This window comes from Sorghum bicolor, chromosome 2 (assembly GCF_000003195.3).
Source record: "Sorghum bicolor cultivar BTx623 chromosome 2, Sorghum_bicolor_NCBIv3, whole genome shotgun sequence".
In the NCBI taxonomy this organism is placed as follows: domain Eukaryota; kingdom Viridiplantae; phylum Streptophyta; class Magnoliopsida; order Poales; family Poaceae; genus Sorghum; species Sorghum bicolor.
This window is the reverse complement of record NC_012871.2, coordinates 9315286-9453142: the sequence shown is the minus strand read 5'-3', so window position 1 is coordinate 9453142 and position 137857 is coordinate 9315286. Positions and strand designations below refer to the sequence as shown.

At 45.2% G+C, this 137857-nt stretch overlaps 18 protein-coding genes across 33 annotated transcripts; 5 read left to right on the top strand and 13 right to left on the bottom strand.

Annotated features, from left to right (window-relative positions):
* LOC110432839 (calreticulin) lies at positions 7244-11275 on the top strand. Of its 2 annotated transcripts, XM_021453764.1 has the most exons (14): positions 7244-7426; positions 8189-8296; positions 8373-8565; positions 8648-8906; positions 8996-9052; positions 9236-9283; positions 9368-9454; positions 9535-9592; positions 9679-9746; positions 9832-9927; positions 10009-10056; positions 10461-10502; positions 10589-10675; positions 10782-11275. In XM_021453764.1, the coding sequence occupies exons 1-14, from the start codon at positions 7324-7326 to the stop codon at positions 10791-10793; spliced, it is 1266 nt and encodes a 421-aa protein (XP_021309439.1). In that variant the 5' UTR covers positions 7244-7323; the 3' UTR covers positions 10794-11275. The 2 variants fall into 2 exon arrangements, with proteins under 2 accessions (XP_021309439.1, XP_021309440.1); XM_021453765.1 differs by lacking the exons at positions 8996-9052; positions 9236-9283 and having other exon boundaries at positions 7246-7426.
* Positions 11812-15455, bottom strand: LOC8054405 (probable polygalacturonase). Of its 2 annotated transcripts, none has more exons than XM_002459565.2 (7): positions 15189-15455; positions 14960-15112; positions 14072-14392; positions 13666-13786; positions 13403-13577; positions 13232-13302; positions 11812-12742 (listed from the first exon to the last, which is right to left on the bottom strand). In XM_002459565.2, exons 2-7 carry the CDS (start codon positions 15023-15025, stop codon positions 11997-11999), a joined length of 1500 nt encoding a protein of 499 aa, XP_002459610.1. In that variant the 5' UTR covers positions 15026-15112; positions 15189-15455; the 3' UTR covers positions 11812-11996. The 2 variants fall into 2 exon arrangements, with proteins under 2 accessions (XP_002459610.1, XP_021309438.1); XM_021453763.1 differs by having other exon boundaries at positions 14987-15112; positions 15189-15454.
* Positions 18256-26129, bottom strand: LOC8054404 (guanine deaminase). Of its 2 annotated transcripts, none has more exons than XM_021452338.1 (4): positions 25869-26129; positions 19180-19376; positions 18736-18840; positions 18256-18636 (listed from the first exon to the last, which is right to left on the bottom strand). In XM_021452338.1, the coding sequence occupies exons 1-4, from the start codon at positions 25882-25884 to the stop codon at positions 18445-18447; spliced, it is 510 nt and encodes a 169-aa protein (XP_021308013.1). In that variant the 5' UTR covers positions 25885-26129; the 3' UTR covers positions 18256-18444. The 2 variants fall into 2 exon arrangements, with proteins under 2 accessions (XP_021308013.1, XP_002459609.2); XM_002459564.2 differs by having other exon boundaries at positions 19180-19379; positions 25869-26128.
* LOC8081804 (guanine deaminase) lies at positions 27853-31003 on the bottom strand. Of its 2 annotated transcripts, XM_002459563.2 has the most exons (5): positions 30794-31003; positions 29206-29265; positions 28815-29005; positions 28572-28676; positions 27853-28263 (listed from the first exon to the last, which is right to left on the bottom strand). In XM_002459563.2, exons 1-5 carry the CDS (start codon positions 30807-30809, stop codon positions 28075-28077), a joined length of 561 nt encoding a protein of 186 aa, XP_002459608.1. In that variant the 5' UTR covers positions 30810-31003; the 3' UTR covers positions 27853-28074. The 2 variants fall into 2 exon arrangements, with proteins under 2 accessions (XP_002459608.1, XP_021309446.1); XM_021453771.1 differs by lacking the exon at positions 30794-31003 and having other exon boundaries at positions 29206-29302.
* Positions 37673-48871, bottom strand: LOC8069159 (putative F-box protein At3g10240). Of its 3 annotated transcripts, none has more exons than XM_021453790.1 (6): positions 48657-48871; positions 46264-48551; positions 45085-45248; positions 43937-44332; positions 43625-43711; positions 37673-37980 (listed from the first exon to the last, which is right to left on the bottom strand). In XM_021453790.1, exon 2 carries the CDS (start codon positions 48543-48545, stop codon positions 47349-47351), a length of 1197 nt encoding a protein of 398 aa, XP_021309465.1. In that variant the 5' UTR covers positions 48546-48551; positions 48657-48871; the 3' UTR covers positions 37673-37980; positions 43625-43711; positions 43937-44332; positions 45085-45248; positions 46264-47348. The 3 variants fall into 3 exon arrangements, with proteins under 3 accessions (XP_021309465.1, XP_021309464.1, XP_002459607.1); XM_021453789.1 differs by having other exon boundaries at positions 43874-44332; positions 46264-48564; positions 48657-48855; XM_002459562.2 differs by having other exon boundaries at positions 46264-48564; positions 48657-48855.
* LOC8069158 (cytochrome P450 76M5) lies at positions 60927-62676 on the top strand. Its single transcript, XM_002461705.2, has one exon. The coding sequence runs from the start codon at positions 60990-60992 to the stop codon at positions 62523-62525; it is 1536 nt and encodes a 511-aa protein (XP_002461750.1). The 5' UTR covers positions 60927-60989; the 3' UTR covers positions 62526-62676.
* Positions 67884-68532, bottom strand: LOC8081802 (defensin Ec-AMP-D1). The gene is made up of 2 exons (XM_002459560.2): positions 68401-68532; positions 67884-68268 (listed from the first exon to the last, which is right to left on the bottom strand). The coding sequence occupies exons 1-2, from the start codon at positions 68459-68461 to the stop codon at positions 68093-68095; spliced, it is 237 nt and encodes a 78-aa protein (XP_002459605.1). The 5' UTR covers positions 68462-68532; the 3' UTR covers positions 67884-68092.
* On the bottom strand, positions 74196-74711 carry LOC8069156 (defensin Ec-AMP-D1). Its single transcript, XM_002459559.2, has 2 exons — positions 74608-74711; positions 74196-74494 (listed from the first exon to the last, which is right to left on the bottom strand). Exons 1-2 carry the CDS (start codon positions 74666-74668, stop codon positions 74319-74321), a joined length of 237 nt encoding a protein of 78 aa, XP_002459604.1. The 5' UTR covers positions 74669-74711; the 3' UTR covers positions 74196-74318.
* On the bottom strand, positions 77277-77930 carry LOC8081801 (defensin Ec-AMP-D1). Its single transcript, XM_002459558.2, has 2 exons — positions 77821-77930; positions 77277-77588 (listed from the first exon to the last, which is right to left on the bottom strand). Exons 1-2 carry the CDS (start codon positions 77879-77881, stop codon positions 77410-77412), a joined length of 240 nt encoding a protein of 79 aa, XP_002459603.1. The 5' UTR covers positions 77882-77930; the 3' UTR covers positions 77277-77409.
* Positions 82269-82749, bottom strand: LOC8069154. The gene is made up of 2 exons (XM_021453360.1): positions 82477-82749; positions 82269-82391 (listed from the first exon to the last, which is right to left on the bottom strand). Exons 1-2 carry the CDS (start codon positions 82747-82749, stop codon positions 82269-82271), a joined length of 396 nt encoding a protein of 131 aa, XP_021309035.1.
* Positions 85577-86304, bottom strand: LOC8069153. The gene has a single exon (XM_002459556.2). It carries the CDS (start codon positions 86223-86225, stop codon positions 85794-85796), a length of 432 nt encoding a protein of 143 aa, XP_002459601.1. The 5' UTR covers positions 86226-86304; the 3' UTR covers positions 85577-85793.
* On the top strand, positions 90641-93185 carry LOC110432302. 2 transcript variants are annotated; one of them, XM_021452422.1, is made up of 3 exons: positions 90641-90779; positions 91958-92013; positions 92912-93185. In XM_021452422.1, the coding sequence occupies exons 1-3, from the start codon at positions 90674-90676 to the stop codon at positions 93050-93052; spliced, it is 303 nt and encodes a 100-aa protein (XP_021308097.1). In that variant the 5' UTR covers positions 90641-90673; the 3' UTR covers positions 93053-93185. The 2 variants fall into 2 exon arrangements, 1 of the variants encoding a protein (XP_021308097.1); XR_002449718.1 differs by lacking the exon at positions 90641-90779 and adding an exon at positions 90786-91827.
* LOC8081800 lies at positions 94344-95136 on the bottom strand. Its single transcript, XM_002459555.2, has one exon. The coding sequence runs from the start codon at positions 95019-95021 to the stop codon at positions 94590-94592; it is 432 nt and encodes a 143-aa protein (XP_002459600.1). The 5' UTR covers positions 95022-95136; the 3' UTR covers positions 94344-94589.
* LOC8069152 (pentatricopeptide repeat-containing protein At4g18520, chloroplastic) lies at positions 97355-99031 on the top strand. The gene has a single exon (XM_002461702.2). It carries the CDS (start codon positions 97439-97441, stop codon positions 98765-98767), a length of 1329 nt encoding a protein of 442 aa, XP_002461747.1. The 5' UTR covers positions 97355-97438; the 3' UTR covers positions 98768-99031.
* Positions 99401-105279, bottom strand: LOC8081799 (transmembrane protein 184A). Its single transcript, XM_002459554.2, has 6 exons — positions 104922-105279; positions 103703-103776; positions 101023-101172; positions 100629-100914; positions 100217-100450; positions 99401-100081 (listed from the first exon to the last, which is right to left on the bottom strand). Exons 1-6 carry the CDS (start codon positions 105078-105080, stop codon positions 99761-99763), a joined length of 1224 nt encoding a protein of 407 aa, XP_002459599.1. The 5' UTR covers positions 105081-105279; the 3' UTR covers positions 99401-99760.
* On the top strand, positions 107321-115368 carry LOC8069151 (glucose-1-phosphate adenylyltransferase large subunit 1). Of its 8 annotated transcripts, none has more exons than XR_002449722.1 (17): positions 107321-107776; positions 107969-108109; positions 108278-108451; positions 108557-108649; positions 108737-108820; positions 108908-108963; positions 109266-109359; positions 109613-109725; positions 110055-110127; positions 110234-110314; positions 110390-110476; positions 110561-110665; positions 111191-111297; positions 111376-111436; positions 112072-112194; positions 113103-113373; positions 114283-114756. XR_002449722.1 is itself a non-coding variant. In XM_021452428.1 (17 exons), the coding sequence occupies exons 1-15, from the start codon at positions 107606-107608 to the stop codon at positions 112171-112173; spliced, it is 1542 nt and encodes a 513-aa protein (XP_021308103.1). In that variant the 5' UTR covers positions 107321-107605; the 3' UTR covers positions 112174-112194; positions 112799-112825; positions 112913-113085. The 8 variants fall into 8 exon arrangements, 6 of the variants coding, with proteins under 6 accessions (XP_021308103.1, XP_021308102.1, XP_021308104.1 ...); XM_021452428.1 differs by lacking the exons at positions 113103-113373; positions 114283-114756 and adding exons at positions 112799-112825; positions 112913-113085; XR_002449721.1 differs by lacking the exon at positions 113103-113373 and adding an exon at positions 115024-115368 and having other exon boundaries at positions 107323-107776; positions 114283-114527.
* Positions 115154-116977, bottom strand: LOC8081797 (disease resistance protein RGA2). Its single transcript, XM_002459553.2, has one exon. It carries the CDS (start codon positions 116682-116684, stop codon positions 115179-115181), a length of 1506 nt encoding a protein of 501 aa, XP_002459598.1. The 5' UTR covers positions 116685-116977; the 3' UTR covers positions 115154-115178.
* On the bottom strand, positions 123947-127426 carry LOC110432491. 2 transcript variants are annotated; one of them, XR_002449928.1, is made up of 6 exons: positions 127236-127426; positions 127091-127156; positions 126944-127017; positions 126084-126866; positions 125253-126006; positions 123947-125175 (listed from the first exon to the last, which is right to left on the bottom strand). XR_002449928.1 is itself a non-coding variant. In XM_021452994.1 (5 exons), exons 1-5 carry the CDS (start codon positions 127402-127404, stop codon positions 125824-125826), a joined length of 1275 nt encoding a protein of 424 aa, XP_021308669.1. In that variant the 5' UTR covers positions 127405-127426; the 3' UTR covers positions 123947-125823. The 2 variants fall into 2 exon arrangements, 1 of the variants encoding a protein (XP_021308669.1); XM_021452994.1 differs by having other exon boundaries at positions 123947-126006.

Here is a 137857-nt window from a genome sequence, read left to right as displayed (position 1 = left end):
GGTGTTTTTATTTTCTTACATGTTGTCTTTGACAATAGAAAGCAACTCATGGAGTATGTGGGCACAGCCTGGGCAACCGACTTTAGAAGTACCTCTCGACCAGCGTTGCTAGCTTCCCTTCCGCTCCAAGTTCCTATTAGCCCTCTTACTCGGTTTGGCAAAAATTCAAAAGCTTCAGAAGTAGACCGTCCTAGAGTTGTAGGAAGGCCTAAGTATTTTTCAGCCAAAGCTACTTTGTCAATGTTCAAAGTCTATCGTACCTCTTCTTTCATGACATCAGTGCAGTTACGGCTAAAGAACACCGCAGACTTGTATCGGTTCACTAATTTTCTTGACCCCTGGTTGTAGATATCCAAAATCTGCTGTAGGCGCAAAGCCCCTCGCTGCGACACTTCTGAAAAGACAATGCAATCATCCGCAAAGAGTAAGTGTGAGATCCAGGGGGCATGGACACCCACGCGCACTCCTCTGTATAGGAACACTAGCCCCAAATTCCTCAGCAAAGAAGACAAACCCTTAGCACATAGAAGAAACAAATAGGGGGATATCGGATCTCCCTGTCGAATTCCCCTTCTCAGGCTGAAATGATCTGATAACGCTCCATTAACCCGAATGGACATAGAAACTAACCTCACACACCTCATAATCACAGACACAAAAGTGTTGTGGAATCCCAGCTTCAGCATGTGTATTCCCATTCCACTCGGTCATAGGCTTTAGCCATATCAAGTTCTATAGCACAGGCACCTGATTTGCCTTTTCTTCGCTGCAAATAATGGGTACATTCATATGCAATCAACACATTATCTGTGATGAGTCTCCCTAGCATGAAGGCACTTTGCTCCTCTAACACAATCTCATCAAGATACACCTTCACACAGTTGGCAAGAACCTCCGAGCAAAGCTTGTATAAAACATTCCACAGAGAAATAGCTCTGAATTCTTTCATCTCTTGTGGGTTCTTTACCTTCGATATAAGCACTATGGTTGTCATGTTCACCTCGGGTGGCATCTCACCTCCATGTAGAAAATTAAGAACAACGTTCGTGATACGCGGTCCCAGTAATTTCCAATGGTGTTGATAGAAGCCTGCTGTAAATCCATTAGGGCCGGGAGCCTTATTAGCTTCCATCATGAACAGTGCCCTTTCCACTTCAATTGTCGTGAACGGTTTGATCAGCTCTTCATTCATCTGCTGAGTAACCTTCATCGGCACATGATCATTATCCAGGGCCTCCTGAGCTGTGAATAGGTTGACATAGAAATCTTTTGCCACCTTTTCCAACTCCTCTTGTTCAGTCACCACATCACCAACATTGTTTTTCAGCAAGGAAATTTGGTTTGTCTTAGCTCTCTCCTTCGATTTTGCTTGGAAGAAGGATGTACTTCGATCCCCTTCACGCAACCAATTTACTCCTGAGCGTTGCTTCTCCATGGTTTCATCCCTAGATAATAGTTCAAAGATCTCCGACATCACTCGGCGCTCATCTTGAGTTGATCCTGAACCAATGGACTGGCCTCTCATCAGCTCAAGATCTTTCCTAAGTTGCCCCAGGCATTTCCGCACTGAACCAAAGGTGGAGCGATCCCACCCAATCAGCGAGCGTCCCACACTGTTGAGGTGTTCCAAAAGTTGACCAAGAGTAGCATCCCCTACCATACTGCTCTAAGCTGACTCCACCGCTTGAATATATGTAGGGTCACGACGCCACATATTCTCATATCGAAAGCACTGCCTCCTTTTTCTTCCTCAGTGATTTTTGAAGCATTCGAGAACTAAGCAACAATGATCCGATTCCGTGGTCTGGACATGCCAGACTTTCACATCTATATAAAGGTTAAGAAAGTCTACAGTTGCAAAACCCCTATCCAACCAAACCTTCACGTTGTTGCCATCTTGCTGTCTGTTATCCCAAGTGTAAGGTAGTACGATGTAGCCCAGGTTCATGAAACCACAAGCTTGCACCGCACCCCTAAAGCCCTCCATTTGCCTCTCTGGCCTTGTTTGCACACCAAACTGTTCGTTTGCCTCTAGCACCTCATTGAAATCCCCAGCACAAAGCCAGGGAAGCTCACTCTAAGTGCTCAGGAAATCCAAATAGTCCCAACTCCTATATCTCACCTCCCTTCTCGCCTCACCATAGAAACCTGTAAATCTCTAAAGGTCTAGCCTTGACACTAGATCAACGATCACTACATCGATATGTAGCTTATCATAGCTCTGTAGCCTCACATCAACATCACGTGACCAAAGAAGTGCCAGCCCTCCACCTCGTCCAAAACTTCCCACACCTAGGCTGTTTGGAAAGCCTAGTGATATCTTCAATCCGTCCACTCGATCAGAGAAAAATCACGTCTATGACAAGAAGACCAACCAAGGGCGATGTTGTACCAAGCTACGGAGTTCCTAAACTGCCTTGGGCTGCCCTAGGCCCTGGCAGTTCAGAGCTAAGATTTTCATGGCGCCCGGTGGGGGCTGCTACCTGCAGCCGCCGTTGATTTTGTATTGTTGGTATTGCCTCTCTTTTGCTTCTTCAACATCTCTATCATGCTATCTCCACTGTTCTCCGCACCACTATCTAGCTAGTCCACCCTCGAGTTCACCAAACCAATTGGTACAATAGCATTAGACCTGTCCAATGGAGTAATCAGGTCTGGATTTTGTGTGGCCAGTCTAGTCACCTTAGATTTCCTCTTTATAGGTAGGTGACAATTGGTGTCATCCTCCTGCACATCGAGCTGCCTGCTAGCCCCTTTGCCTACCATTCCCTTCTCCATCACTACAGCACCAGGCTGCTTCTTGAGCGGTGACTAGACCTCCTGTTCTTCTATGTCCCCCATCATCTCTGAAGAATGGCAAGATCCATCATCACCTAGGGATGTACAAGCATCCTTGGATCTTGTGTGTTTTGTCTTCGAGGTCTTAGAGACCAAGGAAGAACCACTCCCGAAGGACTTAGTAGCTACCCCAGTGAAAGACTGCACATGCCTTTTTTTCTCTTCTAGCGTCCTGAGCTGAATGTCATACAATAATTTTCCATGCTCATTACGGGGCACTGGATTCAAGCATTCCATCTCTGAGTGGCCTATCACACCACAACAAAAACAGTAAAAAGGAAGCTTTTCATATTGAACCTAGAACCATCGTGGCTCCTCAGCCTTGCTCATGCGCAAAAGCACTCCTCGCCTCAATGGTTTAAAATTTTCTACGGCCACACGGGCATGTAGGAACACCCCGCTAGCCTTACCATCCATGTCCACATCCATCTTCACCACCTGGCCGATCAGACACATTGCCCGGAATCCCCTTTACTGGTTCATCCATCCGAGCGGCAGGTTCAATATATGGACCCACATCTCCAAGTGGTCAAAACAGATTTTTGAAGCACTAAGCTTCTCATCATAAGTTTTTATAATGACAGCATGGCGACCAACCATCCATGGAGTTCCTATCAGAACCCTCTCCATGTGGCCCTTACTTCCAAACTCCACCATGAACAGGTTATCTCCTTTCTGTTCGATCGCCCGTAATTTGACACCAACAGGGTTGCCCCACGCCGGCTTCACGCTGATCAGACAGTGTTCACGTGAACCACCGACGGTGAGATAACCTTCCCCACCAGTGCCCATTCTTCACACGGGGGATCCTCTTTTTCAACGTCCTCATCACTGAAATCTGCCACAACTTCTTCATCCTCCGTGAGGTTTAGCCAGCGCAGTAGATCAGTAACATTGGAGGTAGGGTTTAAGCCCCTCCCCATACTTCCATCTCTTGAGGATGCCATGTGATCTAGAGGAGAGGATAGAACGATAGTGGAAACCTACACGTTGAATGGTGCAGCCACAAAAGTCATCCCAATCTAGGAAACTAAGTGACGCTTAACCTAGGGGAAACTCTGTAGTCAACGGCGCCTGGATGGCTAACCGGCGGTATGTGGTGTCTGGTACTGATGAGAGATCGGCAGTGTGGCGTGGACGCCGAGACCTAAGTGGCCGCTGGTGTTGCTGATCCAGATCGCCGGAGATGGTGACCTAGATCGGGGACATGATCACAATCGCTCTTGTGTGCATACCTTACCTTTGCACTAATTGAGAAAAAGTTTACCATGGTTGGAACATGCTAAATAAGTCGTGGCAAGTCACATGGCAGATTCCAGGCAGGCTAAACCCTTAGGCTCGTTTATTTGAGATGCAATGGCTTTTAGCTCAAGAGCTGGCTTTTCTGGCTTTTGGCCTTTTTAATACCTTATGAGCTTCGCAGCACAACAAAAAGTAAAAAAATCTCTTCAAAACATGCTCTTCAACTTTTAGTTCATTTTCTCATAAGCTAACTTTTCAAAGCCAACCTAGTTGGGTTGTTTGTTTGACCTTCTAACTTTTGTCCGGTAAAATCCAGATAAAAGCTCAAACAAACAAGTTCTAAATAGATTAAGAAATATCTAAGCAAAAATAAAAGAAATTTAGAATTAGATGAATGTCAAGTAGGTAAGGGTTAAACCTATAGACAAATCAAGAAGATTTAAGTGAAAATGTTGTAGCACAACACGAAAACCAACCTAAACTAGCATAGGGATCTGGCCCAATAAAAATTTTAGAATCAGAGGAGCGTGAGAACTCATTAGAAAGATATCAGACGAGCATTGAATCATGCCTTTTTATATTTGAAATCTGAAACTATTTTGATGAACGATGAGGCTGAGAAAGACATCAAAATCTTGCTTTTGTGAATTCATTTTTCTATAATTCCGAGAAACAAGCCTCAAATACAAAATTTTCCCAAATCTCTTTTGGATGATTAAATATGTTCCATGGACACCAGGCGACCAAACTTGAAGGCGCCGTGGAGCCCATCCATCCTAACACGAGCGCTGGCGCGGGGCATACAAGAGGGAGCGTGACCACGTCGACCATGCCGCTGTTCAGGTATTCCACGAAGATAGTGCACTCCTGCAACACTGATGAGGAGGTTGAAGGAAATCAAAGATGGAGAGAGGAGGAGGAGGTTGAAGGAAATCAAAGGCGAAGAGAGGGATGCGGTGGACAGTGTTGTCTAAGATGTGAAATCAAAGTAGTTTGCTTAGAAAAATCTATCTCAAGGACTTTGAATGAGATGAACCTAAACCACTGAATCATCGCTCCACCACAACAAAATTAGGATTTTGTGTTTCATTTTCATGTGTACTACTAGCATGTGTTGTGCTTTCATGTGTGCTAAGTTATACTTTTTGGTGTGACTTTGTTGTGTAGATCATTTTGATGTCTCAATGCAACCGGCTGATGTTGTCTCCGATGGTTTTAGTTATTGTTAGTTGTTGTGGTTGCCCAACTTTTTGTAGTCTCATCATTCTGTTATATTTACATAGTTTAGGTTCATCTTCTTTTTAATAATAACTGACATCTCTTGCCTAGCTCATTTAAAAAATATGTACTCATAATTATGCTTGTGTAACACCTTTTTCTCTAAGGACACTCCTAGTGCAAAAATCACCATAGTTTCTATGAATGTTAATTATATTGTCATCTAAGCGTTTTGCTGATGTGGCAAGATAGTTATTAGAGAGAGAGAGAGAGAGCAAAAATCATAGAAACTACGTCTAAGTTAGAAACCATGTCTACATGAGAACCAAGACATAAAGAGATGTAATTGGTAGAGAATATTTATATATAATTGGATATGTTTTTTTCTCTCATAACAAATTAGTCAATGATACTTTCTGTCATGGCTAAAGGAACCAGGCGGCCATGCTCTCAGAATCAAAACACCTGGTGAAGCACGCTGAGCTAGGCAGGTTTGCAAGGCTTCAAAGCAAACATACCCAATTTTCCTTGGTCTGTCCACCGGTATTACACATGCTCCATCCTAGAAACAATGCAATTCTAATACAAAATCATATTTTGGTATATTAATTTGACTAATTATAGATAAAAAATATTAGTATTTATGATATTAGTAAATATTATTAGACTAATTATGAAATCTATTTTCTTAATAAATTGATTTAGAGTGATAAGTGTGAATTTTTTTATTAGAAACTTAGTTAAACGTGAATCATTTTAGCTGGCATATAACCTATAATTATATTTGTTTTTGAACGGAGAGAGCAATACTTCATAAAAATGTCATCCCAGGACTGCCTTTCGAAACAATATTTTTTTGTCATAATCAATCAGTATAGTATTATTTAGCAACTTTTTTTTTCGGCCAGCTGAACAGGGAGGCCTTGTTTAGTTTTCCAAAATTTTTTGATTCGAGACACTATAGCACTTTCGTTTGTTTGTGGCAAATATTGTCCAGTTATGGACTAACTAGGATCAAAAGATTCATCTCGCGATTTACAGATAAATTGTGTAATTTGTTTTTGTTTTTAACTATATTTAATATTTTATGCATGTGCCGTAAGATTCGATGTGACGGGAAATTTTGAAAATTTTTTGATTTTTAAGTGAACTAAACGCCTTGAAAGTTGCTGAACAAAAAAAAATTCGCGACACTGTAGCACTTTCGTTTGTTTGTGGTAATTATTGTCTAAGCATGGACTAACTAGGCTCAAAAGATTTGTCTCGTCAATTCCGACCAAACTGTGCAATTAGTTTTTATTTTTGTCTATATTTAGAGTCTGTTTGGTTCCCATTGCTAAATTTTAGCTAGCTAAAATTATTTTAGCTACTCTTGGGTGACTAATGAGACTAAACTATTTTAGCTCCTTTTAGTCAGTGTGTTTGGAACTTTAGCTACTAAAGTGACTAAAGTTTAGCTAGCTAAAATTTAGTAAGGGGAACCAAACAGGACCTTAATACTTTATATATGACTCTAAAAATTCGATGTGACGAGAAATCTTGAAAAAATTAGATTTTTGATGGAAATAAACTAAGAAAGAAAAATACTGGTTAAAAACAACTTCTATACCAGGCAAAAGCAGTCACAGAAAACCGGGAACAGATATCCTAGAAAATCCCGTCCGATACTCCGATGTCACCCGTCCTCATTTTTGTTTTTTTTTACTATTTCCAGCTCCCGTTGCACGCACCGCACGGGCGACCTACCCGGACCTCCCAAACACGTCGAATCCGCCACGCGTCGACTCCCCACTGGCCGGACCACCGCAAGCTAGCCTCCCATTGGCCGGACGCCATGGCCCACACCCGCCACTGTGGCAGCCGCACCTACGCTCACCTCCACCGGCCCCAGCCGTCAGAGAGCGGAAACCCTAAACCCACCCCCCCGGCTGGAGCTCTCCGCAGCGACCGATAAATACAACACGACCCCGGGTGGCCGGCCGGGGCTGAGATCGGATCGGAAGCTTGGACAAGGTTTCCACCTGGATGGCGATCCGCAGGGGCCCTTCGTACGCCGTCGCGGCACTCCTCGCGCTCGCCTCTGTCGCCGCCGTCGCCGGCGAGGTCTTCTTCCAGGAGAAGTTCGAAGGTGATTAATTAATTCCCTTGATCCTTTTGTTTTTTTTGGTTCAAAAAATATTAATTCCCTTGATCCCAACCCTGTTCTGCGATGCGCCTCATGTCTTGGGGCACCAATGCAGTGCGTGTGAAATGGTAGGCGTTAATTTTGACGGACCTGTGGGGTGTTAATTTGGCTAGTTTACGCGATTTAGCCGGTGTGTAGTGTGTCAGTGTGTGATGATACTGGTAGTGATAGGGGTTTGCTCGCAGGATCTAGTAGTGGCTATTTAGTGTTAGGGGTTTGCTCGCAGGATCTAGTAGTGGCTATTTATGGTGTTGAGTACTTCAGTCACGCAGCCTGGGGCTTTGGATCTTGCGGCTCTGAATTGTCGTGTGGTAGTTTCAGTCATAGCAGTGTCGCCCAATGTCAGTAATTCAAATTCGGCCTCGAATCTTATAGCATGTCTGCCGAGGTGGATCAGATTTTGTACTGTTTTCGTATCCTTGACCTAAACATAATTTGATCTGGGACTCATGTGGTTGATGTTTGTTTAGGAGGTACAAATGCCAATCTGTGCCTTATTATTTGTGTTCGTGTTAATTCCTCGTTGATTAGGAACATGTCGTGCAGTAGTTCTCTGTTCTCCTCCAGATTCAGTTTGGACCAGCAGGTGATCCACATTAGGAATTATAGGATCTCTAAATACTGACTGTCAATTTTGTATACCGCGAAGCATTTTTTTTTTCTAATTTTGATGTGACATTTTGCATTGTTGTGATGCATGGCCAGATGGCTGGGAAAGTCGGTGGGTCAAGTCTGAGTGGAAGAAGGACGAGAACATGGCCGGTGAATGGAACCACACCTCTGGGAAATGGAATGGAGATGCCGAGGACAAAGGTAAATTCCAAAACATCAGAAGAAGATTGGTGGTTTCAGTTTATTAGTTACTGACTGAACATGTTTCTTGTTGCAGGTATTCAGACCTCTGAGGACTACAGGTTCTATGCTATTTCAGCTGAGTACCCTGAGTTCAGCAGCAAGGATAAGACCCTGGTGCTGCAATTCTCTGTGAAGCACGAGCAGAAGCTTGACTGCGGTGGTGGTTATGTCAAATTGCTGGGTGGTGATGTAGACCAGAAGAAATTTGGTGGGGACACACCTTACAGGTATATAGCCTTTGAATATACTCTTTCTCCCTATCATATCTGATCTTGTACTTGTAGTTAACTTTGTTCTTCTGTACTGCAGCATTATGTTTGGACCAGATATCTGTGGGTACAGCACCAAGAAGGTTCACACTATCCTGACCAAGGATGGCAAGAACCACTTGATCAAGAAGGATGTGCCTTGTGAGACTGATCAGTTGACTCATGTTTACACTTTGATTATCCGCCCTGATGCAACATACAGCATTCTCATTGATAACGAAGAGAAGCAAACTGGCAGCATCTACGAGCACTGGGATATTCTGCCCCCTAAGCAAATCAAGGACCCAGAGGCTAAGAAGGTAAAGACTTTAATATTTATTATTGTGTCTGAATTTCTTTGCTTGCACATGTTCGGAAATAATTGAGGTTTATGTGTTGATGATTGCAGCCTGAGGACTGGGATGACAAGGAGTACATTCCTGACCCTGAGGACAAGAAGCCTGAGGTAGTTTTTTTATCCATATGCCTAATTTTTGTCATTGGTAAAAACATCTTACGTGACCAGAATTTAAGAGCTTCTATTGTATAATAATACCTAATGGGATATTTGCTACTCCTGTAGTCACTAGTAGTTTACTTAATTTTGTTTGAACAATACATCTCATTGCCTTGTTCCCTTTTACTCCAGGGCTATGATGATATTCCCAAGGAAATTCCTGACCCTGATGCTAAGAAGGTACTTATATGTGGTTCTTTATTATGTAGTCTGTGTCATAGGATGAATAGCATGGGTTTATAAATTCTGAAATGTGCATTGCAGCCTGAGGACTGGGATGATGAGGAAGATGGTGAATGGACTGCCCCTACCATTCCAAACCCAGAATACAAGGGACCATGGAAGCAAAAGGTATGACGGTTCCTTTAACTAAATACAAGCTGACAGTAATAAATATTCTGATATCTGACAGCATTTGCTTCATTTGCCAGAAAATCAAGAACCCGAACTACCAGGGTAAATGGAAGGCACCTATGATTGACAATCCAGGTATGTTCCCCTGAAATTGAACCTTGTATCTGCTACTGTTTGGCTATTGGGTTATTAGTACTGAATCTAATTCCTGTGCTTTACAGATTTCAAGGATGATCCATACATCTATGCATTTGACAGCCTGAAGTACATTGGCATTGAGCTGTGGCAGGTTGGTGTTGGATAGTAGGATCTTCCTTTCTCTTGTTCAGAAAGACATCACAGTTGGTTAAGCCTATTGTTTTTTCTATGTACAGGTTAAATCAGGCACTTTGTTTGACAACTTCATCATCACTGATGACCCTGCGTTGGCCAAGACTTTCGCAGAGGAGACCTGGGGCAAGCACAAGGAGGTATGCATTTCCTCGTTGTAATATCTCTCAATAACTCGTGGTTGATTCATGCATGCGTGAACTAATGATGGGTCTTAACAGGCAGAGAAGGCTGCTTTCGATGCGGCTGAGAAAAAGAAGGAAGAAGAGGTATATTTCAACACCATATAGTGTATTTGTGACAGGTGTATGCATAAGTGTCTTGTCATGATCTATTGGGCGTAGCTGTATGCTGTGTCATTGTCATGCATCCTGGTTCATGTTGACTTTGGGATTTGTTTCCTTTGGTTGAAACTGAATGAACTAATAATCAGTCCTGAGCGCATGTGAGTTTTAACGGATAAAACTTGTGCGGGCAGAGCATCACTATCATTAACCCTAAATCAGACTATAGTAAATTATAGTACAATATATGAGTTTAACTGTTTAGTTTTTACATGTCAACAGCTGATTACTAATGCTGGGTGTCTGAACTCGATCTTTCTGAGTCGCAACGGTTGTGCTTTTTCTGTTGGAGGTTTGCGTGTCACTGATTATGAATCTCTTGTTAACAGGAAGCCGCCAAGGGTGGTGATGATGAGGATGACGACCTAGAGGTCAGCATTGCATCTATCTTATTCTTCCTGGACCATTTTGTTTCCTATGCGGTTTATAAATGATCTAAATTGTACATCTATCTCAGGATGAGGAAGACGATGAGAAGGCAGACGAGGACAAGGCTGACTCTGATGCCGAGGATAGCAAGGACGACTCTGATGATGAGAAGCACGTAAGATACTCAATCCGTGCAAAGTTTTCTCGTTCCTAACCAAGCATTTATCGTGTTCCTGTCTATGTCCTGACACTACCTGATGTGATGAATGCCCGATTTGCAGGACGAGCTCTAGATGGTGAGGATGATGATGTTGTGGCCACCGAACTTGGAGCCGCTGGCCTGGATTTATCAACTCTCCCACTATGAACTTCTCTTTTTTCTGTGATCATCGACAAGTTACTGCATAGAGCATTGCTAATAAGCCGAGGGATAGTTTGGGTTGCTGTAGCGTTTTTTTTTTCCCATTATTAGAACTGATAGCACTGGACAAGGAAGATGTTTGCTCACAACTGATATCTCCCATTCTTACGTTAAATGTGATCCTGCGAAAGCATAGGTTTCGTGACGCACGTGGACTGCAGCGTCGTTTTGCCGTTTTCGTTTAGAGAACATTCGTGCCTGTTTACTGTTCTAGGTATCGCTAGGGTCTTGTTTCGGGCAAATAGCTGCTCCGTCTCGTGTCTGGCAAACTCTGCTTTCCTATCCGTTTCCTGCCAGCGCCACTGCTTTTGCCTGGTATGAGATTTGTTTAAAGAGAATCACAGAATTTTTTTTGAATGGACCTCCTATATGAAATGTTAATAGTAGGTAAATGTGCAAATAGAATCCGTGACCATGCGCCATCGAGATCACGAGCATACGTTGGCGTGATGACGAGTGGAGCACATAGTAAACAGACTAATAATAAATATAAATTCAACTTTTTAGTGCTTGAAAGCACATAGTAAATAGATAGCACAAGAATACCAATCAACTAAATTGCAGCAGAGGAACTTATTGTACAAAATAAAATGCTGCACGGTCTTGTAATGGAATTTTGCCTTAACTAAATGAACCTGGAAGTTTGTTTGCGTCGAGAAACCAAAGTTATATGGTACATAAAATAAGTTGAAGGCCAGCACCCGTATATTACAAGAAGGTCCGTATATTACAAGGATAATCCAACACAGAACTTGATGTGTGTTTTTTTCCGACCACGCCAAAGCGCGTTTTTCATTAAGAGGAACAGAGTTTTGAAGCCACACAGAATGAGACGGTAATCCCAGGTTACCAAACTCAAGACCAACTGGAACACACGGTTGAACTTGATGTGTTTCAACAGAATTGTTCAAGTCAAACAAATTTATTTCATTTCCGAGTAATAATCAGTACCTACATGCCCCAACAAAGAGGCTTTGAAACAACAATAGTAGTACATGATACTGATTTCCATAAAATTAAAATTACCAAGCTGCAGGGACGAGGGGGAAAAATGATCAAGTAGATATACTCAAGGTTACCTACATAGAAACCAACTTATCGAAAGGAAAGGATTTACCAGCCGGCTAGCACTTGATTTCTGCAGCGGCTGTGGCTGTGGCTGTGGCTGTGCTGCAGCGGCTGGATAATTACTGCCGTAGCAAATTTGTCCGGGCCCTGGACTGGTTCTTAGTTGCTCGCATACCTCTGGTGACACAGAGTTCGAATACCCTTCGACGAGTGAACAATTCCATGGATCTGTAGATCTGACACTGAGAGACACATTTGATAAGCAAATATTGCTGAAGTTATCCCCTGGGATGCCCTGCAACATTCCTGCAACACCAATGTTGACACCCACAACATCCTTGATAGTTATGTTGCTTATGGTGGGAAGTGCACTCTTGTTGTACCTATCATCAGGGTGTTCACCGTAGTTTCCAGTGATCCTGATGGCTATGGAAACGTTGTCAAAGCTCACATCGGCTACATACACGTTCTTCACGTATCCTCCGCGCCCTGGGGCTGTCTTGATTCTGATCCCATGCACTGAGTTGACGATCCGGATGCCCTCTGCTCGAACGTCTGATATACCACCTGACATCTCGCTTCCAAAGGCGAGCCCAGCGCTGTTCCTTGTCTGTCCTGTGATGTTGCGGATGCTAATGTTGGAGCTAGGATGAGCAAAAGAGATGCCATACTCATCCCACCCACTCTTGATGACAACAATGTCATCGCCATTTCTGATGTAACAATCTTCAATGCAAACGTTTGTAGATGAGTCTGGATGGGTTTCAAGTTGCATTAGTGATTAGTCCCAGACATGGTGACAGGAAAAATAAAATAAAAATTTAAAAGAAAAACACACAGTTCAGGACCTCAACGTTGACAAAATGAGTCTGACTAGAAATACTGGTGTCATACATCAAGAAACAACATGTTAAATTTTTGAAAAAATTTATGCAATAACTATGGTCTTTCACTTAATTAGGATTCATATAACTTAAGCACATATCTGATGACTACCTCGAGTACTGAACATACAGCATCATGTACTCTATATTTCAAATAGCTACTTAAATTTTGTCCTAGGTCAGATTTAGTTTGTTCCTTTCAAGCCAGAACAAAGTCTTGCAATTTTTCATGATGTTGATCTATTTTTTTTAGAAAGTGCAGGGCCAACTGCTAAATGGAGCAAACAGGGCATAAACTAAAGCAACTATTCATTTAAAGAAAGAATTCAGTGAGCCATAGCATCCCAATAAAGCACACCTGGATCAATGCCATCGGTGTTTGGTGAACTGATAGGTGCTAGGATCGTGAGATGCTGGGCCAGGACTTGGCTGTTCATCCGGGAAAAAACAGTCTAAATGATAAAATTATCATTGCGATTGAAACGTTGCTTCAGTAATAAATGACAGAGAGGAATGCTCAAAAGGGAACCTGCAGTATACTGGATGGATATTCCAAAATGGTGAATTTATGAAGGTTAGGTTGGAAATAACTACTCTGGTAGAGTACATCAGTTCAACAAGCGGTGGTCTAGTATAATTCAATGTGTGGTTGTGAAACCAGTCCCACCAAACTGCACCTTGGCCATCAATGGTGCCATTGGAACCTGAAAAGAGCATGATCTATAGCTTGTCATGCACCAGAAGATTAAAAGGCTAGCCATATGAAGTGCTTGATGCAACTAAAACACTTACCAGTTATTATTACATCAGTAAGATTGGATCCAAATATTAAACTTTGATGTCTTTTACCGGGTAGTTCTCTACCACGCCCATAGGATGGAAGAGCATCAATAACTGGCCAGTCAGAGGAGTCCTGCAAATATCCTCATAAGGACACTGTGACGGTGGCTGCACTGTTGTTTCAGTAGAAATGTACTCATCAAAATATGAGATGTAATTACAGTAAACATATGATTACTGTTATTATTACTTATTGTTAATATGTACAGGTGATTCTACATGCTTTTATTTTTGATAGGTGAGAACTGTACGAAAAAGATGTCGAAGGTTTGAAGTTATAGTGATGAGGCAAAACAGAAGTAACTCTACTTAAAGTAATTAAATTATTGCCTACAAACCATTTGTGAAATCATCTTACTGTTGATCCAAGAATTACTGCGTCCTTGTCCAGTGAGAGTGTGAGATGGCTGATTAGACTAAAACTCCCGGTCAGCCACCTTCCAGCAGGCACAAACAGCTGCGCTCCGCCCTTCTTCGCAAATGAATTGAGGTAGAAGAGTGCATTCTGAAATGCTTTCGTGTTAAGAGTCGCACCATCTCCAACAGCACCAAAATCCGTTATTGAGGCACTGTGTGGCCTCTCTACACTTGCTGTCAAGTCCTCGCAGTACATGCCCCATACACTAGCCCATTGGGTCTGAGCAACAATGGTTGTGAAAACCAAAAGAACCTGAAAAATCTACACAAAATTCGAAGAGACCGTGTCAATAGCCTTAAAACTGAAGTTTCTTCCATTCTTAATGATCTGCGTGAATAACTGAATATGCTGGATCTGCATTATGCCGTTTCCATGGAAGACTGAGCAAAAACCAAACAATTCATGAGCGGATGCTTGTTTTCAGCTTTCAGGGCAGGCTTGTTTTGTTTTCAAGTTCATTCATAGTTACATTACATAGGAAAAAGAGAAAAAGAAGGATGGCAACTATGTTAGCTCATTTTCAGGCTAACTTGTAGCACGTTGGTGTTTTTTTTTCCATGTTCGCAGTTCAGGCATGAAACACATAGCAAGTCTGCCCTCCCTGCTCCCTATGGTGGGTTGTAGTTTCAAGGAACTACCAAATCATGCTTAGGGTTACTAGATCATTTGGTTCCTTTCCCACAAAAATCTAAGACTACACAACCGAGCACTCCTAGAGCCCAATTAAATCCCCCCATGCCCCCATTCAGGAAAGGAGGTGACGGCGGAGCAATTCTCTAGCAAAGCAAGGAAATGCCAAAAACTGAAACGCAATCCCGATCCAGATACCCAATAGGAAATTATTGCCCCCCTTACAGTCGCGGATCTACTCATCTTCCTGCTTGAGCTGAGCATTCACTCCTTTCCTCATCCAGCGGTTACTGAATTCCCATCAGAACAACAGCGCCGCCAGTGGGAGACCCCGAAGAAGACAGACAACACCTGCAGGAGCCGCGTGTTATTAACGCCACAAGACCAACGAAGAGCGCGAGCAGAGTCAGTGGCGAGCTTCGCTCACCGGAGGAGGGGGCAGAGCAGAGCAAGAGGTGAGGTGACCCTCTTATCGGACGGCGAAACCCCTCTCGGCTCGTCGCGCCCGCGGGACGGCCTTCCGTCTCGAAGGTGGTAGGACGCCGGCCGGCAGCTGCAGGGACTACGCGAGGGAATGGAAGGACGAAGGGGAAGTGGAGGTGGAAGTGTGGGAGCAAAGCAGCGTCAATCATGGCGCCGCCGAGGGGGACCAGAACGAAAATGGATAGAGGAATGTCAGCGTGGTCAAAGCATAAAGCAACGGGGATTAGGGCCGATTGCCTTGAGCAATTTTTAATATTTTTTTCCGAAGCACAGCCAACCCTTCTGGACTTAAATACAAATAATATACAACAGTTACCTGAAAATTTTGCAATTGCATATGGTCATCCGCAATGGTTATCAAATAGCTAGCTAGAAGAAATTCTATTGGCTCTCAATAGCACTTTACAAATAGCTAGCGAGATAGCATATAAAAATAATAAAAAAGTAGCACTCTCATTAGCTATCGAGAGAGATCAAATAGCTAGCAACTCATAAATAGCTAATCTAGCACGATCTTCTAGAAATAACTCTCTCACAATACTCTCCACAGTAGCTAGCGACTTTCTAATAGCTAGCAACTTCTTAAGCTAACTACTTGCAAATTGCCATTGAGAGCCAATAATATTCTTCCTAGAGATCAAATAGCTAGCGATTTGAACACCATTGCGGACGCCCCTGAGCATAAGTCACCAGCCTTCCCATGCTCTTCCTCCAATGTACTGCGCCCGCGCTCGACCACACTAGAGACGAAGAACATGACGGCAGCGGCGGCGGTCTCTCTCTACTTGACACTCCCTTTCTTCTTCCCTAACTCCATTGGATTTAGAAGAGACCGACCGGCCAAATAGTGGGTACAATAAAAGGGTGGCCTAGGGTCGTAGCAGCGGAGGAGGTAGCCGGACCAGGTCAAGGTGAAGACATCCATGGTCGGAGCTTACCACGGAAGGAGGGGGAGGGGAAGATGGCAGGTACTACAGGCAAGCTAGGGGCCGCGGTCGCTGAGCTCTGGCGAAAACTAGGGGCAGGTGAAGACATCCATGGTCGGAGCTCACCCGTGGTGGTCTATTTCTTCCCCTTCTCCCTCTCATCGAAGCTCTGCGATGACCATGGGCGCTCTTGCCTAACCTAGTCCAGCCACCTCCACTGCCAGGACCCTAACATCGCCTTCCCGCCATCCAACCATCCAACCTCTTGGCTGGCTTGTCTCTCTCAAGCCCCTTCTTTTTTAAGTCCACTGGAGTTAGGGAAGAAAAGAGGAAGAGTCGTCACTGCCGGCACTGGAGTTGGAGAAGAAGCAGGTGTGGGCGTGTGAGAGTGCATCAGACGATAGAGAGGGTGAGTGTGCTGAGCGACGCAGGTGCGCTTGTAAATAAGCATTTTTGTAAACTTATATAAAAAGACAAAAACATTTATATTATCAAATAATTACCATTATACTAAATGTTTTTTGCAAAACTAGAGGATGTGTGTGCCGAGCGACGCACGATAAGGATTCAAATTGGTTTAGCTATAGCCTGGAGTGGTTAGTATGTGTGGATATACTTAGTCTTTACATTGTTGTCATCAAAGTTGACATTTCTCTTCTTCATAATTCGTTGTTTTCTCCCTCCACACGACAAAATTCGCCAACTCGTCAATTGCATGCGTTCACTTATTTGTTTTGAAAACAATAGCCTGTCTCTATGATTCTATAAGTCATTCACACGTTGTACTTCTTTTCTTTTCTTTTCTTTTTTTTTTATTTTACCGATGCATGCTTTATGAATGATAGGGGAGATTTAAGGATGAGATAGTGCTCCAAATAGATACCCACGGTTCTTTCTTAGTCTGACTTAATGAACTAAATGAAAAAATGAGAGAAAGAATTGTCTATTTAGTTTATTAAATTAGACCAGAGAAAAACCGTATCCATTTGGAATATCATCCCCATTCTTGAGCATCTCAATGGTTTTGCATTTGGGGTTTGCATTCTTGTAATTTGCAAAAAATCGCAAAATGAGGTATCCAACGGTTTTGCATTTTGAGTTTGTATTTTGAGCAACTTGGCAAATGAGAGAGCAAACTTGGTATAATTGCCAAGTCGCGGACGGCTTGGCAAAAGCCCGATCGCGCGCGTCTCCCAGTCGCTCGCGCGATCCGGACTTTTCTTCGCGCCATATATGCTCCATCGATCGCGACAAAAACCCCCGGCCCTCCACGCGTCGCCGTCCGCAGCTGATTGAAGTCGTGAGGGACTCTATCGCGAGCACCGGCCCTCCACGCGCCGTCGTCCGCTGCCGATCGCGACCGACTCCATCGCGCAGAAACTCCCTTCCCACGCGCCGCCGTCCACTGCCGATCGCGAGCAACACCATGGCGCAGAAACTCCCTCCACGCGTCGTCGTCAGCTGCCGATCACGACCAACTCCATCGCGCAGAAACTCCCTCTACGCGCCGCCGTCCGCCGCCAAGTCAATTATACGAAACCTTTGGAGATGGTCTATTTTTAGACTTTGCATTTTGTTTTGGGAGTTTGCAAACAACAACAAATGAAGTCAATTATGCAAACCCTTGGAGATGCTTAGGGAGAACACATAACGGTAAAGAGAAAATGCATCAAAAGGTTGAAAAGTGCAAGTGGTGACTCTGGTTGCCTTCCTCTACTGCAATCAGGGCTAATTCTCGTCCGTCATCGTCGCCGATGGAATCTGACTTCTGAGTATCTGACGCTGTTACAATCTTCTTGAGAGCCGGAGAAACGTTATAGAGTTCTTACTCGTGATCATTGACGAACTGAGATGTCTTCAGGCCAACATGATCCTCTGCGAGACAAGAAAAGGCACAAGCAGCAGTATATAGCAGGAACAAATGGAATCTGTTGGAAATGGAATCAGACTGAAAAGCATCAGGCGACCGTCAGTTCAGTTTGTTCAGAAAAAAAAAAATGCAATCTGGTAGATCGAGCAACAAAGTAGCATCAACTCTCGCAATACAGGCAATTTATCGGGGAAGGAGATCTGTTTGATAAACCATGGGTTTGCATTTGTTTAGTAAATAGAAAACCTTCCAGTTTTTTCATATAGCATCGTGTATTATTATTACAGAGTCACACAGCTCAAGGCTGACGTTAAAAAGAAATAACGTACTGATATAACAAACCATGTGATGCATTTTTTTTCAGAAAAAGGGAATTTATTCCGGTCTCCAGGCATATGAAATGTCTAAATCTGAACGTCCCACAGGCAACAAAAGCTTGGAAATGGCACCATTCCTTTGGCTTCCACAAGTAACAACTGACAACCATCCACCATCTCTATGCCGGATTTCTGATAGTACTCTATAAAGACATCTGGGAGGATGCCATTGAGCCCAGCAGCAGCAGCAACCTCCGACTTGGCTCCATACACCACCTTCTGTGTAGTTGCAGGATGCATCAACGAAACAAAAGTGTGAACAATCATCATCTTCACCTCTATATATATATGTTTCTAGTCAAGAAATGGAAGAAGAACCTTTATCTTGGATAGGCGAATGAGCCCCAAGCACATCGGGCATGGCTCACAGGACGTGTAGATTTCGCAGTCGGAGAGGTTGATTTTCCCTAGTTTCTTGCAAGCCTGAAATGCCGAGAGAGATTAAGAGTACAACATTGTGAGCATGGAAGGAACTAGATTAAGGCCTTGTTTAGATACATCCAAAAACCCAAAACTTTACAAGATTTCCCATCACATTGAATCTTGCGGCACATGCATGAAACATTAAATATAGATAAAAAAGATAACTAATTGCACAGTTTACATGTAAATCACGAGACGAATCTTTTAAGCCTAGTTGCTTCATGATTGGATAATGTTTGTCAAATAAAAACGAAAGTGCTATAGTGTCAAAATCCAAAAATTTTTTGGATCTAAACAAGGCCTAATATAACACAGGTTTAAAATGCAAACTAGGACTACCTGTCTTATGGCGGCGACTTCAGCATGCGCCGATGGATCAGTGTCCTTCCGGACCAAGTTGTGGCTGCTGACCACCTCTTCGTCACCATGCACGATGACTGCCCCGAAGGGGTACCCGCCGTCGCACTCAACTGCCCGGTAAGCTTCGTCCACGGCTTTCAAGATGAACTTGTAGTCCCGCTCTTCTTGGCTTGCTGCTGCTGATAAGACAAATCCCAAGCCAGAGACACTCTTTCAACAGTGACCGAGTATATAACCGAACTGACAGATTCTTATGATCAGAAGATGCATTAGTATGGCAATTTGAATCTAGTGATCTCTATTCTTCCCAACCATTATAGAGGGTGATCAATTTGAAACTTATTCCGTTCCAGTTCCTGCAGTTTGACAGCTTAAAAACCTCTCAGAGTTCACTTTTTACTCTGGCTGTTTGGTAACAACAACCTCCTAACTGCTAACTGGGGATAACCTGGGGTGAGAGGAAGGGAGATAATAAAAGGATCATTTTATCCTGTTTTGTTGTGAAAGAGAGTCTGTTCACCATTTGTTCTTCAACTGCTAGCTGATAAGCAGATTTGGAGCTTTATCTCCTCGGTTTTGCTAGACCTCGTGGACAGGATTTCTTGTCTGGGGCCTGGACAACTTGGCGAAGTGATAAGAAGTTTACTTTTGTTAACTTTTTTTTTGGCTACTGCCACGTTGGGGATCTGGAAACTGAGAAATTGCATGTGCTTTCGGAATGTAGGTTGGAAGGATGTAAAATATATAATCTTTGTTGCTGAAAATTATGGTTATGATCCAAGGGTGGGGTGTGCTCATGCTCTGCCCAACAGATAAGAAAAATGGAATTCACCTCAAAATTGCAAGAGCTGAAGGACCCGCAAGAATCTCTGGTTGAATCTGTCAGTCACCGGACGTCGGTGCACACCGGCGGCGAGGACACGAGCAGAGGTGAGGGAACAAGAACACACACGAACACTGGAACACAGAGTTTTTGTGCTGCAAATCGCGGCAGCGTTTTCTGATGTATTCGACTCTTATTTATTGGAATTACAAAGCAGAGCAGCACAAGCCACGGCCGCACGATCACGCAGGATGCGCACGTCCATCCCCATGCGCCGTAACAGCCGGCCATGGCTTGCATGCTCAGGTTCATGGCGAGCTAATCTCGTCCACTACCTCCTACGCACACGGGCACCACAAGCCGGCCCTCGTGTGCATGCAGAACAGAATAACAAACATGCTATGCTATGTAACAGACTACAAAAGGATTACTAACAAATTCTCCTCCTAATCCTTGTGTAGTCCCTGTACACAAACGACACCAATTCTGGAACGTAACTCGCAAAAGCGTTCACGCCCCAGTGCTTTGGTAAGAATGTCCGCCAGCTGCTCCTCCGTCCCGATGGACTGGAGTTTCACCCTGTCTTCCTCAACACACTCACGAATGTAATGATAACGAACATCAATGTGCTTACTGCGATCATGGAAGACGGGATTCTTGCTGAGTGCGATGGCGGACTCGTTGTCGATCCTCAAAGTGACGGCGTCAGCCTGCTCGCTCTTGAGTTCAGCAAGCAGCCGCGCCAGCCATACCCCCTGGCAAGCTGCTGTCGTCGCTGCAATGTACTCCGCTTCGCAGGAGGACAGTGCCACAATCTTCTGCTTCTGTGACTGCCAGGTGATGGTGTTGTCGCCGAGGAAGAAGAGGATACCTGAGGTACTCTTGCGCGTGTCAATGTCCCCAGCCATGTCACTGTCGCTGTAGCCGACCAGCTGGGGATTCTTCTTCCTCTTGTAGCAGCAGCCGAAGTGCAGAGTGCCCGCAACGTATCGCAGCACTCGCTTCATGGCTGCCAGGTGTTCGGTGGTCGGATTCTCCATGAATCGGCTGATGTAGCCCACCGAGTACGTCAAGTCCGGTCTTGAGTTCACCAAATACCGCAGCGAGCCCACCACACTGCGATACATGGATGAGTCGATGGCTGGGGCTGAGCTCACCTTGCTCAACTTCAGGCGAGGCTCCATCGGCGTTGCGCTGGGATTGCACCCTGTCAGGCCTGCTGTCTCTAGGATCTTGGCAGCGTAAGAACTCTGGCAGATGGTGATGCCAGCCTCAGTCTGAGACACCTCCAGACCAAGGTAGTAGTGGAGCAGGCCCAAGTCGCTCATCTTGAAAGTGGCTTTCATCTGTCCCTTGAAGGTGTCGATGTCGACCTGGTTGCCGCCGGCGATGATGAGGTCATCGACATAGACCCCCACCACCAGCCGGCGTGCACCGGCTCCGCGCAGATAGACGGCGTGCTCAGAGGGGCTCCTCCGAAACCCAAGTCCGATGAGGGACTTGTCGAGCTTGGCGTACCACGCCCTCGGCGCTTGGCGTAGCCCGTACAGGGCCTTGATGAGGCGCAGGACCTTGTTCTCTTGCCCACGCAGAACGAAGCCGGGGGGCTGTGCGACGTACACCTCCTCCTGGAGCACGCCGTTCAAGAACGCGGACTTCACGTCCATGTGATGGACAGCCCAGCCTTGACAGGCGGCGTGAGCTAGCAGGAGCCGAACAGACTCCAGCCGAGCAACAGGGGCGAAGACTTCGTCATAGTCGATGCCCTGCCGCTGCACGTACCCCTTGGCGACGAGGCGAGCCTTGTGCTTGGTGACGATGCCGGAGGCGTCCTTTTTGACCTTGTACACCCACTTGAGGCCGATGGGCTTTGCACGCGCCGGCAGCTCCACCAGGTTCCATGTACCGCTGGCCTCGATGGAGGTCATTTCGTCAAGCATTGCAAGGCGCCAGCACTCGTGGCGCATCGCCTCCTCGAAGGATGTCGGCTCAGCGTCACTGGCCAACAGCAAGCGTTCCTCCAGCTCGCGGTGTGCAAGACCAGGCGTGTCAGCCTGTCCAAGCACGTTGTCGAGGCGCCGAAAACGCAGGGGTGCGTCGTCGTCGTGATCGGCGTCGAGATGCTCGTCAGCCCCGGATACCGGTGGAGATGCGAACTGGACCTGGGGCTGTGTCGCGAGGCTTGACGGCGATGCTGGGTCGGGGCCGACAGGAGACGCGTGCACGCTTGAGGGAGTCGGTGAAGCGGAGCTCGATGCAGGAGCATAAGCCGTAGTCGTTCTGGTGGTGGTGATCACAGGGAGCTCCTGCGGCGTCGACTCTTCAATGTTGAAGTCTCCAGGCTCGTTGTGGTCCGTTGCTGACCACGCCCACTGCGCCGCCTCATCGAACACCACATCGCGGCTGATGTGGACTCGGCGCGTCGAGGGATCGTAGGCTCGATAAGCCTTGGACCCCGGTTCGTAGCCGACAAACACCATGCGCCGGCTGCGGTCCTCTAGCTTCTTGAGGTGAGGCGTGTTCACTTTCACGTGGGCGATGCAGCCGAACGTCCTGAGGTGCTGGACCGACGGCGTGCTCCCGTTCCAAAGCTGGTAAGGAGTCTTGCCGCCGATCGCCTTGGACGAAGACCTGTTCAGCAGGTAGACTGTCGTCGTCACAGCCTCCCCCCAGAACACCCCAGGGAGAGCCTTGGCCTTCATCATGCTTCTGGCCGTGCCCACGACGGTCTGATTGCGCCGCTCCACGACGCCGTTTTGTTGAGGTGTGTACGGCGCCGTGAGTTGCCTGTGGACGCCGAGTTGAGCGCAGTAGTCGACGAAGTCAGCGGCGGCGAATTCTCCACCACGGTCTGTGCGCAGCGTCACCACCTTCTTGCCACTCTTGCGTTCCGCCGCGGCCTGGATGTTCTTGATGGCGTTGGCCGCGGCATCCTTGGTCGGCAGCAGGGAGATCCACATAAAACGTGAATAATCATCGACCAGCAGTAGGAAGTATCTGTTACCACTCGGTGTCGCCGGCGTGATTGGACCGCAGATGTCTCCATGGAGGAGCTGGAGCGGCTCCGTGGAACGCCTGAGCATCTTCTGGGGAAACGGCGCCCTCTTCTGCTTGCCGGCGAGGCAGGCCTCACAGACCTGCTGGACTTGGTCGATGACTGGCAGGCCGCGGACGAGCTCCTCGCGTCCCATCTTGCGCAGCGCGGCGAAGTGGATGTGGCCGAACCGCGCGTGCCATCGCCAGGCGTCGTCGTCAGTGCGTGCCGCCAAGCACACAGGGCGCGCGATGGTGACGTCGAGGGTGTACAGCCGCCCGGGACTCCGTGGGATCTTGGCGAGGAGTCGCCGGTCTTCGTCACGCACCCGCATCACGCCGTGTTCCACCAGCACCTGGTACCCGCCTTCATCCAGCTGTCCGACGGAGATGATGTTGGCGGTAAGGCGCGGGAGGAAGTAGACGTTGGCGAGCGCGCGATGCTCCCCGTTCTTGCATTGGAAGAGCACCGTGCCGATGCCCTCGATGCGCGCGACGGAGCCATCCCCGAATCGGACGGAGCCGGTGACGCCGGTGTCGATGTCGGCGAAGGCGGCGCGGGATCCGGACATATGATTCGATGCGCCAGTGTCCAGGATCCAGCGCGACGGGTCCCGGTCCGCCTCGTCGCTGAGCTCGGCGTGGACCTTCTTCTCCACGACGTGGAGCTCGGGGAGCGCCACGGATTGCGGCGGCGGCGGCTCGGTGGAGCGTGGCGAGGGCGGCGGAGTGGAGACGAGGGACTCCTCCTGGGCCGCACCGATGGCTAGCATCAGGGTGGCCTCTTCCTCTTGGGCCACATGGGCCTGCTGAGCGGGCTCCTCCTTCTTCTTGCTGCGGCAGTCGCGGGCCCAATGCCCCTTCTTGCCACAGCGCGGGCAAGGCTCATCTGGTGGAGGTCCTCGACTGGAGCCGCCGGAGCCACGACCGCGGCCTCTGCCGCGCTGCTTGCCACGGCCGCCGGAGGTGGAGCCGCCGCGACTGGACTCTTGGTCCTTCTTCTTGTACCTCTCGATCCACTGCTCCTCCGTAAGGAGCAGCTTACCGCCCGCAGTGTGCGCTGGTGTAGGCTCGACGTCGTCGGCCGCCTTGAGCCTTCCCGTGACCTCCTCAATGGATAGCTGAGAGATGTCAAGCAAGGTCTCAATTGAAATTACCAGCTGCTTGTAGCGTGCGCGGGCGACGCGGAGGTATTTGGCCACCACTTTGGCCTCGGGCTCGGGGTCGCCGAGTGTCGCAAGGCGCTGCACGATCCCGGTGAGGCGCAGGGAGAAGTCCTCGATGGCCTCGCCTTCACGGAGCGCGATGTTCTCGTACTCGGCGCGGAGGGACTGCGCCGTGGCCGTCCGCACGCGTTCGTCCCCGATGCGGAGCGTCCTGATGGTCTCCCAAGCCTCCTTGGCCGTCTCCTTCGTGGCGAGCGCGGGCACCATGTCGCCGGGGACAGCGCTGCAGATGGCGTCGAGGGCGCTGCGGTCGTCGTCGAACTCGACGTCGTCGAACTCGATGGCGTCCCAGAGGTGGCGCGCCTGCAGCTTCAACTTCATGCGGAGTGACCACTCATGGTAGTTGGTCCGTGTCAGCTGCGGCCAGTTGCCAACGCTGCCCCCCTCGCGGACGATGCGCTCGACGACGATCTCCCACGGACGGCGTGCGTCGCGGGTCACTGAGCGGCTGTGGTCACCGCGACGAGAGCGACGCCGCGGGGAGCGACGCCGTGGGGAGCGTGAGCGCGTCGGGGACTTGCCGCTGGAACCGTCGCCCTTCTCCTTTGTGCTCTTCGGCGGCGGTGACGACATGATCGTCGCGGAGCTCGATCGATCCTAGCTCTGATGCCACTTGTCAGTCACCGGACGTCGGTGCACACCGGCGGCGAGGACACGAGCAGAGGTGAGGGAACAAGAACACACACGAACACTGGAACACAGAGTTTTTGTGCTGCAAATCGCGGCAGCGTTTTCTGATGTATTCGACTCTTATTTATTGGAATTACAAAGCAGAGCAGCACAAGCCACGGCCGCACGATCACGCAGGATGCGCACGTCCATCCCCATGCGCCGTAACAGCCGGCCATGGCTTGCATGCTCAGGTTCATGGCGAGCTAATCTCGTCCACTACCTCCTACGCACACGGGCACCACAAGCCGGCCCTCGTGTGCATGCAGAACAGAATAACAAACATGCTATGCTATGTAACAGACTACAAAAGGATTACTAACAGAATCAAGTGGTTGATCCTGGGAAGCATTGCTTACTTGTTCGAGCTGAGAATGCAGGACAGTGGACAACCAAGTCAATCCCTCGTGAAGCTCAAAGGCTTGCTGTGTGTGTGTGTGTGGTGGGATTTGCAGCCTGGAGGCCTGTCCTGAACTACATTGTGTAGGATGTGGATTATCCGAATGCTGAAAAATAAAAAAAACCGAACCATAGGCAAAATGTGGGCCTCCGACCAACGGATAGAACTTATTTCAGCGACTAGGAAGGTATCAGATCGATGGATTGGGAATCTATATCACTACTCCGACCATCACTTTCAGTTCCAAGAAACCTGTATTGACCTTCATCAGTTCGTTCAGGTCAAGTGTCCAACTCAAAGAACCGTGCTCAAGTCCTAATCGGCCAATCCCCAACAGATCTCATCACGGACAGGGCTTCTCCCCGCACTTCATGTTCATGAAAGCCAACTCCAGTGGACTAAAGCTCACGGACTGAATCAAAGCTTACTAGAGACGATATCCCCAATTCATGGGAAACAGGGAAACTATTTGCTAGTAGTAGTGTAGTAGGGGAAGAGAGCGGAAGAAAATACATACCCTGAGGCGCCTCCATGGATGGCGGTAGCAGGAGCTGGGACGGAGAAGCTGAGCAAGAGGCAATGGGGACGGAGGCGTGGCCGGCGCCGGTGAAGACGGTGGAGCCGGTGATGATGAAATGGTGGTGATCCGTGTGCCTGTGACCTTCCCGGTTGGGGTCGCTATCTCCAGTCCAGTTCTCCTTGTGTTAAATAATTGGGATGATCGTCCGCGAGGAACATGCCTGTATTAACTATTAAGTACTCATTGGGAGAAAAAGAAGAGAGAATGTACTACTACTACATGTCTTTAAAGGCCTTGCTCGCTGTCGCGATTGTGTTTGGTGCTTCTTTGGCATCCAAATTTTTTCATCCATCCCATCGAATCTTTAGACACATGCATGGAACATTAAATGTAGATAAAAAAATGAACTAATTACACAGTTTAGTTGAGAATCGCGAGACGAATCTTTTAAGCCTAGTTACTCCATAATTAGCCTTAAGTGCTACAGTAACCCACATATGCTAATGACAGATTAATTATGCTTAATAAATTTGTCTTGCAGTTTCCTGACGAGCTATGTAATTTGTTTTTTTATTAGTTTTTAAAAACCCCTCCCGACATCCTTCCGACACATCCGATGTGACACCCAAAAAATTTTTATCCTCAATCTAAACAGGCCCAATCTTCCAAGTGGAATAAATTATTCACTGGCGGCTCAGTTTTCATATTGGACATTTAAGCTCAGACACATGTCTCACGCTACTAGCCACCTCAAAGTGGTTGCCCAGGGATTGATTTACTATTACTCTATCCATTTAAAATTATATGAGACGTTCTGAATTTTTTTTCTAGATACATTATTGTTATTGTTAGGTAAATTATACTTAGAGACACCGATCAATTGTGTAATATGCTGATGGATACCGCTTACTTTAAAATATGCCCAGTACTATTATACAATCGTGTGGTTCTTTGTTTCAGGACACCACGGCTCTTAGAATATTCATTTTCGTAATTTGGGAGAGGGAAAAGGAGGTGAATAGACCATATTGCCCCCTACGATCTTCTACCTCGGCAGCCTCTTCTCCATCCTTCTGCCATTAATGGAAAAACTAAACTCCATGGATTTGTCCATCCATGTGAGCTTTCCCCTGAGCCGCTCATATGATAATGGACGAATGAAAGGTCTCTGCCCATCCATGGCTCTCGGCATAGCCTAAGAGCAGCTCCACGCGGCAGTTCTCCATTAGAGCGAGAGGCAGGGTGGCATTGTGGCGGCCGGAGAACATCAACGGTCAGCGGAGGAGGTCAATTAAGGAGAGAAGGTGTGGGAGCGGCATGCGCGCATGGTGCTCGGGGTGGCTGTTATTGAGGAGGAGGATAGGGGAATGGGAGAGAAGAAGCCGGGTGGAAGAAGACTTGCAGGGGCAATCAAGTCTATTAACCGCCCTTTCTATCTCCCAACTTGGGAAATAGATATTTTAATAGCTGCAATGTCTAGCAGTAAAGAACCATAATTTTATAATAGTACTGGCAAATTTTGGAGTTGACCGTATATTACATAATTTAACAGTGTCCCTGAGCAAAATTTGCCTAATCAATATTTATTATCTTGACTCTCTCTATTTATGTATTTTCTACCACAAAACTTGTTTAGATGCTCTATTCGTGGAGTTGGAGGTGCACATAGCAATCCACTCCAAAATACCTATAGAGAAATGTGAAACTTTGAAAAATACAATTAAATAAACATTGATTTGGGATGTCAAAGTCTATATTTAGTATTTCTTACATGTGTCTAAACATTTAATGTGATAAGTGTTAAAAAAAACAGAAGGAACCAAACAGACCCCAAAATACATCAATCAGGTAAACCTGCAAGCGGAATCTTCTGAGTTCTGACACAGTTCTCAACAATCTACAATGGCACCCTGGAAACATGAAACATCAGAAAAAAGGGACCTTGTACTCGAATTTAACAATGTGCTAAAAGGCACCATCAGAGAGGGGGAAAGTAAATTCCATTAACTGCACATTAAGTTACAGCAAAGAACAATCTTGTGTCTGTTTACTGTTTACAACAAATCCATGCATCATCATCAGAATGTTAAACAATGGAATCGAGATATTTTTTCCGAAAGAATGGACATTTTGGCAACTGTATTATTCATTGTCCTTCTGGGTGAGCATTGTACAAATCTGAAATCTCCTCTTCTGCTAAGCATCAGTACATCCGGAACTTCTCCTTAGTCTTTTCAAAGACCTGCTCAGCGATCAGCGCACCGTTGCCGTCGGCCTTCTTGATCTCCATGTTGGCCTTCTGGTAGAACCCAGTGCCTCTCAGAGCATCTGCGATGAAGTCGTCGAATCCAATGGCGATGGCAGCCTCTGCCTTGGCTCCATAAACCAGCCTCTGCGTTGGGTAGGAATGTTAGACAACACTCAGGGGCTGTTTTGTTCGTGAACTTTTTTGTAAAGTGTTACCGTAGCATTTTCGTTTGTATTTGACAATTATTGTTCAACCATGGACTAACTAGGCTCAAAAGATTCGTCTCACAAATTACAGGCGAACTATGCAATTAGTTCTTTTTTGGCTGCAAGATTCGATGTGACGTAGAATCTTGAAAGATTTTGCAAAATTTTTGGAAACTAAACAGTCCCTCAATAATGTCTAGGTGCGCCTATCAGTTTAGGTAATCATCAAAACAGTAAAGTATGAACCTTGATTCTGGAGAGATGAACTGCACCGAAGCACATTGGGCATGGCTCACAGGACGCGTAAATTTCGCAGTCAGAGAGCTCAATTTTCCCAAGCTTTTTGCAAGCCTAAAAATATGGACATATGGTGATCATCAAACACATAGAAAATAATGCAATTAACTGCCAGAAAGATTACAGAAAGAGATCAAAGTAATGATAATTTTACTGAGAGCAACTGCTAATGGTAGCCTTCAAGTAATTTACCTCCCTAATTGCAGTTACTTCAGCGTGCGCAGTAGGGTCAGTGTGCTTCAGAACCATGTTATGGCAGCTAACTACTACTTCATCATTACGGACTACAACTGCTCCAAATGGACCTCCATCGCCATTATCGACTCCTCGATATGCCTCTTCCACTGCTTTTGTCAAGAATTTGTGATCCCTGTCTTGCACAGCTACAAAATTCACCAAAATGCATGTCTTAGATCAGTTTTATTGCTGTGGTTACGTTACATAAAAGCAAATTTCACCAAATGGCGAAACTGTGACCATAGAGATCGTTGGTCAATGTCAATGTTAACCTTCTGTCAGTAAGTAAAGCTGTGCAACTAAAGGGAATTACGAAAAGTAATTATTACCACAGAAATGCTCTCACCTTCCTGATGACCAGCAAATGCAGAAGCAACTGAGATGGTTCCATCCTTTGACTCCACAACTGCAGTAGTTGAAAAGCACATACATTAAGATTGAGGTCATGGTTTATCAGAAGAAACTGGTCTTCAAATATTGATTATATATACAACTAATTAACGACAAATTTCAGCAGATTACTTCGCCCTTAAACTTGTATCGAACCACAAAGAAATCAGGTTGGCAGGCAAGAAAAGATGTAGCTGCGAAAAATAATGTAGGTTCCTTTTGAAGCAAAGACATAAATTTCAATTCCTGACATACAGTTCTGACTTGTACATTCAAATGAAACAAATACTTTGGCTGAACTTGGAGACAACAGATCCTCAGTTGCATTTCAGACATCAATTCATTCGTGGCAAACACTAAATCACCTCCCCACTTCTAGGCTGGAACCTCGTTGCCATTATCTTAAAAAGAGTCAATTTTGTGTCAGATACCAGAATGTCCTAGTCCTAGAAGAAGGCCGGTCCTCCGTCTGCACTGCATGACCCAGTGTAGAATTTTACTTGTGGAGACAAATACCAGTACCGTTTCTTGTCATTTGATGCCTATCTTATATATGTATTTTGGCATGTGCCGTGGTGGCAGGACATATGTGGAATGAGCGGGCATGAGAGACAAGATTAATTAATAGTAGCATGGATCCAACCGCTATGGTCTGGCTGCTTTGCTTGCTGTAGTTTAGAGAAAGAAGAAAAATTGTTGCATGATGTCATGCCTGATATAAATTCAGTAGAGCAACAAACAGAGTACAGACTGACGGACCTTCCAAAGCGACAGGTCAGGAAACAGCACAAGAGAAGCATGGGAACGCATCTGACACGTGGATCTGTATCTGAAAAGCTCTAGTACAATAATAACACAGACATCGTTGCTAAGCACATGCGTGTGCATCCACCAACCCTTAAACGGTAAAATTCCAAGTTTGTGATGAGCAATCTGATTGGAATCTGACGGGCAAAGGTGACCCAGGCAAAGTAGTAGGCAACTGAGTTGTTGCAACAACCCTGCCCAATGCCCAAACTCCACAGAAACAGGTCCGACTTATTTACGACAGGCGTTCAAGAATCACTCAGTCTCACCCCACGTGATTCGCAGAAGCAGCAAGTAATCAGCTAGTGCGCATTTTTCATACGCAAGATATGGTAAGATGGTAAGAAAAATCGAGGCTAGAACGCGTCGCTAGCTAGGATTCTACTCTGTCATCAACATGATAGGTGGTAAAATTCATGCCCTCCCTGGAACAGGATCGAGAAAAGAACCGATCGACCAGAGCCTACTCGAGGAAAAGATGCCCCCCATTGGCACCAGAATCCGCTCCAATCAACCCCCACCGCCCAACGACAGACCACACATCCATCCTCCTGCTCCCTCGAAACCCCCCGAAACAGAAACAAGAACAGAGATGGAATTCGATCGAGGCCCGCGATACATCAACAGCCGAAGCTTACGTGGCCACAGGCCGCCACCGAATCGGTTACTTACTGCTACCAGCGTACAGTACCTCTCATCACGACGAGAGAGAGAGAGAGAGAGAGAGAGAGACGTACCTTGCGCCTCATCCATGGCTGGTGGTCGGAGAGAGAGAGAGACGACGACGGCTCCAGCAACTTTTGAGCGAGAGAGAAACGGGGTGGGGGCGACGACGCGAGACGCGACGGTGCCAAAGATTCCCTGGTCGGCTCGGCCGCGGTGGATGGCGGTGGCGTCTCGTGTCGTGCTCTTCTCCCGCCGCCGATCGGGTCGGGTGGGGGGTGGGGGTGTCGTCTAAATAAGGAGGCCGGGGCCGGGGCCGGGGCGGTCGACTCCGACTCTGCTGGGCGTCACCCAAGGTCACTGCCACCCTGTCCCCACGGACATGCATGAGGTGGGTGGACATGGTGCACGGGGCAGAGGGGATGGGATGGTCAGCCATGTGCACGACAGCACGAGCACGGGGCAGGGATGAAAATGATATATCCGTGTCTAAATATTTAATATTTGATGTTCTATCTGTATTCAAATACTTAAATCGTATATTTATAATGTTATCCGTACTAATTATATCTAATTATATTTTATCTGATACGGTTAATGTCATCCGTACTAAAATCTAAATCTGATCAGAAATATAAAAACAAATACTCCCTCTATACCCATAAAGAAAGTCGTTTTGGACAAGATTTAAGTCAGATATTGAAAATATAAATCATGAATAACTTTTAAGTTGTTCAATTTGAAAATGTAAAAACCATATAAATAGATTTGTCTTAAAAAATACTTTCACAAAAGTATACATATACCACTTTTTGATAAATATTTTTTAAAAAAATAAAGAGCCAAAGTTAGGTTTTGAAGACCACATCATTATCCTAAACGATTTCCTTTATAGATAGGGCCTTGTTTACTTCCGAAAAGTAAAAAGTTTTCGGTACTGTAGCACTTTCGTTTGTTTGTGACAAATATTATCCAATCATGGACTGACTAGGATCAAAAGATTCGTCTCGTGATTTACAGCTAAACTGTGTAATTAATTTTTGTTTTCGTCTATATTTAATGTTTCATGCATGTGCCACAAAATTCGATGTGACGGAAAATCTTGAAAACTTTTTGGTTTTTAGGGTGAACTAAACAAGCCCTAGGTATGAAGAAAATATACGATATCAATAATATTCGTTCTTATTTGATCCGTTTTCATCGAAGATGCCTTGCTCTTGCACGTTTTTGCAGCGCAACGGAAAGTCACGAGTGTGTGTGATCTGTTTTGGCACGCCTACCTACTGTCGTTCGGCTGGTACGCCCGCCCGGGGGACCGAACTCTGTGCCGTATGGGCTAAGTACTCCCGTCCGTCGCCGGCGCCGACCACCGCCCGGGGGCACGCATTCACATGGTCTTCGTGTGCTCTTCTAATTAATCCCTGGGGATCATCGTCGGTAACGCTGGGGACGCCACGCCAGCCATGATCGCCAGCCTCGTTGGAGCTTGCTGCACATATTCCTCGTTGCCTGCTTTCGTCTAGGCAAATCGTCTTTAACTCATCATTCAATGTTCATTTGTCTGATAAATCGTGACAGAAAATACTATTAACTAATTTATTATAAGAGAAAAATATTATTAAATTATTGGTTGATTCAACTGATAAGATTAAACGAACAAGCCTGACCATTGTCAAGGGAGAGAGAGAGAAAAAAAAACTTTCCAAATATATCAATCCGAAATGACTTGAATTCACTAATAGTGGAGGCCATTGACCCTCTTAACGTTGAAGCTGATGCAAGTTTTGTAGCATATCATGGTTGTGTTTGTGTACTCTCTTTGTTTACAGGTGAATGTAATTATGGGATCCATATCGGTCAATCTAGCTTGACTAATGCTGTTTAATTTGTATTATGACTGTTAATATCTTTTTATGTAAATTTAGTCAAGCAATATTTAGGCCAAACATTCAAAAAATAAGTCATGAATAACTTTTTAAGTTGTTGAGTTTAGAAATGTGAAAACTATATGAATCAATTTATCTTGAAAAATATTTTCATAAAATATGTATATATCACTTTTTGATAAATATTTTTTATAAAAATAAGAAGAAATGCTTTGGAGACCATGTTACTTCACAAAATGATTTTATTTTTTAGCATGAAGGGAGCACGTGATGTCTTTACACTTGAGCCTATCACTTGCCCTTCCAATGGATAAATAACAAGATAAGAACCATGTGCTGGCTCATGTTGACACGTACGTCATCAATCGTCAAAGCATCTTGGGTAGGTGATGCTTGCACGAGGAAGCTACGGGAGGACCTGAGCAGAGGTGTGGGCGATACGTCACTTCGTAGTTAGAGCGGGCCGGGTGACCAAATTATATACTAGCAACTAGCATATATCCGTGCGTTGCTACGGAAGTAAAATTTCAATGTACGATAATATAAAAAACTCTGCCAAATCAAAATATATATATACTAACATACTATTCTGATCCACTTGCAAATAAAAAAGCATAATTTCTAAAAAAATCATCAATTCGCCATATGTATTATCAATATATACTTTTTTTCTTGGCCGCCGCCTGCCCTGGCCCACCCCGGTGACTCACTGCGTCTCGCCAACGCCTGCCGTGCTGGAGACGTCGTGCTCAAGTTTGGCTCGGGCACCCGCTCTCTCACCGTCACGCTGCTACAGGCAGACGCTACCATCTCGCGGTGCCGGTGCCGCGGTAGCGCCTCCTGAAGGTCGGGCACGATGGGGTTGGGGGTCGGCGCAGTTCGCTGGAGCGGGAGGGGCACGCAGAAGCTTGGAGGCACATTGAAGTCGTGTTGGCGTCTCCTGTTTGATCTTTTTAGGAGTGAGATTGAACTATTGATCAATATATAATGAACTATACAATCCCCGTTTACTACCATTCTATGAATTTCGGTTTACATATGGTCAATCTTCTAGGATGAAGACTTTATATATGTTTCAAAATTCTTTGAAAACAGCAAATTGAGAAGACAACTCTGTAAAATTGAGAATTGAGATATCAGATACTGCTAGTGTAAGAGTGGGTGTAGTTACGATGGACTCACCATGCTACATATATGTTATCATTTTCCTCTTAATGAAATTTTTTATGCGAACAATATTGATCTGGCATTGAACCAACAACTAATTAGAAATATACCCTCTCGTCCAACACTTACAGAAATAGCTTGCAAAAAAATATACACCTGCACAAGCCTATATTTTTGAAGAGTCTATGTTCTACCACTCATTTTGTAATTGTGAGCAGATATGATCCGTTCGTAGCAACTCCCAGACAGAACTCCCTCCGTACAGTACGATGCCGTGTGCAAAACTGCAAACCGGGCGAGGCCAAAATTCACTTTTGCAGAAAAACATCCATGCTGGAGACTCTCATCGGGAATAATCCACGCCCAAAGGAAGTCGGTCGTTCCCGAGGCTTCCGAGAAAATAACACGCGCCCCTCGCAGTCGCACGCAAAGACGACGTGCTCGCTACCCTCCCCCAACTCGCAAGTCGCCTGCCCCGCCCCCCACTCGGTTAGCAAGGAAGCAGGATATTTGGTGCGCGCGGGCGGTGTGAGCCTGCAGAGAGCGAGCAAAAAGCCAGCAGTAGCGAGGCGACGTCGGCATCGGCATCGGCACCGGCACCGGCACCGGCAGGGGAGAGTCCGAGCAGCGGAGCACACCTGCCCTCTCCACCTGGAACCCCGCGCGTGCTCCGCCGACCGCGGCCGGTGCGGCCACGACTCGGCACGCGCTAGCTAGCTGTTGCCCGTCCCCAGGGAGCCCACCACTACCATCCCCGCTGCCCGGCCTCACGTGGTGATGATGATTCCTAGGGAGCCGCGGCGGCCGGAGCACCCTTCCTCCTCCCGTCGCAGCGTCTGCGTCCAGGTAAGTTGTTGCCTCACAAATCTGGAGCTGACTGTTGAGTTCTCGCCCGTCACATTGTACTGATTAGTTCTCAGATTTTTCGAATTTGTCCCCTTTCAGGCAAGCAAATCAAGCGGGCTCAGGGCGAGATCTGTGTGGGTGGGTGGATAGCCAGAGCGGATCCTCACCTCGTCGTCTGTCTTCTTGCGGTTGCAGTAGCCAGCCTCCATGGCGTGGGCAGGGAGCAGCAGCGTCGACGGGCCTTCTCCTTCTCGACACGGGCAAGGGTAGGGAGTGAGGAGGCGGTGGCGTAGACGAGCGCAGGTGAGGATGGCTTGGTAGACGCGGAGAGACGAGCGGACGAGAGGAATAGTAGGCGGTGGCGTGGGCGACCGCGGCGCTGAGGGAAAGTGAGGAGGGAGGAGGAAGTGGTGCTGAGGCGATTGAAGGCGCACGCCTGGGGAAGCGGGCGTCTGGCTCCACCACGCAGGGAAAGTTTGGGAGCGAGCGGTCCCATCGCAAACCCGCCGCCGCCGCCTCCTCGCTTGTCCTCCCAAATCGCGCCACCACCAAGCACCCGACCGGTTCCCCATGGCCTTCCACCTCAATTTCCGCTACCTGGATGAGGGTCTCGGCGGCGAGCGCGGCAAGCGCAAGCGCCGCGAGGAGGCCGATGCGGCGGCCACGGACTCCATGGACCTCGACGCCGACGCGCCCCGGCCGTCTAAGGTCCGCGCCATGGCTTCCCTCTCCGACCCCTCGAAGCCGGCCTCCTTCGGCCAGCCCACCTACGACGGCGTCATCGCGGGGCGCGTGCCAGGGTTGAGGGTCGGGGGTGTCTTGCGTGTGAGATGTGAGCGCGTGGGGCCCACCTGTCGGCGCAGTTCGCTGGAGTGGGAGGGGCACGCGGAAGGAGGCACGTTGAAGTGGTGTTGACGTCCCTGTATCGGCTTTTTAGGGGTAGAGACTGGCCGGGATCCCCATGCAACTGCGCGGGTTAGGATCCATTAGAAAATACTAACGGGTGTGTACTGTTTATTGAATCCATTACCGTTAAACACAACGGGTACGCACTATTAATTGGATCCGTTACTATTTAGCATTACGGGTGTAGGAGTATTGTTCACTAGAGGATAACAGTTACACTGTTCACTGGATCCAATCCGTTAGTGTTGTACTTAATGGGTGTACTGTTCATAGGATCATAGTATCTATTACTGTTAATATACAGTAAATTGTGAGAGAGGCAGTGGTATACAATTATAAGGGTAAGGAGTAGACTATATCCAGATATTTATAAGATACTTTAGCTTTATCCGTTAGTGTTGTACTTATCCAGATATTTATAAGACACTTACAAGCTCAAATAAATGTACCATCAAGATAATAAATAATTAATGTACTTACACGCTCACTGTTTTTCTATAAACACTACAACGAATTTCCCTCTGGTTTATTTTGTTTTCCTACGGTCTAAAATTCCTAGGAAAATATATGCTTCCTCGGGTCCATTTGTAATAGCAGCCCTAGGAAATCAACTGTTTCGTCGGGAGGAACAGGAGTGTTGGCGTGTGTTGCAGCAAGCCAGGGCTAAGCTTGTTCGTTTGATTAATAAATCATGATAGAAAGTACTGTTGGCTTCTTTGTTCTAAGAAAAAATACATTTGAATGGCTAGCAGATTCAGCTGATAATCTCAAGCGAACAAGCTAGTTGTTCTGATGTTTGGTGCAAGCTTATGTAAAATGTAGAATGATTTCTATGGAGTATGTTATCACATCTGCTGTGCTCCGTGCACCCTCCATCGGTCGTGCTTTTGACGGGCTGCCACCAATGCATCTCATCCCTGGTGTGCACCCTCATCCCCGCCGGCCCCTCAACCCCTACAAGTCCTGTACCACTCCCCAACTAGCCCATGCATCAAGACCCAACTCGTCGCCTATAAGCCGTTAGCGGATAGTCACAACTTGTTCGTTTGAGGCAGCTGAATCTACCAACTATTCAGCAGTATCAGTAAACAGTACTAGCTTACCAACCAAGCGAACAGGCTAGCCCCAATCCCGGGTCCATTTGTGTGCCCATCTGCCATACCCGACCCAAGCTGGCACCAAATAATGACCACCCCTAGCCATTTGACGAAAGTATGACACCAAGGGAAAGAAAAATTTAAATGCTGATATAGGAGTCCCAACAAACTTTTCAATGGTACATACAGCTCGACCATCTTTTTTCTATGGCATATAGGGAATTGTATCCTCTTCTTAAACTGCCTTCACAGTCTATCAGTTTGTATCTTTGAAAAATTCCTCGAACAATATTTTATCCAAATTCATGATTGGGCCAAATTCCACCCTATCTTAAGTCTCGCCAAAGGGCCCTTTCTTTCGTCTCAATTTTCCCTCCAGGCCGAACCCCACCGGCAGCCCATTTCCTGCCCTTTTCTCCACCGTATCATCACGGATCAGCCATAAACCTCTCCTCCCTCTCCCCTTACCTCGGCCTGCCAGGCCCAAGAATGGAGCATTCGTATGCAACCAGCCATGGCTCTCCTATTCAGGTCATGTTTGATACAGCTCACAACAGCTTCATGAGTTGTTGTGAGCTGTTTTTTTTTTCCAAACACTTATTTCCAAAACAACTTTATGAATGAAGTTGTTTTTTCTCTCCTCTCACAAAGACATAAGTTGAATGAAGCTGGAAAAAAGTAGCTTATTCAGCTTCTCCCTCATTTCTCTCTCAACTATACATGAAGTAGTTGGTGAAGCTATTTTGCCAAACATTTTTTCCAAAACAGCTCAGCTTCATCTAGAAAGTCACTCATGAAGATATTTTTTAAAAAAACAGCTTCACTAGTGAAGTTGAGCTGTGCCAAACAAGTCCTCAGTATGACCCAATGACGCGTCCCTTTAAGCTCCCCTAGCCTACGAATATTCCAGAAAATAGCCTATTCAAAAGCACAAACAAGTAAACAAGTAGCAGCTGGTTGGTTCTTAAAGAAAGCTTGATTTCGTCCAAATGCAACAGGACCAGCACAACCCACCTGTAATGGGAGAATAATGCAATGACCAGGGACAACAGGCTCAAACTGCGGCAGCATCAAGTGAAGTTTCCAATAGCAACAACCACATGTTTTGGCCTGGATGGGTTCTCAAAGCAATACAAACAGCACTCCTTCTGAGTCAACATGTGTAATAGTGCTTCTGGTCTCGTCATATGCCTCGTTGCTCTTTTTTCTGTCCTTTTTAGTGGGAGCATCAACAAAATCATATTCATCCTCTACTTCTAGACATGTTATACTGCTTGCTGTGCATAATTTTATTATGCCAAGTGCATGTCAGAATCCTCTTCTCTTCTGCAATCATCTGCACAAGGCTTCAATGTATGCCTGCAGATGAGGGGAAAAAAAGCCTTGACAAGACAGATAAAATAAGGCTACAAGTGCTGATATCTAACAATGAAATTGATAGAAGCCAAACAGGCTGGGATTGAATATCTGAATGAATAGATTACAGGAGGGATTACATTTATATAGGAGAGAGGGAGAGGGATGGCCCAAGGGGCCAGCAGTGAGAAAGGGCCAGTATAGCTGGCGCCTGCACAAATAGCTAGGAGATTACAATAAGGAGCAATTAATTCTAACACCCCCCCGCAGTCGGAACTTCGGTGGAACGAACGTTCAGATTGGAGCGAAAATCCATGAACACAGAAGACGAAAGTCCTTTGGTGAAGACATCTGCGAATTGTGAGGTGGTGGGGACGTGAAGCACACGAACAGCACCAATAGCGACGCGTTCCCGGACGAAATGGAGGTCGATTTCCACATGCTTGGTGCGCTGATGCTGAATGGGGTTGGAGGAGAGGTAAACGGCGCTGACGTTGTCGCAGTAGACGATGGAGGCAGACTGCAGAGGGTGGTGCAGTTCCTGTAGAAGCTGCTGTAGCCATAAAACCTCAGCAACGCCATTTGCCACAGCCCGGTACTCGGCCTCGGCGCTTGACCGAGAAACGGTGGGCTGCCTCTTGGATGACCAGGAGACGAGGCTGCCACCAAGAAAAACAGCGTATCCAGAGGTGGAGCGTCGTGTATTAGGGCATCCAGCCCAATCTGCATCAGTGTATACCACAAGTTGTGTTGGAGCAGACCGAGGGATGATCAGACCAAAGTGGAGAGTGCCCTGAAGGTACCGAAGGATCCGCTTGGCAGCCACAAGATGAGCTTCTCTAGGATCATGCATGTGGAGGCAGATCTGCTGCACGGCGTACGCAATGTCAGGTCGGGTGAAAGTTAGGTACTGGAGCGCGCCTGCAAGACTGCGATAGGCTGTGGGATCAGCAACAGCAGGACCAGCATCTGCAGAAACTTTGGCACATGTGTCAACAGGAGTAGTGCAAGGTTTGCAGTCGCTCATCCCATGGCGAGCAAGGATGTCCAAGGTGTACTGACGTTGTGACAAAGTGAGTTGGTCCTTGTGGCGCTGGACAGCCACACCAAGAAAATGATGGAGAGGGCCAAGGTCCTTCATGGCGAATTCTTTCTTGAGTGCCGCAATCACACGGTGTAAGAGCTGTATGGAGGAGGCAGTGAGGACTATGTCGTCAACATACAGCAGCAGGTAAACTGTCTCAGTGCCACGGCGATAAATGAAAAGGGATGTGTCTGACTTTGCTTCACTGAAGCCTAGAGACAGCAGGAAGGAGGCAAACCGGCTGTACCATGCACGCGGCGCTTGCTTGAGGCCATAAAGGGATTTGTTGAGTTTGCAGACATGTCCAGGAAGTGCAGGATCAGCAAAACCAGTGGGCTGGCAGCAGTACACAGTCTCTGACAAAGTCCCATGAAGAAAGGCGTTCTTCACATCAAGTTGATGGATGGGCCAGTCCAAGGAATGAGCCAAGGTGAGGACAGTCCGGACGGTAGCAGGTTTGACGACGGGGCTGAATGTCTCGTCGTAATCAACACCGGGACGTTGAGTGAACCCGCGAAGGACCCAGCGAGCCTTGTATCTGTCCAGGGAACCATCTGCATGAAACTTATGCTTGAAGATCCATTTGCCAGTGACCACATTCGCCTTGGCAGGACGGGGAACAAGCTCCCAAGTGTTGCTGTCTTGTAGGGCAGCATACTCCTCTTCCATGGCCCGACGCCATTGTGGGTCGGCGAGGGCGTCACGACAGGAGCGTGGCAGAGGGGACAGCGCCTCAGTGTGTAGCGCGAGGCGCGGCTGCAGGCGCGGCTGCCGGTAACCGGACTTCCCACGAGTCGCCATGCCATGAGTGTTGGCGACTGGCGGGATGGGGATAGCTCCTGTTGGAAGTGGAGGGTCATTCTTGACGAAACGCGGTGGTGAAGGAATCATGCTGGAGCGTCGAGGAGGTGGCTTAGTAGCGGACGCCGGTGGTGTGCTGGAGGCGGGTGGACGCCTGGTGTAGACATGGATGACCGGTGGTTTGTTGAAGGAGGGTGCCGCAACAGGTGCCTGTACAGGAGGACCCGTGGGCACCGGAGTAGAGGTCGCCGGAGGCGCCGGAGATGCCTCTGTAGAGGGCACCATGGGCGCCGGGGGCGCCTCTGCAGGGGGTGTCATGGGCGCCGACGGACGAGGCGCCTGTGCTGAGGGCTGCATGGGCACCTGTACAGGTCGAGCTGGAGAGGAGCCTAGCGGCCGAGGCACGAAGCCTGACGAAGGCTGCCTGAGGGACGGTGCGCCCAAGGTGGACACCGGCTGGGAGGGCATGCGGGCTGGCAGAAGGCCAGCAGCCCACGAAGTATCTGCAGGTGGAAGTAAAACTGACGAAGAATCGTCGTTAGTTAGAAAATCGAGCTCATGTGGAGGTGGCGAAGGTCGACGGAGGGAGAAAGGGAACGTGGTTTCGTCGAAGACAACGTGTCGTGAGATGATGACGCGGTTTGTAGTGAGGTCAAGACATCGATACCCCTTGTGGTCAGGAGAATAGCCAATAAAGACGCACAAGGAAGATCGTGGAGCGAGCTTGTGTGGGGTGGTGGCGGTGAGGTTGGGGTAGCAGGTGCTCCCGAAAACACGAAGGTCGTGGTAGGAAGGGAGAGTGCCATAGAGAGCAAAGAAGGGAGTGCTCATGTTCAGTGTCTTGGTTGGGAGGCGATTGATGAGGAGAGTGGCTGTGGCAAGAGCATCAGCCCAGTAAGTGGGAGGCATGGATGCTTGGAAAAGCAAGGTGCGGGTGACGTTGTTGACAGTGCGAAGCATGCGCTCGGCTTTGCCATTTTGCTGTGAGGTGTAGGGGCATGACATGCGAAGGGTGACACCTTTGGCAGAAAAGAAAGCCCGAGACGCAGAGTTGTCAAATTCGCGCCCATTGTCACACTGTACAGACTTGATGGTGCAACCAAATTGGGTGAGCACATAGGCAAAAAAATTGGAGAGAGTAATAAAGGTGTCAGACTTTAGTTTGAGCGGGAAGGTCCAAACAAAATGCGAGCAGTCATCAATAATTACTAGATAAAATTTGAAACCGGATACACTAATGATTGGTGAAGTCCACAAATCACAATGTATTAAATCAAGATTTTTTGTTGCACGAGACAGGGAATTGGAAAAGGGCAAGCGGACATGACGCCCAAGCTGGCAAGCATGGCAGAGAGTGTCATCGTTGGGCTTGCTACAGATGATGGCGGATGACTTGGCAAGAGTCTGAAGAGTAGCCTTCCCCGGATGACCGAGCCGATGGTGCCAAGTAGTGAAGGAGGGAGTGGCCACGAGAGCACAGGAACCGGATGGCGATGTCGGGAGCTGCAAGGTGTAGAGGGGTCCCGAGCTGTCACAACGAAGGAGGAGGTTCCTGGTACGGAGATCCTTCACAGAAACACCAAGAGGGTCAAACTCGACAGAAACAAGATTATCAGTGGTGAATTGTCGAATTGACAAGAGATTTCTAATAATGTCAGGTGCAATGAGAACATTGTTGAGGCGAAATGGGCCAGGGAGGGTGGAGTAGCCGGTGCCAACAACCGGAAGAGTGGCGCCATTTCCCACAACAATTGAAGAAGGAAAAGAGGAGGTTGGAGACATAGTGACCATACCAGGAGTACCGGCTATGTGGGAGGAAGCACCTGAGTCAAAGACCCAATCCGAGTTGCTGGGCGGCGGATTGAGGCTGACAGTGCTGAAGGCGTTGGCGAGGCCCTCAGTAGTCCATGGTGATGGCGACCAGGTGGAGGTGGGCGCCTGCTGGGGCGCCTGGTAGTATGCCCCTGGAACTGGCTGAGGAGCGAAGTAGCCTGGGGGCACCCCGGCCATGAGAGCTTGATGAGGCGGTGGAGGAGGACCACGAGAGCCACCTGGGTTGGACCCGGGCCACATCTGGATGGACCCGGTCCATGGGTTGAAGAAGGATGGCCACTGGTGGCCATTCGGTGGTCCAGCTTGATTGCTGGCTGGAGCGCCTCCTTGACCGCGTCCACCGCGGCGACGTCGTCCGCGGTTATTGCCGTTGCCGGACTGCTGTCCCCCAGCAGCCTGAGGAAGGCGTGGAGGAGCAGTGGTGTGGCCGAGCTGCTGTCCCCTAGCAGGTTGTGGAGGGCGCTGAGGAGCAGGGGACGGAGTAGACGGCTTACTGGATGGCGCGGTGACGAGGGCCGAGGGCGGAGCTGAAGGTGACGCCATGTTGAGTTCAGCCAGCCTCAGATCAGCACGGACATCTCCGAAGGATGGGAAGGGCTTCTGCCGCGTGACGAGCTGTGACATGAACTGAAAACGTTCGTTTAGGCCGCGCAGCACATTCAGCACCAGAGTCCGGTCCAGGACGGGTTCACCAAGGTCGGCGAGCGCGTCTGCCATGTTCTTCATCTTGCGACAATATTCATCAACAGAGAGAGCACCCTGGCAGAGAGTGCGGAATTCCGCGTCGAGGAGCATGGCCCGTGATTCCCGGTTGTTGAAGAACTGTTGTTCGAGGCCGAGCCACGCCGCCCGAGCAATGATGCCGTCACGCTCGTGGACGACGTCAAGGAGGTCAGGGGCAATGGTGTTGAAGATCCATGAGACGACGACACAGTCCATGCGGGACCATGCGGCATCGTGGGGGTGGATGGTGTCGCTGAGGACGTGGTCCTTCAGAGCAAACCGGCCAAGGATGAGCAGGATGTAACCACGCCATTTGGAGTAATTAGAGGCTTGCAGATCAAGAACAATTGGGATGAGATTCTTGATGTTCTGCACAGCGGCTGCCTGGCTATGAAGATGAGCAACAGCCGCAGTCTCCGTGGAGATGAAGTGGCCGTCACCCTCCGAGTCGTCGTCGTGGGGATGCTCGGGGTGGAGCCGCGCGCGGAGGGCCGCGGTCTGCTGCTCCAGCAGGTCGGCCTGCTCGCGCTCCAGGTCCAGGGCGGCGGCAGCCGCGCGGACCCGCTCCTGGGCGGCGGCGGCAGACGTGAGGAGGTCCGCCTCCTCCTTGAGTTGGGCGCTGCGCGCCTGGTTGGAGTCGCGCAGGGAGGCGGCCTCGATCTCCAGAGCTTTGGCGGTGGCGAGCGCCTCGTCGCGCAGTTTGGCCGCGGCGGCGGCAGCCGAGGTGCCGGGGCCGGAGACGTCGGAGGAGGAGGGAGCAGCCATGGTGGACGCGCGGCGGCCAGAAGAGGGCGCGCGGTGGCCGTCGTGGCCTGAGCGCGGCGGCCTGGGAGGCGCGCGCGGGTCTGGGCTGGGCGACGGGAAAAGAGCGGAAGCAGAGGATACGATTAGACTGATACCATGATAGAAGCCAAACAGGCTGGGATTGAATATCTGAATGAATAGATTACAGGAGGGATTACATTTATATAGGAGAGAGGGAGAGGGATGGCCCAAGGGGCCAGCAGTGAGAAAGGGCCAGTATAGCTGGCGCCTGCACAAATAGCTAGGAGATTACAATAAGGAGCAATTAATTCTAACAGAAATCAGAACTTCTTTTCCATACTATCATTTAGTTTTAGAATACTTCCCCACAAAATGACAAGCGCATACTTTCTTTTGAGACATCAGTTCTTTACCATGGAACAAATAGTTGGACATAGTTACCTGATACTGGTTGTGCTTTTTTTCTTTTCCATGGCCAGACTTCTCATAGGCAGTATCCTGATTCTCCAGCAAAGTTTCCATTTCTCTCTGACAAAGAACGACGAGCAGTTTAGACATATTGCCAAACAAATAGAAAAAAATAGATTAACCTCTCCCTATTTCTATAGATAATAAAACATTTATCCCAGTTTCCTAAATCATGAGATGTGGGTAAATGTACACTTAGTCCAAAAATATGGTGATTCCAACCTTATCCACATGAAAATTTTCAGAATATGTAAGTTCAGGACTAAGATGATGTTGTGCGCTTACATCCTCGAGTTTTGTTCCTTCACGAGCATTACAATATATAGCTCTGAGCTCGTCATCGGCTGAAGGATCAAAATTTATAGTAACTGTTTTGAGCACTGGCTGCCATCCCAACAGTCGTTTCACAAATGCAAGATCATGATCTGCACCGCTCACAATCCACAAATATGCAACTCCTCGGACGAATCAGTTGCTAAGAATTAACTACGTGTAGCTGTGCGCTTACATCCTCGAGTTTTGTTCCTTCACGAGCATTACAATATATAGCTCTGAGCTCCTCATCGGCTGAAGGATCAAAATTTATAGTAACTGTTTTGAGCACTGGCTGCCATCCCAATAGTCGTTTCACAAATGCAAGATCATGATCTGCACCGCTCACAATCCACAAATATGCAACTCCTGGAGAGAATTCAAGCAGAGCTCCTCAGTTTTCCAGTCTTGCGGATGATGACAAATACAACCCAGCGAACAATGATGTCAAAAAAAAAAACAGTGAACAAGCAGTTTGTTCCTGAGATGAGGAGCATAGACATAAGATGGGCTAACTTCTCAATAAACTTTTCAATGGCCATTGACAATAAAAAAAGCATAAGAAAGTGGAAAGTGGAAGTCTGAACAACATATGGAAAATTTGCATAAGAATGAGATATCCTTTGGTGTTAGCCAATTGCAGCAATGAATTCATGCCATGTATAGAGAGAATTGCAGAAAAAAAAATTACACAAAATTACACAAATATATGCCAATTGCAAATAGCATATAGTTGATGAATTTTGCTTCTTAGGGTTTCAACAGAGCCTTTAACATGGCACCCATGAGAACATTGAGAAGTACCATCAGCGTAAGTACTAGACTCTGTAAAACATACCATCAGTTTGAAACCTGACGCCAGTGAGCAACATCTACGCTGGCAATTAATTAGGACCCAAAGTAGAGTTGCAGCTTTTCATTGTATTTTTTGGATTCATGTACAGCTGCTAGAGTATATATCTTCTAGAAACAAACCATGAAGAAAAATAGAAAAGTATGTCTATGTGTAGCAAACTAACTCCTGAAGTATCACCATTGGTCAAGCATCAGCACACCAAATGAAATCTTCCAACGCCTTACAAGCAACCAAAGTATTCAATAGTCGATAAAGTGAAGCATACCTGACACTTATCTGCAGAAATAGCCTTCTTGTACTGGTGAAAATCGTGAGGAAATGGAATACACAAGAGATAACGGCATGTCCAGATGTTGCTAAGTGCAGGTGTAAGTTCTCAACCGGGAGCAAGGTTAGGGCTTTCATCAAGTACTGGTAGTAAACCATCTCCTGCAAATTCGTAAATGGCCACAATAAAATTTCATAAGGCAAGAAGTAAAGCAACTCTCTAGGATAACTGATTTTCTCACAACGAATGACTGTTACAAAACACAGGCAAACTACTTCAGACATGTTTTGCAGAATGACGCAGAAGATGCCTCTGGTAAAGAATCACAGCTAGTTTTCTTCAAAAAAAAAAAAGAATCACAGCTAGTTCTTGATAACTATACATATACACTCACCCAGTTTGGGCCTTAACAGAGTTAAACATGACCCGCAATAAAACTACAATCCACTCCTGAATTCATGTCCTTGACTGAATATTACAACTATACCAGTGCATCGATCGGAACAACTGATAAAATGAGCTTGAAGTAATACAATCATTCAGGAAGGTGCCTTGGCACATAAAATTTTATTAAAAATTAAAATAAAGGAAGACTAAACATGACCCATAATAGGATCTACCTCAAATGAACAACCTCAATAATCCTGCGAATGTGAAAGTTCAGAAAAACAAATTGAGCAAGAATTTTATATAAGAAATGGGGTGAGCTTACTCTTCTCAACTACTGATTCCTGATAAAGTTTTACATTCAATGACAGTTACACAGCTTTATATGTTTTTCTGTTCTATAAATTAGCTAAAGAATGTGAGAGTCTTGTAGCTTCTAGCTTGAGGTGGGATCCAAAAGCGCCCCCCCCCCCCCCCCCACACACACACACACAACTCATTTGTTTGCCTTGCCAGATGAAATAGTCATGCATACATCCAATGGTTGCATTCATGCCCATGTATGTATGGTCAAGTGTTACAATAATGAGCTGTACATGTGTACCTACAACTGAAGGTCCTTTCACCAGTCATTTTATTTAGTCAGTTGCTTGATTACAACAATATCTAGTAATACCTAGTACTCCAAAGTAGTTTTGTTACAAACTTACAGTTATTTGTACTTATAGCAATATTTAAATAAAGAAATGTTTCAAATGCATTATAACAGGGCGTATACAGTATACTCACATTTGGATAGATGATCGTAATGAAAAGAACAGGGATCTTCCAAAAGCGCCACAATAACATCACAATGCCCCAATTGTACTGACGCTCAGGCAATCTGCAAACCATAAGGTTGATAGTATCCATAGCTGTGCCAGCTCACCAAGCTGGACCTAGCTTGGATCATATTTATCAGCCCATCGATCGTTTGCAGACTAGGAGCAACGATGCCAACCACTGGCTGCCTCTCAAAGAAGCATTTAAAATTCGTAGGTCTATCAACATTGGAGACACGATAGTGAGCAGCTGCAACCCTTGCACAGTATGCAAATGCATACTTACAAGAGAGCCTGAGCAGATAGTGAGTTTGGACACCCCTTGAGTGTAGAAGAGACACAGCTGTTGCAGCGAAGGGCCACAGGTCGATGAGAAGGCATCGCCCCAAGCGCCTGGGAACCAGAGTAGGCAAGTGCCAACAATGTACTTCTCTTGGAGAGAATTAACCTTTCTTCCAGGCAGATCCAGTTGGATCAAAGTGAATGCCTCTAGCAACAATACAACTGATGTTGGCATGTCCACATGACAATTAATTGCACATATTACATTTGAAACTGTGTAAGTTTCCTCCAAAGAGACTACCTCTCCAACATAAATAAGACTTTTTGATTCTAAACTTTTGATGTAACCGCAAGGCATCAATTTGAAACCATTCCATACATGCACATTAGCAAAACATGGAAGATAACTTTGAGTTGATTGACATAAATAAACACACAACCAAACAAACTAAATTCACAGTAATAATTGCTTATTAACACAGCCATGAAAAAAAACATGCTAATCATAAAACTTATCACCAAAAATCGAAATTGTTCAACTTGTGCAACAACATTCATTAATATAACTACATTCATAAAGTCACACTACATAAATGTCTCAATAGGCTTCAGTACTAATTTAGATCAAAAGCATGAGAAGGCATACATCCAATGTCTCAACAGACTTACAGTACTAATTAAGAAGGCATACTTACAGGCACAAGCAAAACATTTCAACTGAGTCTACTAGAATTTAACCAAGCGGCTAGCTCATAACTAGAGCACACACTTTCAGTACTTATTTGTGAGAGCCGGTGATTCTGAGAAATAGGGAATGTAGCGAGCAAATTTGGGTCGGAATTTGTGATCTTCGATTGTGGCGATAACACTTGCTTCCTTTCGGTCCATGTTGTATGCTATCAGCTCATGGCTCAACTGATGAAAAATGAAAACCACATTACAATCTTGATGAATGTCAACCACTTGAAAGTCTGGCATTTCTCTTTCTCCAAAGACATCCAAAGTGCACATAGTGTTCTTCAGCACCCATTCCTGTGTATCATAATCCTGAAGAACCCAGGTGGATAGTTTCTTGTTATCAGACTCTAGAGTCATGCAATGTAGGTGCCCTTGGGATTGACCTAAATAACAAACAAAGGCGTCCCCGTGCCTCCCATCAGTCATATCTGGCAATGGCACCGTGATCATCCTTCTTGCCTTCCCTTGTACATCTACAGCAAGTATGTGCTGTATATCTGAGCCCCAAACTATCAAATGTAGGAAGCCATTAACAAAGGCGCACTGATGATGGACAGTGTCTAGTGTAAATTGATGATGCCACCCTTCCAAATGTCCTTGCTCTCTTTGGTCATCAATTTGGTTTTGACTCCAGGTCCCAGTTTCTGATGAGTAAACATGCAACGATACTACACCATCTTCCCAATAGTGCATCTGGAACTCAACCAATTGAAAGTGAGAGGATACCGCCGGATCAAAAGCCAAATAGGTGTGATTTAACGCTAGGCGAGTGTCGCAAGCGAGCACGGGTGACCATTGCCTTGTGGTCGGGTTGCACACGATATAGCCACCCGATCCGTGAGACGGCTCCTGATGCTGCGCGAAAAGGAGAAGCCCTTTGCAGGAATCCAAGAAGTATATCTCGATCCCAGTCATTTCCGGCAGGAAGGAGAAGCAAGGGTCGATGTCCAGAGGCATGGATCCCACTGTCAGGTCGACGAAACTGAAATTTGTACGGTCCAATATAGTATTGTCAGCCTCGGAGACCTCGGGCGTCTGCACGAACAGTCCCTGCATGGCTTGGCGGAGCTTCTTACGGTGGTCGGGGTCCGCGATGAGGTCGCGCCAGGCCTTTGACACGCACTTGAACCGGCAGATGGACTTCGCAGGGACGCGGGAGAGGATCTCCACCAGGGGGTCGTCTGGGAGGCCGGACGCCGCGCCGGCGCTAGTCTTGGAGCAGCCCTCCATACCTCCCTACGAGAGCAACCTGTGAAAATCGGGGACCGAGATGGAGGTATGAAAGGGGATGCGATGGGGGCAAAAAAAAAATGCAGCGATGGGGAGGCAAATGCGGCTTACCAGACACCGGAGATGGCCGTGATCGACGGCGCCGGCGCAGGTCGGTGACGAGGATGAATATCGAACTGGGATTTGGGGGAAATTTTTAAACCCTAGAAGCCGCCCGCAGATGAGCTCGGCGGAGGCTGTCTGCGGCGGAGAGCGAGCGAGCAAATGCGCTCTGCGCCTCTGCGGGCGGAAGTACGGTGTGACTAGAGGAGTTTGGGCATCACGTGAAAATTAGATTTTGGTCTGGGCCTCTGCGGGCGGAAGTACTGAGGCCTTGTTTGGTTGCTAAAAATTTTCAAGATTTCACGTCACATCGAATCTTGCGGCACATGTATGATGTATTAAATATACATAAAAACAAAAACTAATTGCACAGTTCATCTGTAAATCGCGAGACGAATCTTTTAAACCTAGTTACTCCATGATTGGATAATGTTTGTCAAATAAAAACAAAAGTGCTACAGTGTCGAAATCCAAAAATTTTTACGAACCGAACATGGCCTGAAGTTGATCCGGGTCCTCTCGGTTCATCTTCCATTTTCCCACAAATAATAGGCCCTGTTTAGATTGGAGATGAAAATTTTTTGGGTGTCACATCGGACGTGTCGGAAGGATGTCGGGAGGGATTTTTAGAAACTAATAAAAAAACAAATTACATAGCTCATTAGGAAACTACAAGACAAATCTATTAAGCATAATTAATCTATCATTAGCACATGTGAGTTACTGTAGCACTTAAGGCTAATCATGGAGTAACTAGGCTTAAAAGATTCGTCTCACGTTTTTCAATAAAACTGTGTAATTTATGTACATTTAATGTTCCATGTATGTGTCCAAAGATTCGATGGGATCGACGAAAAAAATTTTGGTGGGGAACTAAACAGGGCCTAAGGATGCAGGTGGCCCTATATCCACAGTTTTTCTAGTGTAACTAAATAAACTAAATAAAGGAAAAGAGAGAATCATTTCCTTGGCCTTAAAAAACGCCTCTTAATTTTTTAGCCCTTTTTTGTCGAACTTAGTTATTTGGCGCAGATTCGAGTTTTGTTTGGTTTTATAGCCCTTCCGTTAGTTTGACGAGGTAACGGTGTTAAGTAGTATACGAAAAGTCACTCTAGGCGTTCGGTTAACCGAAACCGAATGCTTCGGTTATTCGGTTCCCTAGCTAATTCGGTTCCCTAAGATACAGGGACCAATCGGTTCCTTCCAGAATGCGGAACCGAGGCATTTCAGTTCCGGTTTTTTCAGTTCGGTTTCGGTTCTAATCGAAAGGAACCGAAGTTTTTCAGCAACAGAGAAACAACCCATTGAATTGCAAATTTTGACAGCATTTTACCTGTTTTTTCAAGCACTCAACATGGACAATTTAAACCGCAATGCAACATAAAACACCAGTACAAGTGTACAACATGTCAACACATACATATTCAAATATCCAAGTTCCAAGCAACAAGCACAGTGCTATATTAAGTCCAGCACCAAACACATTTTCAAAGCAAATGGGTCCAGTGAATAGGCACACACAAAGACAACAAACATATTGAAGCAAATAAGAGGTCCAAGTCCAAGTCCAACAGCCGAAGTGAAAGAAATCCAAGTCTCCAAGGCACCAGCCACCAACTCCAAGGCTCATTTGCACCTTCACAGGTCCAACTCCAACAACCTGAAATATTTTTTGCAAACTGAACCAATAGCAGTTTATAAGAGTACAATGTATAATTGTATATGACAAAAAAAATAATATGTATACAATTAGCTCACATGGTCATTTATCACTACTTCTTGTTCATGCTTTCCTTTGAAGACTTGCTTGGATTGGTTGACCTGCTCATTTTGGTGGACTTGTTTGGCTGTGAGCTCATATTGGTGGATGTAACCATCATCCTTTTGCTGCCTTCAATTTGTAACTTGGCAGCATAGGCATCAGTAATGGCTTTGTCCTTGAATTCTTGAATAAATTCTAAAAATATAAACCAGCAAACAAAGGAAACAATAAATATTTTTTCATTGTTCAAATAGTAAAGAATGCTACAATAAATGGTTACCTTCTTCTAATTTGGTCATTTCCTCTATATTCTCTACTAAGTTGATGGGAGTTGTTCTCCTAAGCCAATCTTGAGTGCAAGCAAGAGCTTCAATCATAAATGAGTGAGTGAACTTCTAAAATCATCTAGAATACGACCACCTGTGCTAAAGGTTGATTCACTAACAACTGTGGATATAGGAATGGCAAGCACATCACGGGCCAATTCAGATAATATAGGAAATCTACTAGACTGCTCCTTCCACCAAGCAAAAATATCAAACTTTTTTGTATCTTCTTCACATTCTTCAGCCAAGTATCTATCCAATTTAGTCCTCCTGCCTCTACTGCAAGTGCTTGCTCCAGTGTTCTGCCTCAACTTCCTTGCCAACCTAACCTTAAACTTCCCAGCATCCTCTCCACTTTGCTTAGATTGAGGTGATTCGCTTTGTTGGGGCTGCACATCACTAGGAGTACAATTCTTCCTATATTCTTCAAAAAGCTCTTGCAAGCATTTGGTAGTTGCAGCCCAAACTTTCTGTCCAACACCATCACCATACATCTCTTTGATTGCTATTTCTATGTACTGAGACATCTTAAATCTAGGATGAAGTACAGCAACCACAAAGATCATTATGTTAATATTTTCCTTCTCCTTCTCCTTCTCCTTCTCCTTCTCCTTCTCCTTCTCCTTCCCCTTGCCCTTTCCCTTGTCATTTTGCACTTCTAAATTTTCATGCCAAGTCCCCAAATACTTGTCATGCTTGTCCTTCATTCTCTTTCCCATTTCATGCTAGATTACATCAGAACTACTCATCCAATCCTTGACCAATTCATTGATCTCTCCTATCTCATGAAAGTAAGTGTGGGCAGTCACACTTAATGATGCTGAAACATGTTTTGTTATTCCAGCAAAATGCCCTAAAAATTTAGCTAGTTTCCTTGCATTATCCCAATCATGCTCTTCAGGAACTCCAAGACCTGGTATACCTAGTTTAACTTCACTAAGCATTTCAATTGTATAATATGGATCTTCCTCTAGAAGTCATGCAAACACTTTTTCATATGTGCAAGTTGCCTTTAGCATGTCATATGTGGAGTTCGACCTAGTGCACACATCAAGGTTCAAGAATGCTTTGCTGTTCACTTTCTCCCATTGTGCTATCTCTTTAAACTTGGCCAACCTTGATGAGCTACTCCTAACATATCTAATTGCAGCACGTACACGCTTGATGGACTGATCTACTTCTTTCAAACCATCTTGGACAATCAAATAAAGTATGTGTGCAGCACATCTCATGTGAATATGTTTGCCCTCTGCTATGGTTGTTTTCAAGCTATTCATTTTCCTTCTCAAATAAGTAATACCACTATCATTTGCACTAGCATTGTCTACTGTTACTGTCATTACTTTGTCCAAGCCCCAATCAAGCAAGACTTTCTATAAGTGTTTTCCAATATCATCCCCCTTTTTATCTTTCACCTTGAAAAAACTAATTATCTTTTTATGCAGACACCATTCTTTATCTATAAAGTGGGTTGTGACAGTCATGTAGCTATCATTTTGTTGTGATGTCCAACCATCGATTGTGAGACAAATTCTATTGCAATGTTCCTGAAAACATTCTAAGTTTTTCTTTTTGCTCAAAGTACAACTGCTCATTGTCCCTAGTGTAGTTCTTTTTGAAGGGATAATGAACCTAGGGCAAGCAAGAGACATGAATTTTTTAAAACCAGGCTTCTCCCCTCTACAAAAAGGCTCCTCATCTTCTATGATCATTTCAGCATAAGCAGACCTAAGCAAATCTGGATCAAATTTCCAAGTGACAACACTACTGCCTTCACCTTTAGTTACTGACAACACACCTTGTTTATCATCATCACTAACTCTACGAGGATTCTTTCTACAAGTGTTAAAATGCTTACGCATAGCAGATGTACCATTGAGCGTTGGTCGTGCTGCGATCTCACTGTTGCAATAGTTGCACTTTCCCTTAATCAACTCACCTTTGTCATAGATTTTGGTGAAGTGATCCCACATGGTAGATCTGGATGCCATTGGTTTCCTCTTCTTTTCATCCTCAGCTTCTACATCAATGACCTCCTTCCCCTTCTCTGCAGCACCAGCATCATCCTTCTCTGCCTCGCCATTAGCAGCAGCAGCAGCATTCCCTTCATCAATGTCGGCATGGGTCTGGGTCTCTTCCCAATCCCTCACCTCTTGCTCAATGTCCTTGTCAGACATCTGAAGAAAGATCGAAGAAGAGAAGTTATGAACAATGATTCCCCAATTTATTCCCACAAATCCACATACACCCTTCAGATCGATCACTTACATTGTGAGACACAACTAATGTGGCCGTTTTCACCTTCCTCAATGGCTGCTGTCGTCCAGCGCCGAGTGTGCCTGACCCCTAGTGTCGTTCTTGGAGTTGGAGGGAGGCGGAGGGTGCTGCGGCTTTGGCTGCTGCCCGTTGCTGCTGCAGTAGGGTGCCGCCGCTGGAGGAGATGGTCGGAGGGGGGAGGGGGAGAGGTCGTGGGGCGGACCGGCGAAGGGCCGCCGGAGATGGCCGGACGGCGAGGCACGGCGACGGCGCTGGACTCGCCACTTCGGCAGTCACCTAGCGCCCTAGCGCTTGCGACGCGACGCATTTCGGGAGGAAGCGCTGAAGCGGCCTAGGTGAGGGTGACGGACTGACGGTGACGGGTGGCTAGAGTTGAGGGTGAATGAGTGCTATTGGGCCAGCTAATGGCTGATTTTTTTAGTGTCTAAAAATCTAAACATATGGGCTGCACACAATTCGGTTATTTATGGGTCAATTCGGTTAACTGAGGGGTAGAACCGAAATAACCGAATTACTAAATTCGGTTCCTGGGATTCTGGAACCGAATTTGAAACCAGAAACCGTCCGGTTTGGTTATTTCGGTTCAGTTCCCGGTTATTTTGGTTCGGTTCTCGGTTATCGGTTTTTTCGTGCCCAGAGTGAACGAAATGACTATTTTTCCCCTGTCGCTGAATGAAAAAGAGCAATAGCCTACATATGCATTGTACGGGTTTTATCAAATGGCTTAATATCAATAATTTTATAATATGGTTTGCAATAATTTTTTGAATATTGCGGACCATATTGTGAAATTATATAATAGTGATCCCATGCTTCAAAAAATTATTGCGGACCATATTGTGAAATTATTGATATTCAGCCATCTGAAAACCCATCGTGTACTACTTAACTCTGTTAGCTCATCAAACTAACGGAAGGGTCATAAAGCCAAGCAAAACTCAAATCTAGGCCAAATAACTAAGTTCGACCAAAAAAGGCTAAGAAACTATGAGATACTTTTTTTAGGGCCAAGGAAATAATTCTCTCATAAAAAATAAGAAAAGAAATTATTTATTTAGTTCATTTAATTATACTAGAGAAGAACCGTGGGTATCCATTTGGAGCATCGTCTCTATCCTTACCCACAAACAACGGGCTGGCTATAGAACACGTACAACAATGCAAGGTGAATTTTCTAAAAAAAAAGAAAAAAGAAAAAACAATGAAAGGTGAAGGTAAATCTTCTCACGAATCACGCATCTGTGCAAAAATCTTGTGTCAATCAGCAAGGTTCTGGGTGAATACTACGTCTACTAATAACTCGATTTGTCAACTCTAGCTTCAGTGCAACACACTATCTATAGATGGGTAACGGGCCAGGCCGAGGCGACACGGCCTAATGGGGGTCGGGCCGACAAGGCACTCCGTGCCTGGCGGCCCGTGCCCCAGTAGGTCTCGTGCCTAGCCTGCGTCCCAAGCACAGCTTGGTGGGTCGATTTTCAGGCCGAGTTGGCCCGTAAAGCACAACTAATCTCTCATATTTGGTTCCAAAGGCTGGCGACCATCCTCAAGGAGCTCCAACTTGGCTGGATTCGTGGAGGACGAGTGATGAGGAGGCTAGATCTGCGGAGGACGATGCAAGATCTGCACAGAGCAGACCCAACGTCACACTGGAAGTCGGCCCTAGCGTAGGAGGTGATCGGGTGAGGAGGTGGCCACCGTCAACGACTTGGCACTAGGGGCCACAGAGGCGAGTCAGGAGAGAGGAGGGGTGACAGGCGAGTGGAGACTACGAGTGCAGGAGAGTGAAAGGTACTTGTTTGGTTTTGGTAATTGAGTGACAACTTAGGTGGACTAATAGTGTTAATGTGAGATACACAGGAGATTAGTCCACAGGTGATTATATGATGATGGAGGAGCTCATTGCATATGAGACATGACAGCGCCTGCTGCTGCCGCCGGCTCGGCCTCCTTCTCGTCGTCGTCGGGCACTCTGGCTCTGCTGCTTCCGCTTCAGCGACAGGTAGAGATAAAAGTGGTACGAATATTTATTCGTCTATCCGTTCAACCGAACAAATATGAACACTAATTTGGATAGTTGTTGAATATAATGTGGGCCTTTAGCCCATATTTTATTTGATGATTAATTCAAAGACACATAATAAATGCTATAATGAAAACGGTTTAATACCGGTTTGATTGTTGACCATGTGTTAACTCAACTTAAATAGGCGGCCATTGATAGCTCCTATAGAGAAGTTGAGGAAGAGAAAGAGGGTGCAACACGCGCGCGCCGCCGCCGCCGCCGAGCCGAGCCGTTACTCTCATCTCCCTTCGAGTTGCTCTGGTTCATCCCCGTCCCGAACCTATGCACGCACAGAGATCGAGAGAGCAGGCCTCTGGAACCCGGCACCTTGCATCGAGACACCTGCTCGGGTGTGCGGGCAATCAGGTTTTTAGAGAGCGTCTTCCGCAACTGCTCGCTACCTGGAATCGGCGAGATCGTCTACTTCCTACTACCTCAGATCAGCTTCTTCCTAGTGGTGACAAGAGACCAACTACTTCGTCTTCTTCCTGGTGGATGTTTGCGGGACTGCACGGCAAACATCTTCCTGCATCGACTGTGGTCCGCTACTTCAAGCAACGCATTATGTTGATTAGTGCGAATGGAGCCGCCGGTGCCTTCGACACTGGTCCCTCCTCTGGATACAATCCTAAACGATTGTATTTTATTTTCAGTATGTCTACAGTAGTATTTGCAATGTTTATCTCTAATCTGAGTAGCGATAAAATTGCACACGTGTATATATATATATATATATATATATATATATAATAAAGTGGTGGTGTATATATATATATATATATATATATATATATATATATATATACCACCACTTTATTATATGTAATTTTCTGAATTAAATCAAACATTAACATGTCTAAATTTCTAACAATAGTTACACGGATATCCACAACTTTTTCGATAAAGGATAGTAAAACGGATTCAAAACGGATAACGGATACGAATGTAATATCGTTAATATCCTCAGTACTGGATAATCCGAAAAAAATATTTGAATACCAGCCAACAAACGAATGTCTTTCAGTATTGTTGCATACCTCCTCAATCCCTCATTTTATAGCTTTCTTTCTGCATGCTCCGCTCTCTGTAGTCGATGTGGGACAAAAGCTTTGTCTGAACTTGTTGAGTCCGATGCACAGACCCAAACGCCACAGGCCCACAGCCACAGACCAACCCTCGTCACTTCGGCCGTTCGGCGGCGTCGGCACTTTGAAAAGTTCTGTGACTCTAAGAGCTTGTGCTAACTGCTAAGTCGTGTACTCCTATGTCCTATCATGTAATGTGTGTGGTATATTATATATAAAATATCCAGTGATGCATGCTGTCTTAATCTAAGCTGTGATAAACATGCCAAATAATAAAAATTAAGATTGCTTACACCGTGTTTTTACTACTACAAAAGGAATGGCCAAATACATGCTAAAAAATAAAAATTAAGCACTGAAATTCAATTTTTTCCCAAATGGCCTCAGATGGAGAAATAGCCAAGATAAAAGATGTAGATTTCAAAAAGTTATAAAACTTTGTTTTTAGTAACTTTTTCATTTGAAATCATTTAGTGCTTCAAAATGCTATTCGAAACTCAATTTCAAGATTGTTTAAGAACTCTGATTTCTCTTTTTAATCTCTAGCTAAAATTTGTAACTAGTTTTTCTCCCTCATATGAACTTCAAATTGGATGACTTTTTTCCTAAAAGTTTCTAAATTTTCATTCCCTGTATTTGAATTTTGAATCGTAAAAAATGGCATCTAGTTTGTCCATTTTGAGACATTAGATGATTTCGGATGGAAAAGTCATGAACATCTTGTACAACTCATCAAGATCTACAATCTTTATTTTAGTCATTTTCCATCTAAGATAGCTATAGTGACATTGTTCATAAATATTATATATTCCTCTCATAGTTTATGAAACTATAAGAGGGATATGTAATATTTGTGAACAATGTCACTACAACTATCTCGGATGGAAAAATGATCAAAATAAGGATTGTAGATCTCGGAAAGATATGAAGCCATCTTATTAATGAAACTATATTTGAAACTATCTTGTTAAGGAAAACTATATTTTCATTTTCTTAAATTTGAAATTTGGATTTTAAAAACAATAAACGAGCTCGGATGGAAAAACAACCAAAATAAAAATTGTAGATCCTAAATAATTATGAGTATTTTTAGTTGACAATATTTTTATTTGAATTCGTTTAGAGCCTCAAACAATATTTTTTTATTCATTTGTTACCCTTTTTTTTGCCTGAAATCATAATTTCTATAATTTGGCACAAATATTATAGTCTGTCCATTATGGCCCAAGTCCAATCCTTAACCCTAGCTGCAGCTGGCTAGTATATAAGCTGAGCTCCAAACCACACTGGCCACTCTCTTCTCATTCTCGCCTCCACTCAGCCGCCACGAATGTGCTTCCTCTCATTCTCGCCTCCACTCAGCCGCCACGAATGTGCTTGCTTGCCTATGATATGTATATATATTGCTTTTACTAAATACCTGAGTAGATATTTGTATTCGACATTCTCCAAATCAATTTATACTGTATTCGAAACTCATTATTCACATCCATAACTGAGACAAATCGTATTCGTATTTGTATCCGGATACTATCTGTGTCCGAATCCGAATCCGAGTATAATATGAAAACAAATACGATATCAGTAATATCCGTCCGTATCTGATTTGTTTTCATCAGTAGCGACGGGTACTCATCTCATCCACGGAGCACCTCTTGATGTATGTGAGATCCACCTTGTTCTCCTACAGGAAGGCAATGAACTCGTTGAAGTTCTCTGTGGGGAGGTAGTGGCCGCTGTAGCCTGTATGGCTAGATGGCCTTGAGCATGCCATCCTTGGCGACGAGCCTACCCGCCGCGGGCGTGGCGCCGCTGGCGAGGAAGCTCTGAGTGCTGGAAGTGGCCCTTGTGCTTCTGCCCGACATAGAGCGACCTGGTAGTGCTGAGCACGAAGATCCACTTGGACTCATCGGTGGTGTTGACGGGCAGCCTGCTCTGTAGGTATGTTAGGCGACGTCCTCGACCACCATCATGTTCGGCTCGTACGACGTCGACGCCGCCGTCGTTGCTTGCGGGGTTCCGACCATCGAAGCTGATGCTATGTACCTGTCCCAACTCCCAACCCATCTCAACTTGTATTTGCTATTAACCCAACCACCCTAATCTTTTAGATACTGAAACCTATTCTAACCCATCCAGATAACCCCATGCCAGCACCCAACCCATAAAACCCGTTTCCACCCAACCCATTAGCAGTGTGAGGTGGTGGCACTCAAACCATGGATGCTGGTTGGCCAAAATAACCGGTGCTAGCTACTGGAAACTTCTGCTTTGAGGATGAGCTTGAACCCACTAACAAATGTTGTGCCTTGTCATTAGTGTTGTTATCGTTTATGAATTATGTTATTTTAGACCATTTTTGACATGACTTCAAATGGCTTTAGTTCCTTGGGTTCAAGCCAAAAAAAAATAGCTCCACAATTTCCTAGTTTATTTGAAGAGAAGAGACAAAAATAGCTTCCATTCACGAGCCAGTGCTTTTTTTTTCAAATATACAAAAGTTTTATGCATCATTATATTAAAAGAAAAGTTTAATAATTATCTAAACGACGCACTCCGACGAACGCCCTAGAAGGTCTGCCGGTTATACGGTTATAAGTAGGTTGAAATTTCCTAGTATTACCAAACGATGTTTGCTTTTCCTTGTTTGTTCGTTAGCAGATCTTTCTTCTGGCCTTCTGGATGCAATGACCACTACTGGGTGGAATCGCCACAATATTGGGAATCTTCTTAGCTAGTCCTAGGTCTGGATGCAATGACCACTACGCGGCCTTCTGGATGCAATGACCACTACGCGGCCATATCTTCCTAGTCCTAGGTCTTGGCGGATCTACAGTAGTAGAATGGGGTAATGCTGTCCTCTCAAAATTTTTTGAAAAAAACATCTAGTATATATACTCTTTAATAAAATGTACATGTATAATATATTGTTATAAACAATTACTAGTCTGCTCAGCTCATACAACTGCCTCAACACTATACATTTACAACTATTTTTATCATCGTTTAATAATCTAATTATGTTATGTCCATGTTGATAAACTATATTATTTGTATCCATACTCCCATGATTAAAATCCTAAATCCGCCACCTGCAGTGCTGCTCCAACTTTTAGCTATCCAACTAATGTCCAAATCATCACTAATCAGCTTATTTGTTTGAGCTTATCAGTCGAATCTATCAGTCATTTAACAATATTTTTCTCTTACAACAAATTAGTCGATAGCTGTCATGGCTTATCGGCGGAACAAGGCTATTTGTTAGCTTCAAGTGGTGTTAGAGTATTGGCTTGCCCTGAAAAAAAGTAACATAAAAAACCGAGAAACTCTGGCTAAAAGCTGAGCTAGTGCTGGAATATAGCAGAGGCGAGATGCTGCTTGTGTTGAGAGATTATTGGGTCCAACTCATTTTAGGACTAGGTAGAGCACAGCTTTATGGTGAAACTAACAATAGGTGCTGCCCACACTGCCCTTTAGTGGCCAAGACCTAGGACTAGGAAGATTTGGGCAAGTTGATCTAGACCTTGTTTAGTTGCAAATTAATATTTTTTTTATAAAATGGACACTGTAATATTTTTATTTGTATTTTACAAATATTATCCAATCATAAACTAATTAGTTTTAAAAGATTTGTTTCACAAATTATAGAAAACTATGTAATTAGTTATTTTTTATCTATATTTAATGCTCCATGCATGTGCCGCAAGATTTGATGTGACGTTGAATGTTGACAAAAAAAAGTTTTAGGTACGGTAGCACATTTATAGCTATAGTAATTAATGTCTAATCGTGAACTAATCAGGCTTAAAAAATTGATTTTGCAAAATACATATAAATTATATAATTAACTATTTTTATTCTATATTTAATGCTTCATGTATGTGTCCAAAAGTTTTTAGATAAAAAGGGCCACAAAGAAGCTGGGTCTTGTTTAGTTGGTGAAAAATTTTGGAAAATGTTATTGTAGTACTTTCGTTTGTATTTGATTAATATTGTCCAACCATGGACTAAGTAGGCTTAAAAGATTCGTCTTGCAAATTACATACAAACTGTAAAATTAGTTATTTTTTATCTATATTTAATATTTTATGCATGTGCTGCAAGATTCGATGTGACGGAAAATATTGAAAAGTTTTGCAAATGTTTAGTTCTGATTTTGGTTTTGGATACTGTAGTGTTTTTGTTTTTATTTGACAATTATTGTCTAATCGTTGACTAACTTGACTCAAAAGATTCATCTGGCGATTTATAGTCAAACTGTGTAATTAGTTTTTTGTTTTCGTCCATATTGTCGTAAAATTTGATACGACAAGAAATCTTGAAAATTTTCTAGTTTCAGGATAAAAAAACGGCCAAAATATTTTGGAAGTGGGCACATTGGCGGCGGAGTTTGGAAACAGGCCGTCAGTTGTCAATCGTAAGTGGAGGAGGAGCACTGCTACGGCATCTTCTGCAACTTTGGCATCTTCTCAAAAGTCTTACAAAAATTTTAAATTTCTCGTCTTATCAAATTTTACGATACATATATGAAAAATTAAATATAAATAAAATTACTAACTAATTATACAGCTTGTGTGTAATTTGTGAAATAAACTTTTTAAACTTAATTAGTTTATGATTGAACAATATTTGTCAAATATAAACGAAAGTGTTATAATATTTATTTTGTAAAACTTTTTGGAACTAAACAAAACCTTTGTTCATGTAGAGATACAGTGACGCCATATAGGCACGCACCTACATAGGCAATATATAGACTATAGAGTAGAGAGTAGTCAGATAGCAGATGCACACACACACATCTAGCTAGCCCGAGTGAAACGAGCGATGGCGGCGCGCGAGCTCTACTGGTGGCCATGGGCGACGCTCGCCGCCGTCTCCCTCCTCCTCTACTACCTGATGACCAACCGCCGCCGCCGCTGGGGCTCGCGCTCCGGACGGCGCCGCCCGCCGGGCCCCAGGCCTCTGCCGCTCATCGGCAACCTCCTGGACCTGCGCGAGGGCAACCTCCACCACACGCTAGCGCGCCTGGCCCGCGCGCACGGCGCCCCCGTCATGCGCCTCGACCTGGGCCTCGTCCCGGCCGTGGTCATCTCCTCCCGCGACGCCGCCCGGGAGGCCTTCACGGCGCACGACCGGCGCCTCGCGGCGCGCGCCGTCCCGGACGGCAAGCGCGCCCTCAACTTCTGCGACCGGTCCATGATCTGGCTCCCGAGCTCCGACCCGCTCTGGCGGACCCTGCGCGGCGTCGTGGCCTCGCACGTCTTTTCGCCGCGCAGCCTCGCCGCGACGCGCGCCGTCCGGGAGCGCAAGGTGCGGGACCTGGTGGCGTACCTCCGCGGACGCGCCGGGATGGAGGTGGACGTCAAGGAGGCGGTGTACGGCGGCGTCATCAACCTCGTGTCGAGCTCGCTCTTCTCCGTCGACGTCGTCGACGTGGGCGCCGCGTCGGCGCATGCGTTGCAGGAGCTCGTGGAGGAGCTCATCGAGTGCATCGCCAAGCCTAACGTGTCCGACTTCTTCCCCTTCCTCCGGCCGCTCGACCTCCAGGGATGGCGGCGGTGGGTGGCCGGGCACCTCAGTAAGATTTTCCAGGTCTTGGACGACATCATCGACCGCCGGTTGGCCGTGGCGGCTTCCGCCTCCACGTCCAAGGGCGACGACCGGCACGGCGACTTCCTCGATGTCCTCGTGGAGCTCAAGTCCAGGGGCAAGATCACTCGCGACAACCTAACTTTGGTCCTGTTCGACGTGTTCACCGCCGGCAGCGACACCATGGCGCTCACCGTGGAGTGGGCGATGGCGGAGCTCCTCCGCAACCCGGGCATCATGGCCAAGGTACGCGCCGAGATCAAGGGCGCCGTCGGCGGCAAGAAGGAAGGAGCCGTCGACGAGGACGACGTGGCGAGCCTGCCGTACCTGCAGGCCGTCGTGAAGGAGGCCATGCGGCTCCACCCGGTGGCGCCCGTGATGCTGCCGCACATGGCCGTGGAGGACGGCGTCGAGATCGGCGGCTACGCGGTGCCCAGGGGGTGTACGGTCATCTTCAACACGTGGGCCATCATGCGCGACCCGGCGGCGTGGGAGAGGCCCGACGAGTTCGTGCCGGAGAGGTTCCTGAGCAGGGAGCTGGACAGTCTAGGGAAACAGTTCGAGTTCATCCCGTTCGGCTCCGGCCGCCGGCTCTGCCCCGGCGTGCCCATGGCGGAGCGGGTCGTGCCACTTATACTAGCGTCGCTGGTGCACGCGTTCGAGTGGCAGCTGCCGGACGGCATGTCGGCGGAGCAGGTGGACGTGAGCGAGAAGTTCACAACCGCCAATGTTTTGGCCTTCCCTCTTAAAGTCGTGCCTGTGATAGTGTGAACATCCTCGCAATCATTTCCAAAGGCAGTCGTAAATCGATTAACAAGAAAAATGGTGGTCTCCAAGATTTATACAATGATCATGTCATATGTTCTCAAATTCGATGATGCACGCCGCATCTAATAAAATATTTATTTCTATCTTTGGAGAAGAGAGGAAAGCGGTGAAATGTCATTCTTGCCCCTGGCTCATTCTTCTTCCTCTTTCCCTTTTCTCTTTTTTTTTCCCTGTGTTGGCACATGGCGCGGGATTTTGCCAATGGAGGCCTATAGGGGAAGCACCGGGTGACCAGGAGGGGGAGGTCTGCTAGTGTTGGGGACATGTTGGCTGCGGAGATTGGAGAGCGCACCCACTTGTGGCCACGGGCAGCCGATCTCTTCGGCTGTGGGCGACACTATCAGGGCTGGGGCCGAGCAGGGCCTCTAGGGCGGCGTGGGCAGCGGTGGTGGTAGGGCCGGGTCGTGAGCCCGTCTCACAATTGTGCCATTGTGGTGGGGTGGATCTCACCGTTCGTGGTGGGGCCGAGTTTCTTTGGCTACTGTGAGGGAGGATGTGGTGGCAGAGGCCGTAGGGACGGTGGGGAGCACTTGCAATGTTCTTGTAACAAGGCCTCAGCGAGCCAGGGGTGGGCATGCCCCATGGGGCCACATGAGGTGCGAGTGAGGCACGGGGGTGTGTGCAGCTCGATGGGATGTGGCCAGCCATGGTAGGTCGGTGTCGAGTTGGGGGTCGTGCGACCGATCGGGGCTCGCGCGGCCTCTCTGGGCGCAATTATGGCAGGCGGACGCGGCATCGCCAGAGCTCATGCTCAATCCGGCTGGGGAAGCCTCTCCGGGCGCGGTTGGTGCAGGTGGGCGCGGCCTCGTCGGAGCTCATGACCAATAGAAAGGGGGAGAGAAGAAGAAGAAAGAGGCAGGGCAATAATGACATTTCACTTTTCACCGTTCTTCTCTCTCCTCCAAGACTAGAAATGAATATTTTAATGGGGAGTAGTGTTTACTAGCAAATTTGACAAGAGGTGTCTACTGCCAAATCACTCTATTTTCTATGTCCACCAGCAAAGGAAAGTCATTTTTAGTGTCTTGGAGCAAAATTTGCCTATGTTCTAATACATCATATCTTGAAATCAGACTCCATACATTGTTTAGGCGAGTGATGCGACCGCCTATGACAAATTAATCAGTGTCTTTGGGGTTTCGAACTCATGACATTTGGCACATATAACGTGTGTTTGGTTGGGGGTTGAGTGGGTTGGGTTGGATCCAACCCAGTTTTTGGGGACGGAGTCAACCCATCCAGTGTTTGGTTGCACTTCTGCTTTTGGGGACGGAGCCAACCCGTTTCAGTGTTTGGTTGAAGGATTGAGGACAGAGCGGCTCTATTCAGTGTTTGGTTGAAGGATTTCGGTGTTTGGTGGGAGCCAACCCGGCTGGAGCGGCTCCGTCCGCCAGATTTTGACGGACGGGTCCAACCCGCATCTGAGAGAAATATTCCACCCTGGAGCCAACTCAACCCTCCCATCCTCCAACCAAACAGCCACGGGAATGGGTTTGCTCCGACCCGACTCGCCCCGCTCTCCAACCAAACACACGGATAGTGTTTCCCAACCACATTACTATACTCTTATTTCTGATCATATATAGACAACTATATTCTTTGGGGATGATTCCTACGGGAACACGGTAACAATTGAGTTAATAAATAGACCAGGTCAAAAAAAAAATCCAGACCAAAAAATTAGCAGACATTTTACCATAGCTCATAGGATTCATTTTTCACTTATTTTGATTAAGTGCCAACATCCAGATTCGAACCAACACCCTCTCCCTTGCGCGAACCTTCCCCAACCACTGCGCCACACAATCACTTATGTCTAATTCTAGGAAGCTGTCTATTTATACTAATATATACGAATCTTGTAATCAATATTTAATTTATAAATAATCTTAAATGAAAAAACTTTCAAATATAAAGTTTTAGATCCCGTCAAGCACTACAACTTTGATACAGAACATTTCTCCATCCAAGGTCATTTAAAAATTTCAAAAATTTGAAATTCAAAACTTGAGACTTAATCTATATATTTTAAACCCTAAACAATCTCAAACAAAAATTATATCAGCTACAAAGTTTTAGTTCTCATCGAACTCTACAATTTTGATATAAAGCTTATCTTCATCTGACTTTATTTAAAAAATATATGAATTTTATTTGTGTTCTAACTATTTTTAAGGACGGTTGAAAATCACTCATTTTTAGAGACGATTGACATAAGTAACCGTACTTCAAAATAGCATTTTCAAAGACGGTTCTCTTAACGGAACCATCCATAAAAATAGATACATTTTTAGAGATAGATTTTTTAGGACTGCACACCAAGGCCTTGTTTAGTTTTTTTTTTGTAAAATCGATATTGTAGCACTTTTATTTATATTTGATAAATATTGTCTAATCATGAACTAACTAGACTCAAAAGATTCGTCTCGCAAATTACAGATGAACTATGTAATTAGTTTTTATTTCAATATATATTTAATGCTCTATGCATACGTCTAAATATTCGACGTAATGGGAAATGTGAAAAATTTTGTTAAATTTTGTAGAAACTAAAGAAGGCCCAAGTCTCCAGTCCTTGCACACATCCATATCTTCTCCACCCCCACCAAAAGTAGGATGAAACGATAGTGCCAGAGAGACAAGGGTCCAGCGGCGTCTGTGAAGCAGCAGGCCTCGGTACTGGTGCCTGGTGGAGCACAGGACGCAACACCAGCTCCTTCCATAGATGGTTGCGGCAAGCAGGAGTGCAAAGCGCACCACGGTTGGTTGCTAGCTCCTCGCCTTGCTTGACTAAGAGCATCCCCACGAGATTCTCATGTTTTATTCTCCAAAATATTATATTTATCAACTTTAAATTAGTATAAGGAGAAAAAATAAGTTATCTCCAAGAGTTTTTTATGTTTCTATCTTAAGTTTTTTTTCATGAGCACTTTATTTACGACCTGATCTTATATTTTGTATCAGGGACCTGAATTTGTTTCTATACGCGTTTAAACCCTTCCACCAAATCTTTCTTTCTCACATTTTCTCATCTAGAACCCTGTCTTTCTTCCCGCGTACTAGACGGGCTTAGAAACTCAGGCGCGCTCCTAGGCCGACACATATATGCGCACTTGGGATAAATTTTTGTGAGGTTCGAAAAGATAGAAAGTGAAGATGCTAAACTATTAGAAATGTTTTTTTTCTTATATTGCTAAAAAAATTTAAGATAAAAAAACTAAATAACAAACTGTTAGAGATGCTCCAAACAAGCTTTTCCTTGCGTCCATGAAACCATTTCGAGTCTCTTGTTTTGGTAAGGAAAACCCACCAGCACGAGTCTCAAGAAGCATCATCATTCCTCCATATTCTTGCTTGGTAAGGCTATACAACGCCACACAAAGGCAACCAAATCTGGCTTTTTTTTTTATCATCTGCAAGCGTCATATAAGAGCATCTCTAGCAATGTCCCATACTTGACCCCTACTCTAGATTTAAGTAGTGGGGGTTAAAAAACCAGCTCCGGTAGACTCTCTACTATATTTTCTACTTTTGTTGGCCCCTTACCTTTCTCCCTTCACCTTTTAAGTCTTTTTTAGTTCTCAAAATTTCTCAAAAATTTTCAAGATTTCCTCTTACATCGAATCTTTGGACATAGAGTATTAAATATAGATAAAAAATAAATAATTATACAGTTTACCTGTAATTTGCGAGACCAATCTTTTAAATCTGCGGCCCCCTACTCCACCGTGCAAAAATCTGGATCGGACTTTCCCTCCCAACGCCCGACTCAAGCGGCCTCGACCGTGACTTCCATCATCATCACTCTGGACCCAGTGGCGGCCCTCCCTCGGAGCTTAGCGTGACCTCCCCTCCCATCCGCGGCAGCCTTACCCAGCCAGCCCGTGCGCCTCCCATCGCCCAGATAGGTCCCCTGGCACGACGACCTGTGAACTCTCCGGTGTGGTCGCCCCTCCACGCCGGCATCTCGCCGGCCTGTGTCGCCAAGCTCCCCATCATCTCGCCCCATGTTGCTAAGGCCTTGCTTAGTTGCTGCTAATGTAGCATCTTCACCGGATTGAACAAATATATTATACCATGTTCGCTTAAGTTTATCTGCCGAATCTATCAGTTATTTAACAGTGTTTTCTCTCGTAACAAATTAACAAACAGCCATAACTTTTCAGCCAAGCAAATAAGACATAAATAATTATCTTTCTTTATAATCAGTGATAAAGAGGATGAAAGCAAAAGTTAGACTGCAGCAAATCTCTTTCTTCTCAAAAAGTTCTGAATCCATCAAAGCCTTCCCTCTGTCCCTTAAAAAAGGGAACAACAATCATTTGTTTTAATCTCCTCTTTTTTTTTTCTTTCACCGAAATCTAGAGCCAATGATACCAAGCCAAGCCAAGCCATGCCCCACAACCCATGTCGCTGACTCTGCTTGCAGAGAGAAACGAGAGGAGTGCTTTCTTTACCAGTGACACGTGAGTCTCATGTATAAAGGGGGCATGATTTTCTGTTGAAGAACATGACCCTATACTTTATAATTCAATTTTCTTAATCTTTTATACTAAATTTTAAGGAAAGAGAAAATGCCATCTAATGGAGATGCTTTGTGGCCTTCCACATGGAAATGGGCACCATTAGTGGCGGATCCAGAAACGGATCAAGAGGGGGGCTAAATAACATAGGCTAAATTTTTTTTCTTGCTCAATGCAGTGCACTAATAGATATAGGTAAGATTGATAATTTAATATTGATTCAAAGTGTTCAAAGATAAAGATTCGTAGAATAAATATAGAAAAATATCAAATATATGAAATCTTTTGCAAAAAAGGAAAACCTATTAAAAGATTTTTGAGTCCAAGAGGAGGGCTGCAGCCACCCCAGGCCCCCCCTGCATCCGCCAATGGGCACCATTATGTCCGTTGGGTCCCATGGCAAAGCTAAAAAAGATTACCACCAAGGCATGACCATGCTATCTTCGGTTTTCTTTGCTTAACTGATGTCCACTGATTCCTCAACTTGATTCGCTCCCAGTTTTCAAGCATCAACATCAGTGGCTGCTGTGTCAAGCGTGAGTACTCTATCTTTTTATAGCAAAACTTCAGACTGTTCATGGGCCGTCCGATCGGATTCGTCCGCAAAAAACCCCCAAACCCAACCCATCAGTGCATCAGGTTGAATTTGAAAGTAGGAAAACGCGAGAAATAGCGTCAGATCAGGCTGGGTCTAACAATTTTTGCCCAAACATTTTTTTCTAGACCATTCTGAATCTGATCCAATCTTGCATTATATTTGTTCAGATCTACTCTGGACTAACATACTCTGTGCAGTGCATAATTTATCCCATTTTAATGGTTCGAGAACCAAAAGCTTATAAATACAGGCTCGAGCTCTCAACAGCTCAATGTCCAAAATGCACTTGTATCATTATTCAATTCATCCATGATACTGCCATTTGGTAACCCATACATATTTTCCTGATCCGATTAGGACATGCATATGCATGCAGGACGCGAGGAAAACTAGCAGTCCCTGGTACAGAAGCAGCGGTGGCGTAGGCCTTTGCACTCGCCACCGGTAAAACCTTCAGTCAGGCAAACGCTTGCGCAGTTTGCGTCTCTCGAGCAGGGTCCCCTGAATTTGAGGCTCGGCGACTCACACTTCCTCGCCAATGCCATAGTGATTGGTCCCTGCGTCTCTGCAACCAAAAAAATATATACAAAAGCAGCATCATGTACATCTTCCAATGATTCTGTAGGATCTTGCAAAATTGAAGGCTTAAAATCTACTAGGCATCACCACATGTGCATGTGTGTTTCCTATGACATACCTGTATTATAACCAATGAGGAGCAGCAGGAGGACCGCAAAAAGCTTGGCGGAGAGACCCATTGTTCTATCCTTCAGATGGAATGGAGTGTTATTCTGCAGGCTGAAGATATAGATGAGACTAGGACACTAGGTACGGGTACCCTTCTTATATACTTGCGTAGGTTGTAGCAGCACTCATTCTTGGGTGGTTTACAGATGTCTTTGGTCTTTTTCTCGAGCCTAAGTTTTTCTTTCTTTAACCAATTGTTTCTTCTACATTAAGTCATGGTTGTAATTAGTGCTTAATCTATCTATCTATCTATCTATCTATCTATCTATCTATCTATCTATCTATCTATCTATCTATCTATCTATCTATCTATCTATTCTTTAGCTCCCTCTAGTGCCTTCTTTTCTTTTCATCTTTCTTGCCTTTGTACTGTACTGCTGTTGCTTTTAATATAATTTTAGTAGGGGCTCTTCTGCCCCTCCTGTTCTTTCAAAAAAAAAAATCTATCTATATCTATCTATATATCTATCTATATCTATATCTATATCCATATCTATATCTATAAAAGAGCACACATATTTTTATTTTATGCCGTTACAAACTGACTATAGTCGGTGCACTGCCGAAAATGCTAGCCTTAATGTGTGATCCAATGTTGTGACTGCCTTACTGGATGCATATTTAGGCCCTGTTTAGTATCCCACCTAAAATTTTTTCATCCATCCCATCGAATCTTTAGACACATGCATGGAATATTAAATGTATATAAAAAAATAAACTAATTACACAGTTTGGTTGAAAATCGCGAGACGAATCTTTTAAGCCTAGTTACTCCATGATTAGCCTTAAGTGCTACAGTAACCCACATGTGCTAATGACAGATTAATTTTGCTTAATAGATTTGTCTTGCAGTTTTCTGACGAGCTATGTAATTTATTTTTTTATTAGTTTCTAAAACCCCCTCCCGACATCCTTCCGACATATCCGATGTGACACTCAAAAAAATTTCATCTTCAATCTAAACAGGGCCTTATCATCTTAATTAGGTTCCTCGTGAGAAGGATGATGACTGATGAGTGATGTCAGATGCATTTTCGTCTTTTTCTTGATTGCAAGATTTTTTCTTTCTTTGTTCAATTCTTTCTTCCAAACCTTATGTAGAAATTAAAAGCTGTCATGATAAACTGTCTATACTACTTTAACAAAAATATATTTAAAAAGGATTAGAAGTTGTGGTATTATACACAAAAAAAAATTCTGAAGGTAATTTGTAAGAGCATCTTCAAGAATTCCCAAAAAAAGCCTACTAATATAGTATTTTTTTTGCAAGAATAGAAAAGGCTCATTACCAAAAAATCTTAATATTAACACTTGGAAAAAAAATCACTGAACGTACCGCCTGTCTTCCACTCGCGTATTGGTCTACCAATCTAAGAGCATCTCTAAAAGTACCCAATATTTTCTTCTCAAAAACATGTAGTTTTATAACTCCCAAAAAGACACTGAAAAAAAGGAAGGGTGTCCAAACTTCCAAAAAAATTCAGATTTTGGTTCCACAAGATTTTTTTTTGCGGCATTTTTTACGCACCAGCAGCCGAGCAATCGAAGCTCGACCTTTTTTCCTCGCATCCGGCCATGCTCACCCTACATCCTATTGCCACCCCAGTGTCGACAACCACACCCTACGGTCTATTGCCGCCCCAGCGTCTAGCGTCCGCCCATGCGTCCCGTGACCATGCCCTACCCCGGAGTCCACCCCTGCCCCAGCATTCGCCTCTGCTGACGTCCACACCCATTGTTTGAGGTGAGGTCCAGTTTTTTTTCAGGCACTACTCGCACACCGAAGTGAAGCTAAGAGAGAAGAGAGAAGATTTGAGCACCACTCCTTCCACTAGAACCAGCGGTGGCAAATTCAAGTGATGCCCCGAATAGGAGCGAGGCATGTACAAGCTCCACTGCCCGCACAACAAGAAGCCAATTTGTTGGTAAGGTTTCTGCAAGACTGCAACCATTGGTCAGTGCAGTGTTGAAATGATCTAGATTTTCATGAAAGGAAATCCCCATATTCGAAATACAATACGATAGTCCTAGACGATCATCCCGTCATAATATCTAGATTTTAGTCTATACTTAGTTATACGCATAATAAAAAAAGGTACACCAGAGAGGTTTACTTATTATTACATTGCCACTTGGCGGAATCACACACAACATCTAGGACTGCAACATGTAGATGGCAACGAGCGCAGACTTCAACTCCTCCATCTTGAGCATAGGAACGAGACAACTACTCCCAGTCGTCTCACTTATAGTTATACTCAGGCTCAGAACCTGTTTTCAAGGTATCAGTACGATTTGTACTAGCCACTGGCTCCCACACCCTATGCTTTCTGTTGCTTTGTGGTAGGTGGAATGCAACGGATATATAACAAAAGGGGCCTATAATGTGGTTATAGATTTCTATGCGAGTAAGTCACAATTTAGTAATAAGTTCATCCACACATTCTCCCCTCCAACACCCCTCTCATCACACTCTCGCTCTCTAGGCGGCAAGGATGACTCTCGCTCATACCTTGTCCCAACAGCCAACGCTGGAAACCAACACCAAACCCAAGGAAAGATAGAAATGACTCCTCTCACTAGTCAAGTGAAGCTGTACTTAGGAAAGGTCCATAGCCGTAAGATGGTATATGTATCGATCGATCAACCAGAAACTCTGCAGAGGTTTGCACCACCCACAAGATCACCATCATCGATGTTGTACATCATCTAGGCTGATGTCGGGCTGCCTTCTTACTAACACGGTGCCACTCTACCACTCAGAACTAGGGCCATGCCGGAGTACCACCGGCCTACTAAGACTGTAAGACGTAGTATCGGCCCCAAGCTCACTACGCTGTCTTAGGAGGGTGTGGTCCTATGCCCGTACCTCCATACACTATCCGCTATCAACCTAGTAGTAGTGGCACCGCCCTAGTCGATCGAACATCTGTCTCCCTCCCACGAAAGCAAGCGGGGGTGCAAGGATTCCTAAGACCCGGTCCACAAAAAATATCAGTCCTTAGGATGATCAAACATGATACCTTCTCATGGGGTCATCCATTGCCCCGCTCGATGGGACTTCTGGTGCCCCATGCTAAACAACACATCCCATTCCGGGGCATCATCCCACAAAGATACTGCATCCTGGAATCTCTCCTTGAAACCTATACCTGCCACAGGTACCTCTCGAGAAAATGCCCAAGTAGCATTTCGTGGCATGACTTGTCCCCGGACTCATCATGGAACCCAGCTCGGTCGACTTAACCCTCACCACACACCCAAAACACACGTCAAGATCTCCCCAAGTTCATTATCAGGTTTGATCGCACCACGTGCCTTATCCAGTTCCAATAGTTATTCACCAAGCATCACAACAGTAAGACGTAAGCATCTATCCTAACTGCGGGTGTGCAGGGGAATAAGTTACAACAACGTAATGGTTCACAAGCAGTTCTACCATACAACCTATCTCAAATATTATATAAAAGTAAAGCGCTAGCATTTAGATTTATAGCATGTCTAGTAGGATTCTATGAGGTTGGGTGGGACGTGGCATCCTCAAGCTCCTCCGTGTAGTTGGGTTCATACTTCTCACTGGGCAGCTCCTTCGGGCCAAAATTGATATATATAGTCGCGATGAATGACTCTTATAGATAGCACAAAGAAGCAACATAAATCCAAAAGATCCAAATGCACTCATACATAAGCCTAAGACGTAGAGCTCGATTTTAAAAAAATTTGGGTACTAGTTTCATATTTTTCTAAAATCATATGAATTTTATATAAATTAAATAAGCTTAAAACTATTTTTGGAAAAAGGAAAAAGAAAATAAAAGAAAAGGGGATGTGGTTTGGGCTCAAACCCAGCCCATCTCAGCGGCTGAAGGGGGTTTCGGCCAGCTCAGGCAGGCCAGCCCAAGCCGAGGTGGGCCATGGCCTGCTTCTCTTTCTTCGGATGGGCCAGGAATCTATGGGCTGGTCTATGGCGGATCGAGTCCATGATGATCACACGATGAGGGTTGTGGACCACACGCGCGGTCTACGGCGGATCGAGTCCACTCGCCCTCCCATCACTTGGCCCATGGTACTCCAGATCCACGGTGGTGGCTCGGCCTCGAGGATCTGATCAAGCGTCGACTTTTCTCCCTCTCTACCAAGCGCACAACGTGTACCTCATCACAGTGAAAGCGCCGACCTTTTGCCCTCCACTAGTCTCAAAAGCTTGGAATAGACCATGCTACGGCGGAGTATGGCCATGGCGAGCACGTGCCAATGCACGGCTAGGTGGGCGTTCTCGTGCTCTTCTTCCACTCTCGGCGAGGCGAACCGCTTGGTGCCCCTCTCTCTTCCTCTACTATCCTACAATGAGCGAAATAGCTCTGCCATGGTTGGCTCTGGCGGTAGGGGGATGAGGAGGGGCTAGGGCATCGGCTCGGGGTTCTAATAGGCGAGCTTGGCCATGGCGAGCGCGAACGGCGGATAGAGGGGATGGGGCACATGGACAACGATTGGAGGCTTTGGTTAGGGATTTGGGAAACGCTGGGTGGCTGCAAATTCACTAGCATCCTCCAATTCGAGGTGCGGTGGTCAAAGTGGTTTGGGGAATCAGTGGATGGCAAGGGAAGCCCATGGCGACGTCACCTGCGTCATGACACCAATGGAGTATGGGGCATGCAGGGTAGCTAAGATGGCGTCCATCTAGGCGTTGCTTCAAAATGGCCACATCGCGGATGGTTGGGTGCAAGGGGGGACCGCGTGGAGACTGCTGGTGCCTGGGTCCTGCTTTTGGCGAAAAGCAGAGGGAGCCAGAGTTCGGGATGACAGCCGGGGCCCAGTTGTCGGCGTCTGCAGCGTGCCCGCGTGCTGGGAAGGGCTTCGTGGGCTGCGGGGGCGGAGCTAGGCTTGCTTGCGTAGAGGTGCGCGCTTGTGGGCCGCTGGGGCAGGCTGGCACGAGCAGCATTTGGGCTGTTGTGCATGCGCGTGAGGCTGGGCTGCGAGCTGGGCCGCAGCTACTGCTCGGGCCAAATGCTCTTCCTCTTTTCTTCCTTTTTTCCAAGCCCTTTTCCATTTCTAATTCTATTTCTTTTACACCTTGGCTTCTATGTGCACATACATGTATGCCAAGCATATATACGCCGTTAGGCGTGGTCTACTAGGGGTCTAGGGTTTTATGGATTCCATGCCAAGGGTTGGCAACACATAAGAATTTCATAATAAGCAAAAGTGGTTGATTTTATTAGCAATACATAAAACCAAGAAGTCCCAAATCACACATTGAATTAAATTGTATATGCTCAAACAAATTAAATAGGATCACTAGTGCAGCTACAGGTTGTCCTAGTATGTTACTCACCAATCACGGGTTATTTTTAGAAGAAAAAAAATTCAGGTGGTATTTTTTGTATTTGTGAAAATTTTGGGTTGTTACAAATGTACCTTGTTCGGAGAGAAAGAGTGATATACTGATTATTTTATTGAAGAGTCACAAATGGCTACGATGCCTTTTTCTTTCCACACACTGCAGCTGTGCTAGGGCGATGCCTAGTTTCCACCGTGGCATCTGTTTTTTTTAGCACCACTTGCACATTGTGGATGCTCTGGCATCAATGGTTGCAGTGTCAAGAGTGATGCCACAATAATACTCTCTCTTTTTATAGCATCACCCCAGACCCCACGCTATGGAGTGCTTAAGTTATCCGGTTTTAATAGTTTGAAAGACAAAGATATTTGAATTTAGAGTTCATATGCTAATAAATACCGAAATACGGGCTTAAGCTCTCAACCGTTCAATTATTTACTTCATTCATGTGCTACTTCCATTTGGTAATGCATACATATTTTCCTGATCCATTCAGGACATGCATATGCATGCAGGACGCAAAGCAACTAGCAGTCCCTGGTACAGAAGCAGCGGCGGCGTAGGCCTCTGCACTTGCCACTGGTAAAACCTTCTGTCAGGCAAACGGTTGCACAGTTTTCGTCCCTCGAGCAGGGTCCCTTGAATTTGAAGCTCTTCGACTGGCACTTCCTCGCCAATGCCACAGTCACTGGTCCCTGCATCTCTGCAAACACAAACACAAAGCAACACATCATGTACATTTTCTTGAATGATTCAACATACAAGCAGAGTTTCCGGTTCAAAACTATTTATTTTGGTGGATTTATCATGACATACCAGTATAACCACCAATGAGGAGCAGGAGGAGGACCGCAAAAAGCTTGGTGGAGAGACCCATTTCAGCCTTCAGATGGAATGGACAATTGTTATGCTGTAGGCTGAAGATATAGATGAGACTAGGTACGGGTACTACCCTTCTTATAGTTGCGTAGGTTGTGTAGCAGCACACAGATATTCTTGGGTGGTCTACAGAGGAGCACACAGATTTTTTATGCCGTTACAAACTATCTGTAGCCAGTATATACACAGCCAAGATGGCGGCCTTAATGTGCTCTGATGCTGTTACAGCCATACTGAAACTGAATGCATGTTTTTCGTCTATGCACCTCATGAGATGGGTGTGGTGAGTACTGTCAGATGTGTATTGTCTTTTTCTTGACTCTAAGATTTTATTTCTTCAATCAGATGTTTCTTCTACACACTAAGTCATGTTTATAATCAGTTGTTTCTTCTACACTAAGTCTAAGATCCTAGATATATGTGACGTTCATCCAGTATTATATTCTAGAGTTTATGGTCCAGATATTCTTGGGTTGTTTAAAGAGAAGTACATATACATTTTTATGCCATTACAAACTTACTGTAGCAAGCGCAGTGTCCAAATTAAATGGCAGCCACCCGATGTTGTTAATGCCTTGCTGGATGTTTATTGTTTTTATGTTCTCAATAGAAGGGTGCCATGAGTGATGCCAGATGTATTTTGCCATTTTTTCTGGAGTCTAATATTTAATCTTTCTTCATACAATTGTATTGTTTCTTCCACACCTAGTTATGGTTGTAGTTAGGGCATATTGGCAAACATTACTAGAAATTTGATTCCCAAATTAATTTCACATGTGGCAGTATCCGAAACATTCACATTAGCAAACATCCATGTCACTCAATACCTTAGCAGCCTAGCTGGAAACGGGAACATGACCCATATTCCTGTTGTTATGTTTCACGTTCTGGAAACATCTACATCCTGAAAACGTGAATGTTCTCATTTCCACGTTATAAAATGATATCTCAAGTTTTCGTTCCCGTATCGAGAACAGGGACGGGGACTGAAACATGACTGCTAAGCTCCATACATGATGGTTTTTGAAATCATCACAATTAATGTTTCATGATGGTTTTTTAGCTATCTATGACGGAATTTAATCGTGTCATGTATTATCAGGTTTAAGAGTGACAAGACTTCATTAATGCCATGAAAAACTATATATTTAAATGTATATATAAGCATTTCAACAGATATATATATATCTACAAGTGTTGAAGCAACAATGAATTGATATCAGAGGGGGTTGCCCATTAATGGACTCCAAACGCCTACTAGCCTTTCCAATGAGGTCCGAGAGTTTAGAACAGCAGGTTTCGAATAAGTGGTGATAAGGACCTTCAAGAGTTTTTCTAAATTTCACTCTCCAAATTATTATTTAAAGAGTCATTTGCATAAAAATTATTTTCTATATCTTTTTACTCTCCAACAGTTATTTTATATCTCATGCACACTCGAGAAATTCATTCTCGTCTTCTATATTTAGCTAGCGAAAAATCTAAAATAGAAGATGACTATATTTGGATGACCATTTAGATAAGCTATTGGAGAGTAGTTTTTCACTAAAATCTCTATTCTTAGCATTTAGGAAGAATATAGAGAGTCTTTTGAAGATGCTCACCAATTACTTTCACCATGATGCCAGTAAACAAGTGGTACAAGGAGATATATTTAGAACCAGTGGTGACTGGTGAGGAACAATCCCTTTCTCTATAATTATTGATAAAGAGAAAATATGCTCCAATAGATTCTCTTTCCAATCCCCTTCCATAATTTTTTCTTGGTTCCTCAAAACCTTTCATCTCTCCATAAAAAAGGAAGAATAACTACCAAATTTTCTCAATTCTCTTTCTTTATCTCCTTTCACTAACATCTGTGGCCAAGGCCAACCAAGTGGCGATATGCCCATGCCACACCCCATGCCTTGTGCCGCCCTGCGCGCCACCTCCACCGGGTGGTATACCAAGTCGAACGAGTGTGTGGGCATGCAGACTTTCCACTAGTAGCACCAACAGATGAGAAAACAGAGAAAAACAAGAGGATAGATTTCTTTACCACGGGTCCTACGTATACAAGAGATGAGACTTTTTGCAAGACAAAGGAGATGAGACTTAGTTATCTGCTAGAGCACATATCCCCTATACTCTATAATTCAGTTTTCTTAATTTCTATACTAGATTGTAAGATAAACGAAAAATGACATCCGGTCGAGATGCTCTAAAACGTTCTACATGGAAATAGGCACCACTGTTGTCTGCTGGGTTCCATCACATAGTCAAAAAGATAAACAAGGCAATGTATTGAACGAAGTAGAGTAGAGGACCCTGCATCTTTAATTTTCCTCTTTGCTTAATCGATAGGCGCGGCCGGATTCCTCAACTTGATTTGCTCCAAGTTTCTAAGCTCCTAATAAGCTCTAGCATCAGTGGTTGCAGTGTCAAAAGTGATGCCAGAATACTCTCTCTTTTTATATAGCATCACCCCAGACCAGACCCAACGCCGTGCTGTTTTAATAGTTCGAGGAACAAAGATATTTGACTTTAGAGTTCGTTTACTAATAAATACCGAAGTACGGGCTTAAGCTCTCAACACTTGTTCATAAGAAAGAAGATGCTCTCAACACTTCAAGGTCCAAAACAGACGCGTTCCATTATTTACTTCATTCATGTACTACTGCCATTTGGTAATGCATACATATTCTCCTGATGCGTTCAGGACATGCATACATATGCATGCAGGAGCAGGACGCGAGGCAACTAGCAGTCCTTGGTACAGAAGCAGCGGTGGCGTAGGCCTTTGCACTTGCCACCGGTAAAACCTTCAGTCCGGCAAACGGTTGCGCAGTTTGCGTCTCTGGAGCAGGGTCCCTGGAAGCGGTGGCTCGGCGACTCACACTTCCTCGCCAGTGCCATAGTCACCGGTCCCAGCTGCGTATCTGCAAACACAAACACAAAGCAACATCAAATCATTTACATTTCTTGGATGACTTTGTGCGGCCGGAGTCGGTCAGTTACCACCATATCTATGTATTTGATGGATTTAAACGTTGTTCTAATGTGTGTGTGGCTTCACAATATCTTGCGATAGTTCCATATATAGAATCTTGCAAAATTCGAAGCCTTACAATCTACTCCATTACCTAGCGGCATGTATTTATGGTGACATACCAGTATAACCACCAATGAGGAGCAGGAGGAGGACCGCAAAAAGTTTGGTGGAGAGACCCATTTCAGCCTTCAGATGGAATGGCCGGAGTGTTATGCTGCAGGCTGAAGATATAGATGAGACTAGGTACGGGATACCCTTCTTATATACTTGCGTAGGTTGTGTAGCAGCACACAGATATTCTCGGGTGGTTTACAGAGGAGCACACAGAATTTTTATGCCGTTACAAACTGGCTGTAGCCACTATACACTGCCCAGATGGCGTCCTTAATGTGCTATGATGCTGTTAGATGTCTTTTGTCTTTTCCTTGAGCCTAAGATTTTCTTTCTTCAATCAATTGTTTCTTCTACACTAAGTCATGGTTGTAATTAGTGGCCCATCTTCATAATCTATCTATATCTATCTATTTGTCTATCTAGCTATCTGCTTATCTATTCTATCTATCTATATATATCTTATCTTATTATTATAAAAGAGCGAAGGAATTGTAAAATACGTGTCACCTAAAAGTCTCCACCTTCGGATGTGTTTTACCTAAATATTCTTGGGTTGTTTAAAGCAGAGCACGCATACATTTTTATGCCATTACAAATTTACTATAGCCAGCACACATTTTTAAAGAGGATCACACGCGCGTACCTAACTGGCCTTGCTGGTTGTTTATCGTTTTATGTTCTCATGAGAAGGGTGTCGTGAGTGATGCCAGATGTATTTTGTATTTTTCTTGATTCTAATATTGTCTTTCTTCACACAATTGTATTGTTTCTTATGCACCTAATTATGGTTGTAATAAGCTCATATTAGCAAACATTCATATAAATTTGATTCCCAAATTAATTTCACAAAAGTTCATGAGTGCCATGCAAAACTATACTTTAAAGAGTATAAGCATTTTAATAAATATGGAGTGAGACTATATTATTGAGAACAAAAAATAGGTACTAGAATGCTAGGAACATACAACAAGTGTTGAAGCAACAATGAATTGATCTTAGAGCGGGTTGCAATAAGATACTAACTAGATATATGTGACATCATCCATCCAATATCCTAGAGTTTAGTTCAAATTAAATGATTAAGGTCCATATATGCTGTTACAAACTGACTGTAGCCATTACACTGCCCAAAAGGCAGCAGCCTTTATGTACTCCAATGCTGTTATTGCCTTACTGGATGCATGTTTATCATCTTATGTACTCCAATGATGAGTGATGTCAGATGTCTTTGTCTTTTTTTCTTGAGTCTAAGATTTCTTTCTTCATTTAAATCTTTATTCTAGACCAATGAAAACATTCATATAAATTCTATGCTCAAAATCCTTACAAAAAAATTCACCAATACAACAAGATTAAAGAATATGAGTATTTCAATAACTACAAAATGTAACTATATCACTATATAACAATAAAAAATATGGCATATACTAGAAACATATCTACAAGTGTTGATGCTACAATTAATAAATTGATCTCATGGTGGGTTACTGAATTAATGGTATTCCAACATCTAAATGGCCTTTTAAAGATTCTAGATATATCTATTTTTCTAAAAAGGAGAATAGTTTTGGCTTCTTCCCTTTTGCAAATTCGACTAATTTGCTAGACATTATTTCACCAAGTCTTATAATATGAGTATTCCACCCCCCCCCCCCCGCAATTCAAATAACCAACTGATATTTAACTTGAATTCTAATTGATTGGATATGCCACATAAAGAATTGAAGGGAGATATCATACATTTTATTCGATGGAAGCCCATCAAAAAATGCGCTGCTAGAAATCCTGAATTGCCATATCCATACAATCCAGCCCTTAGGTTTCCAAAATATGTAATGGAAAAGAAGTGTTTTCAAATCGTTACTATTTGACTTACACCTATTCTGAAAAGGTCGAGGTATTTTGAATTGTTTGTTGATAAGAACAAAATAAGGTGAAAAAAATGATGGTTTAGTTGAAGGTCGTATCAAGAATTTCATTATATCTCTTCTTCAACCTTCAATTTTATGTCATACTTCATAAGGTACAATAGGTTTAGCCTTTGGAACATAAGTATTAGAGTACATAAAAGGTGGCAATGTTTAAGATTTCCATCTTTAGGATGGAATCCTTCAGGGACCATCTCAACTCCAGGTAGAGTTTTCACTTTAGGGGCATTCCAAATTTCAGGTTGAACTTCTTCAATTGATTCCTTGAATCATATGTATGTGGCTCAGGTTCTTATGTCTACAGACATCTCGGGCGAACCTTGTCCTGAGCATCTAGAGGTCTTCGCCTTTTCCTAGGATGGGAGGAGACAATAATAGAGTTAGTAACCTTCTAGGGTACCTATACTCTCTCTGGTGTATTTACTATAAGGTATATGTGACCCATACGTGCCCACGCGGAATCAACCATGCCGCAGCACCATGCCCGAGTAGCTGGTAGACCAACACTAGGGGTGCAGTCGTGCAGTGGTCATCCATGGTCCTGCAAAGAGGACCTCTTTAGCAAAGAGGCCTTAGTCCATCAGAGTACAAATCAAGTAGTACAAAATCGTTCATGCTAAGCCAAATTACTCAACAAACTGCTGTGAAGCTCCTGTCAATAACAAAGTTCAAATATTTTGATCGACCCCTTGCTTAGACCAAGAATTAAACAGATGATTTAAATCATGTACGTGGAGCTTTGATGCCTAATACAAATATACAGCATGCCATAATGCTTTGGCATAATGACACTTGAAAAGGTGTTGGATGATTTCTAACTTACTGTAAAAGAAGCACAATTTACTATCATTCTAATCTCTTCTAGCTTAAGTATTCTTAGTAAGAATTATCTATCTTGTTTTAAAACATCGTATAATTTTTTTAAAAAAAAACTTCATAATTTTCACATATTAATTTGATCATAATTCAAAGTCTTCTCACATTTAATTCTATATCTTTATCATATGTGGGTCGGAGGTGTCTTTTGCTGCAAACGAGAGACCCACCCACGTGATTGGACAAGCACGTGGTGTGGTGTGTGTGACTGAGCTCCCGTCGGATCAACCGCTAGGCTCGAAACGAGCGAACGTTCGCTCGTGGAACTGGAACTGGACTTGGGCCATCCGACGACAACCCCTGTATTTTGTACTTTGGATTAGAGTTTAACGTTTGAGACTGCCACGTGTCAGTCCGCAAAACAGGGCACCTTCGAGATATATAGCGAGAGACTAGACGACCCAACCCAATACGTACCCTCTCTCTCTCGTGTCGGTGCCGGATCATATTCCGCGGCTATATATATATATATATATATACTGTATGTCAAACTGACCATTACGCGCATACATATACATACATCCTATTATCTTCCGCACACGTACTGCACAAGGCATGGCGCCGCCGCCGCGGACGTCGGCGCCGGTCATCAACATCATCATCGCCGCCGGTGTCGTCCTCCTCTCCTTGCTCGCCGCAGCATTCACGGCGGCTGCGGCTGCGGCGCCTGGCAGTGATGAGACGACGACATGCGCGCCGTCGCTGCAGCGGCTGCTGTCGTGCCTGGACTTCATCGAGCACCGGTCGGACGAGGTACCGACGCCGTGCTGCATCCAGGTGAGGCGCACGGTGGCGGAGCAGCCGTGCTGCCTCATGCACGTCGTGCGCGGCGACGCCGCCAGGCTCATCGGCGGCCCCGAGTACGACAACACCCGCGCCGTGGTCAACGTCACCGCCGCGTGCCTCGGCGGCGACGACGCATCCGTCCTCATGTCCATCACCCGCAACTGCTCAGGCAAGCCGCTCCCGCCGCTGACACCTGAGTTTACGTTCACTACCGCCGAGGTGCCGCCGCCATCGTCGTCGTCGTCGTCAGGTGAGCAACAGATCGATTGATTCTGTAATGGTGGCGTAAGTTTTTTTTTGGTGTGATGATGCTGGTTTTCTCATTCGAACATGCAACTTTTTCAGTAACAATGTATGCGGGCTCGTCGGCTTGGACCTCATTGTTGCTAGGTCGTCTTGTTGTTCCGGCCGTCGTCTATGGAGCCGTTGGTGTTCTGGAAATTTAGTAGGCCTTCTCATCGTCGGAAAATACACCTATTTGGCTTGATTCATGTTGATTTACTAACTCAATCAATCAAGTACTATGAGTTGCTGCGCTTATTACCATGTAGATTTATTATGTGTCTAGCTATAGGCAAACCGTACGTGATGGATGTGTTCATCGGTTACAAACTTACATTACAGTAAACTCGATCTGAGATGCCAGGACAATGTATATATGCATATTATCTGTTCCTTTTTTTAATTCTTTTTGTGTTATATATTTGCTCTCTCTACGCACTTCGATCGAAGCACAAAGAAATAGGAGTAAGAACAATAACATCAGTACATCAATAACATCAGTACATCACACGCATACTGTCAAAGATTTTATTGCTCAAATCCGTACCCAAAAAAGCAACAGCCAGCGCGATCAACATCGGTTATAGATATGGCGGCGATGGCCGTGGCGGCGGCAACATGGCGATCGCCAACTCGATCTCGTCGTCGAGCCCGAAGTCGCCGTCAGCCAGCGGCGAGTCCTGCCGTGCAGCCGCGAACGCGGCCTGACAGCGCGCGGGCACGGCAGCGGCGTACTCCCCGCGCGCGGGAGCGCCGTCTCGTTGCGGAGCAGCGCGGCGATCTTGGCACACGCGTGGTGCTGGCCGTCGCCCTGGCGAGCCTCGCCGCGATGACGGCGAGGCCCAGCGCGTCGGCGGTGGCGGCGCCCTCCTTGTCGGCGCGCTGCAGCGTCCAGGCGCAATACTCGTAGTCGAAGCTGCTCCGGTCGCCGCCGGCGTAGCTCTCGCACCTGTCCTGCAGCGTCGTTTTATTGGAGGCCGCCATGCACATGCACGCGTGTGGGACGAGGACGACGAGGAGGAGGAGCGTGGCGCAGGGGAGAGCGTGTAGAGAGGCCACCATGGCGAAATTCTTAGCTCTCTGACTCTCTGTGTTAATTATGTGCAACCGCCTTGGTTCTTATTATATCATGTGAGACTCTCTGTTTGGGCATCAGTGTCAGATCATGTAAGTGATGGTTAATTACTATACCATTAATGTGTGTTCTCTGTTTGGGCATCAGTCTATGTTCAAGTGAGTTAATTCACGCAACGTACGTATATATACCATTGATAAGCCGAAACGTCGTTAAACATTCATCAACTTTCTCCTTCAGATTTTGGCATGCAAATAAAAGCAGCAGGACAGTATACAGCCAGGTTGATGTGTGTCTCTGCTACGTGTGGGACCAGCGACTAGAGAAATTGCTAGCCCTGCCCAGTAGGCAAGGGGATGAATGGGTTTACCCAAGAAATATAAATTGATAGATATAGATTTAGTTACTTGGAAGCTTTTAACTTAGTACTGCCGGGTGCGCACTCTGGCATTATTTCAGCATTTTCGGGCATTGACTTGTACATAGACTAGTAAACGACCAAGTCTGACAACTTGCACATTATGGCCTTGTTTAGTTCACCCCGAAAACCAAAAAGTTTTCAAGATTCCCCGTCACATCGAATCTTGTGGCACATGCATGAAACATTAAATATAGATGAAAATAAAAACTAATTACACAGTTTAGCTGTAAATCACGAGACGAATCTTTTGATCCTAGTTAGTCCATGATTAGATAATATTTGTCACAAACAAACGAAAGTGCTACGGTACCGAAAACTTTTCACTTTTCGGAACTAAACAAGGCCTATGTAAATAAATCCAATGAAATCACACTGCCACAAAAGCAGGGCAAGAATGAAACTGGTGCACGTGCACTTATATAGACATAAAACATAGTTACAGCTTTCTCATAAAGTGAAATTCGTTTTACCAAAAATACTACAAGGTACAAACTCAAAAAAAAAAAGGAAATTGCACAAACATAATGGGAAGATTAGAATGTCATCAGGAGGCATTTCCCAGCTGCACCTGCTTGGGGCAAGCAAGATCTTCGACGAGGGGAGGAGTAACGGCCCAGGCAAGGCGGTCAAGTAAAAAAGGTGTATTCAGTAAAAGATGGCGCACTACTATCCATTTATGCAATTGGGTAGAGTATTACAGGTGGGGCCCAAAGTGGCCCACAGGCCGTCGAGCCTTTATAAATTGTTGCCTGTAAAAGCAACTCCAACCCACCTCCTAAACAAGTCTATATTCTAAATCTAGGGACTTGGTCTAAAAATACTAACTCCAACCCACCTCCTATTTGGGCTCCCATTTTCCATGCCCTCCTAAATTATAGTTTCAGCCCCTCACATCTAGAACCCCTTATCCTACTTGTTTAGGAGGTGGGTTGGAGTTGGGTCTTAATTTGAGCCCCTACTTTTTTTATCATAGCATGTAAATAAAAATTTAAGGGCTTAATTTAGGGATTTGGGCTGGAGTTGCTAAGCAACTCCAGCAGTAGCCCCAAAACAGAGCCCCTACTTTTTATTTGGGTGCTCCCCTTACTTTTGGGTGCCCAAAATTTTTGCTTCTACTCCAACAGTACCACCTAAATGAAGGCCTCCAAATCCAAACTGACAGACAATGACATGTGGGACCCACTCGTCATTGGGTCAAACATTTCGCTACCGTCATTGGGTCAAACATTCCCGCTCATCGAGGAGAGGCCACTCTCACCGGAAGGGATGGCGGCGAGGCCCAACGGTGGAGGTCAGAGGTGGAGGGAGGGAGCGCGGTAGTGAAAATTAACGCTGGAGGGAGATGGGCGAAGCTGCGTTTGTTCGGTGTGATGAGGTAATTGCCACACCACGTAGGATGGGGGCTGGGCTGTTGGGCCAACAGGAATGGGGTCTGCACGGAAGATTTGGGTGCCCACCCCAAATTGGGGCCTTTAGTAGGGGCCCTACTGGAGTGTTGCTCTTTGTCTGGGCACCCATATTTAGCTATAGGGACTCAAGTAGGGGCCTTGCTGGAGTAGACCATTATTGAAAATTGTTAAGACAATAAAGTGAGGGACAAAGGATCCTCTCTGCTCAGAGGCAGAACCAGGGGCTACCCCCAAGCCTAGTCATTCCTTTAAATACCTATGTAAATATTAATATTTATAGTACAAGAAATATCAATTTCACCTATTTTTGTTTAAATATGATAATTTTGGTAAGAAATAGTGTAATATTTTTTTAAAATATTTTCAAACATATAATTATATATATTTTATCATATAAAAAATACAGTCATATATTTGCTCGGCCCTCCTTAATCAAATTCGTTGGTTCTGCCACTGTCTCTGCTCCATTAGCCGATTCGGGCGATCCACCTTGTCTCTCACATCAACGACGGTCAAGTCGGCGGCCACGGGTATTATAGGGAGTGGGTGCTTTGAGCATCAGTCAAGGAGGAGTGCATCGGGCATCAATTGGGGAGGATGTCATCGCTTGTCGGGAAGGAGGCCATGCATCAGCATGTGGCTACGTGGAGTCCGTGGCTCACACGTGAGAGAGGGGTCTAAGCTGCTCGCCAGAGACCACATGTCGGGTATCAAGGAGGAAGCCACATCACGGGCATCAGGGAGGAGGACAATGCCTACCAGGAAGGAGGAGGTGCACTGGGCTTATCTGAAGATTTATCTAACGACATTAATTATGCATTATAAATATTAATAATTTACTTTTGAGGAAGTGAGAATGACATTCTTTATGGAATAGAGGGAATATATATGAAGCGAGACCGAGTTTGACAACTTGCACATTATGAAAATAAATTCAGTGATATCCACTGCCATAAAAAACAGAGCAAGAATGAAACTGGTGCATATGCACTTATATATATAAACATAAAAGATAGTTACAACTTTCTTATAAAGCGAAATTCCTTTTGCCAAAAACATTACATGGTACAAACTAAAAAAACGAAATTGCACAAACATACTCCAATTCTTCACGAACATTAGTTGCTAACATGAAAGAAAGACAACATACTATATGATACGATCCTGCACCAGGCATTATTTCTCCCCGACATTAGTTAGATTACTCCCCGAGTGCGAAGGCAGCGGCATTGAAGCTATCGGAGAGGCCAGTGCCGGTCTTAAAGGTGACATTCTCAGGCGATGTCTCGGGAACATACACCTCTACCACACTCAACCATAGCATCAGCTCCTTGGTCTTGACGCCGGTGATCTTCCGCAGCTTCCCCTTCTCGACGAAGGCTGTCACCTCAGACGCGTAGGACACGGTCTGCTTGATCTTCTTGAACGTGTGCTCCACCTTCTTCTTCCGCTGCACCAGCCACATGAATCCTGTGGCGCGGTTGTACCCGAATTCCTGGAGGTCCTCCATGGGAAGGAGACCCTTGGGGAGGCTGAGCTCTTCCAGCAGCTCCACAGACTTCTTCCTGCACATGGCGTCGTCTCCGCTGACGACCTCTGCGCCGGAGCGGTGGCTCTCAATTTGGGACGCCATTGGAGCTTTGCAAGCAAATAATGGTGGTTCTAAGAGAATGTGTCGTTGTAAGACAGTAAGAGGATGAGTTGAGCTAGTTGTGATGAACTGATGAATCATGAGGCGATGGAGGAAGGTTTATATAGAGGTCTCAAGAACCGTTGTTAAGTGTTAATAGTCTTGGGCTGGGAGCCTGGGACTGACCACTAGGCAACTCGTGGCCCTCGTAGGCTAGCCATTTCTGACTTCTCTGACCAGCAAGCACACTCGGACGCACAGATTGACCTAGTCAAGTGATGCACAACCAGCTAGTGACAGAGTCTCATCAGTTAGCACGCCACGGTAGTACCAAAACAGTTAGCACGCCACGACCACATCGAACAATCTAAAAACTGGTCAGCCACAGCTGACTGACACGCCTTGGGTCTTATATGAATCTGAAACCAAGCACTCCTACAAAATTGCTGGATTTTCATTGACGTATCATATGGATGCATAATTTCTAAGCTTCAGTTGGCATGATACGTCAGCCAACTTGTATACTGCATCATTCATTGCCTCCTTCCTCCCAAATCCAAAAATATAACCCATGATTTGACTTGGTACTTTAACTGCTCCCTAAATCCCAAAACATAAAATACGGTTTGACTTGTGCAATCTTTAAGAGCACAACTTGATCGTTAATGTCTTATGTTAATATAGCATTAATGGCAATAAAAGTTTGATTCTCAATTTCTAGAGTTGTCTAAGTCAAATTTTTTAAAATTTTGACCAATTTTTTAGAAAAAGGGTAAGATTTTTGGTATTAAATTAGTATCATTAGATTTATTATAAAATATATTTTCATAAGATGTGCACTTTATGTCATAGATGTTGTTACTCTTTTCTATAATTTTTTTAACCTTACTCTTTTCTATAAAGTTAGTCAAACTTAAAAAGTTTGACCGGCACAGATTCTAGGAATTGATTCTTTCTTGAATGGAGGAAGTATTCAAGAGTATTTCTAACTATAAACCCAATGCATTGTGGTACGCTTTTCATGCTGATAAACTAAATGTTGGCGAAAGATATTAGAATACACATGTGCCTATAATTTTAGATTGTGATCGGAATATGCTCTTATATTTGTGGCAACAAATGTTTGTTGGGCATATATGACTTCTTCCCGGAAAGATTCAACGGCTAAGACTATATATTGTTGTGAACTTGTAAGTTATCCTAGCAATGTTGGGCAAAACCATTGTATAAGAATTGTTGTCTTGAACAATTTCCTCAAAAAGCACTGGAGCATAGAACACAATTAACTTTGGATATTCATCAATTTACTCTTATCATAATTAATCTATCCTTCAACAAAAAGCCAAAAGAAAAACCTTGTGCTTAGCATTTCCAAAGCCACTTGAAAGCCTAATGGATATCTCTATAACTCTACTAGAGAACTATTTAGGGCACTCACAATGCAGACTCTATTACAGAGTCCAAGACAATTAATTACATATTATTTATGGTATTTTGCTGATGTGGCAGCATATCTATTGAAGAAAGAGGTAGAAAAAATAAGACTTCGAGTCTTATTTAGACTCTAAGTCCACATTGTTCGAGATAATAAATAACTTTAGACTCTATGATAGAGTCTGCATTGTGAGTGTCCTTAGAGAATGTAGTTCCTATCATCTTAATAAAGAACACAAGTACTTAGAAAAATTGCAAGAGACTGGAACTGTTTCATAAGGTTGTAGTAAAAGAGACAGATGGAAAGGAGAATGGGACAATTGAGTTGTTGCTTTTCAGAACGGTGATGTTCTTATTTCTGGCAATGATTGTATATATTTCTATGAATGAAAGTATTGGCTTCCTTTTTCTAGTAGTGCCTTACAACTTTCCGTTGCTATAATAGTTGTTCTTGATTCGTATTTTCATTGTTAAAAAATGTATGCAAGTTCTTCATTAAAATGTAGCATCATTTGACCTTTAAGTCAAGTCTACCAAGAGCACCTTCTTCCTTTTAGGTAGTAGGATCACTCATTTTGATAATGGCATTCATTATTCCACTTTCATAGACTCAATACTGTTCTTGAGCAAACATGTTATCATTAAAATTCTATGTTACATAGTAAAATATTGTTCGTTACTGGTGTTGGAAAATCAAGAACAAGTTTATATTCCTTTGGTCTGTCACCTCCCCCTTGAACTAAACCAAAGCTTACAGCCTCCTTTTTCAGCATCTTTGGGCGGGCAATTGCTGCTGCCTCTTTCACTGATTCAACATGTCATCTTGTCGATTGTTAGAGCAATTCCACCAGATCTGCTTCTTTGTTTCCCTTAAAATTAAGTATACGGGATCAAGAAAATTAAAGTGTATAGTATAGGGGACATGTGCCCCAGTAGATTGATAAAAGCTCATCCCATTTATATACGGGTCCTACTCATAAATGGCGCACTCTCTCCTCCTCTCTTCTTGTATCTGTCCTTTGCTCTCTAGCACAACAAAATGGGGCTAATGTTCACCAACCTGGATGGCTAGCACGGCTTGGTGGGGGAAGTGCGTTTCACCCCACGGCACCATACCTGATAGCGGACCGCCACCCACTACGGGAGAGGCAAAATTCCCCGGCTTCTCTGAGTGTCAAAAATCAGACACTCGGGGAAGCCATTCTTCCGCGAGTGTTGCACTCGGGGAAGAATTGCACTCGGGGAAGAGAGGCTTCCCCGAGTGTTGTAGTGCACCTGACACTCGGGGAAGAGCGGCACTCGGGGAAGGCCCTCTTCCCCAAGCGCAACACTCGGGGAAGAACCGCGCCCAGGAAAGAAAAGTGTTACTTGACGGCCAAACCCACCGGCGCCGTTACAACTAAAAATGAAAAAAAAAACCTTCCCCGAGTGCCTTGCTTAACACTCAGGGAAGACGCTCTTTCCCGAGTGCCAAGACATGGCTCTCGGGGAAGAGGCTGGCTTCCCCGCCTCTTCCCCGAGTGCCGTGGGCTTGGCACTCGGGGAAGAATTTTTATTTTTTTATTTTTTTTGCCCCATTTTTTTTCTTGAGGTCTTACCACATTATTTAAAACTTCTTGTTCAAATTTAGGAAAATTTTAACTTTTTTAAGTATATTTTATTAGTTTTTTTCGTTTTGTTGATTTCTTTTGCATACTTCAAATTTGAACCGCAGATGCATCAAATAATAGAATTTTTTTATTCCAAAAATTATATTCATGATATTTGGTATATGTTGAGACCGTATCCAGGAGCTCAAATGAAATGTCGAGCATCTTGTTGTCGTAACATGAGGAACAACATGTAGAAAAAGTGTTTTAAAATTATATAAAATCCGAATAAAGTCCGAAAATCACGAAACTTGTCTAGGTGTCATGTTATCACATATAGGGGCTATGGTAAAAAATTGAGAAGGTTTCGAACAAGTTGCGATGTCGGATGTCTAAAACTCAGACATCTCCACATGTGATCACTTGTGATTAGATGCGGATATGTCTAGGTTTTGGCCATCGCACATCACAATTTGCTCGAAACTTTCTCAAATTTTTACCATAGTCTCGACATGTGATGACACGACATCTCGACAAGTTTTGTGATTTTCGGACTCCGTTTGGATTTTCTATCATTAAAAATTGCTTTTCTAAAAAGTTGGCGAGGTAATGTTTCGTGAAGAACATGTTCAAAAATTGAAGTTTGTCTCTGCACACGCCCTCGAAACACACTAAAAAACATAAATATCATTTTTCCAAGCGCCAAAATTCGATATTTCATGTACCTGCAGTTCAAAATAACTTTTTCGATAAAAATCTAAATCAACATAAAAAAATTAAAATATATAGCAAAAAGTCATAAAAAATTCTATATTCAAACATATTGTCTTAGATTGTGTATGAAACCAACAAAAAAAATTTTGGATTTACTTTTTATTTAAAAATATAAAACAAATAAAAATTAATTAAAAAGGAATTCTTTACCGAGTGCATACCTTCGGCACTCGGGGAAGACACACGCCCACACAGCCCTAATGCGCTGGCCAATCACGCGCGCGCACACAGCCACACACGCGCGCCGCACACACACATCCACACACACGCGCCGCACACGCCTGCCTCTTCGAGAGCTCGCGGCCGCCGCCGCCGCTGGCAGCCGGCCGCCCTCCGTACCCCGGCCACCTGCTGCCCGCCGGCCGCCCCTGCGGGTTTGCCCCACTCGCGACGTGGTCCTCCGGCATCTGACCGGCCGCACGGCCGCACCACCGCCAGCCGGCGCGCCGACCTTCCCTGCTCGCCCGCTACGAGAGAGGCCGTGGCCCTCCCCGGCTCGCCGGCCGCCGCTGGCCGAGGTGATTGGAGGAGATCCAGAACGCCATCTCCGAAGGTGAGGAACGCCGAGATCCAGAACGCCATCTCCGAAGGTGAGAAACCGAGCGCTCGCCGACCCTGCCCCACCCCAGAGGCGAGTTCTGCAAGCCTACGACTATGCTGCAACCCTGGCTGGGGCTGAGCTTGTCCGTCCAAGCCATCCTGTCGCCTCCAGGTCCACACATCTTGAGCTCATCCAGAACACCAGTGCTCCCATTCGAAGGTGAGGCCCTACTGCTATTTCTCAGATCTGCTAGGCATTTTTTTCTCAAATACATAGATCTGCTAGGGATGAATCAATACATGCATTGAAATTTATTATTGAATAGTTGGAGCACTGCCATATGCAAGTTGAAACTCTATACACATCGATTTCAATGAAATTGGAATTGTCTCTGCTCTTGCATTTGGTTGCAATTGATTTTTTCCATGGACTAGATGCATGCTTGATTTATTAGTTTTTTTTTGCAATGGCAGACAACTAAAATACAATTCCCATGATCTGTGTGAACTAAAATACAACTGGAATTTGGTGCTAGCGTATCCTTAATGTCTTCTCTGATCTATTGCTAGCTGCTGATTGGGAGCAGAGCAGCTTGGATTTTTCAGAAGCCGCGCTGGGTGTAGCTCACTAGAATTGATATATATACATGACTAGACCGGTTAAGTTTGGTATTTGTATACCCGTCCTAGCTGAATTTTTTGGCTGAGTCCGCTAATGTCTGTTCTGCTCTCTGAAATATTTTTTTGGCACTAATCTTGTCTATGCTTGAATACTGGCTAGGGAATTAATAATTTTTTGGCACTAATCTTGTCTATGCTTGAATACTGGCTAGGGAATTAATCTATTCAAGGTTATTTGTTATGACATGAGTTGTAAATTTGGGGCAGGTAGGCTAACATAATTGGTTGTTGTTATTGCCAATTTTTGCCCATAGAACTGCAGTGGTGCCTTGTGGAAAGCTTGAGATGTAGATACTAGCTGACGTGCTTGATGGACATGAATGAATGAATTAGTAATGCTTGGTTCAGTTTTAACATAACCAATCATTCAAATACATGCGACACTAACAACTAGCAATATAGCATTAAATGTTAGCATATATTCTAATGACTGGTTTTGTGGTCATCTAAGTGAATAATGTATGTATTTTGTCTGCAGCTCACAGAAACTTGGAATTTTAATAATTAGCTAGCATATGCTACTTATATAAGGGAATCCTTTTCTTGCAGGTGAAAAGGATCAAACTGCTTCTGTTCAGCTAGATTAGGTAAAAAATATTCATCAATCATATGCCTACTTTAATTACCTTTCCTCACTTAATAGAAGGATGCATATGCCTACAGTTGATTATTTTCACATGCTTTGCTACTTAAATTTGGTTCCTCTCTACTTATCAGGTAAAAGATGGACGGTGGGCAAGCCAGTGGGTGAGGAAGTGCGCTCGGCAGCGAAGGTGGGTTCCGTAGCAAGCTCGTCAGTGGATCTGTCTGAGTTCCTTCCCCACCTTGTTCTCGCCAATCTATTTCAAGCTAGATCTCGTTCAACCCATGTAGTAGCCAGTGGCAGCATGTAGATCTCGTTCAACCTAGCCAGTGGCAGCTTGTTTCTGTTTATCTTGAATGTCAAATGTTGATTCAAATGCCTAACACAATCTATTACTAGGGTTGATGGAAATGTTATAGGATCCATAATCATCTGCTGGTGATTATTGTAAGTAAAATTAACTGTTGTTCAGGAAATTATAAATCTATGATGCTCCAATAATGCATTTTTGGGATGGTCAAGAAGAATCAAATAGACCAGTGCATTCTTTCACTTAGGAGTTCATTTGAGTAATAACGAAATAATGGCTAGTTCTGATATCTGCATAATGAATATGAGAACTGAACAAAAGACACATGCATGCTCTGCTTCATCCCACCTCGTAGTCATACTAGACTACTTCTGTTTCTGAAAGTTCAATTTTCAGATTTTGGAAATAAATAATCTAGAATATTTGCTTAACAGTATCTGATAATATGCTAATGCACAATTTCAACTTGGTTGGTTAAGAGAACACTTCAACTTGAAAGCTAAAATAAAAAAATGTAATTGCAAATAGGAGATGAGGATTCATGCTTGATTTTTCTGGAAGTGATGGTTTTACTAATATTTGATGTTGCAAACAGAAATTGCTTAAATGAGTTATCCTGGAGGTTTTGAAAAGGACGAGTTATCTCCCAGGCGTCCAATTTTGAGTTATCTACTTTACTATGTAATTACCCATTAGTAAAGAACACTACAAGAAAGGAATGGTTAACTTGCTTACTCCTTTGAGCTTGCTCACGTGCAATCTTCTCTCTTTTTTGCAGCATCAATCAGGGACATCGTCAAACCATGTCGGAGGGTCGAAGGCATCGCGCGCCGGGCCATCCCCACCTGGACCGTTGCCGGGATCGCACATTGGGGCGTCCCAACCCTCGCCGGCATCGCACAGTGGACTGTCGCCGTGAGCCGTCTTCGGAGTCGTTTTTATGTATTGAACTTGTCTTGGAATAATGTGTACTTTTGAACATGCAGTTTGTAATATAATGTGAATTTTGTACAAATTTGATCGTTTGTGATATATAAATGTGGTTTGTGATATATTACTGTTGATTTGTGGTTTGTGATATATATATGCTTTGTTGTTTACATGGAAAATTAAAAAAAAAAGATTTCCAGAGTGGCTTCCCCGAGTGCATGTGTTGTGGCACTCGGGGAAGAGAGTTTCTTCCCCGAGTGCTTGGGCTCCGGCGCTCGGGGAAGAGGGTGTCTTCCCCGAGTGTTTAGGCTACTGCGCTCAGGGAAGAGGGTGTCTTCCCCGAGTGTCTGGGCTGCGGCGCTCGGGGAAGAGGGTGTCTTCTCCGAGTGTTGCACTCGGGGAAGATTTTTTTTTAAAAAAAAAAAAGAGAGAAGGAAACGGCGCCGGCTGCTCTCCAACGACGTCAACTGTTCCCCGAGTGTCAGGACGGCTTTCGGGAAAGCCTTCCCCGAGTGCACGATTTTTGGCTCTTGGGGAAGACGTCTTTCCCGTAAAGAGATACCCCGGACACTCTTCCCCGAGTGTTGCACTCGGGGAAGACTTCCCCGAGTGCAATTGGGCCTTCCCCGAGTGCATTTGACACTAGGATACCCCGGACACTCTTCCCCGAGTGTTGCACTCGGGGAAGACTTCCCCGAGTGCAATTGGGCCTTCCCCGAGTGCATTTGACACTAGGGGAAGTCACTGCTTCCCGTAGTGACCAACAGCGGAGGATGTGCAGAGAGGTGGCAGTTGATGCAAGCAAACCGGGGGGGACGCGAGGAGAAAACAACAGAGGAAAAGTGAAAAGTGACTAGGGGCTCTCCCCTTTGTTTGAGAGACCAGCGACCGGAGAAATTGCTAGCCTGCATAAGGGGCAATGAGATGAATGGGTTCACCCAAGAATTACAAATCAATAGATATACAGTCTATCAACTTAGGCCTCTTCGATAGAGCTCTTGCCTGCTCCGGTTCAGCTGTTTCTATGAGAAGGAGAAAGGAGAGGGAGAAAAGAGCTCCCGTGAATAATGTATAAATAGTAGTGGTGTCAGAAAAGTTGGAGACGGTAGGAGCTCTACCAAAGAGGCCTTAGTACTGCCAGGTGTGCACACTAGCATTATTTTAGGTATTGACTTGTACATAATATTGTTTTCATAGACTAGTACATACGAAGCGATCGAGTCTGATAACTTACACATTACGAAAAATAAATTTAGTGAAATCACACATACACTGCCATAGAAACAGAGCAAGAATGAAGCTGGTACAGGTCTACTTATATAAACATAAAAGATAGTTACAGCTTTCTTATAAAGTGAAATTCGTTTTGCTACTATACAAGGTACAAACTCAAAAGATAAAAAGGAAATTGCACAAACAGACTCCTCTTCTTCACGAACAGTATTTGCTAACAGAAAAAGAAACACATACTAATACATGATACAATCATGCACTTTGGCATTATTTCTCCTCAGATTGGTTAGGCATTACTCCCCAAGTGCGAAAGCAGCAGCGTTGAAGCTGTCGGAGAGGCCAGTGCCGGTTTTAAAGGTGACGTTCTCAGGCAATGCCTCGGGAACATATACCTCTACCACACTTAGCCATAGCATGAGCTCCTTGGTCTTGACGCCAGTGATCTTCCGCAGCTTCCCCTTTTCAGCGAAGGCCGTCACCTCGGACGCGTACGACACGGTCTGCTTGATCTTCTTGAATGTGTGCTCCACCTTCTTCTTCCTCTGCACTAGCCACATGAATCCACTGGCGCGGTTGTATCCGAACTCCTGGAGATCCTCCATTGGAAGGAGACCCTTGGGGAGGCCCAGCTCTTCCAGCAGCTCCATGGACTTCTTCCTGCACATGGCGTCATCTCCGCTGACGACCTCTGCGCCGGAGCGGTGGCTCTCGATTTGGGACGCCATTGGAGCTAGCTTTGTAAACAAATGGTTCTAATCTGAGAATTTATTGTAATAAGAAAGTGTTGTAAGCAGGTGAGTTGAGCTTTGTTGTGATGAACTCCAGAAACATGAGGCGATGGAGGAAGCTTTAAATAGAGGTCTCAAGGCCCGTTGTTAAGTGTTCAATAGTCTTGAGGACTGACCAGAATTCAGAGGCAACTCGTGGCCATAGTAGGCAGGCTAGCCATATCTGACTATTGTGATCAGCAAGCATACTCTGACGCACAGATTCACTGACCTGGTCAGGAGATGACCAGGCAACTAGCTAGTAACACAAAAAGTCTCTTCAGTTAGCACGTCACTGTTTCCAAAAAAAAAAGTTAGCACGTCACGGTAGTACCAAAGCAGTTAGCATACCACGACCACGTCAACAATCCAAAATCTAGGCAGCCACAGCTGACTGTTACGCCTTGGGTCTTATGGATTTGAAACCAAGTACAAAACTGATGGACTTCCATGATATATTCTCTTCGTCCTTCGCCCTAAAAAAGATGCAATTCTCACTTTTTTGAAGTCAAACGATTTAAAGTTTGATCCAAGCTATAAAAAGAATATTAACATATTGATATAAAATAATAAGTACCATCAACTTAATTATGAAATATATTTTGTAGTAAACCTAGTTGGAGACATAAATATTAATAATATTTAGTATAAACTTGGTAAAAATAAGGTAGTTTGACTTACAGAAATCTCATATTAGCATTCTTTTGTGGACACATGAAGCATATAAATAGAGTTGGCATGCTACGGTCAGCCAATTTTTATTATGACGATCTAGCATCATTCACTATCCCTTCCTTCGAGAATATAAGTGGTGATTTGACTTGGTGCCGTTTTAAAGACGACACTTTGACTGCTCCTCAATCCTAAAATATAAAATATGATGATTTGACTTGATGTTTACCTTTACCAAAAGCTAGCATATTATAGCGGAGTGAAAAAAGGGCCACGCCCCTCTCCGTCTGGCAAGCCGTTGTCACCGCGCAACTCCTCGCTGCGTCTAGGGCCCCTCTCCTCCTTCCTCTTCGGCCGCATCTTCCGAAGTTAAGAAGGGGAGCGGACTCGTCTCTAATTTTCGTATAGTTATTTCAAGTTGGTTAGGATTTGATCCAAATAAATTTTTCAGTAAAATCAGATAATTTTCTATTGTGATTGTGTTTTCTGCGATGACTTTGGTGATTGTTAGAACGAGGTCGCCGTTGCAAGTGTCGATTTTAATCGGCAAGCAACCAATTGTGGCCTTTATTTGTAACGGATAAGGGAAGAGGTGCAAAGACGGTGACTCCGAATCATTGATCTCATTGTCAATTGTTACAGAGAGGATTTCAAGGTCTTGATGATTCTGCCGCTTATGTCATACCTGACGATCCAACTGCTAGTTTTCTTTCAGAGATTTAGACGTGTTTTGGACTGGTTCCAAAATGTTAGATCTTGTGATATGTCTAAAGTTTTGGGTTGATCGTTGGATTCGGTATAAAGACTGCACTTTGGCTCCAACATTCGAGAGAAGCTATTAGGGAAGAAGACGATAGAATAATCTAGATAAAATATAAGTTTTTTTATTTCAAAATATTTTTATATGTGATTTCGGGATGTACTGTGTCAAGATTTATTAGTCCCCTTCCCTTTTGCAAAAAAAAAAAACCTAGCATATTATAAGTGCACTTTGCAAATAGAGAAAATAAAAAGGTCTGCTATAACTAGGTGTACATACCTCTACATACACATTTTTTGGGACAAATGCTAGAAGCGCACTCCAAATAAGCAAATTCTGAAAATAAACTTTATTGTATGTCCAATAATACTAATTTGAATTCATAAATCTAGTGCTTTTTTCTATAATTCAGTTAAACTTAAAAAAAGTTTCACTTAAACAACTCTAGGAATTGGCTTATTCAGGTGCGGAGGTAGTACAATAAATCATTAATAGCAATAAAAGTTTGATCATTATAGAAATATTTCTAAATAAAAATCTAGTGCAACTAATTGCATGGTACATTTTTTTCATGCTCATAAACTAAATGTTGGTGGGAAATTATGAAGTTTGAATGTTATAAAGTATTTCTATACAAATACAATATAACCACTTAGAAGTATTTAACACTTTATATTGTTATAAACTAACTAGTGGTTAAATATTATAACTGTGGCCTTTGGGTTTGGGAATTGGGATTATAAATCAAGAAAATGGAAACATTTTAAAGTTTTGGGCCGGGTTGGGCATATTTTTCAATTTTGAGCCCAAAGAAACATCCAGACTAGAAAACATCATCGGGACAAACTGAAAACATTGACGCCCTTCTTTTTTTCGTAATCAAAAAATTCACACCAATTGACAAACAAGCCAACCTTCGCTTCAGGTTCAGCCAACCTCGCACATGGCGCGCTGCTCCGTCGCCGTCGCGAAACCGTTCTGCGCCACCACCGCGACTCCCCGTCTCTCTCGTCGCGGCCGGCGGCTCTCCGCGAACGCCGCCACCCCGGCCATGCCCACCAATAAGGCAGGGTTGCCGGCTCTAAGCAAACCGGCCAAACCAACGCCGCCGCCTCTTCTCTCGCGTCCGATGCTCCCCGTCCCCACCAACACCGCCACTGACACCACCAGCAGCGACAAGGATTGCACCAAGAAACCACCGCCGGAAGCTACGGACTCGCATCCGTGCTCGTCCGGCGCCGGCGACGTGCTCCGCCTGATGGACGCGCTGGGCATCCCGCCCGACGAGGACATCTACATATCTCTCCTCAGGGAGTGCGCCGACGCAGCGGAGGTGGCCTCCGTGCACGCGCACATGACCGCGTGTTGCGCCTCCGATGCACTTCCGTCGCCGGTCGCCAACCGGGTGCTGCTCTCATACGCCGCGTGTGGGGATATCGAAGCTGCACGCCGGGTGTTCGACGGAATGCCTGACAGGAACGGCATGGCGTGGGCGACCATGGTGTCCGCCTACTCGGACGGTTGCTTCCACCATGAAGCAATGCGTCTGTTCGCCCACATGTGCCACAGGACGCTGGTCCTGGATGGCGATTGCTGCTCCCATGCCATTCTGGCCGTGCTGCGGTCATGTATTCGTGCAGGCGAACTACGGCTCGGCGAGCAGGTACACGCTCTCGTCATCAAGAAAGGCAGGATTCTTGGCGACATTGGTAGCTCGCTAGTGCAGCTATACTGCGAGAGCAGCGGTCTTCACAGAAGCGCGCGACGAGTTCTCGTGATGATGATGCAGCACCACTGTCAGGAACCAGTCCCTGAGGCGGCCTGGACGAGCCTGATCACATGCTGCCACCGAGACGGCCAGCTGAGTGAGGCCATCGACGTCTTCAGGGACATGGCGTCCTCCGGCGTTCCAAGGAGCAGCTTCTCCCTGTCGAGCATCCTCGCGGTGTTCGCAGAGTCACAGAACCAAGGGTGCTGCTGCGGGCAGCAGGTGCACGCCGACGCCATCAAGCGTGGCGTGGACACGAACCAGTTCGTTGGCTCTGGGCTGGTGCACATGTACGCAAAGCAAGGGTGGCTGGCAGATGCCGTCAGGGCGTTCGGGGCGATCGGTGGCAAGCCTGACACCGCCTGCTGGAGCGCCCTGGCCTTGGCGTATGCTCGCGGCGGACGGTACAGAGAAGCCACCAGAGTCATGTATCAGATGAAAGCTGCCGGGATGACTCCTTCGCAAGAGATGGCCGATGCGGTTAGGTTGGCCTGTTTCAGATGATCGTGAACTACTACTCTACTACTAGTACCATTGACATTGACATTGAGTGAGTTACTTTGATTGTACAATTGTGTTAATCAGACGCCAGCGCACCTGTGTCTGATTCAAGTAGTTGACGTCGTGTCCCTTTTTTTTTGGCCGAATCAAAAAACCACTTCTGAGTAGTATTTGTCTGTAACATGTTGTGGTTACACTGTACAGTATTTGCGCCACCACAAAACGGGATATCAATTGTAAACTGTATTGAGTTTGTTTTAGCTCACAGTTTGTTATTACAATATTAAAGCTTAAATAAACACAGCGATTTGTCTCCCCAAATGCTACCTCACAATATGTATGCAAGCTAAAACAAAGGCTCAAAAGGAGGCGAGAGGATCCTCTAATGTGTCCCCATTCCCCAATCACCTCAACTGCCCATAAAATCCGACTCATAGTAATAAGCTCGGTATAAATTTTAGGTGCATATTATAAGGTACCATTCTCTTTTATTTATTTAGGAAGTGCCATAAACCAGTCATTTTGTAAGGTCGGCTTAGTGCCTTCGTAGATGAAGTATACCATTGCAGCAGCAGGGAAATTTAATTGTCATACTATTAACCATTTGAACTCATGAGGACATGTTGCTTACATATCTATGTGTAACCTTGCAGATTCATTTAATCCACAACATGTTGCTTACATGTGAACTTTTCATAATATCATCAGCACAGAAACCACGTCCAAGTACAACATATACCCGTGAGTCCGTGACCCGTCTCATTGACAAAAGCAACTCATTTAATGTACATGTTATACCGCATATTTCCGCTTACGCCCCTAATTCATCTGTCAGCTTGGCTCATCTTTAACCCACACGGAAAAAACATGAGCACGCCACTCAAATGCATGAACAATGAAATAAAACGACACGAGACATTTCTATGTACACCGTAATCTATGATCAGCTCAACAGCGCTACCGCCCATTTACACCATGAATATACACCGCAACATGTCATCGTTCTCTTACATTGGGAATCGCAGGGACCTGATCAGGGTAATCAGACAACTCTACGTTGAGGAAGCTTGAGAGGTCGTATGGTTCCACGGAAGCAGCAGTGCTGGCTTCCATGACTTGAGAGGGTATTGTTTCTGCCTGATCAGCCTCATTCAGCAATAAACTTGACATCCCTGGAGCCTTCGAGCTCACAACAGTGACTTCCGCCAGCTCTACTAGATGCTCTCCAGTTGTCACGATAGTGTTAGGGCTGTATTTTGTTGGTTCATCCTCCCCCTCGTTACTGTAGAGCACATACTCATGATACGTAGGTGCAAACTGCAATGTGGGAGAAAACAGTTAGCTGATACAAAAGTTGAAACTGCACTCTAGAAATTGGGATACAGGGAGATCATGCATATGCTTCGCATCAGAGACCAGGATGAGCTGTGAAGGGAATGATTGCAAATTTACCTGGTGTACAGTGTCATGATAAAAGTCATTGAATTTCATCGCGTGAAGAAGGCTTCCCCTAAAACCACCAAAAGGGCGGGCATTGGAGCCAGCATATTCCTTGTAGGAGAAGGCAAATCGGTGCCCAATGGCTGCTACGAGCATCTCAACACATAGCACAAAATTCTGAAGATAGGCAGCTTTCTCAGCATTTTTTATGAATCCAGATTTTGCAGCAAGGAAAACCAGCACACCCTGTGAGAAAAGCTTCCATAATGTTACAAAAGGATATTTATTTCACTAATTAACAACAAATACTGGATGGGGTCATTTTGCTTGCAAAACTGCCTTCCATGTAAGAAATCTGAACAGGCTGCTAGTAGGACTCAAAAGTAATTCAAAGAAAGAAATGAACCCTTACAATAGACTTTACCTGCCAATACGTTAGAAACACAACTGATTTGATTATGATGAATTTCGGCACAGGGTTATATGGCTGAAGTAGATCTCTGCATGCCGCATAGAATAGTGCAAGAGCAAACAATGCCATAGAGTATGAGATTGTATAGATGATAGTAATGTATAGATAGGACTGGTTGACACTGAAGTTTCCATCTTCGTATTTTCCTTTTGCGTAAAGTATGAAGGTGATAACAACCAAGATTGGTTTTAGGATCACAAACTGCAGACAGCCTTGTTTACATCTCCGTATAAAACGCCTGTCAGGAACACAAAAGTCATAGTCCATAAGATAAGGTTTTTAAAGCATGTGGACAAGTATAAATTGTTGTATTGATCATTTAATCAAACAAAAGATAAATACGCACCCATCTAGAGGAATAGCTGGTAAACAGCAAGTCATCAGGAACCATGAGGGTTTCAAAGATTGCCCATTCAAACTTACCACCACAGTACCAGGACCTCCAACCCATGCCAAGCAAAGTGAAAAGAAATTGTAGATGACCCAAGCATCATAGCTGAAACACAATTGAATCGAGTTTAAACATGATTCTAGATATAGTGCCTCTTATATTAGCACAAATTTGTCAGGGAACTGCAGAAACAATGAAAAAACAACAGGATGCATAACATTTGAACCAGCGTGAACCACAGCAGGAGGAAGAATATTTTAGTGCACCTAATCAATTATCTCTTGACAAAATAAATAAATAAATACAATAACACAAAACAGTGAATTATCATGCCAGCAAAGCTTTTCAAGAGGACTTAAATTTTGTCCTTCCTCCTCATTTTCGAAAAGAAGGATCAGATTGGGGCATCAAGCTTGTTTGTGATTGTATTACTATGACCAATGCTGTTAAAGTGCTATGAGGAATGTACCTCATGATACCAAAGTCAGGTGCCATTAGTACAGATGGCCATGCCCTGGGGTACTATTTTGTTTGCAACATAGTTGAGGTCATTTTTGCAAAGATGTTCAAGGCTGTCTTTAAAGAAAGAAAGAAAAAATCAACCTTTTTCTTGAAAGAGGTAGACTTCAGTCCTCACTAGTTAATAAAGAATCTACAGTTCCTATGCAAATGGGCACTAAACAATGGCTGTCAGCACGTTATATGAGCACCAAATAAAAGGTTCCAATTTAAGATACATCACTGTATCTGGAGCATATGTTTTCAAACAAATTATAAATCGAAATTATCCACTTCAATAAAAAATAGCAACAGTTCGAGATTTTGATCTAGGCAACTTCACATTTATTGGAGCCACGAAAGAATTAGCAAGTACTCCATTCCAAATTATAAGGCGTTTAGGCTTTTCTAGATACATCACTTACTTTGTATCTAGACATAGTATATATCTAAGTGCATACCAAAAGCTATGTATCTAGAAAAATCAAAACGTCATATAACTTGGATGGAGGGAGTAGTTATTGTTAGCTCAACAGTTCAGAGTGTTAATCAAGGGGCAACATGCTCCAGTTAGTTTTACCCAATTCAACTCAGAGCAGGTTACACAAAGTCAATTGAGCTTAAGTGTAAATAATATTAATATAATATCTAAAAAGAACAACCTCTTATGCTGATATATGAGTGCCAGAAAGATCATAAATACATGTTGAGACTTGTGAGGCATTTTTGTAATTGTAAGATCACAATGGTCAAACGATTGTCTTTTTTTTCTAGGCATATTTTGTCCGTCCAGTGGCCAAATCTCTAACACTGATGCAAATAAGCAATAAATAAGGGTCCTTTGGTGGTACAGTCTAAAGCCCAAAATGATTTTTGCAAAAACAAACTAACTTGCTAACAGGCTATCTACTTCAGACTGGAGGGAAAATAAAAGGCTATCTACTTCAGACTGAGGGAAAATAACAGGTTATCTACTTCAGACTGCAGGAAAATTCTCCCCATAAACACTGGAAAAAAAAGCAACGGTTACAATAATACTGTCACCTATGTTACCCCACATATCATCAGTACAAGAACAGTTTACCATTAGTTTTCATTTGATGGACAATTCAACACAAAAGATCACGAAACATACATGGCTGGATCACATAGTTGTTAGATGGTGGATCTAGCTGCAATAAAGGTTTCTAGAAATGATAATGCGTATCTAGCTCAGGTTTCTAGAAGTGGTAAGTTCAGCACTGATGATTTATTAAAATAAAATACTAATTTGATCACATCTCAACAATCTGATTGCATAAATGTATTTGTGGACTACGAAGATGCCAAAGGAAACATCGTTGTAACTTGTAAGTGTATGGCATTGCTCATGAAGTTAATATCATGATTTTTCGATAGGCATGCATAGTTACGAAAAAAAACAGCCTCAATGACAACTTTCTCTGTTACTTGATCCCTAATTGGGTAAGTATTCACACAATTGAACTTCACTTCATTAATCTGCAGGAACTGGCACGGTGGGGAACTCCCCCATGGTTTTGCATAAAAAAACCAGGAGGCCTTTTAGTAATGCAGTGCTAGAAGAAGCCTGCCCCAATCCTTCAGAAGCATCAGTGGGGATATTGCTAATACCGTTACTAGTACATTGCTGCAGACTTAGAGTTAAAATTCTTTTTTTGCGAACATAAAGTTAACATTCTTTTGAAACTTAAATTCTTATTTTGGTTCAAGTAGTGTATCATTAATTGTCAAGTACTCAAGATGACTACTTAATGATTCTAGTGCAAGGGCATTCAAAACTTGTGCATGCATACCAAGTGCCACCAAAGCTAGCAATACTGTGGCATAAACAAAAGTTGCAACTTCATGCCCTTCTCACATTAACAGCACTATTTCACTCAGGGCTGCAATTTGTCAATTGTCAAGGTGATGGACCACATCAAGTCACAGGACTTATACCAGATGAGTGCTAAAAAAGGAGGCTACAAGAGCAGTTTTATTTCTTGTATTAGTTCTCATTATGATGGCATCATTATCCATCGTGAATGAGAGCATATATGTTCCAAGTGATATGAGCGTGAATTAGGCGACACAGGATAAAATAAAATAGGTTTTGAGTTATAAGTAGTTGACTTACATTTCTCGAATAGAATTGAAGTAGATTGCTTGATGTGGTAAGACGAGGGAAAGAAATGACATCACTGCATATACCTGAAATTTAATGTTCTTATAGATAGTTAGAAAAGACAAAATCTGGATACAGAAACACCTGTAGGATGAAAAAAAATTAAATGATTCAACTCAATCCAGTCATATGATTCGATGCTGACACTTGAAACCAACTATCTAGGACAAGTGTTCACGTTCCATGCACAGAGGGTAGATGCCATGATTCATATGCATTATGTCAAACCAAAGAGAACAAAGACATGGCACAAATAGCATAACCAAACCACTGTGATATAACTAGCTGAAACTAATGTTATGTGGCTGACAGATCATGCAGGATCCAGAACAGAAAATATCATGTTTATGAGATAATATGTCTTCTTCTCATTCTGATCACTACAAGAAAGTTAAGTTTACGAGATGAGCTAAAGAAAATGTCTGAGCCAGGGAGCAGAAAGAAAATATAAGCCATTCCGCTCAGCACATTACTTAAACAGTTAAACTCACACAGAGCTGTAAGGTTTAATAGTCCCAAGCATCATTTTCAGATGAATACACTATCTGTTCACTGACATGTGTTTGGTTGGAGGCCTTCCAGGCAACTCCCAGCCCAAGCAGCAAGCTCAGCCCCCAGACCTCCAAAATTGGACGTCTGGGATTCATGCCTGGGCCAGGCAGCTTTGTCTGGGATCAAACCAAACAGGCTATCGACGGTAAAAGTAACTAGGGTTATTTTTGCAGTGGCGAGTAACAAAATTCAGAAAGGTGCTGGCATACATCCAAAAGAAAACATAAAAATGATTCCCCAAAACAGAGATACCACTACCAACCTTCAGAAACATGGACCCTTTGTTTCATTTAAGAAACAATTATCAATACTAAGACAGTGCTGCAATCTATAAATGCATAAGCAACACAGGTATACACATATATAAATGGTTGCTACACATGGTAAGTCATTATTGCTGCATAGAAGCATCAATGAACAAACCGTTATAGCTACAGCTACAGCTGCAGAAGATCTCAGTTCGAAATGGAAAGTCACAGTTCGCCCACATATCACAGGTATATAGAAAAAGCTAAGACAGCTGACGTAAACAGCTACGATTCGCCTAGTAGTAGTAGCAGTAGTAGTAGTATACAGAAGCGGGTCTCGGAGGGCGCTCTGGGGGGAGGGGAGGGCGTACCGGGACCATGAGGATGATGCGGACGATGAAGCGCTGGTGCGTGGGCTCGGCGTAGTGGAGTAGGTGCCGGTGAACGAGCCGCAGCGCCACCACCGTCGCCGCCGCCGCGGACGCCAGCGCGGCGGCCGTGTACGCCGCCGCGGACGCCCACCCCTCCATCCCCCTCCCTCCTCTCCCTCGCCGCCCCCCGGCTCCGGCGAGAACCCTAGGGGGACTGGGGAGGCGGCTCGCGGCGTGGCGGAGGGGGCGAGGTGAGGGGAGGCCAGGCGGCGGTGGCAATGTTGTTTGGGGGAATCGAGATTCGTAGGGGGAGCTGGGCAGGGCAGCTGCCTCCGGGTGGGTGGGCCGTGGGGGCACCCAGCGCGGTCGGCGAGGACGGATGTTTCCGCGTGGCGCGTAGGGTCGTTTGCTTTGTTGGCGTGTGGAGTGACGGGATTGAGATTTTTGGGTTTGCGAAGTTTTGACTTTTTTTTTTTATCACCGAAGTTTTGACTTTTGACTGCTCTGATGTGAGCGCTGAAGTTTCGTCTTGATTTTTTTAAGAGATTTTTCGTTTTGATTTGACCTCGCTAGAAATTACTCAGAAAAACAATATAACAAAGCTTTAAGTTCAAATCTAATTTTATAGTTATACAAAATTCGAGTAAGATATAAATACAGTTAGTGAGTAGATGATTAATCTGCTTGCCTATTTTTATCCTCGCTCGTCACTCACCTCCGTTTTTCATGTCACCTTCCACTCTCCAATCTCTAACTCTACAATAGAGTAGCACAAGTCTACAACTACAATCATACGTCCACATCCCACCCCTCCCCCGTACCACCTTGCACCTACGACGATGGAGACTAGTGATCGAAGAAGCGGCAAGAAGGCGAGGGTGGAATCATCACCAAGGATTCAAGTGAAGCAAAGAGGCGGCAAGGGACGAGGAGGCAGTAAGCGGAGGATGTGCATTCATGGTCTGCTGCTGCGAGGGCAGAGGTCATGGTGAGGATTGAAGAGGAAATGCTCGATGAGGATTGAAAGAGAAATGTTCTAATACTCGCTCTACACCCTCCCCTCCCAGATCTTCTAAGTCTGCTTGTTCTTCTTCCCCGGCAAATCAATGGAGCTTGCTCATATATCTTTCTTAAAAATGAGACTCGCGAGAAAGGAGCGAAGCAAGGTGAGGATTTGTAAAGGTTTAAGGATCAACAACTAAATCGACGTTGGCACGTGAATTAGATGGCTAATAAAAAAGGCGACGTGGCCCAATGAAAACTTAGAGCTTGGCTATGACTTAGAGAGATAGAGATGGCAACAGTAGCCCTAGGCTAGCGATAATGTCCAAAGGCAGGAGTAGCACAACTACACAAGGAACATTTTTTTTATCATGTACGGTGCATGAAGCAAGGCAGTAACAAGTAAGAGCGTGGGTTAAAGATTTTTGGCAGGCCTAGTTAGAGTTTGCCAAGACTAGCAAAGCTGTCGAGAGAGAGAGAGAGAGAGGTAGGTCAGTGAACAAGGGACTGCTCTGTTTCTGTCTATTTATATCCTCACTCGTTATTCACCTTCGTTCTTCACGTCGCCTTTCACTCTTCAATCTTTAGTTCTCCAATAGAGTAGTACAAGTCTACAACTACAACCTCACGCCCCCACCCCACCCTACTGCACCATCCCACACCTATGATGATGGAGATTGGCGACCAGAGGAGCAACAAGAAGGTGAGGGTGGAGTCATCACCAAGGATTCATGTGAAGCAAGAGGCGTCGGGGGAGGAAGAGGCAGCAGGCAGAGGATGTGCACTCATGATCTTGGGCTGCAAGGGGGCAGAAGTCGTGCACGAGGATTGAAACAAAAATGCTTCACTGCTCACTCTGCACTCTCCCTTTGAAATCCCTGATCTTACATGTCTGCTCGCTCTTCTCTTCAGCGAATCAATAGAGCTTGCTCATACATTTTTCTTAAAAACAAGACTCACGAGAAATGAGCGAAACAGAGATTTACAAGATTTAATGATCAATGGCTAGATCGACGCTATGTGTGGGTTGTGGCCTATTTTTCTTTTTGCGACAATAGGGATTTCATTCACTAAACAATATCAGGATTACAATTAGAGATTAGGAGCGAAGCAACACAAGCCGTATTTGCTGCCACCGCCCGGCCTATATGTCTCACTCATAATCTGCTTTGCAAGAGTATGAGCATGACGCTGTGTGTGGGCTGTTCCCTGTTCACTCTAATCTGCTTTGCAAGAGTATGAGCATGACGCTGTGTGTGGGCTGTGGCCTTGCGAGCCACACAACCATGTCAACATGCAGCGCCTAGGAGCGCGCGCGCGCGCGAGGGGGTGGCCGGGTGACGGCTTTTTTAAGCCGGCGGTGAGCGGTGGAACGGAACCGTGGGGAAGCAGGAAGCATTCAGAGCCGGGTCACCGCCGAACGGCCGGCCAAGGTCTCGTGACTTGAGCCGCGAGCTGGGATCCGAAAACACCCCCGTGCCCCCACGCGCCTCCCCACTCTTCTCGGTTCCCCCACACCGCTCCATTCCGTTACAAAACCCCAAGCTGCAACCCCACTGACAGAGACACAGAGAGAGAGAGAGAGGCTCTCCCGGACTCCCGGTTCCCCCCTGCCTGCGCGGCGCGCGGCGCCTCCTCCCCCCCGTCTCCCGTACGTAACAGTACCACCGGCTGCACGGCCGATGGCGTGCCCCGCGGCGCCGCACGCGAGCGCGGCCTTCCTCGCCAGCCCCGCGGCGCCGCTGCCCGCGCGCCGCGCCTCGCCCCCGGCCGCGGCCCCGCGCCGCGCGTTGTCGGCCGCCGCCACCACCACAACCAGCTTCGTCCTCGCCGACGCCCCCCGGGGGATCAAGGTCAGTTGCGCTCGCGCATTGCCGTGCGGTCCGCGTCGCGTGGTTCCGGCTTCCAACAATCGGACATGCTAGGCGCCTAGGCCACGCCGGTGTCAAGTGTGGCGCCGTGGCGTGATCTCTGTGTCGCGGGTGCCGTGCCGTTCCGTGCTACGGCGGGTCGATCACATTTTCGGGTTGTCGCCTGTGTGCCAGGAGGAGCAGGCGGACGCGGGCGCTCAGGCGGCGGCGGTGGCGCGGAGGGACGTCAGCCCGGACACGGTGGCCTCCATCATCCTCGGCGGTGGCGCTGGTACGCGCCTCTTCCCGCTCACGCGGACCAGAGCCAAGCCCGCGGTAATCTCCACCCCTCACAAAGTCGCGTTTCGTCATTCGTGATTCACTTGTTCGTACAAACTTGGGATTAGCGGTTGCAGATTCCCGTTGCAATCGACTGACGGACTGAGCCGTGAAGGTAGTTATTACTGTATAATAGTGATTCAGCTGTCGTCTCTCGCGTTTCAGGTGCCCGTCGGGGGATGCTACAGGCTCATCGACATCCCGATGAGCAACTGCATAAACAGCAAGATCAACAAGATCTACGTCCTCACCCAGTTCAATTCCCAGTCTCTCAATCGCCACATCGCACGGACATACAACTTTGGCGAGGGAGTTGGATTCAGTGGTGGGTCTGTGGAGGTACACTCTGGAGTCTAAGCAGGGTCAATCAATTGTGGAATACTACCATTGTGATGGGCTCGTGACCATGTTTTCCTGCCTGTTTTATTTTTGCTCATCGGATAGGTGCTGGCAGCTACACAGACAGCTGGGGAATCCGGAAAGAAATGGTTCCAGGGAACAGCAGATGCTGTCAGGCAGTTCCTCTGGCTTTTTGAGGTTCTTCCTGGGCCATGTGTAATGCTCTACCTTTCAGAGGATGCTGTCACTATCTCCAATTAACTTTTTTCCTGATATTCTGTGAAGGACGCAAGACTCAAATGTATAGAAAACATACTGATTCTGTCTGGTGATCATCTGTATAGGATGGATTACATGGACTTTGTGCAGGTTTCCTATCTGCTCCAAGTTGATGTTGTAGTTTCAGTCTTATTTTCTCTTTGCTGGACAAAGATATATTATAACACTGTTTTGCAGAAGCATGTTGACTCTGGTGCTGATATTTCAGTTGCGTGTGTTCCTATGGATGAAAGGTCATTCAGCTTTGTCCCTTTTGAATTTGTTTCTTGCTTTTTCTTGGCAATTAAACTAGTCTTCAGTTGTCTAACAAAGCAATATGCCAATATGATATCTTAGCTAGTTACCTATACTGTAATGCACTGTTTATTCACTAGAGCATACTTGTTTATGACCATCATCAATGTTCATGCTGGAAAGCTTTGGATATCTCATGCTTTGCATTTTATAACTAGAATGGCCTTGTTTTCTGTTGACATATCCCACGCTAACATATTCCTATCTTTTTATTTGTTTTTTTTATCTCATTGACATGCAGTCGAGCATCTGATTTTGGATTGATGAAGGCCGACAGGAATGGTCGCATCACTGATTTCCTTGAAAAGCCCAAGGGTGAAAATTTGAAATCAATGGTACATTCCCTCTCACTGACCCCAAAATCAACAACTACTTAATGATTTGTTCAGACAAGTATAGATTGACCACATGTTGCCTTTCTTTTGCATAATTAACATTTTTGTTCATGGGCTTCCTTTTATGTTGAATCATTTTCTATCATATTTGATTTGAATCCTCTGTTTCCCTAACTTCATTTCGAATGCTATCGTTTGATTTGTTTACTTTGTGGAAAGGTTTTTAAATAATCTACCATACTTGTTAATGTAGCAAGTGGATATGGGATTGTTTGGATTATCCCCAGAGTTTGCAAGTACATACAAATACATGGCTTCAATGGGAATATATGTATTTAAGGCAGATGTTCTCAGAAAGCTTCTGAGGTAAGAATTAGAACGAACTCACTAAGTAAGGCTTTTTTTTTTTGAAAAAACCTCTTTACATGAAAGAACAATGCAACAATGGCATTTTGTGTTCACAATCTTGTGTACCACAATACATCTAGCTTTCTTTTAATTAAGCCTTTTCTTTTGTGGTTCCCAACGAACGTGAAATTGTCCACAAGTTACAAAACTGTTACCTCTTCTGATTTGTAACCTGTAAGACAGGAATTATTACATTCCTGTAATTTCTCCATGCATCTTCATTCACATTATGATGCAGCTGGTGGTGATGACACTTATGTTATTTGTTTGTTGTGCATATTAATTAGAGGGCATTATCCTACTGCTAATGATTTTGGCTCAGAAGTGATTCCAATGGCTGCAAAAGATTATGATGTGCAGGTATTTACACTCTACAATCCTCCAAAATGCAACATGAACTTATGTTACCCACTGTAGTTGTCATGAACACATGATTCTGAAGGACATGTTCTTCTGTTTGCTCCAGGCTTATTTGTTTGATGGTTACTGGGAAGATATTGGGACAATAAAGTCTTTCTTTGAAGCAAACCTTGCTCTCACCGATCAGGTTTACATTTTGGCTGACATCATTTCCAGCTTAATCTTTCTGTGCCAGGATAATAATTTATTTATTATTTTGTAGTTTCCCAACTTCTATTTTTATGATCCCGTGAAGCCTATTTTTACATCTCCTAGATTTTTACCTCCAACCAAGGTAGAAAATTGCAAGGTCAGAATCTCTTACCACCTATATATTGTTTCGTTTATAATACATTACCTGGTAGCCTTGCTTGATATATCTGTTTTTGTGCAGGTTTTGAACTCTATAATTTCACATGGCTGCTTTCTAACCGAGTGCAGTGTTGAGCACTCTGTCATTGGTATCCGCTCAAGATTAGAACTGGGGGTGCAGCTCAAGGTAAATTATTGAGTGTTTGTGATTTATGTAGTTGCAAATGAAATCTGAAACTATCCTGGGGGAGTGGGTGTTAGGTGGGGAAATGTTACCCTTTGGTATTCAATCTGCATCGTTGATCTTCAGAAATTTATTAAGGAAGATTTAATGCTCACAATGGTAATTAAACGTATAAATGCTAAATAAAACATCAGATTATGTAGCCCAATCTGTTGTCACAGCCATCAGATTATTACTCTGCAGTGCCCATATATTTATGTTTGTTTTGTATAACATACACATTTGTGGTATCACCATGCATCATGAGCATTTATGAACTCTGTTGTTTGTTTAGTTTTGTGGCAATTTTGTACCCTTTTGTTAATTTTGATTTTGAAGGAAAATGTGCATGGTTATTTAATTGTCAACTGTACTCTACAATGCGACTAGTTATCCAGTATTGATAACGGATATTTTTTTTATTCTTGTTGAATCTCGTGGATTGCTTGTTTATTTTCAAGTTTATTAATGAACAACAAACTGGTTTAGGACACCATGATGATGGGGGCAGATTACTACCAGACTGAAGTTGAGAGATTATCTGAACTGTCAGTTGGAAAAGTTCCAGTTGGTGTTGGAGAGAACACTAAAATAAGGTTATTGTGTATTTGTATATAAACTTGGTTGAATAAGTATTATGCATGTTCCATTGAAGTAGAGTTTTGTCTACACAGGAACTGTATCATTGATAAAAATGCTCGAATTGGGAAGAATGTAGTCATTATGAACTCTGAGGTATGACCCCCTCTATAAGTAATTTTTATGGAAGCCTTTTAAGTCCATACATTTGAGCCTCTTCAATATCTGCTAGCTCACTTCCTTAGTCATTTACTGATAAAATAAAATTACTTTGTAAGAAACTAAAAATGAGCATAGCATGGTACCATAAGATTACTCGGTAAGGATGAACATTGAGCATGAACATGCTTGCAATAATGAATCAATGGTTGACTCTTCATTTGACCAACTACAGAGAACAAAGAAAGCCAGCTTTTTGTGCATTTAGGAATATGTACTACCTACCGCAGAGGCAAGAAAAATTCTGCAATCAACTATCACTTGATCTGAAATATGTTTTTTGGGTTGCAAATTTCTTTACAAAAGTTGTGATATATGCTATCTTTTTTTGGCTTAGAAATAGCCTTATCTCTTCTTAAAAAGACATTGCTAGAATGAAATGACCTTAATCTACTTCGCTAAAAAAAAAGATGGCAAGGAAAACCCATGGTAGAATTGGGGCCAATACGACATATAACTAAGGTATTAGGTTCTGCAAATGTTATTTTGTTCATATTATTGTTATGAAATTCTTGGTTGCCATTTTTTCCAGAGTAAGATGTTGAGATGAGAATATTCCCTTACGAATGCAGAATGTGCAAGAAGCAGACAGGACAGCTGAAGGATATTACATTCGTTCTGGGATAACTGTGGTGCTCAAGAATGCAGTAATTCTGAATGGTACAACAATTTAGAAGATATAGAGTTATCTGCAGGTAAGCTACGTGTGATGCTTAAGAATTTGCAATCAATGTTATTGCACATGATAATTTCATTTAAAAAAAAAGTTAGAGAATCAGTGTTCCATGTACAATCCTGAAATATTGACAAATAAACAAGTTAAGCCTACACATAATGAATAAATGAAGAATGTCCAGATTTCTCTAGTGTTAGCACCAAATCAATTGCTAGGCCTTGTTTTAGTTCACCCCAAAAACCAAAATTTTTTCAAGATTTCCCGTCACATTGAATCTTGCGGCACATGCATGAAACACTAAATATAGACGAAAATAAAAACTAATTGCACAGCCGAGATGAATCTTTTGAGTCTAGTTAGTCCATGATTGGATAATAGTTGTCAAATAAAAATAAAAGTGCTACAGTGCCGAAAACCAAAAAGTTTTCGGAACTAAACAAGGCCCTACTGTAAAGTTAGGTACTGAAGAAACACTCTGTAAACAGTGTACTAACTGCTGACACAAAGAATGAAATAGCTGTGTAATGTAGGTACCACCTCAATTACCTACGTCTAAGGTAATACCTGCCTGTGCAAAGAATGAAAAGAATGAACTAATAATATTCACTAGCTGTGTAATGTAGGTACCACCTCAATTGCCTACGTCTAAGGTACTCCTTGAGATCAACCTTTTCCACTGCCTAATTCTCTGGCAACTTGTAGTTGTACCCTTATGCCCTCTTTTCTTTTCTTGTCAGAGGCAGCATTGTGAGGATATTTGTTTTCTAGGACTAGGATTATCTTCTGTCATCAGACTTACCCTTTCTTTTGAAAGTGTTCTTTCTATTATTGGGGTTTGTTCCCAAGTCAGATGGGATCAAGGAATGTTGTATGCTACTTGCGAGAGGTTTATACATGATGGGGTTGAAAATGACCCTGTGTACTCAGGTTGGGGTCGACGTTCCTGGGTCGAGGGTCAATGCCGTTGGACCCGTTTTTTATGACTATATCATCCTCAGATCACTCATGCTAAGTATAGCAGTGGAAAGATCTGTACATAAATCCTTACTATCTACCAAACATCATCGTGGATAAAAAGGTTGTCAGGGGAAAGATTTGTTTCTTGTATGTATTGGGAACATGCTCAACAAACATGCTCAACAAATGTATTGATGCTCAGGGGCAAATTTTCCCTAGATTGAGCTACCCTAGTGCCAAGGTACTATGATAGTAGTATTTTTGCCACTAAGGTCATTCACTGTAAATTTCAATGAAATAATACATGTTCCTTGACTGGTCTATAGGGCTAATCTAGCACTAGCTTCGCGCCTGTTCATACTGTAGCGCCAGGTACTAGGGTATGTGCCAATCATATAGGGTTTGATTGGTTGTCTTTATTAGCCTGTGTTCAGGCTTGTGCAGTTTGCCCTTGTTTGGTTGCCTACAGGCTCTTATGCAGGCTTGCAAAGTCAAAGCAGGCCAATGCAGCATTAGCTAATACGTTAGGTATTTTTTTTTTATATTAGACAATGCAGATTTGCATAAACCGATGATCACACAAAAATGAAGTATTTTGACGTTCTCTACTTTTACTACAAACATGAGAACTCTAATAGAACATATAAGATGACTATGTGTAATAAAATGTTAAAAAAAAATGTTATTGGACGCGGCTTGCTTATGTAAGATAACCAAACACCAAAGCACTACATAAGTTTATGCTAGCTTGGGTTGCGCTGCATAAGGTCTAATCGAGGCTAGGCCTAATATAGGCAACCAATTAGACCCATAGTACATTTGAGGATATGCACAACTTGGAGTTAGCAGTACATGCTTGGAGATGATGTAGTTGACACTTACAATAAAGCATATGTGATTACCTAGAAACTTTGGTACCTACTGTTCCTTGACTAAAGAAAAACGGACTAGAACAGCTTAAAACTGCTTGGAACAGTACTCAGGGTAGGGTTAATTTTCTGGTGTTCTAATTCCCATCCTATCTATGAATCCTAGGTGATTATTTTGGTTATATATATATTTTTGAAAATGATCACGAAATGCATACCATGTTCTTACTGCTTTGAAATTATATGTCACCGAGTCATAAATCCTTGCCTGTAAATTGCAGAATATCAATCCCTCAATGAAGTGTTACCTCTGAAACACCCCATTGAAGCTCAGTCACAGCAGAGTTCTACGCAGATGCAATCAATAAAACCCAATAGCACAAAAGATTACAAGACTGTCGATGCAGCTAAGTACTGGAGAGCACCTGCAACTGCAACACACCAACAGTTCTGCCAGACCATGAACATGAGGCCATTGCACGTTCTTTCACCTCAGCTAGTGCCGGCGCGGTGGCACGCACAGAGGGTACCTTTCTTCCCTTTTTTGCAGCAATTTACTTAAAGTGTACAGGCGAGAGATAGGTACAGTACGAGAGAGCATGCTATATATAGTACATTCTAGTCTACTGTGATGAAGTCTCCTGATTCTGCTCCACTCATAGTCCAGTACTCTTAGTGAAAAGTACCCACTCTTATTTGTTTGGCGTTTGCCAAACCTTCATAATTTGAACAACTCAATTCATCCCAAATTATAAGACGTTTGGCTTTTTCAACACTAAGTTTGACCACTCATTTCTATTAAAAAATTTGTGCAAAATATCACCTCTTTCGTCATGGCTTGGTTTAGTATGTTTGTACCACTTTTTAAAATAAGATGAGTGGTCAAACTTGGGGCAAAAAAGTCAAACTTCTTATAATTTGGAATAGAGGGAGTACTTATTAATTTCCCTGACAAAAGACGTTAACTACTAATAAAAATAGTTATGTGAATAACATTATTTTTTGTTTCATTTTGTAAATAGCATCTGTTGGCACAAGTACACAATTTCAGACACTACATAAACCGAATGGAAAAAGGAGGAAAGAAAAACGAGAGTACATCTTATTTTACCTCCGAATTGAAGTCATCAGTCATGTGAGATGACACAATTCCTTTGGAGAGAGCAATAAGAGGTGATCAGCTCTGAATTTGTTGAGTTCTCTTTCTCCTGGAGATCATTCGCTGTGGCCTCCGCACCTCACACTCCCACATGTAGCTATAGTTAGGTGGTATATGTGATCTGCATGCAACAACTTCAAACCTCCCACGAGGTCTAACATTGTTACTACCAAACAAGAGATCTCGAATAGTCATCTGGCTGCCTTCATTTTGAGCCGTCTCCCGGACAAAACCTGTTTCATAGTCATGAAGGATCACCAAATTTTCAACAGATGTTTTGTTTACTATTCTGACATTTATCGGCTTGAAACCCTGCAAGAAATCAGCGCCTTTCTCCTCTCTATAGAGCAAGGGATTTATCCGCTTGATTTTTTTGACGCTTGCAAGAGCCATGCTCCAAAAATGGGCGTCGAAATTGGCTTTCAGCAGGGCGCTGACGACGCTTGCGCAGAAGAAATCCCGGTTTGTCTCCCTCGCCATGTCCATGGCTATTGACGCCAGTTTTGGGTGGTCTGCTAGGTCTGTGCTACCAAACGTACGCACCTTGAAGAAGTACCAGTGCTCTTCTGGCGTGAGGAGTTTTACTTCCAGTGGTTGCGTTGTTCCAAACCTTGAGATCTTCTCCGATCGACTAGCCACAATAATTTTACTGCCACCTGCAACATGATGCTTGCAATCGGAGTAAAACTTCCTCCATACATCTTCATCCATGTCACCAACTAGTTCGATTATAACCAATATTCTTTCATCTCCAATTGCACCGCTACCATGCTTGATTACATCACAATCACTTAGAGTCGCCACTGTCCTCTCATCTTTTGTACCACATCGTCGAAAACACATGATCCGACAGAAGTGTGTACGCACTCTCTCATTGTTGCAAGCGTGCTCAATTAGGGTGCTCTTCCCTACTCTCCTCCGTCCGACAATGGGCAAGACACCTAGGTTTCCGTCGATGGGAGCCTCTTCTTGTAGCAGGAAGCCCAAGATTTGCTCCATCTCCATTTGGCGTCCGAACATGCACTTGTCCAGAAGCAGGTACATGCTGTAGGGCTGGCGGCACCGGCGAGGATATCCACTCAAGAACAAAACAAGCTCACTCGTATCTCTAATGGCGGCCTCTAGGCAGCCAAGAACTTCAAGGAGATGACCTTGTTCGCTTGAACTGCTGTCGCTGCTGCTGAAGCGGATGCGTTTGGCAGGATTGAAATTGGATGGGGTGAAAGATGGGCTCACTCGGTTCTCCTCCTCATGGACTCCACGGCATCTGAAGGTGTCAAGCGTGTGATACCCTCTGTACATCTCCTTCCTTAGCTGGCTCAGTTGCCGCATCATGGCATGGTTACTGATGTGCCGCTCATCGGCCTCGTCGACGATGATATGAACCCGGCAGAGAAGCCTCTGTAGGTTGCTCAGCGTCTCCTCTACTGTCGGCGGCGAGATCGACGTCAAGCATTTGTCGATCAGGAACGATATGGATCTACTGGTAAATTCACTCAAAATTGAAGACAAGAACATGGCCATGTTGAAAACCTCACCTCCTCACCCCTAGAACTAGCGATAGAAAATGGGCTTGTCTGAATGTTTTCGTTATGAATCCTGACCTGAGGCATATATAGTCCGATCTCCAATGTTTTGAAGAGAGATGTCGTAGAAATCGAAGTACTGACAGAGAGAAGACATGGTCGTTTGTGCATTGAATTAATCGACATGTTTTAGATGTGTTGGGGAAAAGCTGCATCCTTCCCCCTGGTAGCGTCGGAGGTTATCCTTCACCTGAGGAACCTCCGACGCCTGAAACGTCGGAGGATATCCTTCGACGGGAAATGCTAATGTTGACGACTCGTCTGGTCGTGCAGTGTGTGTGCAGGGACTGAGACACCGGCGGAGGTCCACGAGCGAGGAAAGGTTGGAACCTCCGACCCTCCCGGGTCCGAGGATGGCGGGAGAACGCAGCCAGGCCAAGGAACCTCCGACTGGACCAGGCTAAGGAGGAACTCCCGGGGTGGCCAGGTCGAGCAACCTCCGACCAGCCGGGCTGCGGAACCTCCGACACCAAAGCGTCGGAGGATCCGCGACTAGGCGGAGGATCCGAGCCTCCGACCTGCTGAGGCTCCAGTCAAAGGATGAACGAAGGGTTCGCAATGTGAAATTACGCAAGTGTATTGGGGTCGGTAGACTGCGATGAAAGAATATACTGGAATATTCCCCCACCGTCACGGGGCATTTATGTAAATGTCGTTGGGTCGGTTTCCGGGCCCTATATAAGGGGCGCGATGCCGCTATTAATAGAGAGAGAGCATTCATTGTATTCACCTACTGTTGAGCCCGCTGCCCGTTGGAACTCAGACTTCTCACGGCACCGAGTGAGAAGGTTCCCTATTCACTGTATTGCTGGGGAGTGCGGAGAGCATCTTCCCAACATTGGCGCCCACCGTGGGGATCGAAGTATAACCTGCGATGGCTGGAAAGAGAACAAGCACCACAAGACCTCGGGCAGAGCCCTCCAGGAGAGGAAGGCCGAGGAGGGCCGTGCGGAGCACGTACGCGACCGTGGAGGGAGAAGGTTCTGAGGGCGAGCAGCCAGAGAACGAGCAGCCGGAGACACGCCAGGAACCTCCTCCTGTCGCAGGCCCGGCGCAACCCACGGCCACGCAAGAGCTCCAGCAGCTGCAAACGCAATTGCAGAACCTTCAGCAAGAGCGAGATCGGATCGCTGCCGCCTACGCCGCCAGCCAAGAGGCAGCGGTAGCCGTGACGCAAGCGGCCGAGATCAGGCAGCAGCTTTCACTCCTGCAGGCAGAAATCCTTAGCATGCAACCTCCACCTCAGCCGACAATCCAGCCCGCTGTTCTGACCAGCGCCGGCCCAACATTAGATGTGCAACCGGCAAACTACGGTGGCATGCTGCGGGGCGCATTGGACCTTCGCTCCCCCTTGTCCGAAGGATTGCAGACCTCGCCTTGGCCAACAACCTACAAACCTATCACGCTCCCTAAATTCAGCGGAAAGGCCGATCCGCGCCAGTTCCTGATGAGTTTCGAGGCAGCCGTGGCCTCAGCTGGAGGGAACGAGACTGTGATGGCAAAATCCTTCGTGATCGCAGCCGAGGGAGATGCCTTGGCATGGTACTCAATGCTGAGACCCGGGTCAATCTATTCATGGGAGAACCTTCGAGACAAGATTTTGGCGAATTTCCAAGGATTCGCAGTTGAATCACTAACCTCCACGGACCTGTTCCAGTGTCGCCAGAGTCAGGGAGAGGCACTGCGGGAGTACTTCCAAAGGTTCGTACAGACTAAGGCAAGAGCACCCGGCGTGCCGGAGGAGGTTGCCATTGAAGCGGCCATCAAGGGTCTCCGCATAGGGCCCTTCGCGGCTCATTTGGCCAGAGAAAAGCCAGCATCCATGCACGAGCTGTACCACGAATTCGAGAAGTATTGCAGGTCAGACAACGACTACCGCAAAAGGTTGGAAGACCAAAACTCTCAGAAGAGGCAGAGCAATGATAGAAACTCACAGAAAAAGAACCTCAGCCAGGATGGACGCCGGCCACAGCAAGAGGCTGGTGGACAGATGATGAATATCGAGCAACCGAAAAATGACATGCCGGAAAATAACCGTCCACCAGCGGAAGCACGAAGCTCGGGACGCACATCCAATCAAGCCGGAAGAGGGGGTCGAAATGCGGGATGGCGAAAAAATCAAAGTCAGCGACCACGGAAACAGTATTGTTTCTTCCACGGAGAGGAGAAGGGTCACTCCACCAGAGATTGCCCAGATGCAAAAGAAACTCAGGAGAGGATCAAGAGCAGGTCAGCTCCGCAACCTCCGATACCAGTTGCTCAACCTCGGGAAGTAAATCACACATTCCCTCAAACCTTCTACCATTCATATGTCGGAGGTTCAAGCCAGCAGCACCCAGCTCCACTTCAGCCCAGCGCGCTAGCCTCCGCTTACTATCCCAGTTTCCTACCAGCTTGGCGCCCAGCCCAGCAAACCGCGGACCACAACCTTCCACCAAACTATGTTCCTCCACGACCTCCACATATCACATACATCGAAACCCCGCAACCCCACCAGCAGTCGCTACCTCCTCCCCCAAGCCAACTACAGCTACTCCAAGCCCCACCACCACCAAAAACCGAACCCCACCCTGATAATCAGATCGGCCCTCACACACCCCTGCCCACAATTGGAATGATCTTACCAATAGCTGGGGGGTCCTCAATGGAGTTCCAGACAAAGAAACAGAAGAAAGATCACCTCAGGCTCGTCAACAACGTTGCAGTTCAAGGGCCAGTGAGATGCACTGATTGGTCCAGAACCCCAATAACCTTCACCGAGGAAGATCTAAGATTGGAAAGCTACCCTCACACAGACGCCTTGGTCATAACAACAAATGTTGCGGGTTGGGGAGTAAGCAGAATCTTAGTGGATTCAGGGAGTTCCGCAGACATAATATTTGCTGGAACCTTCGACCAAATGAAGCTCAGCAGAAGCCAACTCCAACCTTCGGAGTCACCTTTGATCGGGTTCGGAGGAAAGCAGATACATGCTCTGGGAAAGGTCGCCTTGCCCGTATCCTTCGGCACAACAGAGAACGCAAGAACAGAGTACGTCACCTTCGATGTGGTAGACTTGCACTACCCATATAATGCCATATTCGGGCGAGGATTCTTAAACAAGTTCAATGCGGCCGCTCATATGGGATACCTGTGCATGAAAATCCCAGCTCTGCACGGAGTGATAACGGTTCACGGAAGTCAAAAGGAGGCAAGGAACATAGAGAAAGCAATCTACAAGTCCTTCCGGAACATAAACTCCGTAGACTCTATGCAGCATGAAGCTTCCCAGCCGCCAGACATGCCAAGGGGGAAAACAGACCTGGCTGATCAGGAGGAAACGAAGTGTATCCCTCTGCAGGAAGCTGTTCCAGATAAGAAGGTCACCATCTCCGCCACCCTTGGTAGAGAGGAGGAACTCGAATTGCTAGACGTATTGCAAAAGAACCAAGATATCTTCGCTTGGAGTGCCGCTGACCTACAAGGAGTCAGCAGAGACATAATAGAGCATTCGCTGGACATCGATCCGAGAATGAGGCCGAAGAAGCAGAGACAGAGGAAAATGTCTGAAGAAAGAACCTTAGCCGCGAAGGCAGAGGTACAAAGACTCCTGGACGCAAAGGTCATCAGAGAAGTCATATACCCGGAATGGTTGGCAAATGTGGTCTTGGTCCCCAAGAAAAATGGCAAAATGAGAATGTGCATAGATTTTACAGATCTCAACAAGGCTTGTGTCAAAGACTCCTTCCCCTTGCCAAGGATAGATGCCTCTGTGGACAAAGCAGCTGGTTGTCAGAGGTTCTCACTGCTGGACTGTTTCTCTGGTTACCACCAAATTTGGCTCAAAAAAGAAGACGAAGGAAAGGCAAGCTTCACGACCCCATTCGGCACGTATTGCTACACCAGAATGCCAGAAGGTCTCAAAAACGCTGGAGCAACCTTCTCCAGAATGATGGGGAAGGTTCTAGGAAGTCAGCTACAGAGGAACATCATAGCCTACGTCGACGATGTTGTCGTCATGAGCAAGCGCAAGGAAGATCATATCAAGGACCTGCAGGAAACCTTCATCAACCTTAGATCTGCCGGGCTGAAACTCAACCCGGAGAAGTGTGTATTTGGGGTCAGCAAGGGAAAAATGCTGGGGTATATCATCAGCTCCGAAGGAATTAGAGCTAACCCAGACAAGACAAAAGCAATCATGTCAATGGCAGAACCTTCAAACAAGAAAGAAGTCCAAAGACTGACCGGCCGAATAGCAGCCCTCAACAGATTCATATCAAGATCGGCAGAACGGAGCCTCCCATTCTTCAAAGTGCTGAGAGGAGAAGGTAAAACAGAATGGGGTCCGGAACAATCAGAGGCCTTCAGGCAGCTCAAGAATTACATTGCAACCAACCTGGTGGTAACAGTGCCCGAGCCAGACACTCCACTACTACTGTATGTGGCTGCCTCCGAGCACGCTGTCAGCGGCGTTCTAGTGCACGAGACAAGCAACACTAAGGGAACGGTGCAAAGACCCGTTTACTACGTATCCGAAGCTCTGTCAGGAGCAAAGCTGAACTACACGGAGATAGAAAAAATCGCGTACGCGGTCCTGTGTGCATCAAGGAAGCTCAAGCATTACTTCCAAAGCCATGAGATTAAAGTGCCCACTTCACAGCCACTGGGTGATATCCTTAGGAACAAAGAGGCTTCCGGACGTATAGGAAAATGGGCGGCCGAACTATCACAGTTTGATATCACCTATGTCCCCAGAACCTCCATCAAATCTCAAGCCCTGGCTGATTTCATGGCAGACTGGACACCTTCGAACAAAAACGAGGAGAAGGTAATCGATCAGCCGTGGACGCTGTATACAGACGGCGCCTGGGGTCAAGCGGGAGCAGGAGCGGCAGCCGTTCTAATCGCACCATCTGGACTCAAACTAAAGTTTGCTATACGACTCGAATTCAAAGCAACAAACAACATAGCTGAGTATGAAGGTCTCATCCTCGGGCTGAACAAAGCTAAGGCTTCGGGAGCAAAGACACTACTCATCAAAACAGACTCCCAAGTGGTGGCAGGGCAAGTGGAGAAGGAATACCTAGCACACAACCCGGAGCTGGCAAGATACCTGGCCGTCGTAAGAGGTCTGGAGAGAAGGTTCAAGGGATTCACTCTGCATTACATTCCAAGAGCCGAAAACTACGAGGCAGACGAGCTAGCCAAAGCAGCAGCCAACAACACCCCCTTGCCAGAAGGAACCTTCCACCAGATTGTTGCAACACCCGCAACCGAATCGTTGCCAAAAGCCTTTCGCTCAGTCCTGCTGACAGAAAGCGAGGATTGGAGGCAGGCAATAGCTGATTGCCTCAAAGGCGAGACAGCTGTAGATGACGAAGCAACAGCCAAGAGGATGGAGGCAAGAGCAAGGAATTACACCTTCATTGACGGGACCCTGTACAAGAAAGGCGTAGTCCAACCTTTGCTGAGGTGCATATCACAAAGCGAGGGCAGAGAACTCCTACAAGAGATACACTCCGGGATGTGCGGGTCTCACATCGGACCTCGCGCGTTGTCTGCTAAAGCATTAAGACAAGGCTTCTACTGGCCAACTCACATTAAAGATGCTGAAGAAATAGTGAAGACATGCAAAGCCTGCCAAACCTTCTCACCAATTCAGTCAGGACCTTCAGCACTAACTCAGCTCATACCAGCATCATGGCCGTTGCAGAGATGGGGAATGGACCTGGTAGGACCAATGCCAACTGCCCAGGGGGGAAACAAATTCGCCGTCGTGGCCATCGAATACTTCACAAGATGGATCGAAGCTAAGCCACTGGCAACCATAACCTCTGAAACAATCAGGAAATTTTTCTGGCAGAACATAGTCTGCAGATTCGGAGTTCCACGCTTGCTCACAGTTGACAACGGGAAGCAGTTTGATTCAGACAGTTTCAAGGAATTCTGCCATCACATAGGAACCAAAATTGCTTTCGCATCTGTTTATCACCCAGAGTCAAACGGGGCCGTGGAGAGAGCAAACAGAACAATATTCTCCGCAATCTCCAAGACCTTACTCAACCTACGCAAGGGGAAATGGGTTGAAGAACTACCAAGAGTTGTATGGTCACATAACACAACAGTTTCAAGAACAACTGGGTTCACTCCATTCAAGCTCTTGTATGGGGAAGAGGCAATGTTGCCTGAAGAAATCAAGCATCAAAGCCTGCGTTCCATGAAGCAGCAGTTGGCTGAAGATGAAGAGTACTGCAAGGAAACCTTAGAATCAATAAGACTTGAGGCAGTGGAGAACATTACCAGGTATCAACAAGAAACCAAGAATTGGAGAGACCGCAAGGTAGTACGAAAAGACATACAAAATGGGGACCTGGTGCTCAGGAAAAAAGGAGATCACCCAAACGCTGGTAAATTGCAACCCAAGTGGGAAGGACCTTACACAGCAATACAAGCGGGCAGGTCGGGATCCTTCTACCTGAAAGACCTCGAAGGTAGAACCTCCACCCACACGTGGAACATCGACAACCTACGTAGATTTTACATTTGAGTGTAAGGATGACCCCTGCAAAATAAGCGGCGGCATCCACATCCCTAAATACGCTTGTTTTCTTTTTCTCTACTTTTTCGCATTCCAAGGTCTGCACTCTTTTCCTCACAGGGGTACTCCTACCAGGAGGTGAGGTTTTTAACGAGGCAGAACCTATGTAAAAACCTCTGAAATATAAAGAGGAATCCACCCCAGAACCAAAGCCCAAAAAGTCGAAAAACAGCCAGCAACGAGGCTGTAGCATTCGACAAAACATCACGTGATCACAAGGACCCTCCGCAGCTTTCATCCAAAAGATAAGAAAGCTCGGAACGTCCTCAAAGGTGAAAAAACACCAAATCCTTAGCAAAAGACCTAGCCAAGAGCCGGGCAGCAAGGATAACATAGCCAAAAAGTGAAAAAGTCCTGTCCTCCTCAGGCATCACAACATGGCCAGAAGGAACAAAACCTTCAAACCTGACAAAGACCTGAGGAAAATCAGGCATCAGGAACTATATTATTTTTGCCAAAAGGCAGCGGAGGTTTAACATTCACAAGACAGACCTCAACAAAATTCACATAACCTTCACCAAAATAAGGTCGAAGGTATCCTGCTACTCTAAGCAGACCCCCAACAAACAAAGTGTGAAATTAAAACGAAACTACAATAACCCTCAGTCAGGTACAGCAAAACCAACTACCACAACAACCATCAATAACCCGGCAATAAATTTTAACCTAACTAAGTACATAAAATAAATGCACGAAAGCCTATAAAACCAGACTAAACCTGCCCCCACCCTCAATCAGGATCAGTATACAAAGACCCGATCATCGAGTGCAAACCTAGCAGTCAAAAAGCAAAAATCCTAGGCCACCATGGAAGCAGGAGTTAGCCTCACAACAGCAACAAAAGTTTGTATCGCACGAAGCTTCGTAATACTAGAACTGCGGCGTTGTGATGAACATCGACCGCAAAGTCGTGTACAGCCACAACAGAAACAATGGAAGCCAGACTCAGAGGTCTCTGAAGGGTATCGCACGAAGTCTCGTAACATCCCTTCAAAACCTCCGACTTAGACAGCCGAAGGTTCTCCTCGACAACACTCCACGGGAGTCGAGCAAAGGAAAAAAATAGCACAATTCAGCGAAGGATCCTTCGCACCAATAAAGTCGAAGGTTCTAAGGCCAAGAAGCAACGATCCTCCGCGCAAGAAAAAATCAAGAACTCCTTCGCAACAACAAGCATCAAGAACAAGCAAGCCACAGCAACACAAAGATCCTTAGGATCAACACCACCGTAACGTTGCGATATATAAATGCTGTAGCGCAAAGGTTGTAATAAAAATGAGATCGAAGGTTGTAGCAAAATTAAAAACTTTATTATCAATGAAGAAATCATTACAAAAGTTCATTTACAAAAAATGAATAAAATCAACCTTCGACCCATAAAAAGTCGAAGGTTATGGGTAGCTTGTACAAGTTCAACTTTCAAACCCTCCTTCAACTAAACAACCGAAGGATCTATGAGTCACGTACAAATTATAGCGCGAAGGCTGTCAAAATTAAAAGGTGCGAAGGCCATGTGGTAAAAATATCTGATCTTTATTAACCGTATACAATGTACATAACACAAGCTTACAACAAAAAATGAGAAACATCCTCCGACCGTAAAACGCCGAAGGTTCTAAGACCCTCGCACAATTCTAACATACGAATCTGGAAAAAGCCTAAGATCATCACAGTAATCACGAACAAGGAAATCAACTAAGTCATCTAGACTACGCGTAGGATACTTGTGGCGCCACCAGTCAATAAGATAACCCCTCGCGTACAAATCTCCACGCTTGAACGTCACCGGGGTAACGTAACTTCCTTCGACAAAGTTCGAAGGAAGATCTTCCAACGGAGAGGAATTCACAACCTGCGCGCAGAAAATAACAACTTCAAATCCAACAAAAACGAAGGATAAAACTAAAAAGCCAAACGAAGCTTTCGAACCTCCGGAAAACCTTGAAGAAAAGGCTCAGCAACATCCTCAGAAGCCTCCGCCACCCAGCGTACCCTATCTCTCTCACCAAAGATGCGAAGGATAGGATATGGCAACTACATAAACACATCAAATCATGTCATAAAAAATATAACCAAAACCTACGATAAACGAAAAGAAAAACAAAATCATCCACCTAAGCCGGAGGCCATGAACCTCGGCGCGCAAGCGATTGGATAAATCCAGATCCTTCGCCATCAATATCATATCCAACAAACTCGAACATATCCACCAATCTCATATTAGGGAAGGCAACTTGCCAATACTCCCACAATTCACCAGAAACATAAATCCCTTTGTAAAAAAACGAAAGGGGAGTAATGAAACGATCCTGCGCAGGTCCTCCGCCAGAGACCTGCGCAGGATCAAAGTGTAAAACAAAGGCTTATCTCAAAACAACTCAATATATTATATTTTCAACATTCTTTACAAAATAAAACACAACCTCCGACCTTACTTACAAAAAAGCGTCACATGCTTGGACGCAAAAAAGACTAAGAAAAACCTAAAAACTAAAAAGCCTCACACCTGAGGCGGAGGAGGAGCAGGAGCCTCGGGAGTCTCTGAAACCTTGGCACCAGATCCCTCCGGAGCTTTGGCACCAGTATCACGGGCCTCCGCTTCAGGCTGGGTCGGAGGACACGCCTCACTCGGTGGACGCGAAGGACCGGCCTTGACAACCTTAGCCTTCTTCTTCGCAATCTCCTACAAAATACCCATCTTAATTAATATTGCAAAGCAGCGAAGCAAAGTACAAAAAGAAATAACCAAATAATACAAACCTCAGCTCGACGATCCTCCGCCATTTTCTTCGCCTCATCCCGCCCAAACCTAATCCAGAACGAACTGATAAAGTTCCGGACAGATTTGCGCAGGGAAGGAGTCCCTTCGCCAACGTCCTCCGCCGCGGCAAATTCCTCCTTGGCGACTCCCTCCGCGTGAGAGCAACCTCCGCGGCGCAAAAGCCTAGCGAAGGAGCTAACCGCGGCCAAAGCCCCAAAATCAACAGCACCTCCGACAAAGTCGGGGAGCATGCGGATATGAGACTTCAGCCACGCGAGGGCAGCCCCAACATCGCCGCCGGGCGGAGGAGCAGAGGTGCTTCCCCCAAACTTCGCAAGCGAGTCGGCATAGAGCCCGACAATAGCTGCAGCCTCCGCTTCTGCCTTCTGTATGCGAGTCTGCAGCTCAGCTGCAGACGTCCGCTCAGCGTCAAGCTCTTTGCGAAGGCGTTCAGCAATGTCCTCCGCCTTCTCAGCTCGCTGCAGGGCTACGTCCCTAACTCTCCCCGCCTCAGCAACACTTGTGCGGAGGACCGCCACCGAAGCTTCGGCATCATCTTTCTCCTTCCTTAGAGCCTCCGACCCAGCCTTGTAGTCATCCCTCTCCTTTTTCAGGGATTCAACCTCCCTCCTGACGGAGGAAAACTCCCTAACCTCCTCCGACAGACGAGCCTTCTCAGCCTCCAAGGTCTCGTTCTCCTTCTTCAGAACACCAATTGCCTCATCACGGCAGATAACCTCCCGGGAGCAACGCTCCTCTAAGGCGGCAGCCATGTGGTGACCCTGCTCAAAAATAAATAGTTACAACAAACCTCCGAGTGAAAAACCGCGAAGGAAGATACAACAAAGCGCAAACTTACAAGGCTATGGTGCTCATATTGCACGCGAAGGAGCGTGTCAAAGTCCATGCCGCGAAGCTTCTGACGAAAACGATCTGTAAACCAAAAACAATTAAGAAAAACCATCATAAGAAACAAAAAACCATTGGCGGAGGCCAGAACACTAACCTCCGACCAAGGAATGAACCTCGCGCAAGGCATCAGTCCAACCTGTGATCGAAGGTTCAGAAGCACCTGCACATAACAAAAACAAACCTTAGAATAAAATGCCAAAAACAAACCAAACCGATTGAAACCAAAAGAGGAAACTCACCAGGACCAAGAACATCAGCAGGCGAAGGCCTGTTGGCCAACGCAGAAGGCGCAGGCTCACGCGGCGGAGGAACGGCTAGCCCCTCCTGCGCAACGCTAGCGCCTTTAGCCATCTCCTCCGCGGTAGCCAGCCCAGCAAAAACTTCCGCTGAAAGATAAACCAAAAACATGAGAACAAGTCAATCAAAACTTGCATAAAAACAAAATAACCAACAAAAAATCATTACCCATGTATAACGAGTTAATACCGTCACCAGCCGGACGAAGGGGAGCCTCCGCCCTCCTGATCCTCCGAACGGAGGCGGACTCAGCTTCGTCGCTGGACTCCACCTGAACCTCCTTAGGCGGAGACCCTCCGCCAACCGAAGCAACGCGCGGACCCTCAGACGCTGCAGGATTCGCCTCCCGCGCAGGGCTCGCCCCAGGGGCCTCCGCGTCGGAAGACTCCTCCCCAAGAAGAGACGCGAAAGGCGCGCGCACAGAGGAGACCGCACGCGAAGCTTCAACTTCAGGAGCTCCACCAGCAGCAGCGGCCTCCGCAGGTGCAGAAGCTACCGAGTTCGACTCGGCACCAGATGAGCGGGCGGAGGAAGACTCCACAGGAGTCTCTAGCACAACCTCCGCCTTGCGCTTCTTAGCAAGTTGCTTCACAGCGCCGCCACCCTTCCTCTTCCTAGCCTCCGCCGCAGCAACGGCCTTGGAGGAATCCTTCTTCTTCTCCAACCCCAACAAAACATCCGGAGGAACAACGTAATCCTCATATTCAATCCCCAATTCCTCAAACACTCGGTTAAAGCGGGGCATCGTGCCCAGTGCAGACCTCCGCTGGAGATACTCCTTCTCCGAAATCTTCCCGACGATCCTCCGAGTGGAAACCTCCACTCAATCAAGGAAGGACTCCTTGGTCTCATCCTCCGGAATACCCGCGCCAAACCGGGGAAACGGCAAACCTTCCGGAGGACCAAACACAGGGACTTGCACCATCTCAATGGTGAACTCATCGGTCCTGCGGCCAAGGGGCCAGTAGTCAGCAGCGACCATCTCCTCAACCAAATCCCGACCTCCGGAGTATCGGCATGCCAGCGCAAACGCCTTATCACAAGCAAGTCGCTCCTCCGACATCTCCTGCGAAGGATCAACCTTCGAGAAAGGCTTCAACTCCTTCATCAGCGACGCGTAAGGATAAACCTTATCAACGCTGCCGTCATCTAAAGTCTTCGACGCAGCGGGGGTCCTCACGTAGAACCAAGCTCTCATCCAATCCTTCTCCCACTTCCCCTTTTGGCAGTAGGAGATCTCGCACCTTGGCCCAGGCATTGTGCGGCGCGGCATGAACGCGCAGCTTCCAAACTGCGCAATGCACTCAACACCTTCGGCATCCTTCACCTTTTTAGGCTGGCGCTGAAGCTCAAAGTACGAGCAGAAAGTGTCGATGTGGGGCATAGCTCCGTAGGATTCGCACGCCCAGGCAAATTTGCTAAGGGTCAGTATCCCATTAGGGCTGAAATGCTGCAGCTCCACGTTGAAACTCTCCATCACTTCGCGAAGGAAATGATACGGAGGCATCCGAAGCCCGCAAGTGAAGAAGTCCCTGAATACCACCGCATACCCCTCTTCAGGCGCAGGCACCGTCTGACCCGCAGGAGGAGCCTCCGCACGACCTTCCTTGAAAAACCTAGCCTCAACCATGTCAGCGATATCCTCCGCCCTCACAGTCGACTGCCCGAACTCAAAAGTAATCGCCGCCATCTCCTCAAACTCCTTCGCACTGATCAAATCACCGACAGAAGCTTCGACGTCAGACAACGTCTCCTCCAGATCTTGAGCTGCAGCCACCTCAAGCATCCACTCCTCAAACCTCCGCAGCCAACCTCCAGACCTCACGCTAAGGAAACTGCGCAAAGGACCAGAAAAATCTGACCTCGAAGGACGCGGTGAAGGAAGCTGAGCCACCGTAAAACCTCCGACAACACTTTAGAACTAAACGCACGCGAGCAGCTCAGAGAGAAAGACGTAGCGAAGGAAGGTGTGCAGGCAATGAGCAGCAGGGGTGAGAGCTCAAAGCTCCCCAACATCCCCTTTTATAGGGGGGGGGGCCTGCGACCGCGCGGCCGTTGCGATTCCCCGCGCCCAACGGCTATAAGCGGAGGAATCGGCCACACCGTTGCGCTTCGTCAATGCCAACGGCTAACTCTAACGGCAATAAAATCCTCCGCAATCCTCCGCAGTCTAACTCGCGTAGGATACCAGACTAATATAGCAGCAATGATCGGAGGATCCCGGCAAAATAAAGAAACAAGAAAAATTACGACTTAGTAAAAGAAACAGTTATCCAACATCTGCTAACAAACACATCCTGCGCACCAGGGGGGAAGGCAGCAACCATGCTCATAGTCTCCGCAGCGTAGCATGTTTTTGAGCACATGGACCGCAGGAGTGCCATTAGCCCAAAAAGGGGGGAACTGTTGGGGAAAAGCTGCATCCTTCCCCCTGGTAGCGTCGGAGGTTATCCTTCACCTGAGGAACCTCCGACGCCTGAAACGTCGGAGGATATCCTTCGACGGGAAATGCTAATGTTGACGACTCGTCTGGTCGTGCAGTGTGTGTGCAGGGACTGAGACACCGGCGGAGGTCCACGAGCGAGGAAAGGTTGGAACCTCCGACCCTCCCGGGTCCGAGGATGGCGGGAGAACGCAGCCAGGCCAAGGAACCTCCGACTGGACCAGGCTAAGGAGGAACTCCCGGGGTGGCCAGGTCGAGCAACCTCCGACCAGCCGGGCTGCGGAACCTCCGACACCAAAGCGTCGGAGGATCCGCGACTAGGCGGAGGATCCGAGCCTCCGACCTGCTGAGGCTCCAGTCAAAGGATGAACGAAGGGTTCGCAATGTGAAATTACGCAAGTGTATTGGGGTCGGTAGACTGCGATGAAAGAATATACTGGAATATTCCCCCACCGTCACGGGGCATTTATGTAAATGTCGTTGGGTCGGTTTCCGGGCCCTATATAAGGGGCGCGATGCCGCTATTAATAGAGAGAGAGCATTCATTGTATTCACCTACTGTTGAGCCCGCTGCCCGTTGGAACTCAGACTTCTCACGGCACCGAGTGAGAAGGTTCCCTATTCACTGTATTGCTGGGGAGTGCGGAGAGCATCTTCCCAACAAGATGCGGACGAGCACGACGTTTTGGTAATTCTGTCATCCTGTAATGGTGTTGAGTAGTGTATCTGTGTTGTGCAGGCTTTGTTATTAATGTCTTAATCCAAATGTCTTGCGTAGTTGTTTTTAATTGTTATCTGTTAGCTCTTAGTTGTTTATCTTGTTTCTTTAAATATAATCTTAGAGCTCTCCTACCTAATTTGTTCCAAAAAATGATTTCCAGGAAAAAAATTGTTATGTGAAAAATAAGAGTCATGTGCCAATAAACCACAAAACACACATGTGTCATATAGCATTTCTGAAAAATAATGCAAAGTGTTTAATAAGATTTGGGTTTTCCGTTCATAGATTGGAGCGTTCCTTGACTTCTCTATGTTTGCTTGTTTCTTTTTATAATATGGAACCACAACTTTCATTATACTTGGAAGTTTAATGAACTGGCAGCCAAAGGCAAAAGTGCAAACTAAGACCTTTCTGCGCGCACGAAAGCATTATGATTTTGCTCCTTTTAAAAAAAATTGTTTTAGCTGCGGACAAGCATGACGTGTCGATTTGGATCCGGTAATGGTGTTGGATTAGTTGTTGGGTGACATCGAGTGCGGGCTCTGTTGATGTCTAGCATCTCCAAGAAGACTTTGTATTTTCTTCCTACAATAGCAATTTTGATAGCTTCTCTAAATGGTCATCCAAATATAGCCATTGTCTATTTCGAGTTTTTCGCTAGCCAAATATAGAAGATGAGAATGACTCTCTAGAGGCGCATACGATTTAGTAAAACTGTTGGAAAGTAAAAAAAAAATTTAGAAAGCGATTTTTATGCAAATGACTCTCTAAATGATGATTTAGAGAGTGAGAATCTCTTAGAGATGTCCAAATACCTTGTGAAGATTGCAAAAAAAAAAGTATCTCCTAATATCAGCTCCTAATTTTTTTGGCACTTGGGAAAAATCGACGCCCTCACGCGTAAAGATACAGATACGCGTGATCTGCGTCCGCGTAAACGCTCTCCGCCTGCAGCAGGCGTCCGCGTCGGAGAGCTTCATCTGCACGCGCTCCTCCCGCCATACATCGGCCATCTGCAAGCTCTGGCACAACGGCAAGGAAGCGGAGCAGTCACGCGTGCTCCCAGGGAGGGCGGAGGCAACTTGGCGCATAGCGTCGAGGACGTGTACGCGGGGCCGGCGGCATCCAGGCTGCCGTCGTCGCGCAACAACAACGTCCGTCCTGATCCAGCGGGTGCGCCAGATGGACGAAGGCGGTGGCAATGGCCCGTGAGCGATCAAAGACAAACCATATACTGAGGCCTTGTTTAGTTTCCATTTTTTTTGTTTTGTTTTGGGACACTGTAACATTTTTATTTTTATTTTTATTTGACAAACATTATTTAATTATAAACTAACTAGATTTAAAAGGTGAAATTAGTTTTTGTGTAATTAGTTTTTGTTTTAAAGGATGGGAGGCCTACGTGCGTACGCAAGGGAGCTAGCAGTGGTGCTCTCTCACACTGTACGCCATTGCTGCTTGAGCTTGAGCTTGAGGATATAGCCGGGTGATGGTGCGAGTCGATGACGATGGACCAGAGGACGTGCACGTCCTGGCGGAGATCGTGGCGTGATCCGACCTGTGCAGTGCGCGGGCATGGCCGCGTGCAGGTACGCGCGCCGCCGCAACGGCGAGGACCCCAACACTGGTCACCGGCGACGTCCTTCACTGGAGGCGCAGAGAATAGTCGTGGGACCTAAATTTAATTTTTTAGAAAAAAATTATTAGAAACTTTTGGAGATGGTCTTATTTTTTCTCCTAATACTACTTTTTTAGAGCGGTAAAACTAAAAGTTTTAGAAGGAAAAAGTAGGGAAATCTTGGAGATGCTCTTAGTTGTTTTTATTGTTCATCTTTTTTTTAAAAAAAAAAAATCAGCAGCTCTCCTACCTTGTTTGTTCCCTGTCTTTTTCTATCGTTTGCTTCTTTCTTTTTTTAATCTGGAATCATAACTTTCATTAAACTTGGAAGTTTAAGGAACCGGTAGCCAAAGGCAAAAATACAAACTAAGAGCATCTCCAAAGGCTTTGACAAATTGACTTAGCATTTGTTGTTGTTTGCAATGCAAAGGATAAAAATAGGTCATCTCCAAGAGAATTGGCATTTGGACTTGGCAAAGGATAAAAATAGGAGGTCTCCAGGCGCGCGCGCTTTTCTCGCGCGTGACTTTGCTCGTGCGATCGGGTTTGCAAAGCCGTCCACAGCTTGGCATTTTTGCCAAGTTTGCTCCTTCATTTGCCAAGTTGCTCAAATTGCAAACTCCAAATGCAAAACCGTTGGATACCTCTTTTGGAGTTTTTTAACAAATTACTCAAATGCAAAACCCTTGGAGATGTAAGACCTTTCTACACGAAGGCATTGCAATTATGTTTGTTATGTAAAAAAGGCATGGGTGGCTAGTGTTTTATTATAACTTTTGCCTTTGTATTTATGTTTAAATTATTTAGTGCAAATGATTTTTTTAGTTATTTTATTGTTGTCATTTCCATATTAATTAATGCATTTATTTTCTAATAATCTTCTTATATTATGTTGTATTTTTTTAGCATGAATTCATTATGATCTTGAAGATCTCATGTAAATATTTTTTTTTGTTATTGTTAGAGTTAATACAAATATTTAAACATTGCTAGAAGAATATATTATTTTATTTTTATTGGTCATGGTGATGTTTATTACTCTCTAAATCTTCTATGTGGATTTTTTAAAAGCAAATCAGTAATTAATAGTGCTTTCATGTAACTCAGATTTCTTATGGAGTAAACTCCATAAAAGATGATCTCAATTCAGGTGGGCATGTAGATTAGGATGGATTGAACTGTAATTTAGGGCAGTGACATAAACTGATCTCCATCAATCAGGATTTTGCCGGCTTGAGCTTTGATTTCCAAAGGCTCACCAAAACAATAGCCTATGTCTCTTGTGCTAGCTAGCTACCTAAAATTAGAAACGGAATTGCTCTTTTTAAGTCACTAAATAAATCAGAAATAAAATTTAATTTTGCGAAAAAACTGACAGACACAAAGAATAAGACACGTACATTCCATTTTGCTAACATAAACAATGTCAACTTAAATATATTTATAAAGTTATTAATTACCAAATGCTCCCAGTGTCAAGAAATCAGTGTATTTGTTCCATATAATCTGTAACCGTACTACTTTGAAGAGACCTTCACACTAACATATCAATGCTAGTATACAGCTCTGACATACAACAGACTGTACTCAATTGACCAATATGGAGTTTAGTTCATAGAAATGTAGTCATGACTAAATCGAAGTCATGTTAGATGACAACAGATCACTTTGATTCGAGAGACAACAACAAGATGATCAACTCGCAGTCTGTTGAATTGGCTTCTTCCCGGAGACCACTCGCTCGGGCCTCCGCACCTCACAGTTCATCATGTAGCGGTAGTGAGGTGGTATATGTGACCTCCACGCAAGAACACAAAACCTCCCATGAGGTCTGAAGCTACTACTACCACCACCTACTACTACCAAATAAGAGATCTCGAATACTCATCTGGGATTGGGAGCCTTCACTCTGATCCGAGTCCTGATCAAAACCAGTTTCATAGTCATGAACAATGACCAAATATTCAGAAGACGTTCCGTTTACCTAGATCTGAATACAATTGCCCTTCCACGAGTCACGGTCCTTGACCAGGTCCTCGAGATGCTTGTTCGTGTTGGCCTTGAGCACTATGACAAGGTTTAAAAAAGGGAGCAGTCAATACCGAGCTCTGAAAACAAAAGAATTTACACTTGCCGCGTCAAAACTAATCTTACCAGTCAGCTCCCGGTTTCTCGTCTTCAGCTCCTCTCTGACCTTTCGCTCGTTCTCCAGCATGCGAGCGCACTCCTGGTTGAGCTGGTCCTTCTCCTTTCGGAGGCGCTCTATTTCCTCCTCCAAATCTACAGCAGTAATTGTTATATCAAAAGAACCCAGCATACTATGCATCAAGACTGGTCCCAACACCCAGCCTTACTCTTCTTCTCGCGGTCCTTGTCGGCTAGTCGACGAGTCAGGTCCAGCATGCGCTCTTCTTGAGCAGCCTTCTCCTTGGCCTCCTTCTTGGCCTCTAACCGAAGGCGGTCCACCTCCGATGTCAGGGCCTTGTTTTCGGCCACAATTCCTTCAATCTGGTCGAAACATCTTTTACGATATTTTGCCATTTTCATTGCGTCCTACGGATTGCGAACACATACAAACGTGTGACAAAATTTCGGTCAAACTAACTATTTTTCCAAAAATGTGAGGTCGCTTACCTTAACCTCGTTGACAAGACGCTTGGCGGCCCGCTCGACCCTCTCCGCCTCTTTGACCTCGACGATTTCTTCATGGCCAGCCCAGTGGTCCCCACGCTGGCGCCACACATAGATATGGTGGCGTCCATCGTGGGGACGCCCCTAGATCTCCCCCACCTCATTGTCGGAGTCCGCCTGGGTCCCCTAGCCCTCTGCGCTCCTCCCCACCATGGTCGAGGACATCATTGGCCTCTTACCAAGGTCGGGAGTGCCTTCCGGTGCAGCAGCCTCGACCGGTGGCTCCTCCACCCGAGCAGGGGATGGAGCTCTGACCTCTTCTCTCGCCTCACTGCTTGGTGGGGGAGTGGCCGCAGTACCCTCTTTCCTGGTCAGGGCGTTTGCATCAGCTCCTTCCCGGGCCAGGTCCTCGGTGATTTCTTCAGTTGTCCGAGTGGCCACGGGCTGAGCTATAGGCTGCTTTGTGGTAGCTTGCCCCAAGGTGGTCTGCCCTATGGTGCTCTGATCAGTTGGCCCCGAGCCCAGTATGGTTCTGGGTCAACATCCGAGGCAGCGCTGCAAAATTCCATCCAAGTATAAAACACTAGAACTCAGACTTTATGACAAATGTACATGTTTTTTTTCCTTTACTTACAGGTTGGAGCTCCTGTGCGACGCCGTGAAGACCCTCCGTCTGGCACGGCCAGCCGCCACCATTGCTTTGGCCTTGTCTGGGCACGCCTGCTCGGCAGAGGCGTGGGCGGTGAGCAGATCTCTGGTGGGCCAACCACCCACTGCCGAGGCCACATCTAGGCGGGTGCGCGGCTTGCGGACCAAATTCGAGGCCGCCTCTTCTTCGTCGTCGTCGTCCACAACTCGGAGGAGTCAGTGGCGTTTTGGTGCTCGGCTTCTCGAGGCCGAGCCTTGGCCAGTTAATGGCCCTAGAGTGGCTTCCCCTGGGCTAGCAGGACTAGCAGACCTCAGAGCCTCTGGGCTAAAACGCGGAACCTACGGGTAATGGTGTTGACATTCAATTCACCAAAACCCACTAAATGGCCAAATGCACTTACAAGACGTTAATCAAATCAAATTGAATAACATCATATATGCTAACCAAGGGCAAAATATAATGCCATGAGCACTTGCTCTTTCCTTCGATAAAAAAAACCAACCACGTCAGCCACGGCCACATCCGGGGCTGCCTTAAGCCAAGTAAAATATTGCGATACAAGATGACTGCATCATATATGTCAAAACAAGCCAATTCCTGATCTTGCATGGTATAGTAAGACAGTCAAATCTAGTCTTTAACACAAATTACGTGCATGCATACGTGATAAAATGCACCAAATAAATGTTTATCACCTGAATAAATTAATGCCCCTCTGTCAGCATGCATATATGTCAAATTGCATGTACCTAAATGCATACATTTCCAAATAATTAAACAAAGGCTATATGTCAAGTTGTTAAGACTTAACGACGTCATGACTTAAATAAACAATATGATTTCTCAAAAGTTTGCATGAATTAAATACATGCATGTTATTATGGGTTACTAAAAAAGCTTGACATACTAGCGGTCAATTATATAAGGAGTATATGCTAGCTCCTCAACAAATGAGATGCCATGTTTAAAAGAAATGACAACCATCATGTTTAAGTTTATGCCAAACCCACGCATGTATCCATCCAAGATTACAAGACTAAAGACTTTGTTTTCTTTTGTAGTTTGTAATAAGAAGCCATATGATGTAATCTTTCTTTTCCATGTACTCATGTTGGAACTCTTAATCAAGGGTGTTCTCTTTGGAGATGTAATTAACATAATTTTTATGCAAATATAAGAAATATGGAAGTATGGACCCGCAATACCTGTTCTTTTATCTTTGTCCCAATTAAATTTAACTAGAACTAAATTTGTCTCTGCTGACACGGAGGCAGGTCATAGCCACCCGTTTCCTCGCCTTCAGAGTGGTACAAATATTAATCTCATATTAGTCTCACCCTTATGTCCTCTTTCTTGTAACCTAAGGTTAAATGAGATCTTATGGCAGGTTTATGGCTCCCATAACCTCTAGGCTATTGATGTCACAAGATGCATTATATATGCATGAGAAAGATGAATGAAAATTAGGTCTTGAGCTCTATTCTCTCTTGTCACTCTTGCAATTCCTTCCACTTGTAATAACATCCGCGACTCACTCATAATTGCAATACGACCTTTGTCATCATGTCTCCACTATTTGTATCGTGTCCCAATCAACACTTTCCATATTTTCCACATGATCTACTTGGACCTAAACAAGTGAAATCAATTTTAACAAATACGTACTACTATCATGGTAAAAACAACCAGAAAGCATAAAAACGTATATACCTTTGCACTTCAGGAACAGGAAAATTGCATTCTATTGCCGAAAGAGGAGCGGTTGGAAGCAACAATCTCGCTAGGGCTAGAGCAGTGGACATGTTCTACCTACTGTGTCTAGACCATCTACTGTGTCTAGGCCTTCTACTGCCCGATGTGGCCATGCCCTCCACTACCGGCGCAGCTATGCCCTCAGCCAGCCTATCCAGGCTAGAGGTGGCCATCACAACCATGCCTGAAGGCCACACAGTAGGGCCAGAGGCTAGTGTAGCGAGGGCATAGGCTTTCGTGCCTAGGGTACAAGCGCTTAGGCCAGGACTGGCAGACACGCTTGAGGGTCACACCGTAAGGACAGAGGCGACCGACGACCCTTGTAGATCTTGTGGGGGCGAGGTCATCTCCTCCATGGGTAGTGCATCGACGAGGATTGGGTCGGTGGTGGCGGCCAGACAAAACGGTGGGAGATGAAACAAAACACTGAGCTCATGCAAAAGGATATTTAAGGCCAGAAGGTGCAAAATACATCTATTTTGATTACCAAAGTCAAGAAATACACCAAATGTCATCTAAAACAAAGTGCCAATGTTTCAAGTCTTGTTTTTGTAAAGTCAACGATTGGATTCCTATAATAGCGAAGGCCAGTGTTTGGAGTCCTATAATAGAAATTTTCTTATGTTGACCAAGGTGAACTTTTAGGCCTTCTTATGGATGGGGGGCTGGCCAAGTTGAGACTGCATGGCCTCAACTTGCTTCTGGAAATGCTTCTTAGATTTTTGCGCATTACACAACTCTTCCTTGAGT

What these genes read in the sequence shown, in the direction of transcription:
- LOC8054404 (XM_002459564.2), bottom strand. An exon ending in AAGTCGCCGCCATAAGACAG is followed by an intron (nt 18,841 to 19,179) that starts GTAGTCCTAGTT and finishes TCGGCATTTCAG; the next exon opens with GCTTGCAAGAAACTAGGGAA. An exon ending in TTCGCCTATCCAAGATAAAG is followed by an intron (nt 18,637 to 18,735) that starts GTTCTTCTTCCA and finishes GCAACTACACAG; the next exon opens with AAGGTGGTGTATGGAGCCAA.
- LOC8081799 (XM_002459554.2), bottom strand. Translation starts at nt 105,080, where the DNA reads ATGGAGGGGTGGGCGTCCGCGGCGGCGTACACGGCCGCCGCGCTGGCG. An exon ending in GCATCATCCTCATGGTCCCG is followed by an intron (nt 103,777 to 104,921) that starts GTACGCCCTCCC and finishes ATTAAATTTCAG; the next exon opens with GTATATGCAGTGATGTCATT. An exon ending in ATCATGACACTGTACACCAG is followed by an intron (nt 100,082 to 100,216) that starts GTAAATTTGCAA and finishes CCCACATTGCAG; the next exon opens with TTTGCACCTACGTATCATGA.
- LOC8081804 (XM_021453771.1), bottom strand. Translation starts at nt 29,287, where the DNA reads ATGTGCTTTTCAACTACTGCAGTTGTGGAGTCAAAGGATGGAACCATC. An exon ending in ATTTGCTGGTCATCAGGAAG is followed by an intron (nt 29,006 to 29,205) that starts GTGAGAGCATTT and finishes TGAATTTTGTAG; the next exon opens with CTGTGCAAGACAGGGATCAC. An exon ending in TTCATCTCTCCAGAATCAAG is followed by an intron (nt 28,264 to 28,571) that starts GTTCATACTTTA and finishes TACCCAACGCAG; the next exon opens with AGGCTGGTTTATGGAGCCAA.
- LOC110432839 (XM_021453764.1), top strand. Translation starts at nt 7,324, where the DNA reads ATGGCGATCCGCAGGGGCCCTTCGTACGCCGTCGCGGCACTCCTCGCG. An exon ending in CTGACCCTGATGCTAAGAAG is followed by an intron (nt 9,284 to 9,367) that starts GTACTTATATGT and finishes TGTGCATTGCAG; the next exon opens with CCTGAGGACTGGGATGATGA. An exon ending in TTGGCATTGAGCTGTGGCAG is followed by an intron (nt 9,747 to 9,831) that starts GTTGGTGTTGGA and finishes TTCTATGTACAG; the next exon opens with GTTAAATCAGGCACTTTGTT.
- LOC8081797 (XM_002459553.2), bottom strand. Translation starts at nt 116,684, where the DNA reads ATGGCCATGTTCTTGTCTTCAATTTTGAGTGAATTTACCAGTAGATCC.
- LOC8054405 (XM_002459565.2), bottom strand. Translation starts at nt 15,025, where the DNA reads ATGCTCAGCTCAAGCAGGAAGATGAGTAGATCCGCGACTGTAAGGGGG. An exon ending in ATCCATCCAGTATACTGCAG is followed by an intron (nt 13,303 to 13,402) that starts GTTCCCTTTTGA and finishes CCGGATGAACAG; the next exon opens with CCAAGTCCTGGCCCAGCATC. An exon ending in CACCGATGGCATTGATCCAG is followed by an intron (nt 12,743 to 13,231) that starts GTGTGCTTTATT and finishes AAACCCATCCAG; the next exon opens with ACTCATCTACAAACGTTTGC.
- LOC8081802 (XM_002459560.2), bottom strand. Translation starts at nt 68,461, where the DNA reads ATGGGTCTCTCCGCCAAGCTTTTTGCGGTCCTCCTGCTGCTCCTCATT. An exon ending in CCTCATTGGTTATAATACAG is followed by an intron (nt 68,269 to 68,400) that starts GTATGTCATAGG and finishes TTTTGGTTGCAG; the next exon opens with AGACGCAGGGACCAATCACT.
- LOC8069156 (XM_002459559.2), bottom strand. Translation starts at nt 74,668, where the DNA reads ATGGGTCTCTCCACCAAGCTTTTTGCGGTCCTCCTCCTGCTCCTCATT. An exon ending in CCTCATTGGTGGTTATACTG is followed by an intron (nt 74,495 to 74,607) that starts GTATGTCATGAT and finishes TTGTGTTTGCAG; the next exon opens with AGATGCAGGGACCAGTGACT.
- LOC8069151 (XM_002461700.2), top strand. Translation starts at nt 107,606, where the DNA reads ATGGCGTGCCCCGCGGCGCCGCACGCGAGCGCGGCCTTCCTCGCCAGC. An exon ending in ACGCCCCCCGGGGGATCAAG is followed by an intron (nt 107,777 to 107,968) that starts GTCAGTTGCGCT and finishes CCTGTGTGCCAG; the next exon opens with GAGGAGCAGGCGGACGCGGG. An exon ending in CAAAAGATTATGATGTGCAG is followed by an intron (nt 110,128 to 110,233) that starts GTATTTACACTC and finishes TGTTTGCTCCAG; the next exon opens with GCTTATTTGTTTGATGGTTA.
- LOC110432491 (XM_021452994.1), bottom strand. Translation starts at nt 127,404, where the DNA reads ATGTTTTTGGTTTATCTTTCAGCGGAAGTTTTTGCTGGGCTGGCTACC. An exon ending in AATATGAGCACCATAGCCTT is followed by an intron (nt 126,867 to 126,943) that starts GTAAGTTTGCGC and finishes ATTTTTGAGCAG; the next exon opens with GGTCACCACATGGCTGCCGC. An exon ending in CGGAGGATCGTCGAGCTGAG is followed by an intron (nt 126,007 to 126,083) that starts GTTTGTATTATT and finishes GGTATTTTGTAG; the next exon opens with GAGATTGCGAAGAAGAAGGC.
- LOC8069153 (XM_002459556.2), bottom strand. Translation starts at nt 86,225, where the DNA reads ATGGCGTCCCAAATTGAGAGCCACCGCTCCGGCGCAGAGGTCGTCAGC.
- LOC8069158 (XM_002461705.2), top strand. Translation starts at nt 60,990, where the DNA reads ATGGCGGCGCGCGAGCTCTACTGGTGGCCATGGGCGACGCTCGCCGCC.
- LOC110432302 (XM_021452422.1), top strand. Translation starts at nt 90,674, where the DNA reads ATGCTGCAACCCTGGCTGGGGCTGAGCTTGTCCGTCCAAGCCATCCTG. An exon ending in ACCAGTGCTCCCATTCGAAG is followed by an intron (nt 90,780 to 91,957) that starts GTGAGGCCCTAC and finishes TCTACTTATCAG; the next exon opens with GTAAAAGATGGACGGTGGGC. An exon ending in AAGTGCGCTCGGCAGCGAAG is followed by an intron (nt 92,014 to 92,911) that starts GTGGGTTCCGTA and finishes TCTTTTTTGCAG; the next exon opens with CATCAATCAGGGACATCGTC.
- LOC8081800 (XM_002459555.2), bottom strand. Translation starts at nt 95,021, where the DNA reads ATGGCGTCCCAAATCGAGAGCCACCGCTCCGGCGCAGAGGTCGTCAGC.
- LOC8069159 (XM_021453790.1), bottom strand. Translation starts at nt 48,545, where the DNA reads ATGGAGGGCTGCTCCAAGACTAGCGCCGGCGCGGCGTCCGGCCTCCCA.
- LOC8081801 (XM_002459558.2), bottom strand. Translation starts at nt 77,881, where the DNA reads ATGGGTCTCTCCACCAAACTTTTTGCGGTCCTCCTCCTGCTCCTCATT. An exon ending in CCTCATTGGTGGTTATACTG is followed by an intron (nt 77,589 to 77,820) that starts GTATGTCACCAT and finishes TTGTGTTTGCAG; the next exon opens with ATACGCAGCTGGGACCGGTG.
- LOC8069154 (XM_021453360.1), bottom strand. Translation starts at nt 82,749, where the DNA reads ATGGTGGCCTCTCTACACGCTCTCCCCTGCGCCACGCTCCTCCTCCTC. An exon ending in CGACGGCCAGCACCACGCGT is followed by an intron (nt 82,392 to 82,476) that starts GTGCCAAGATCG and finishes GCGCGCTGTCAG; the next exon opens with GCCGCGTTCGCGGCTGCACG.
- LOC8069152 (XM_002461702.2), top strand. Translation starts at nt 97,439, where the DNA reads ATGGCGCGCTGCTCCGTCGCCGTCGCGAAACCGTTCTGCGCCACCACC.